This window comes from Molothrus ater, chromosome 6 (assembly GCF_012460135.2).
Source record: "Molothrus ater isolate BHLD 08-10-18 breed brown headed cowbird chromosome 6, BPBGC_Mater_1.1, whole genome shotgun sequence".
NCBI classification, from domain to species: domain Eukaryota; kingdom Metazoa; phylum Chordata; class Aves; order Passeriformes; family Icteridae; genus Molothrus; species Molothrus ater.
Window position 1 is genome coordinate 54683225 of NC_050483.2, and position 142578 is coordinate 54825802.

At 44.3% G+C, this 142578-nt stretch overlaps 1 protein-coding gene across 1 annotated transcript; it reads right to left on the reverse strand.

Annotated features, from left to right (window-relative positions):
- Positions 1–28847: 28847 nt before the first annotated feature.
- JAG2 (jagged canonical Notch ligand 2) lies at positions 28848–97438 on the reverse strand. The gene is made up of 26 exons (XM_036384504.1): positions 97094–97438; positions 96494–96817; positions 71543–71597; positions 64695–64949; positions 63670–63730; positions 52888–53018; positions 52381–52500; positions 50366–50479; positions 49402–49515; positions 48726–48839; positions 48165–48211; positions 47716–47889; positions 45179–45329; positions 44735–44899; positions 44059–44172; positions 42939–43052; positions 42461–42574; positions 41402–41518; positions 40730–40757; positions 39796–39881; positions 37511–37624; positions 37194–37309; positions 35734–35979; positions 35175–35306; positions 34002–34158; positions 28848–31138 (listed from the first exon to the last, which is right to left on the reverse strand). Exons 1-26 carry the CDS (start codon positions 97436–97438, stop codon positions 30666–30668), a joined length of 3981 nt encoding a protein of 1326 aa, XP_036240397.1. The 3' UTR covers positions 28848–30665.
- Positions 97439–142578: the final 45140 nt, after the last annotated feature.

Here is a 142578-nt window from a genome sequence, read left to right on the forward strand (position 1 = left end):
TGTTATGTTAATGGCTCAGTTTGCTGCCTTTGCACAATTGGCCCCACAGGGTCTTAAAAATAATCGAGGGTGTGAACTGTCCCATGACAGCACTTTCAGGTGTCCTGCTAAGCAGGGCAGGAGCTGCTCCATCCTCAGGTGAGTCACAGGAAAATGGTTTTAGGAAGCACAGCAGGGGGAAAGGCTGGGGTGAGAGCCACCTTCACCCAGCCAGGAGGGCAGGCAGGGCTGCAGAGGAGAGGTCAGCTGGAGCAAGGAGCAGTGCCTTGGCTACGCTGCCAAAACAGCTCCCGCCAGGTCTTGAATTACGGCCTTTGTGCAAACAGTGCTCGCCACCGCCACCAGCTCCCGTCTGATGGAGCAGATAGGGCTGAAAGGAAAACACAACAGCAGAGAAAGCAACATATGGTGATAGGGGTGGGTGTGCTGGGTGAAACCTGCTCCTGCTCCCGCTGCAGCCAGGGGAAGTTTTGCCTCTGACCACAGCGACAGCAAAAGTGGAGCTCAGGGGATTGGACTGGACTGGACTGGATTGGACTGGAGACGTGTTTTGGCATGCAGAGAGATGTGATGAAGGGACATATCCATGGCCAGGATGACCATCCAGCTGTATTCCAGGCTGTGTTGCAGTGAAGCAAGCAGGAATTTAGAAGTTTTCAGAGATAACCATTTGAGTTGTCTGCAGAAAAATCTACTTATACTGGGGAAATGAGGGAGGGAGGGAAGGAGGAAGGGAAGGAGGGAGGATGCCCTTCCTGAATTTGGAAAGCATTCCTGTTTATTTCTGCTTGCCTGTGGGGGAGAGGGAAGCTCAATGAATCATCCCAGCCACATAAAGAGCACAACTAAGATTTTACCTGAGCAAGAAGAAAGCTTTCTCATGGCTCATAAAGGCTTATTGATTTGTCCTTTTCTATTTATGTGCCTCTGCAATTCCAGGAGCACACGTGGAAAGAAAACATCCCTGAAAAAACTCACAACACTATTAGCAGAGGTCTGACCCTCAGCCCCTTGACAGAGATGTTGCCTCCAGCAATGGGTTTGGTCCATCCTCTGCTGACAAAAACAAACCAGCCCTGTCATGTGGAGTGCCTGGCGTGTGGAGCCCCTGGCCTGCAGCAGTGCCCTGTGCTCCTCACTCTCTCTCCCCTGCACACATTTGCCTTTCAGGCAAGTGCAGGACACTGCCAGGGGTCAGCTGGGGGGTAGCCAAGAGTTTGGCCTGCAGTGTCTTGAGGCTTATCAATAGGCTGTTGTTCAGCTTGGGATTCCTGAGCTCCTTAGTCACGTCTTTGCAGGTAACTATAAATCACCTTCTGCAGAACCTGGGGTTTTGCAATACTTGGCCCTCTGCAATTTTACCTCTTCTGCAAATAACAAGAGAGGCCATTTTTGGTCTGCTTCAGACAGGCCTTCCAGTTACAGGCTCTGGGCTCACAAAAAAATTAGTTGGGCTGATTCTGCTTCCTTGCTGAAGTTATTTAATTTCATTAAAAGCAGCTAGAAATACATTAAGTTTCTCTATGCTCTTGTTTTTCCATAAAAGGAATAGTTGCCAGTGGGCTGGAAAATTGGCAAAAGCAGCCATAAAAACATCACTAAACAGGCTCAGAGAAAGACTGGGATGAGATTGCATACCTGCCCAAAAGTACATGGCTGGTCCAGGCCTTTCCCCTCAGGTGGGCTCAGTGGTGGTTGCTGCTTGAAGCCCTCCTGAAGCCCCCAGTGCTGTGACACTGATCACTGGTGCAGAAGCAGGTGACTTTTGGGGTGTCCCTTTCACCCCACATCAGATCCCATCCACCTCTATGGGTGATGGAGTCCCAGAGGGCAAACCCTGCATCCACACCCTTCCTCTGTACTTCACACTGTGCAGTTTCACAGGGCAGCAGCTTGGCTGGGAGCAGGGCTGCACAGCTGAATGTGTGTCCCAGGCAGTTTCAGCAGATGGTTTAGGAGTGCTGTGGCCATGGTAGGGCTCTGCCAGGGACAGGGGCCCTTCCAACATTCCCATGTGTGCTTTGGGACCAAGGGGATGTGCTGACCATTCAAGGTGCCAGCAGCCTTGGGTGACAGCAGTGCCACCCCATATCTGTGGGGTTTGGCTCTGGGGCAACTCACCCAATAGCAAAGTATTCCCACTCCTGCAGCACTCAGCAAATTAGGACAGAAACAAGTGTATGGCAGACTTTAACATTTACTGCCTCATTTTTCACACAGGCTACACATTGGCTAAAACCATGGAAAAACCCCAGGCTACTGCAGCAAACCATCAGCATGGCTGTCATGTCTCTGTGCCTGCTCTGCCCTGCCCGTGGGAGCAGCTGCCGCATCGGCTGCTGAGGCTGCTCGGGGCTGGATTTATTTTGAAGTTTATTTTTATTACGGGGATAGTTTTGACTTCTCCACTTTTCAGGTTCACTCACCCTCTCGTCGTCGGTGTCTCTCCCCCTCTGAGCTCACTTAATAATGCATGACAAGGGCTCTCTCTGCCGCAGCAGCAATAATGCAGCGCGTCCCGCTCCGTGCGGGGTTGGGTTTCTGCCGCTCGGGAATTCGACAGATGGAAACGCTGGGATTCTTTCCATGGCCCTCCTGCCTTCCAGGCCCCCAGGATAGCAGAAGATTATCGAGGGCATATCCCAGCACAGTCACAGGCATGGGAGAGGGAGGACCTGTGGTGAGGGTGGTGGGGAGGAAGAGGGGGTATGAGTCATTATTTTAATGAAACTGGTGAAGATGAGAACCTTTCCTATGCCTGGGAAGGCAGTGCACTCATAATCATATTGCTAATTAAATCAGTTTGGCTTCCTTAAACTGATTTTCTTTCACTCTCATGACTCAACTAATTTAAAAACTCAGACACAAGGCCCTGTCACCTCCATCCCCAAAACGATGCTGGTGTTTCCTTTCCTTTGTTTTTCCTTCATCACATCAGAAGCAGTCCTCTGTTCCAAGGGAGTGTGAGGATGATGTCCAATACCTCACCCAGCAGGGATGAGGCCAATATTAGAAGATCTAGTGCTTCTGCAAAGCACTGTGCTGCCACCCTTGAGTCACTGCTGATTTTATATATTCACTTCTGGAGATGCAGGGGCTGGTCCATATGATCAGGTTCTTCCCCTGTCTATGCAGGGGATGCTGCTTCCACATCAGCCCTTTTTGTGCCAATTGCCCCACAGGTGCCAGCCTGATGCAGTAGAAGAGAAAAGGGAATGTCAGAAGCTGGTCTGGTGGTGGAGCAATGCGTACCTTATTTCCCAACCTGTAATCTGTGTAGACTGTGAGAGCTGGGGTCTTCAGGTGGACAAAGACAGGACAGAAAAAGGTGGATTAGGAAAAGCAAAAATGAACATGAGGTCACTGAAAAGAGGAGCAACTGGGAGGATGTCACAGCCAAAGCTACAAAAGATCAAAAGACAGCTCATTTGAAGAGGCTTGTCATACAAAAACAAAGCACTAATGATAATTTTCTGTGTCATATGTCTTTGTTTCTTTACACTGAGAAGTATGGGTGGGAGCAACAGCATGCACAGAGCAGGGATATTGGGATTTAAGGATAAAGTGTCAGCACATGCTCGAGTATGCACAGGTGAGTCCATCCTGAAACATGGGTTGAAACCACACTCATCCTTCAGCCCTGAGGCTGCCTCCCATCACCTCTCACATTCATTGACATTGGGGCATGGTGGTTTCTGACTTCAGCCCCAATCCTTTCTATATGTGAAGAGACCTGGGCTTCCTTGTTCCCAGAAGTCATCTTTCCTTCCAAAAAAACCAAAATCCTAGCTACCTTCCAGATTTCATCCCAGATTGAATAGCTGCTTGTTTCAGCAAGAGTTGTCTGAACAGTAGCAAAAATACTCATTTTAGAGCAGGAAACACTGCAAAAGCCAAAGCTGGCTATACTTTATTGTTATGTCAGCTGGCTGAAGCAGTCTCACCAAAATAACGTTGCTGTCAGAAATGATTGCTGGCATATAGAAACACCAGTGGGTCAGAGAGTGGAGTTTTGGGGACCATTCCACTGCTTCTGCAGCTGCTTTCAGTGGAGAAAGGGTTGAACAGGAACCCATTACTCAATGCCATGCAGTGCCAGTGCCTACCTGGGATGCCCAGTTATGGCTGAGTGCACACAAGGACAGCACGCTGCTGCCTAGGTTGGGTGCATTCCCTCAGCCTTCTGCAGCTGCAGCTCACATTTTACCACTAATTCTGCCCCACACAGCGACAAAGCTGCTGAACATGGGACTTAGACACATCCATAGTGTGAGTTCATTAATTTTTGTCTTGGCCAGAACACGCACAATGCTCTGGCAGCTGTGGGAGCTGAGCAGGCAGGAGCAGGAGCAGTGAGGCTGTGGACATGTCATAGCTCTGGTGCTCCATGGCCAGAAAAGCTGGGAGGGAAGGAGGATATGTGCTGAACTTTTGCATCCTCAGGTCCCAGTCAGTACTCAGGGTGGCAGGGAGGATGTGGTGTGGCACAGCAGAGGTGCTTCAGTGCCTCTGGCAGGAGAGGGACAGGTGGCTGCTGGCAGGGACATCACCACGGGCACAGTGACCCTCCTCTCAGCTCGGGGGACGAGAGGCAGGGTGTAACAGGGAACACCAGGCAGCCATATCATCTGACTTTATCCCTTTATGAGGCCACTTTGTGGTCTCTGTCAATCCTGGATGACAAGATATGTAGATGGAAGCCAGCATTTGCTCCGTGTCTCAGTTTGCCTGCTCCAGCCAGGCTTAAAGTGCCTTGTGAGCAGGGACGGAGACAGGTCCTGCACCAAAATATGTCACTGCTGGCTGACGCAATCCAGGCAAGAGACAAGGGGACTTAAGACAGCTCATGAAAAATATGCCATGAGACTCTCCTTTAAACCTTGCCTTCAGGCTTTTGGACTTAAAAATAACACACACACCGTTGGCCATTTATGTTTAGCTCACTGGGGGCTTTCTTTCCTGCAGGAATGCAAGGATTAGATGGTCTCCTCTGCTTGTGCAGGGACTCCAGCGGCTCCCATGAAGTGATCATGTTCTTCTCTCCTAAAGCCCTGCCTGGATTGGCAGCAGTGGTGCCACAGCAGATGCATGAATGAGATTCCAGCGCTCCCAGCCCCGGCCCGGCGGGAAGGAGGGCACTGCTTGAAATAAATAGGGCAGGAGATCTTTCTCCTTTTAATGCCTTTATTAAGAATAAGCTCAGGTGGGCAGAATTGACAGAATTGACATGCCCATGCTGCTGCTGCTTTCAGGAGTGGCACAGAGGAGGAAGAAGAGTGCAGCTGCGTCCGCTGGTCTGCAGGCAGAGCTGGGGGTTCCGTCCTCAAGAGAGGATCAGGAGATTCCCAGTGTTTCAGTTTGACATTCGAGGTCCTCTTTCCTAGGTTAGGGTGAGGGGTAAAAAGGGTCTTAGAGGATACTGGATTCTGTTCCTCACATCTAGACATCACTTTGATCCCTCAATTCCATGTTGGCTCGTTGTCTTTAGGGTTTTTTGCTAGGTTTGGTGAGGGGTTTCTTCATTTGCATGCCAGTCCCGATGGCATTTGCATGTCAACCCCAATGTCCCCTCCTCTTCACCGTCCTGGTGCCATCCTCCAGGAAGCAGCAGGGTGCCACTCAACAAAAAAGGGGAATTCCCAATCATCAACAACAGGTAGTTAACAAAAAACTATTAACAACAGGTGATTACAACAACAACCAGTTAGAACTCCACTGTGGCAGCAACTGGCCCAACCTGTGAACTCTGTAACCTTTAAAAAAGATGGGCAACTTTTCTACTCATAACACTGCTGGGCAGGACAGGCCCCGGGCCGGCCTGGAGCAGGGCCTGCCAGCCAAAGGAAGGCTCCAAGAGGAATGTGGGAGACATTCAGGTCTGTTTTGTAGGCAACAACCCCACCTGATTGCAATGCCCCCGTTTCTAAGGGTCAGAGCCAGCTGCCTGGCTGAAATCGGGACGGGTTGCCAGCAGGTTTCAGTGCACTGAAATGGGAATGATGGCGGGAAGAGGCTGCAGAGCTTTGTTAATCAGGGAAGTGTTAGATAGGCAGGTCTGATTAGCAGGATGCAGCAAAATCATCAGAGTAGAGAGGGTAACAGTGGCTGGAATATTGGCTATGGCTGGGGGTGCTGGGGGCTCATAAACCTCAGCCTGTCCTCAGAGATGAGCTCTCCTCACTACATCAAAACAGTAATGGGGTAAAACAAACAACAGGCCCGGTGCTGGCTCCACTCCAGTTTCCTTGATTAAGCACTTATTTGGTCATGTAACAATTTGGGGGTGGTGGGGAAGATAGAAATGAAAGAGGAGTTTTACTAGGAGAGGCCTAGAATGAGCACCCACACAAGCTAAGAGCGGGTTTACATCTCAGAGCACACCTGAGGTGTGGGCTCTGCATCACAGCAGAAGGCAGCTTGGTCACAGGAGACACACTTGTGTTTCCATCCCTCAGATGGAAACAGATGAGTGATGGAGCAGTGTACCAGAGCAAGCCTGGCTAGCCTGGGGATTGTCTTGCAAATATAGGGAGGCAAATCTGGTTCAGAAGGAATTTCATTGCTAGGGACACCGAGGCTGGACCAGGTGCTGGCTGCCATGCTGGGTGTGGATGTGCTTTTCCTGGGTGGTACCAGCCCTCTGTCCTCCCTCAGGAGCAGTCCAGAGGGATGTGGCAGGGCTGAGCTCTGGGCTGTGCCCTTCAGAAAATGATTCACAGAGGAGCTGGGGAAGTGGTTTAAGCCCAGATAACACAACACTTCCCCATCCCCCCCCATCATCAGGGAATCAGTGCTGCCTGTCAGGGGCTGCTGAGATTGCCATGACTTTCTCCTGCAGTTTCAGGCCTTCCTAGTGCCTCCTTCTTGTGCCAGCTCACCCATTTTTTGGTCTAGTCTAAACTCCTTCACACTAGTGCCTCTTAACACATTTCACCTCCAACAGAGGTAAGAGCTGCTGCTGTTCCTTTGGGTCACAGGCCTCCTAAGGCACTGCTTTTGGAGGCTCTGTCACAGAATCACTGCTACACATGGGGAATAGCCTCCTCCAGCTCACTGGGCTGCTTTGAGATAAGCAGCCTTCTTCCAAACTGCTCCAGCCTCCTATGATCTTTATGGAGCAATTTGTTATGTCAAGTGTAGGATGTACCATGGGCCACCAGGGCAGTGGTCCTTAAAATGTGCTTGTTGGAGAAGGAACACTTTGAGAAGGTGAACTTGAGGTGAGAGGAGCACATAGCTCAGATGTCAAATGCTGTGCTGAAGACGTGTTTGGTGATGAAATAAGGATTGGTAAACTCTGTTGTGGTGGCTGGTTTGAGAGATCAAGTATTGCCTTCAGGCTAACTGTAAAAATGTGGAGAATCTAAAGGCACATGGGGCTGACAAAAGAGAAAAGTGGTGGATGATCAGTCATACCAATCTAATAATGCTGGAAATAATTTGAAACAAATTAGAGGTGGAAAACAAAGAGTCAAATTAAAAAAAATGAAGATAGGAAAGACCAACCTGTAGGTATTGCTAATATTTCTTGTCCTGTATGAGAGAAAAATTTTCCTTGTGGATAATTGAACTCTCCAGCCAAGTAAGAATGTGTAATTGTAATTCATGTGGAGAAGAAATTGTTGGTTGTCATCATTAGTGATAATATATTAGTACTGGATGTTCTGATGAGGGCCTTCTGTGGTCAAGTAAACATGCCTACAAGGGCTTAGCAATAGTCCCTTCCTTTGAGGGAGCACTTAATTACATCTAGAGAGACCTATTGCACCTTCTAACATGATAAATTACCATTGCTAAGCTTCTGACACTAGAGTTGCTTATCTGCTGAGCAGTGGTAGAGATCAGGAAACTCAGTAGGTGGTTCCTCAGTAAAGTAGAAATCATTGCCACCATCTGAGCCTTTCCTTAATGTGTTTTACTTCACACACCTCCTCATTTCCTGGGTCTGAGCTGGCCAAATGACACACACACGATTTTCTTCTCTTCTGACCTCCCAGCCCCTTGTCAAGGTGCAATTCCCAAGAGACAAAACACCAGGAGAAGGTCTACCACAATTGCTGACCCAGCTCTCAGGATGAAAGGAGGTACCTCACCCAGCAGGTGTTCACAGGACTGAGCAACCCATGGGGGTTCATGACAAAGCCTGCGTTCAACCATTTCACCTCAGGACAGCTGCAGAGGTATTTACCAGAGAACTTTCACTGCTGCTGAGGGGAAGAGATTGTCTCTGCCTCATGAGTCCCTTGCAGAAGTCAGCTTGAGGAACAGCAGAAACCCCTGGTGGTCCCTCTTTATGCAAATTAGCTCTTAATGGGAGAAAAAAGAATTCAGGGTGTTTTTTTCTGGTCACCTTTCTGACTTGCCAAGTGTTACCCAGTGGTCCCTACTAAAACATTCCTGGGGAGCCGTTGGGGTGGCACTGTTCAGGCAGGCCAGGAAGAGCTCAGAGGAGGAAACCAGCTCTCCCATGCAAATGAACCCTCTGAGACAGCTGGAAAGCTCTTTCTTGTGGGCTCTGCTAAATACCATGGTCTAATGGGCCCCTGTGTGCTCCTTTGTCCTGGCTGCACGTGCTGGATGCACACCCTGGCATGATGTGGTGCTGTTTGTCCAGGCTGCAACTTGGGCACCCAAATTAAATCAGCACAGACTCACTGGGCCTGTGAGAACAAGAGGTTCATAAACCACCTTCAGCTGTACACCGAGTCACACGGGCATGGGTCTTGGTTGGGCTGCATTTGCACTGGTTTCATAAAGTCGTAAGATCATTAAAGTTGGGAGAAACTTTTAAGATCATCAAGTCCAACCATTAATCCAGCACTGCTAAGGCCACCACCAAAATGTCCCCAGCTGCCAAATCTACATGTGTTCTAAATTCCTTCTGGGATGGTGACGCCACCACTTCCCTGGGCAGCCTGTTCCAATGCTTAACTGCCCTTTAAATGAAGAAATTTTCCCTAATATCCAATCTAAACCTCCCCTATGGAACTTTGAGGCCGTGTTCTCTCACCCTATCACTTGTTAAATGGGAGAGGAGACTCTCCCCCCATCTACAACCTTTCAGGTAGTTGTAGGCAGCAATAATCTCCCCCTTCAGCCTTCTTTTCTTCAGGTTTAACAACCCCAGATTCCACAGCTGCTCCTCATCACACCTGTGCTCCAAGTTCCCAACTGGCTTAGCCCCAATGCTTCACTGCCATATAAACATGATAAGGATCCCATGGTGTCTGTGTGATTACTTGAATATACAACAGTGGCACAAGAAGTCTGCTCCTAAAATCAGATCTGTTTCCTTCAAGTAAGTGTACAGAAAAAGCCAGAGAGGCACAGTCCTGAGCAGGTCTGGGGCTCTCTGCTTCAGCCTGCTTCTGGGACAGCAGCTAAGCATGCTATGAACTACCAGAAACTCCTGTGATCACTTAAAAGGAGAGTGATGATTTCCCTCAATGACTCAAGGAAAATCAGGCAGGTGAAACCCTGTGAGTGAGGTCCTAATTCATCAAAGTCCTTCCCCACAGGTCAGCATATGTTCTACCCTAAAATTCCAATATCAGCCTGGTAATGATGCGTCTAATGTTGAGTAAGAACATTTTCCCAGCTCAGTGCCCATGAAAATGGACAGTCCAACTCTGAGAATTCCCCAGCCTTGCTTGTCCTGAGACAGCAGGGACTGCAGTGTCAGAGCTTGGTCCAGTTTGCCAGACAGGCTTTTTCCCCTGGCAGCCAAGCCAACAAAGCCCACAGCATGCATGCAAAGCTGCAGAGAGCTTTTCTGGACTATGTGGTCAGGCCATAGTGGTTTGGAGGTGTGCTGGACCACCCCAATGGTGCAGTCATGGCATCTCTGGAGGAGCTGGGGAGAGCTGATGGAGTGAAGAACATCTGCATTGCTGTGAGCCTCAGCTCCCCTGCAGCACCCAACTGCAAACTGCTGCTGCATAATCTTAGCTGCTTTTTGTCATACTTTCCACATTGGTTCACATCCTGTTCTCTTTTCACTGTAGCTCTCCTCTCCCTTTCTCCTCCAAGCCTGATGCCCTGCCAGGCTATTTCCCCTGGAAATCTCCCAGCCTGAGTCCCTGAGCCTGCACCCTGCCTGGGATGAGGGCACACCGTGACGTTTATTTGCCACGGGGCATCAGGGCTTGCAGCTCTGGTTTGCTCCTGCTTGCCTGCACATTCCCTGCTGGGATAACAGTATTGTCTCAAGGAGTGGCTGCTGTAGGTATGGGATCAGGAAACTTGTTTGGTCATGCTGTAATCAGAGCAGGAACTCTCTTATCTGCTCTTATCACGCAGCGCTGCCGTGCAGCTTCCCCAGCACAGCGGATCCTCGGGGACCCTGCCAGCGTGGGACCAGGGACTCCAGCATCACTACCCAGAAATGGATCAGGCTCTCCTCCCTGTGCTGACAGCCGTGTTCTGCTTCTCTGAGGATCCCATAAAAGCATGGAGAGAAGGGAGAATTGCAGGGGAAATCCTGTGCATTCACTGGAGTTCCAAATCTGAGGCCAGCTGCTCCCTTCAAGCAGCACTGCATACAAAATCTGGACCTGGTCCTGTTGTGAACCCCAGGGAAGGGGGTTTTGGCTACCCATGAGCCTGTCCAGGGAGCATCAAAACACCCTGACATGAGGCACTTTATAAAGCACCCATCAGCCAGGATCTGCCTGTGTTGCCTTATCCTACAGACAGCCTTCCTGTGCTCATGTCATCTGCTTAGCAGTGAGCTTGGAGAAAGCTGAGCCAAAGTTTTGGACTGCTTGAAGGATCCAAGATAAGATACAAATGTCACCACAGTGTTTTCTACCCCTCCAAATCCTGCCTGGTGCTGCCTGCCCAGTTTCTGATCAGGAGTGGAGGCAAGTGCCAGGTCTGCTCTGTACTCAGCCCTTGTCACAGGGGGTGGCCTGTTCCAGGCAGTGGCAACCAGGAGCAGCTAATTAACCCTGGCCATATTTGAAATAATTGCTAATTAAAACAGAGGCACACCAAGCTGGTTAATGCATACCCCACTTTGTCAGTTGTCCCCTGGTGCTCCTGGTCAGCCAGGGTTTGGTGGTGCTTCATCTGTACCTCTCCTTTTCCATCTAGAGGGGTTGTGAAGGTGGAAACTCCCACTCTGAGATATGCCCAGTGCTTCCCTGCTGTCAGCTCCATGCACTTGTGACATGATGAGGCAAGAAAATGAAACAGGAGTGGGAATTTCTGATGGCATTTGAGCAGAAGGAGAGGTTGGTCTTCAGAAACTCTGGGTTCAGGCTTGTTTCTGACTGCAGAGGGAATGCTTCCAGATTTTTCCAAGCCTCTCAGAAAAAAAGCTGTTGAGCTCAGCAAATGTATTTCAGTGTTTTGTCTCAGACCTTTCTCACCATGAAAATACTGTGATATTCAAAAACACAGGGACAAGCCAGTAGTTGCAAGATTTGTGCTGGATGGATGGAGTATGGATGAACTGACCCAGGACTGTTGCTGTCACAGCATCCATTTCATCTTCCTCCTTTGGTACTCCTGGGGCTGCTGTGGCTGACAGCATCTTTATGGACCTCCCCCAAATGCAAGAACAAACAGTTTTCCATCATCAGTGAGGACTGCTGTGATTTATTGCAGAATAATCTATTGAAAATGGGTGGAAGAACTGTCAGGATGGGGAGAGGGGGTCACAGTGTCCTGGACAGGGACTGAAAACAAATGGGGCAGGAGATTTTAGTGCAGAGCTGGGACATTGGAACAGTACAGATGCAAGGAACAAGCCTTAGGTTCTGCAAAGCAAGCTGCTGGCTTCAGGTTGATTCCAGTAAAGCAAGTAAAATATTGCAGAGGAGCAGGCAAAACTGTCATGGAAAGGAAAGCATCACTGCTTGTTTGCCCTCCTCTCAGTGTGCTGCAAGGAGCATCAACAGCTAAGCTGCATCTCATGGGCTGGTCCTGCCTCTGAGGCATTGCCAGCATCCACAGGTCCATCTTCTCTCTTATTTTACAATAAATCACAGCAGCTCTTCCCCTGGAAACTCTCTGTTTGTTCTTGGATTTAGGGGCAGAGGCACGCTGGGGGCTGGCCAGGCTGAGGTTGAATGTGTTTGCACAGTGCCTCCCCTTGTGGGATTGAATCCCAGTCAGCCCAGTGATGGATGCACTGCTGAGCCAGTGTATCTCATAACCACAATCATTAACCAAGTTGTCGGAGGGTCAGGGGTTGCAGGGCCGAACACCATCCCTGCTGCAGCTTTTATAAGATTCCTTTGAGGCATTGTGTGTGAGCACAAGCCATGTGGGCAGGGAAAGCCACTGCCAAGCCCTGCCATGGTGGCTGAGCCACAGGGGGACATGGTGAGCAAGGGACAAGCTGTTTGCACAAAGATGGGGAGAAAATTGCAGGGCTTGGGTTGCTCAGGCACTGGGTCTGCCCTGTCTTCGGGAAGGAATGCAGGGTTTCCCCACACTCACATCTTTGTTTGCCTTTCCTTTCTGCAGAAGGAGGAAGGGCACTGTGGTTGAACTGGCTTCCACTCCTCTTCTTCACTGCCCTCCCCCTCCCCCTTCTCTGGAAAAGGTCATTCATGGGCCTCTCTCCTCGCTTCATCAGGGCCTCCCTGCAATTTCTTTCTCTCACACACATGCCCAGGATCTTTTCTGGAGAATTGCCCTCCATTGACTTACATCTGATGCACAAACACGTGCAGAGCCCAGGGAGGCAGTCACTTTCCCAGGCAGATGTCTCCAAGTGTTAAAAAAATAATCAGCTGCAAGCTGGGATGCTCCCATTCATCCTGGAGGGCAAACTGCAGCAGAAAGAAAGGGATGTGCCTGTCCCCTGGCTCTTTATGGAGGGTCTGTTTCTTAAGAGGCTATTGAACCAGATTCAATGCACCACTGAGGCATCTAAGAGGGGATTTAGGGACTTAAAATTTGCCTGTGGGAGCCAATACATACTTAGTGAACAAATGGCTGGGATCCTGAAAAGGTTATCAGGCTGACAAAAGTGGGGGAAGAAGAAATCAACTCACATTGGGGCAGAAAAGAGAGACTGAGAATAGGACAATATGGCAGCAGGATGCTCAGGTGGGAAAGAAAAAACCCTGTGATGAAATGCCTGAGCAGAGACATGTGCTGCCCAGCAGCTTTGGGAAATACACTGGAAAAAGTGTAGAGGGAAAATGTGTGATATTAAGTACATCCACTTCAGTAACTAAAAATACTTTTGCTCATTCTTCAGTGTCACAAGAAGACATTTTTGTCATAGCTTATTTAGACAGCTGCCTGCAAATAATCAGGTTGAGTCCTAATCTGTCAGTAACATAAAAAAAAAAAAAAGGAAAGGAAAGGAAAAGAAAATGCCATTCCTTAAATAAACTCAAACTTTCTGTGGGAACATGTAGCTTTCAACAAAAAGTGACTTCGCAGAGAGTTGCACTGGCATTTTCTTGCCAAGGTCAAGATATTATCTTGATTATCAAGAAGAGCCTTCTTTTTTTTTTTTTTTTTTGAAACAACTTTTCATTAATTTTTAATGCAGATTCTATTACAGACAGCAGTGTACTTCAGAAAACACTAAGCCTGGAATAAGGAGCATTGATTGTACTAATGGAAAATGTTCTTCTGACAACTGAAGTCCCACTTGTACCTTTCCAAGGAGATTTCAAACTTTCTTTTTAATTATGCTTTGGTTTGGAAACAATATTTCAAACTCAGATAGGTTTGAAAACCAAGTAAATTTGTATCCCTCTACATCATCAGCAAAGGAAATTCTCGTCCTGTGTAATGTCACTCACTTCTCCCATAGACCTGTGAAATGTGTCATCACCACCTCTGCTGCCAGGCAGAGGGACAAGGAGTGGCAGAGCTGGGAGAAGCCACTTATGGGCTGGGAGGAATGGGAAAGCCTGCAAGGAGAAAACAAGCACCACCCACCCCCTTCATGGACATTCCTAAACTGAAAAGCCACAGGTATCCAAACTGAGGACACAGGGCTGCAAATATATGCATCCACTTGACTTATCATCAATATGATTGCAGGGAGAACTCCTAGGGGAACATGTGTGAGAAAAGTAGAAGGCAGCAGGGCAGCAGTGTGCAGAGACCCTGTGTGCATCCCTTGGTTCCTTCTCTCCAAACTGTGCCCCAAACAGGCTCTTTGTGGTCTGGGCTCTGGCCCAGGAGGGCTCTGCTGCAGATCTGTGGCTGTATTAACCCTGCTGTTGGTGACCTCTGAGAGGAGACAACCTGGCTGCCATCCCTGGGGAGCTGCAGGCAGAAATGGAAAAGCAGAGGGTGGCTGGAGAGTGAGCCAGTGGATATCAATTTTCATAGCACAACACAATAGGGAGAAAAGAACTCCTGAAAAGCAGAATATTCAGAGGTGCTTTTCTTCAGCTGCTCCTGGAGTGGCTCCACTCCCAGAAATGTCAGACTGGCACTCACTGCAGGCTGATCAGCATAGTCACAAATTGGAAGGAAGGAGGGAGACTGCAGAGAGGATAGCAGCTGAAAGGCCAGTGCAGGCACACAGGGGAGATCTGATTAGAGAGGATCCAAATTCCTGGGCCATGGGACACTTGCCAGACAGGTTCTCTCATTTGCCCCTCCAAAATTTGAGGGCTTTCCATGAATACAGCATCTGCACACCACAATGTTTGTGGAAAGTGCTGCCCATGCCCAGGGCTGGCCCACACCAGCAGCACAGAGCTGGGGTGCTGGGCATGCTCTGAGGTGAAAGGCAGGCTGGCCATCCCTCCCCCACAGCTTTCCCACACCCAAACCCCAGCCCAGGCCTAGGGAGCAAGCCTGGGAATGTTTCTGTGTATGGGCAGACACCAAGCAGGTGCTCTCAGAAGTTCTCATTAACTCTCCATCAATAACTCAGCTTCTGGACAGAATGGGGAAGGAGGAGAAAGGAGCTGCACTAAAAGCTGGCCTTATGCAGTAAGTTTTTAACACACACTCCTCTCCTGTGCCTTTCTGTCCTGCACAGAGAGCCCCTTAGCCCTGACTCACCAGCTGGATGGTGTCCCAGTGCCACTGCAGATGTGTGGGCTCCAAACCCTCTGCACTTGACTCCCCATTTGGGAAACCACTCTGAGGTCACTTGGGAAACTTCACACTCAGAGGTTTCAAAACTGTGTCTGACTCAGAGGTGCAGGAGCTGCTGCCACGAGCTTGTGAGATGACTCCACACAACATCTCTGACATGAGAGCTGATTAATGCCACCCAGGCCATTGCTGAAGTGCTTGCTGAATCACCTCCATCCTTTACCCAAGAGAGGTATTTTTTTATTATTTATTACTCCTAAGGAAGACAATTTTGTCCTGTTTCTAAGCCATGGGCTGCTCTGTGGCATCCAAATAGATTTGCAGAAGGCTTCTTGGTCTCCTGTCCAGATTGGAAGCAACAAATATGAAATGTTTCTTCTTCTGAAGACAAAAGGAGTCACAGCAAGGTAAGTGTGAGTATTCCTGTGCAAAGACTTTATATTTCAAAGGAGGAATGATCTGACAACCCGACCGACCCCACACAATGCCCCCTTTCAGCAACACTATTTTGTGGATTGGTGGAAGAAATGTGAAATGTTCTTCACTGGAGTCAGCCAGCTGTGGGCAGAGGATTCTTAAATTGTCACCTGAGACCCAACACTGCACAGAGGGAAACAAAACACTTCCAACCAAGCCAATAATTCCCAGGAAGGAATTTGTTTGGTGAATGTGAGCAAGGTCTCTCAGAATTCCTTGGAGTTATTGACTATGGCCTTGGGTTTTTCTTGGCAAGTTGTGGGTGGAGAGCAATTTTTACCTTTTTGTTTGTTTGTTTGTTTGTTTATTGTCGGAATTTCAGGTGCATTCTGATGAGAAATGCAGTATGTGTCTTAAGTTTGAGCTGAATAAAACTTCACAAAGGACCTGCACTGACACAGGACTTTCTGTAGCAGGAAGGACAATTCAGTAAGATCAATAATTGTGTCCAGGGAATAGAAATAGGAGATGAACTGAGCTGCTAATTGTTCTGTCCTAGTAGATACCAGTAGCTGGCCAGGGAGCAAAGGGGGCTTTTGTCCCTGTCCCTGGTGCACGCCACCAGTGCTCCTGGCTCTTCTCTACCCCAGGCAAAGCCAAAGGCACAGTGAGGTGAGTGCAGCACTTGGGTTTTGCTTGGGGTGGAGGGGAGCTGGAAGGTGTCTGTCTGCCCACTCTGCACACCAAATTGAACACAGAATGAAGGCTGCATGAGGGGTTCCTTTTGGTGAGCTAAGAAGCACATGGAAAGGAGACCTCTTTCTCCAGTGAGCAGTGCTGGCTGTCAAGTCCTACATATTGAACTTTCTCACCCCAGTCTTCTCTCAGAGGTTTAGGCCCTAAAAGCAGTGCTATAACTGTGCACAAATAGTCAGATTCTAGATGGGGAGACATTGTTCCTCCAGCATTCATGTGCTGTTGGTGTTTTTATCCTTTTCCTTTTCAATGGCATTAGAAAAGCCCTTACACTAATGCTTAGAGCCTGCTCCACCTGCAGTGTTGAGTCAATACCTGTCCTTCCAGCATGGACTCAAAACACCACAGACTGCTCCCCACAGCACTGCACTGTCTTCAAACCTGTCCTGGCTGGTCAGGGATAACGTCTGAGATGCCAACACCCATATCCAGAGCAGTGCTGGGCCCTGAGTTGTTTCTCTGCCCTCATGTTGTATTTTCATCACATTTATCAAGTCATGCCATCTCCCAACAGCACAAGGGTATTTTGTCAGGCTCCACATAGATAAAAAAAACTATCTTTTCTTTCCATCTTTTGAAACCCGTTGTTTGTTCTTTATTCATTTCCTTTTGCTGATTTAATCTGCTGCAGAAATGAGCTGTTGCATGGTGTCTCCTCTGAGCTCCTGGAGGAACCCTGCTCTTGGGCACCATCCCACAGAAACCATCAGCTCCTTGTCCAGGGTGGCCACTGACCCTGGAGATGCTTGCCCAGCACCTGCTGCCCATAGGATCTCAGCCACAGGAGGGCCTTATCCCAAAGTTTGGTGACAGGTCTGAGGAAAGGATGAACCATCCTGAGTTTTGGAAATCATTTGTGGGAGACCAGGTTTCTGAGGCTGGTTGGCAGGGATATATGCTATCCATCATGGATGTGAGAGGCAGGGGAGAATGGCAGACCTTAGAGGCCCAGAGCCTCCTTAATTTTAGCAAAGAGGATTGAGAGACAGCCTGATACATATGCTTTGAAGAGGTGAATATATTCAGCTCTTCTGGGGTCTGCAACATTACCAAGGCAGAGAAGGAGAAGGATTTTTGAACCAGAAGGAAAGCACATGAGTGAACAATGATGATGACCAGTTTGTGGGACAAAGAGAAAGAGGTGCTCCATCTCCCACTGGTTTCAGAGCAACACGAGCTTCAGTGAAACAAGCTGCTGGGTTTGAGTGACTGAGCTCAGAGATCTGTGTAAATTCAGATTTAGCAATTCCTTCTGGCCATAAACACTACGACCCTGCTGGTTCTCACAGTTTACCAGTGGGAAAGGGCCGAATTTGGTAAACTCAGACATACATGTCACGTGCTATATTTATACAAAGCAGCGCAGCTCTCTCCTTGTAGGGGAGCAGCCCTGTCCCCATGTGGCAGCAGTCACTCATCAAAGGCCAGCAGCAAGTCTGGGATGGGGGGACAATCCCTGGGAGCGTGGCTGGAAGCTGTCCACAGCTGTCTGGTTGTAGTGGTGTGCTGGCATCCCAGCCTGGCCTCTCCGCTCCCAAGGAAGCTCAGAGGCAGAGAGGGAGGGTTTTGTGCTCTCAGAAAGGCACTTGCAAGAGGTCCAGTGTTGGCAGCATCCTGGAGCACCCAGCCAGGAGCCTAAGACAGAGGGCAGTGCTGTTTCTGAAGGCAGTAGATAAACAGCATTCACATGGCTGTGACCAGATCTGATGTTGCTCTGCTTCATGTCACATTGATATAAATGCAGTTCTTAGAAAACCCAGAGAGACCTAAGCTTTACCAGCCCACTGATCCCTGGAATAACAAAAAAATCCAAATGAGGTAAAACCCTGCAAGAAATATAAACTTTGTAACTCCCTAAACCCACTTTGATTCCAGACTGTTGCTCTTGCAAGACAGAAGAGAATTTCCAGGTTTTGTCTGGAATTCAGGTTCACCTCCTCTGCAGGAATGCCGGGCACCAGCCCTCTCTCTGTTCCCTGCAGGTAACACACATGTGCAGCCAGAAATGCTGCCAACTCACCTGACTTTCAGCACTATTTTTTTGTGAGACTCTTGGTATTAACCAGGCCCTCCTCTGAAAGGATCTTGAGTGTGGAGGGTAATGCAGAGCAGTGTGAAACCCATCGGGGAGAGTAACCAGAGCAGCAGCATCGCTATGGCCATGGAGATAAGGGGCAGCTCTCACACCACAGCTGATGAGTGACATGATTTCTAGCCCTTTCAATGCCTTCAAGTGTTTTACTCCTTGACTCAAACTAGAAGTACCACAACTTAAAAACAATGTCCCCTTGGAGGGGAAAAAAAAAAAAAAGAGAAAAAGTGGCAATTTTTCCTTCTATTTTTAAGTCTCACTTCACCACAATAGCTCCAATATTTCACTCCTGACTCAAAGGCAAAGTCCGAGGGAGCAGGATATGCTGTAGGGTATCTCTCTTGCCACACTATTCGTGTTATTTTCAAGTTCCTCTCTGCAGGGTTGATCTTGGCAGCAGATCACAGCGCCGGCGCAGCACAATGTAAACTGGAGCCATTGTTACTCCATCTCCCGCTCCTCATCGCTGCAACAACATTTCCCCACACGCCTCCCTGCAAATTGCTGCATGTCCCATCCTGCTTCCCACCCCCCTCCAAAGGCCATTAGGCTGCTGCAGTTCAGCTATTCATCCAGCCCCCTCAGAGGCACTGAAATGAAGTGGTTTTTCTTTGGGGCAGGGTTTTGTGAGCTGGTCTCAGTGACAGCAGTGAGTGGCTGTGCTGCTGGGCTGCCCAATGTTTCATGTCATGTGCACCAAGCAGGCAGAAGAGGGTGGTAGGGAAGAGGGCAGCTGTCAAAATGGCCTTAAATGGCTTCATTTTCTTCCATCACCTGCTGAAGGCACAGTTGTGGGTCTGGTACAGGGCTGAGAAGGTGACCCCTCTGCACGGGATCAGGCCTGTGGTGCTGTCTGAGGAGTGTACCAGGGCTTGGATCCATACAGCCAGCTGGCTTTGGCTGATGGAGCCAGAGCTGAGGGTGAGCTGCAATATCAACAGAGAGCTCAGAGCCTCAATCTTCATCACTGGGGACTGCTAAATGGCAGCTGTTTCCGGGACTTCTCCTTACAACTTTGAGGCCCTGGTATACATAAATATGATGTAAATACATGTGTGCATCTGTGCTCACTCTGCCAACAGCACAAAGGCAGAGGGCACTGCACAGAACCAGCACGATGCTGAACCTCAGCTGACCCACCTTGCTTCATGAGGGTGCTTGGTAGCCTGGCCCCAGCAGCTGCAGCAGGAGGAGGCTCCACCAGCAAACCCAGCCCCATCCCCAGAGAGCTCCTGACAGCCACACTCTGCCCAGGCTGGTGGGGATGGCACCCGAGATGGGCTGGGAGCAGCGATAAAAGTGACATCCATGGGAGTTCACCACCAGCTTCAGTGAAACAGGATCAAGCCTTCAGTCACTTGGCAACCTGCTTTATCAACCTGAACTTGTATCTCTCTCTGCTGCTGTTTTTCCAAGGGCTATTCATGGTTCAAAGCTGTAGACAATGCCTGTTCCTTTCTTCACTCACTGCCACCTAGTTATCTCTGGCAGAGTGTGACTATGGAGAGAAGCAATTTGAGAGAGGAAATACATTGGAGATGGAAATAGCATGGAAGATACAACAAGGACTTGACTTTCTTGTTTCTATCTTATTCAAGATTATGCTTCCTGACTGAATCCCTGAAGACATTCGAGTTGTTCTAAAAATTATGAAAGGAACAAAAGAAATTTTTTCATGCACATTGCAGAGAATCCAGAATGATTCTGCTGATTTCCAAAGCGTAGAAGCTGGGGAAATTGGGAGTTGGCCCTTGGCTGAAGCATGAAATATAGGGAAGGCCCAGGGGCCTGGAAGAAACAAATGTGTGTCCCAATCAGATACATACATGGGAACATTTTTTCAGCATCCCAGTCCATAGCCCTTTGGAAAATCCATCTTGGTCTCTGCAAACATTCCATTCAATGAAAATTCAGTAGGTGGACAAAAAGTTATAGAAAGGGATAATTCTACAAATAATTCCATGACAGGACAGGGTTTTGTGGAAAGAGATGACTGATGGAACCCAAAGCCACAGGTTTCAAACCTTGGGTATGCTCCTGTTCCTTGGAAGCCTGCTGGATCAGCTCATCTGCACAGTGAGGAAGTTTGTCTTCTCATCCTGGGCTTACCCTGAGTTTCCTAACTTTCCACCAGAATTTGGCTCAGGAGCTCTCACACGTTTCATTCATCTAAAGGTGCAGTTAAACAAGTGCACACACCCAATACAATTTTTATAGCAAGGGTTTTGCAATCTGGACAAAAATTTCCTTGAAAGATTAAAGTTGTCATCCCATGGATGAATCTGATCTGATTGATTTGATATTCTGAAAAAAGGTATACATAGACATCAGTTATATGATAAGTTTGCAGTGAATTAACAAAATTAATGAAAAATGAACAAAATAAAAAAATTACAGGAAAATTTTAAAAACAATAACTTTGAGGAAAAAAAATAAAATAATATTTTTCCCTGCTTAGCTGACCTGCAGAAATTAAGGCTAAAAGGTCACATACACCCCAGTGGGATGGTGCAGTGGCTCTGATTGGAGCAGTTCCCTGAGGATGGAGGGTGCTCATGGAAGCATCCCATGGGCAGAGCTCCTGCCCTGCCCCATCTCCTGGGACACTTGCACTGGCCAGGACACTGGGGTACAAAGTGGCACCAGGACATGAGCTTATCCCCTCCATACCACTGGGGCTGTGTGTTGGAAAGCCTCCCTGAGAGTAGCTCTGAAGAGATCCAGAGCTGCCAAAATGCCCAAACTGAGACTTTCTGTCTATTTTAATCTAATCCAGCATGATTGCAAAGCTTTTTCCTGCCTGATCCCAAATGGATTTTCAGGCAGAGAAATTTATGAGAAGTAAACAGCTAGAGTTAAATAAACACTTGCAGGCCTCTGGCTATCCTGGCAGGGGACTAAAAAAAAAAAAAAAAAAACAACCAAAAAAAAAAAAACCTGACAGCAAATATTAGCAACAGTTTTTTAACAGGTGGAGGAATTATCGTATGTATCTAGGAAAGAAAACAAAACAGGCACTCCTAAATCACCAGTGCTGATTTAAACATGAGCTTTTAAATATAGTGTGTGAGCAGCAAATGAGTTCTAATTGAGGAGAGCTTGTAAACAAACAACAGCTTTCATCTGCAGCGTCACATGCAGGCCCTGTGCTGGGGCTGGACCGTGCTGCCACAGCCCAGGCCTGGCAGTGGAGAGGGGAATGAGCTCTGATCTCCTTAAGGAATGCCAAGGCATCCTGGAGCAATGAGGAACAACAAACCTGGGCTCACACTGCTCAAGGCCTGGATGGGCAAAAGGAGCAGTGCCAGCTCAGTGAACCCGGCGTGCACCAGGATCCTGGCACTGCTCCTCATCCAGCTGCTACAGGGACCCAGAACAACATCTGGGACCAGTCAGCCTGCCGTGAGGGTCACTTTTTAAAGCCACCTTTGAGACACCTCATTTTTCTTGCAATAAGGGAAAGCCCCTTTCCAGCAGCTGTGTGGGCATCTGATCTGTGCCACAGTCACTCATCATCTCCTGCTCTGCTCCAAGGTCTATCCAGCACCATGAAGAGTCTGAGGAGCAATCTGGGATCTGGACAAAGGAGGGGACGTGGCTGGGAGCAAGCCTTTGAGAGGCAGCTGGGGCTGTGGACAGAAAGGAAAGGTCTGCTGCAGCAAAGCATGCACAGTTAATGCTCAGCCTGTGATGCAAGAGTGGGGGAGATGCAGCACGTCAGGAAACATCCACATAGTGCAGATACAATCAGGCTGAAAACACACAGAGCATGCCAAGGAAGTAACCTTGAATGTCTGCTGGTATTTTTTCTCTGGAAAGCAACAACAGGATATTACAAAGGGACAGAAGCATGGACATGGTTGCCAGTTCTTACCAAGATACATAAATTACCTGCCCTGGAAATGAGCATGAAGGGGAAAAGTGTTTATGCCCAGTCCCAGACCAGGGCTCCTTAAAAGGCCACTTGTAGCAGTGTCCCACTGAGCTGTCACAGCCAGCTGGAGGTTTTGACAGCAGAGTGGTCACACTCAGCATTAGAGCTCAGCCTTTCCACTGAGTGTGCAGGGAACAGGCCTTGGAAAGTGCTCCCACTGCAAGAGGGATGTCCTGCACCAGACACACTGTGTGTGCCAGGCATCTGCTGCTGGGAAGAAGCAGTTAGCCTATATTCAGATTTTATTTCTGTAAGTTTTAATCTCTCTCTGCTCTGAAAAACGATTAATTGCGCAGACGAGCTGAACCAGAAACTGGCAAATCAAAGCCACCCTTGTTTTGAAAACACATTGCCCACAAACCCCAGATTAGCACCGTGCCCCACAGCAGGAGAAACACAAACCCCAGCAGAATATAGCACCCGCAGCACCAACCTTTAGTACCCAAATTTAGGCATGCAGAGGGAGCAGCTGAACCCCGAGCCTCGCTGGGACCCATATAGACCACCAGAGTCCATGGGAGCAGCAGGTGCTTGGGAACACTGCGAATCAAAGCACTCCTTTGGGGCACTAAATATAGAGCAAAATTCAAACAGCCAGGCTGGAAAATGTCTGCCATGTGCTCCCTGCACTGCCCTGTGCTGGGGGTCCCACACACCCAGGCTGCTCCTCAGATGCCCCTAGAAGGTGCTGGCTCTCTGCTCCCACCACCCCTGCCCACTAACAGGCTTTTATCCAGGGTGACACGGTGCGAAGAGGCTTCTCCTCCTCACTTTTTCAGAGGATATTGCTGCACTTGAGATAACCTCACTGCTTTATCTGCACTGAAAGCCATGTCAGCAGACTGTCAGAACCTCCCTGGGGACCTGCCCTGTCCTGGGGCCCTGGGGCCGTGCATGAGGGATGTCTCTGTGCCAGCATGCCAGGGAGCCTCACCAGGCTGAGGGTGGCATCCAGGCACATCCCAGTGGGCCAGGGAGCCCAGGCAGCACCCTTGCACTTCCCAGTGTGTGTCTTGAGAGAGCAGAGCTCTTCACTGTTGATTTTTTCTCTTCTTTCTTTTTTTGGCTATAATTTAATTAAAAAAAAAGGAAAGAGAAATGGAGAGGAGAGCTTGCACATCCACACTCACCTGTTAACTTGCCCAAGTGTTCAACTCCAGCAGTTTTACCTCCCATTGAGAAGCTGCTGTACTCACCACTTCTGTTTTCTTTTGGGAGGTGGGGATGAGAAAATGCAGCAGCCATTGAGCCTGCAGTGCCCTGTGGAGGGACAGCCCTGCCTGGGGAGTTTCTGCCCCACAGAAGGCAGAGCAGGTCAGGGACATCAGCTCAGCCAGAAAAAGGGCTGTTGGCACATTCCCTGCCCAGGCTGACTGTGGGTTCAGCACTGAGCAGCCCTTTCTCCCAGCCCTTTGCACCTCCTTGTAAGAAACACAGGGAGGATCTTGGAGTGGAGCCCAGTGATGCAGACAGACATCAGTGAGGGGACCACCAAAGAGGGAAGCACTCAGAGAAGCCACATGGCAAAAGGGGAAGCAGATACAAACTGTCCCATAATTTCTAACCCACGGAGAGGTCAGGCCGTGGGCCCACAGCTAAAAAAGGTACAAAAGAGGGATAATCCCCTTCTTCCCAACAGCTATCATACACTATTTTGAAATGATGCTACACCTACATGTTTATTTGAAAAGAGATACACAAAACTAATTTTCAGCTGCTTTTTGCAGCACTTGCAGGTATCAGAACCTAGAAAAGCCCTGCCAAAGGATTTCTCCTGCTCCTAAACAATGAGCTGTCTGAAGCAGTTGTCACACATGGGTAAGCTTTTCACAAGAGGCTGCCCAGTGATGAACCAGAGCTGATAGATAATGGTGGGGAGAAGCCTCCTGGGCTGCTCTCCTCACAGCTTGAGCAGCCACAGGTCTACCCAGGGCTGGGCACAGGGCAGTGGCCACCAGCCACCCACCCCTTCCTCCTTCTCCCTGCTGCCTCTCCAGCAGCAAACCACACGTGGTGGTGGTGCAGTATGAATGTGGCCCTTTCAACCTCACCTTGAAGGGTGCAGGGCTGGGGGTTCACCACTTTGGGGACAGGCAGTGCCAGCTGTGACTTGTGGCACAGCTCCTCAGCAGCAGAGCAATTGAAGAGGGATGAACCAGTGCAATGTGGTACCTATGTAACCCTCACCTCTAGATCTTAGTGATGTAGCATTCCCCAAAACACAGCCTTCTTCCACACTCACTGATGCCCACATCCTTTTCAGCTTCCTGGCTGCTGGGAAGGCTGCAGGGCTTGTTCCTGTACTGCCTGGTGTGCACAAATCCTTGCCATTGGCATATCCACCCACTCCAGCCCTGCCCCAAATAAACAGGATCACAATTCCCAGGCCCACTGTGGACCCCCACACCCCAGTGCTGCTCCTTGCAGACAGACATGGTAGAGTGAGCTTCTGGAGGGATCCCAGCACTCAGAACAGTGGGATTCAGACAGCTTTGCTCTAACAAGAACCAGGAGCATGCAGAGCCAAGGCATGAGACAAGCACCTCTTCTTCATCATCAGTCTTGAAGCCGACATGGGTCAAAAAGAAAACTGTGCACCAGACATGGTCAAGAAAGGATCTGAGCTGAGTATAAAACAGTGCTGGCCTTTGTGGGGTGCCCACACATCAGATACTGGTCATTTTGGTCAACGTGACTCCAAAGGGACAGAGAATAATTTGGAAGGGCACAGAGGTCATATAGGAAAACCAGCTGGAGACCTGGGACAGGCCTGCAAGTGGAAAGAGAACTGACTGTGAGTTTGAACTCCAAAACTTAGGGAGAAAGTGGTGTCTGCACTGTAAACCCCAAATGTTGTGGAGCTGGAGAGGGAACAACTGCTTGTTGTTTTCACATCACCTTATTGAGGAGCAGGTTCACAACAAAGAGAATGAAGTGCTTTTCCACCCAATTCATGGTGCAGTTGTGGAACTCATTGGCACACAATAAAAAAGCATAAAAAGCACGATATGATGCTACAGAGAAGAGATGCTGACTGAAAGAGCTGGATGGGTGTGAGAAGGGCTCATGCTGCAATTTGCTGCTGCCTTGCACTTTCTGTAAGCATCTTCCACGGGCCACTGCAGGACAGAGGATGCTACAGTAGATGGACCTTTGATCTGCACCAGTACAGCTGTTGGCTGAGCACCTTCCACCCACAGGTGGGGTTTCACTAATGAGCAGGTGGGGTTATGCCCAGAGCTATGCCTGCAGGCAGATGGCCAAGCCTTCAAAGGGCCTTCTGTAGGCCGCTGCCACAGCACTTTCCAAACCTGCTCCACTGCTCCCTGCCCAGCCTCCTTTCGCAGCCTATCAGCACGGCACATCTGCCACAGGGAGAAGTCCCCTCCAACCCAAGCCTCCTTCAGATGGGTGGGAGAAAAGATAGGATAGCAGCTGAGAGACTCACAGGTTAACAAGTCTCTCCCTACCAAACAGGGCTGAAGGAGTTGCATTTGGCTGGCTGGCTGGTTCTTCTTTTTGCCAGAATATGTGAAAGCCTCTACTGGGAACCCAAAGGTCAGAAAGCATCATGCCTTTCTAATCATGGACTTGTATCCTTACAGAATGTCACATTTACACCTCAAAAGTGATCCTTCTGCCTTATCCACCACTGGAAGCCAAGAAATCTTAGTTTGACTTCAGCAAAGCACATTTATTCCTTGTGTCTCAGTGGTTATAAAGAGTAATATGGATGGAGTACATTAATATGAGCAAAAACAGGACATCTCCTCAATATTGCATAACTTCTCCATGGTTTTTCCCCATCTAGAAAAAAACTGGAGCAGCTTTGTAGCCAGGGAAAAAAAATAAATAGAGCTTTTCTTCTGAGCTTCTAAAGACTAGCTCATTGGTCCCTCAAGGTAGTTGATTTATGTACTCCTTTCATAAAGACAGTGCAAAGTATCCTTTGAGAAGGATTTCTACAAAATCATTCTGGATGTCTGCAGAAAACCCCAGGTTATTAGCTTTGAAGCAGGACAGGTGGGTCTCTGTTCAGCTCATTTGTAATGTACACTGCCCTGTACATTGTCTGTTTCTTCTTGCTCTAGAAATAGTAAATACAATATAAAAAGGAGATTTGTATAAACCATCCAGATTTCCTAGATGGATGCAATCTAGCTTTTCCAAGGGAAAAGGTGACCCAATGAACCATGAAACTTAATGATTCCTATAAAAACCCCAAAACTTCCTATTTTGGAATATTACCTATGGCATTCATTCGTACACTTTTGATTGCAAACACAGTTTATAATTGAGTGGTTGAAGAAGAGACATTTTTGCACTAAGTCCCTGTCACACTGAAAAAATATCCAGAGCTTCATGTATACAGAGCAAAAGCAAAGAGTTCCACATATTCATAGAGAAAGAAGGATGAACTTGGGAAGGATTTAGTCATCTCTTAAGGGCACCTTTTGTTCCTTTGCTGTTTTATAAGCCCATTCTTTACCTCACCACCTGTAATGAAATAAGAACACAGGGATAGTCAGGGACTGCTTTGCAGCACTGAACAGAGCAAGTCAGAGTCACACATATTTTTTTCACAGTAAGAGCAATATTCTAAGCTTGATACAAGCACCAGCCTTGGTGCTGAGAATAGAGGAAGAGCAAAGACAACCTCTACTCCCCTCATGCACAAGAAACCTCCTAAAGGTCACTACTAGACTGCCCAGGACGGCTCACAAGCTACTGTGAACTGTTCTTCAGGCTCATCCTTTCTCCAGTGCATCCGAAGCACTAGGACAGCCCCCCAGCACTCAATGGCAATGAGACAGTTCAATTCACTCACACATACCATATCTCTAACATAAATTCCTCTGCAAATTTGTCACATGCTAACCCCATCCCTTTTGTTTAAGATTCCCCACATCTAGAACTGCAGCTGATGTCCTCTGCAGCTTTCAAGGCAGTGACTGAAATGCCTTTCAACCTTTAGCTTGTTCTTGGAAAGGTATGGGCAGAGTGAGTTATTTTGCTGGATACATTAACTTGCCATGCAAGCACAGTCTGATCTGAAGAATAATAATTACGTGGCCTGCTGGAGAACAAACCAGACAACAGCAAATGGCCAAAAGAAAAATTGAGCTCAGCAGGTGTTTCAGGTTAACATCAGGTCTTGGAAAGAGCATCAGGGAAGAAAAATTAACCCAGAACTACTCATGGCTTAGAAAAATCACAAGAGTCCATTTATTAGTGTGCCTCATAATGCAGTTCTTGTAACAGAGAGGATTCTGGCAGCACCATAATGCTTTGCACATGTGCATCAGCAAGAAGTTGAGATGCAAGAGCAACATCTGTAAAAATAAATCAAGATGAGACAAAACTACTGAATAAGGTGAGATGAGGCATGTGGAGACATAGAACTAATTTAAGAGCAGCACAGAAATAGGATCTGCATAAAATTGATCAAGGTTAATTTGTGGAAGTCAGAAAGTTTACTTTTTGTTTGTTTATCCTCCTAAATTTATTAATCTTGTTTCACGTATCTCAGTGTACATAAGTCACTCATCACATGAAGGAGGCATCAAATCATTCTTGGATTTGGCAGGGAAAGAGCACTACAAAATTGAACATTTGCCTGTGTTTTTTTGGTGAATCTGCAGAGGAACAACTCCTGATATGGGACAAGTCCCATTGTTCAGAACAGTGGTTGATGACCACTGATGTGCCCCTTGCTACTTCAGTACTGGGAAGAAGCAGAATTGGCACCTTTGGGAGCAGTCAGCCAGCTCATGACCAGATGACAGAACAGCAGTGACCTTATTCCAAACACATATAAACCTATTATCTCTTCTTTTGAGAAAGATAACAGAATTAGATTATAAGGACTGACTCAGCTGAGAGTTATTTCTGTCACGATGAAGACAAGCAAATACTCCAAAAAAAAAAAAAGGCAATAAAAAGTAGCTGTATGATGACTGGAGCAAAACCTCTGCTAGAATCTAGAATTCTGCGTCAGATGCTGATAGCTACTAGGAAAAATTAAACTTTTATATTCCATATTATCTTACAGGAATTCATCTTTTACTATGTAAAATATCATATACAAAGGAACTGTTAGAGAAACTGGAACAGACCTCAACTGAGATTGGAGCATGACATGTAAAAGCTCAGAATGGCTGCACAGTAGAGAAAGGTATTCTTTCAAAATCCAGCTCAGTTGGGAAATGACACCTCTTCAGGCATGCTCAGCCAGCCCTCTTCTCACCCCAGGAAGCCAAGCTCTGCTCAGAGAAGGCTTCACTGAGCAGCCAGGAGGAGAACCACTGCAGAACAGGCACGTGGAACACACAGAACATCCCGAGCTGGATGGTGCCCACAGGGATCATCCAGTCCAACTGCTGGCAGCTAAACACAGCCCCTGTGCTCTGCAGGGAGAGCTGGAGGGGTCCCTAAGGCCCAGGGGACAGCACCTCCTCTGCAGGCTGCCCATGGCTCAGGAAGTGCTGGCGCTCAGTGCTGCACGCTGGGGTTACGGGAAGTACCGGGAATTAAACCTGGACTTTCACTCCTCCTCTCTTTAGCCTGGTCACACCTGAGCTCCAAGCACTTAGAAAGCAAACAACAATGTGCAGTATCTTACACACAATGAGGGAATCATTTTATTAGATTATGGAAGACAGCAGCATTACAGTACAAAAAGTTACAAGAGTAGCAGAAAAAAAGTGTTTTTGGTTTAAATACTCAGGATTATACTGGGGAACATGAGAAGGATAGTACCCTTTTCTAAACTAACTCCTAACCAGGTTATCAAAATAAGTTTTGAATATTTAGCACAAGTAAAAAAGTTACAACAAACATCATTATAAAATGCTTTAATAAATAGTTTCTTTTCTGAAAGGTTTTTTTTTTAAGAACATGTCAAAGAAATGTACTAAAACAGATGATCCTGCAAAGCAAATCCTGCATTCCTGTATAAAATAACTGGTTTCAAAACATTCATGTTTACATTGTTCGTGGGCCAGAGTTTACACTCTCAGACATCCGTTCTTCTCAGTGGTAGGGTAACTAGGTATATGTAGTGTTATGCTTCTTCAGTAATTAAAATAAACTTATAGTCTGCCCATTTAACAGCAATAATAAAAGCCTTAAAAAAAAAAAAAAAGCATAAGCCTTCCAAAACATTTAACCATTTCTACTGAGGTACTCCCATCCTCTGAGCTTGCCAGCCTTTTTCCTTTAGAGCGAAAGATGAATAAAGCACAACAGAAACAACACTGAGGAAAATATTGTTCCCTTCATTAGGCCTGTATTTAAACGCAAAAAAAGTAATACCACATGTAATTAACATATTCACAAAAGAAAAAACAATGCCTCTCTATGTTGGTACTGTACAGTAGATGCACCCGTTAGTGTTCTTGAGATGGGCTGAACATGGGGATAAACAAACATTTCTGGATCTATTTACACGTAAGTGGTTATGCTCCTATGTAAATACAAATGACCAACAGATTCCTAACATTGATTGTATTAACATCATTTTCTAATCTGGACATAATACCAAAAAAAAGTCTTATAAACTGCCATAGAACCTCCTTTTCTGCAACATAAATTAAAAGGAATGACATGTAAAAAAAAAAAAAGACCAAAATATTTAACTTATTAAATCAAATATACAGAGTGATTCATTTAATATGTACATATTTACAAAAAAGCACTTTCACTATTAGAAAATAAACTGTGTCAGTTGGGGAACCTAGAGTTCTCACAATTTTACTATATTGATATGGCAGTCTTTGACAGTTGCTATAGAAAAAGTTTAATCTCAAGGCACTTGTCACATGCTTCAATACTGCAATTCTAAAGTAATTCAACAGAAATAAAAAGGCCACTTTTAAACCACAGTTGAAAGATCTCTATAATTTTTTTTTTGTTCCTATTACAAAGTGTGTAAGGCAAATTTGGAAAAAATCTTACAGAAGCTACTAACGTAACAAGTGCAGTGAGCTGCCATTAATAGAGATTCAAAGTCAAGAAAGCAGTTTAAAGTTCACACAATTTCCTCAACCAGGAGGTTTTAAAGCCACCATTAAATTAGAGCAAGTAATAAAAAGAAATACATTCTGTAAACAGTGTACAGTCTTTTGTAATAAACTTTACACATATTGAAAATACAACCTCTCCTCTGCCACACAGCGAGTGTATTATAAGTAAACTTTACAAAAATAGCAACTATCAAAGATTACTCATTTTTTTTCATCTGACAGTCATTGAATAATTTATACAAGGCTAAAGAAACAAAATAAATTTTATTTATTATTTTTATTTATTTTTTTTACGCAAAATAAAGAAACTATGAACATTTGACTCCAGATATCTTTAGTCCTTGATGCAAAGTGGAGATGTCAATTTTTCCCCTCCCCAGCAGGCGCAGTCTGCCTACATCCCAAATACAGGTTAGTCTCTACTGCCTTCAAAGTTTGATGCATTCACATTTTTTACAGATCTGTTGTCCATTTTGCCTATTTGGTGGGATTTCTTTACTGGACTGCTCTCTGATGTGTCAGACACCTTTGTCGGCAAAGGCTTTGCGAGTTTGTGAGAGAGGAATTTGTCCATTTCCTCATCTCTTTCCTCCTCTTCATCCTCCTCTTCCTCATACTCTACATACTCCTCCACTGCATCACAAGTTCTCTTTTGAGGAGATATGAAGTTTTTGCATTCATAACGAATGTCTTTGTTACTGTAAGATCTGTCTATAGGATTTCTTATGGGATTTAAAGGTGCCCACTGGTTATTGGCACCCTCTTCTCTGGGAGGACGGCTTCTCTCTCTCTCTTTTCTCCTCTTCCGAGTCCACCACACGCAGATGATGATACAAGTCAGCCACACAATGCTAAACACCGCACAAAGAATTGGAACCAAATAATCTGGAGGGCAAATGGAAAGAAATAAAGTCTTGTGTTAACAGAACAAAATATATAGCACTGGACAATTGCAAGAGAAGGATCCATACTTGACTACAGGTGATCCCCTCAACCATTTTTAGGAAGGAAGGAAGATGTTTTTACAGCACAATAACAACTGCCTGAATGCACCAGGTCCATTTGAAAGTGCTCTTTACTAGTTTAGTTTTACATGATTAATGATGAGGGAGGAAAGCTCCATTTGAGATCTTTTGTCCCCTCCAACAGACAAAATGGTTTTGATAAGTAGCATCTTTCTCTAGCATCTATGCAAAGTTGGCCAAGAAAACCTGAGTAATCCTGCTACGACAAGGTTTTTATTCTAAGAAAACTCTTACCCTAGCAGGAGGCAGACAATGGAGTACTGTACACCTAAGTTGCTCTAGAGTACTGGCACTTGCACCTGCATTTATCATCAGAAAGAACAGTCCTTTACCATCAGTGTCTACAGACATTTATGTATCAATGATCTCCAAAAACATCCAGGTTAGGGCTACGTAACCAAATGGGTCATGAATTCTTCAGCAAGCTCCTTTTCTACCTCAGGATGAAATATGAGAATATTTGCCCTAGGGAGAAGAGTCTTCACTGCTCAATGAGCAAACAAAAGTTGTTGAGGCAATTGCTTTTCTCCAATCTCTCAATCCAAATCTCACTATAGTGTCCCCCCACATAGACACAGATTATTTCTCTAGGAAAACATTTCTGGAAATTTTACATATATTTGGATTTCTTCTGCCCCCCTTCCTCAAGAGCTGTACAGCTAGGAGAGAATAACAGCTTTTTTCTGTTCTTGATAAGCAAAAACTCACACATGGTAAGGGGCAACAATAGATGAGGTGCCTTTTTTTATATAGAGCAAGGGGATTGTTCAACAGCTCTGCAGACAAATGCTGTCAACCCACCACTCTAATGCCTGATCCAAACATAAATTCCCTCAGCAGTTTTAAGACATCTGCTTACAGAATAACCTGGAAATGACTATACAAAAACAACCAGTGTTTCAACACCACAGTCCTTCCCTCCAATGTTCAAGTGCCTTCTGAGCACATTCTTATGCGGAATGTGACACATTCTCAAACGTTTCCTTTTGGTACAGGAAGGTGAGTACACTGCCAACATGGCTGGCCTCAAGGGATCTCAAAATTATATTTTAACAGTTATGGGAAGGGTTGCACTCACATGAATAACTGCTATTCTCTCCTGATTTTTCATAAGCAACCTAACATTAAATCATGAATGGGAGAAATACTTCAAAGAAAAAGGAGCTCTTCATGACAGCTTCTCCAAGATTAGAATACAAAGCTTGCATTCTCACTGCTATCACATCTATTATTTCATCATATGACCATGGATCCAAGTTCACTTAGTAACAGGTTCTTCATACAGAATTTTTGGCATACAGACTCCAAATTCAGACTACTTTTTCTTAAAGCTAGAGGAAATCAATGAAGCATCTAAATCATCAACTTCACCTAGACACTCAAACATCCCACGCAAATGAGATTCTCAACACATAGGGCTCTCAAGCACATTTTCTGATAGGTTTTCACCCACCTCAACCAATTAAGGGGCAGCAGTAAAACAAATACAATCCAAAACCAGGTTACAGTTTGCTTTATAACAACTCCACTTAAGAACTAAGGGCCAGTGGTCAATACTGAGCCCCCATATTAAAATGAGGAGTCTGGAAACCATTTTGCAAGAGGATCCAAATTAATTCACTATTTTAGGAGACTCTTTAAATCTTATTGAGGTGGGAGGCAAAGTAATCTGCAGCCCTTTAGCCCTAGAATTTAATAAGCAATCAGAAAAGCCAGAGGGCTGAGGCATGCCCAAATCCCAGCTCAAATCCTTATCTACTACACAACTGCTGTTTAAGGCAGGCACACTCCTTCAGGAAAGCTGAGGAAACAGAGCATTTGCCAAGACTTTAACAGATGAAAGGCATTTCCTAGAAGGAAAATGCAAGGGAAGTGGAACCAGGCAATCTCCTAATTGTTTAGACTATGGATAGAAGATCTTCCAGAAGATTATGTTGGGGAGGTCTAGGAAAACGTTGGGAGAGCCTCCTAGCATTGTAAGCTTTTCACTCTGGGGCTTGGTTGAACTTAAGCCTACCAGCGGTCTTCCACAAGCCCATCTCCTGCCTCCCCCAGGCAGGAACACAGGCATGCAAAACCTCCACTCGCTCAGTTTGGCACAGCTCTTGGAGATAAAGGTCTCCAATCACACCATATCCTCTTAAAGAGGAATGAATGCTGCATTTCAAGCCAGCTGTGCACTAGTGAGAAACACATGTTGAAAAGGAGAGCGAAGTTTTACATCATGGCCAAGTATTGGAAGAAACTAGACATCTTTAACTCTTGGTAAGGTAAATAAATAGCACATAAGCACTTCAGAAGAGATTGGTATCACACCACACCTTCTCTCTCCTGAATTTTCATTTCCTCACAGCCTCAGTACAGCAGCATCAAGGGCCGAGGCTGGTTTAAGGTTAACATAGGAGAACTGGACAGGCTTGGAACTGCACACAACAACCGCTGATCTTATGAAAGGTGTGCTTGGGCTGGAGAGCTGGGCTGGCAGTCAGAGCCAAAACCATGGCAAGAGTATCTGGGCATATCACTTAGGGATGAGGTTAAGTTTAAAGTAGCACACAAGGACAGAACCTTGATTTCAAAGCCGCTTTCTCTTCAGTGAGTAACAGCAACTAAAAACACAACCCAGTGGATCATTTTCTCCAATGTGTACAGAAAGATAAGAGAAGTCTGACAGCAGGGGAACAAAAAACACACCACAGATGAGGTATGCATTGGAACCTTACCTGATGATGAATTCCCAACAACGATGGTTTCCACTTTGACTTCAGTTACTGCCAGCATGACCGTGCTGTTCTGTCGCTTGGTGATGGCATTGACTATTGTGTTAGCAGCATTCTGAATGAGGCTGTTATCTTGTTCATCTCGGTGTGGGACAAAGGACTAAAGGGAGTGAAGGGGGAAAGCAAGAAGTTATTGCAGTCACCTAACCATGGAAATGTACTTTTTAAATCTAGCAACACTTTAATTGAGTTCACTCAGTTGAATTTGCCTGACAGTAGCTACAAACAGTTCTCTACAAGCTTACCACAGCAACAGCATTGCTGGCTCTACCCAAACTGCAGACGCAGTGTAAGACTTGGTGGGTAGCACACCTACTTGTTAATTTAACATACCTCAAAGCATAGGCAGTGACTTCCATGTTACTTAAACTGATGAGCTAAACTTAGTCATAGTTTGGAGCAGTTCAAGACATGTGGATTATCTAGATAGAAGCTTGGACTAATAACAGTCTGCTCTATTTATACCATACACTTTGGTCCCTGCATCATGGCTCAGCATGTTCTTTACAGTACTAGCAGAGACATACAGTCCAGCTTCTGCCTGGATAAACATTTACCATGAAGATTAACTCTTTCTTGAAAACTAAGCTATACACAGTAATGGAGGGATTGAGCTCTAAATGCATCTAAAATAAGTCTTTAGTTCATTAGGGCAACAGTTATTTTCATCTACTTGACTTGTACCTTGTTCCACTTCTCACTTAGTACCTCATGTTTAAAGAGCATCCCTGAAGCAGCCATGCACTAAATGCACAGCAGAAACCTCTTCACACGAACAATCCAGCCACGTGTAACCATAGCTCCTTACTGAGAAGGTCAAGAGCCCAAGATTTCTGACAGAACAAGTAGGCACCTGTTCACTAAATTTGGGCTGAACTGGTCTTTGAAGTAATTTATCATGAGCTTGTTGTAGCCATCTGTCATTAACAAAACCTGCAGTTTTAGCTCTCTGGCAGTGTAGGAAATTGTGAGATCACAAAATTGCTTTGCAGACAGGACTAGGCCACGGATTGGTCCACCTGAATTCAAGTAAAACAAGCTTGAACAACTTCTTCCCCAGCAAAAAGTAATAAGAAAACATATTTGTATACATATAGACACGCGTCTCATACTTACAATAGCAACTTCCACTGCGTTCTCTGTGGAGTAAGATGGATCACACAATATTATCAGAGTTCTGTCCCTAGAAACAGTCCTAGTAGCTGGTAAATACCGGATTTCAGAACAGATATTTTCTGTTGTAGTGCCCTGTTAGAAGCAAGGGAGATTGTGTTGTTTTAGTTGAAGAAAAAGCACATAAAAATAAGGATCTTCAGAGTTACAGTTGCTAAGAACTGATCAAGGCAGAAAAGATGGGAGCAAGAAAGGGCAGAAAAGTGAAGCACAGCATTTTGAATGAAGGGCAAAAAACTGAGCTTGCATGATTATGTTAGTACAGTCTGAACTTGAAATGTAAATAGTTCTTCAAGACTCAAGAAGACAGAATATTCAATACTAATCCAAATTTTGCCACATCCTTTAGACAAAGCTCCATTAAAAGCAACAGGAGTCTAGTAATAAAATTTCCAAGCTTATAATAGCAAGGAGTCATACTAGAAACCTTAATCTTGCATGCTGTGACATAGAATAGATCCCTACCTATATTGCCACACTTCATTAAGAATTCCATTCTCACCTGGGGGACTTTGTCTCCATTAAAAATTAAAGTAATTCTAGCACAGTCATTGTCCAAGTACCCAGAATTAGGCAGACACTTGATATTGATAGGCAGAGGTTCAGAGGCACTGCATTCTCCCCAGTCTGTGCATGGTGGCTGAAAGCATTTCATATATTTCTCCTGGCATTCTTGACCCATGGGACACTGGTTATTGGAATTATCCCAGTATTTGTGTAACAGACAAGGCTTTTTTCCACACCACACCTAGGAAATAAAAAGAATGAAGCACTGTTACAGGTAGTTGCTCTTATGCATCAAATCCAAATAAGCAATTCACACAGAAAAATATCTGTCTTTTGATACTGCTGTAGTTCCATTAGCAGATGGAGCTGCTCTTCCACAAAATTAGGACATTTAGTACAGCCACAAGAGTAAAAATCTGTGCAAAGATAATCTGAGGAACCACTGACTGGGCATATCTCTTAGAAGCTTATGGATCTGTCCCACTTAACTGAGTTATATAGAAACTTAGCATTTATTTTAATCTGGTCCTCTAGGCTTCTAAGATATAGCAAGAGCAACATTGCCATGAAGAATTTCTTCAAAATTCATAACTGAGACCCCTGCCAGAGAATGCAGAATATGTGAAGACCTGATGCACATTGGTGATAAGCACAACCACTCCAACCATGCTCCCAAAAGGTAACAGTTTGCTGGTACCCACAAATTACTGGGGTGCAGCAATTTCCAAACACAGCTCCATGCCAGGAACTGGACTTGGATGATCCTTGGGGATCCCTTCCAACTCAAGATATTCTACAATTCCACATAGCCCTTAAGATCCTACATAGTACTGCACAGCTATTAGGAACTTAGGGATTTCTTAAAGCACAATTGTCTGCAAGAAAGTGCAAGTGTTCCATTACACATGGAAGAAATCCACACGTGGATGAGTTGAATTTAAGGCACATGTTCAATCTGCATTTAGGTCTTTCTTTTGCTCAGTCACAAAACCACCAGGATCTAGTCCACTATAAATATACAAAGGTTGAAAGCTGTCAGTTCATAAAGTTACTGAAGAACAACACAAAAATACTGAACAATACAAAAAGGCAGTTAATACTCAGTGAAAAATTTCTTCCTACATGTCCTCCACCTTGGAACTCATATTTCAGTAAATTAGGAGTTCTAAAACTGTGTTTGCAAAGCTTCAGCAGTGTGATTTATTTATCCTTTATTCCAGCTCATATTTTATTTTCTACAACAAGTGGTCTAGAGAACCTGTTCTAGCAGGTTGACAGCAGGACAGTAACTTATGCATTAAAGAAAATCCATAACTACTTTTACAGGAAGCCACTTTTTTTGTTAAAAAAAAAAAGCCAAAGAAAATTTAGAGGAGACAAAGACTAACTGGTATATGAAGAACAATGAGTTTGTTTCAGCCACAGGAATTTAAGAAAATAGGCCAAAATGCCTACCTTGGTGCAGTCAATACGTCCATCCAAACAGTGGCAGCTGTTGCACTCCTGTTCCCACCGGCTGCCATGGGGAAAGGTCATTCCTTTAAGCCAGCAAGGCTTTCCAATTCCAATCACTAAAGAAAAAGAAAAACCCAAACAAAAAGCACATTCAGACACTTCACCTCTTCAAGTTATATAATAAATACTATACAAATTTAAATTAAAAATATTGGCTACTATTCCTTACATATCAGACTACTGTATATAAACTTTATACTGGCTACATTGTGCCCTGTTGTGTTTTGGGTAAAGGTTAACAGCAGATATCAGAATACCTTCTTGGCATCTAGGACCAACTCTTCCAGGGGGACAAGTGCATCGGTATCCGTTTATTTCATCTATACAGGTGGCACCATACCCACAAGGAGAAGACTGGCATTCATCAATATCTGGACAGAAAATAGGTAAAACTCAGTGACAAGGACACAGGACATTGTAATTAATAATTTACTGAGGTGTAATCTAACAGTACCTTCTTTCTGTAAAAGCAAAGGACAGTGTGGCTACAGAATTAATCTTGTAATTAAACAGTTCTGCCATTTCAGCAATACCCCATAACAGATTTCTCATAATTGCACCCTAATTGAAGTTCTGGTAATCAAAACGGCAGTCATATGCTGACTCATCTCACAGAGCAGAGGTGTTGGACAGCTGAAGGTGTTAATGCCTTGTCCACATTCAGCTACAGAACAAGTCCCACATCCTGTTCTGGCACTAATCTCAGACATTTAGGCTTCACACAAAAGCATGTGTTTGCATGAAGTTATCAGAGTGCAAGACCTGAACAATGATGTTGCTCAACAATGCTCAAAGAAGTGACTTGCTGCAATACAACTGACCGAAAAGGCAGAAGAGTAACAGTTCAGTTTGTAACACACATTTGATGAACATTAATAACCTTGAAATAGTGAGTAGATTAATTTAATACATAGATACTTAGCATAAAAGCCTCTTTAAAAAAGCCTTCAAAGGGGTTAGCCACAGAAAACCATGGGAAAAGGCAGGGAAGCATGGTCCATTCAGATGGACAGCAATGTGTCATTTGTTATCCTGGGGAAGTGACCAATACTGATTTGTGCAACAGAAACCAGCTCATCAAGCTGTGAGCCACAGGCACCAACTGCTTCATTTTCAACCAGAAATCTCTCCTTCAAAGCATCTTCTGAAAGTTTTCTTCCATTGAGTATGAATGCCCTTTCCAACCCCAGAGAAAACTGTCTAAACACCAGTTCTTGTCTGATACATAGTATCAGCTCATTTTAAAGTACAGAACTTTGAAAGTGAACATGACAAATAGCAGCAGTGAGACTGTTACACTTGTAGGCAATGCAAAGCAATCCAACAGATATAGAAGGGCTTTGGGTTCTATTTTAACTTCCTTCAAAACTGCAGTAAGATCTAAATTTCAACTCTTTCCTGTCTTCACACTATATAGGTTTAAGATTCTCCAGTCTCCATATACTGAAAAAGGTGATTTAACTCTGTTTCTGAGTCAGCCACAAAAGGCATTTTTTTCAGAGCTACTCCTTCCATCTATACTAGTCTAAACAAGTAAAAAAATGTCTGCAGCTCCATTATAAAGGCACAGTATTTGTATTTGTGACATCCTAGCCTTAAGGGGAAGAGAAGCAGGCAAGGAGAATTCAATATCCCTTTCTGGGTATCTGGATCTAGACACACAATGATTGCTATGCCTCCTTCTGTACTGAGATACCACTAAGCTGATGCTTCCACAAGTGCTGCCCTCCAACCAGAAGTGCTGGCTTGTTTGCTCTATGCCAGAATGAGGATGAAGTCTCAACTTGAAAGCACATCACCATACTGGTGGAGTGGAAGGACCAAGCCCAGAAGCCTTGAGGCTACAGAATATTCAAAGTCTGAACTTCCAAAGCAGAAAGTAAAAAAAAAAAAAGGTATATATCCATTCAAGTCAAAATGGTAAAATTCCTTCAAAAAGACAAAACCACAACAACCCCCAAAACACAACCAAACAACAACCCCCCCCATCAGCTTGTTCCACAACACTTCAAAATACTTTTAGGGTCTGTTTTTCTCATTCTTTTTGGCCTCTGCCCTTCAGAATAATTGCAGTGTAACAGGTTTGTTTTCTAGCTTTGAAAGTCCTTTATCACACTTCTGTTATTCATGTGCCAGCACTACACTCAATGTTTTTGTTTCCATTTGGAATGTCTCAGTGCATTCTGGTTTCTTACATTAAGTGGAACACATTCAGATATATGTCATCTTTACCAACAAGATATTTATCAACAGAGAACTATTTAAAATTTAAGCTTCTATGAAGCCAGCACCCCAGAAACATCAGAATTATCCAAGAAAATCCAGCAATCAAGTCTTGAAACATGATTTAAGCTAACTTATTTCAGTGCCATGCAATGAAATGAGTAACAGAACATAACCTGCTATTATTTACAAGGTATCGATACCTGGCTAACAGGTGGCTTCTGCTTCATTATTTGGAATTCAGCTGAGCTAATGTAAAAAGGGTCACCAGGTATTCTTTCCAATTTGTGCAGAGTGGTACAACCATGCAGGTACTTACTGATTCTGCAGTCAGGACCAGCAAAGCCAGGGGCGCATTCACATCGGAACCAGTTCACTCCATCAACACAGATCCCTCCATTGTAACTGTGAATGAAAAAGGGTGCTCAACAAGCCATCCACATTGCTTCATTGGTCAATTAAAGCTTTGTTAATTAAAGCTTCTGCTGCTCTTTAGGGGGACAATTTATTTCTATCAAGAGCAAAACCATAAAGCTAGATAAACAATATTGCTTAGCAAGTCAGCAGCTAAACAGCAACATCCTACAGATGCATGAGGAAGCACATCCAAGGAGGCAGAACAGCACTTTCCAGTGAATACAAAGAAAGCACTAGGTTTTCCAAATTTGGTTGTTTTTTTAATACATGAAGCACAGATGATGGCATCAGACTGGACAACTGAGAAAGATAAGGCAGATTGTTTCATCCACGTCAGTTTTTTCCCCCTTCAACCATAAATATCAGCCTCTGTATTTAAAATATTCCCACTTTATCTCCCAAAAATTCAGTTTTGTTTTTAAACATGTTTATACATAGTAATTGGTCCAACAGGACATTTTTATATTATTTAAAATCATTAACTGTAAACTAACAGGTTTTGATTTCTCATTTTTTACTCTATCTAATTACAAATGCTTCAAATGTTATTGTACATGATTCACTTCCTATTATTGTAATTTACTGGTCAGTTCCACCATGGAGACTACACTAAAATACTTTTCTTTGTTCATACGTGAATCAACTCAAGATGGTTTTGTGGTCTTTGGTGCTGTCAAGGAATATGGCACAGCAAAAAAAATGGTTATAAGATATTTTACAGAGGCTGGCTTCAATTATTTTAGAGTTAAATTGGTTCCAATCTGTAATGTAAATCCATATTACTGCGCTCATTTGTATTTTCACAATAGGTACAGGACTGGAGTTCATGTACTTACCATGGATGAGGGTTGCAGTCATTGGTGTCTAGAAAAAAGAATATTGGCTAGTGTAAATAGTGGCACAATTTATTTTCTAAAATATGAACACTATAGTTCAGAAGCCACTATATTTGATAAGAAATATACAGAAATGAATGTTTTCTTCCACACTTGAATAAAAAACTTCAATTTTCATATATATCAACAGTAGGCAGCATAAAAGCAGAACTCAAATTTAGAATTTCCCTCCCACTCCCAAAGTTACACCCTGGGGGAAAAAATAAAAATCAAGGTTGCAGGCTTTACTCCACCTAACCAATTCATTGTCTTGGTATGTCAAAGTAGTTAACAGCTACTCTCAGAGAAAATGGCTTATACACTACTGCCTGTCTTCCAGATACTCTTCATTATTAGAATTATTTTTTTTTCCTGCTCTGCATACATTTCCAAAATTGTATTTTTATAGAATGCTGAGAGTCTTATTTTGGCAGAGACTGGATGCAAAAAGCAGCACGACAAACTCTTCATTCATTACTCGAGCATCGTCTTCTTTACCTACCTCCCACTCTGAATGATTCAGATATTTTGGCACATGAACCCCATAAACTTGCTTTGTTTCAGTTAACAGCTCTCTGCCAGACACTCCCAATATCCCAGGGGGATGCAGGGGAAGAAAGAGAAAAGCCTTACTCTGTGTGCATGTGCGTCCTTCCCATCCTTCCTTGCAGATGCATGAGAAGGAATCCCCGCTGCCAACACACGTTCCACCATTCATGCAAGGGTTCAGAATACAGCTGCTGTTTTTAGCTTTGAAAACAGAAAAACTGTCTGTTAGCCCAGAAAACAAAGAGTACCTATCATCTGAGTATGTCAGTGTCACAATCCTAAACAGCATTTAAGTCAACAGTTAAAAACTTAGAAAATATCAAAAAAAGCCATCCAGAAATACTCAATCACACGACAGTGGCTCACCCACCTTCACCATGGTCCCAATTCAATTGTTTAACTGAACCATGAAATTTTAATAAAAAGGAATTACCTCCTTTCTGCCCCATTTATGTAAGCATTCTTCAAGTACTGCTAAATTATTACTTTGGCAGTGAGTTACCCAGGCTGTGAGGTGTTCTTTGCAATAAAATACAAGTATTTAAAGATCAGGTTTTGGTTAAAAAGCTGCAATTGTATCTAAAAAGTAGAAAAACTCTACTAAATTATCTTCATTTTACTTCCTGATCATAATGGAAGTTTCATTTTCAGAAAGATGCAACACAGATACTACATTCAGTCTCCAAAGGGAAAAAAACCAAAATCAAGTAGTTCCCTACAGCAGGCATTAACCCTGCAAATCCCTCAGGAAGAACCTCCTAATTTCATTTTTCCTGAGTATGCCTGCTCATACACCTCATGATGACAAACCTTGGGACTCTGCAAGCCAAGCAGGGAATAAATTCCCAGGAAAATCTTTACACAGGGCCTCTAAAGACCAAAAGAAAAGTCAAGACACAAGCCCCTGTTTTCTAAAACTGCTTAGGAGAGAAGCTATGGAAAAGACCATGTAAGAAGCCAGAGAAGAACTGTTTCCTAAAAATCAGTATCATGTCAGATAAGTGGAAGAAATTACTGAAATTTCAGTCACCACCTAACTGGAACAGCTTTGAACTGGTCAGCCAAAACAGTGTGTCTGTTTACTAAACAGTTGTTTATTTAAACATTTCTCTGCTCCATCTGTAGAAAATTTTAGAAGCTTACCAGTGTTGCAAGTACTTCCTATCCACTCTGGAGGACAGGAGCAGCGGAATGTGTCCCCATCATCATAGCACGTCCCACCATTACTGCAAGTGTTTGCATCACACTGGTATTCACCTACACACCACAACAAAGCAGTTGTAACTTCCATTGGTCTTGTTGAAGGTACTTTTAAATCACAAAATTAAAGAGACTTCATATTTAAATGCACCAGTACCAGAAACACATTGTTCTGCTGCTGTATTACAATAAACAACCCAAAGAATGGAAGCTAAGGACATCTCTCACGAAACCGTTTCACTACATGAAGGAATACATTTTTTAAATGTTCCATTTTGTGACTGGGAAACTGGAAGGGGTAAGGAAAGTGCACCTATTTTTTCCCACTGTGATTGTTTTATTTTAAATTTCAGGAACTCCAGTCCCACGAGAAGAAAATAAATCTTTGGGTACTCTAAAGATCAAAGCAAGGAACACTTACGTGAGTGACAAGTTTTGCCTTTCCAGTCATTCTTGCACTCACAATAGAAGTCATTTACCAAATCAATGCATCGGCCACCGTTGTGACATGGGTTAGGAGAACAGTCATTGAAATCTAAAAAAAAGTTACTCAAATTAGATGATCTAGCCCAGCCAAGGCCATGAGAAAACAAAACAAAAAAAATCTCTTTATAAAGAAAATACATTTTGTACTACCTAGGAAGAGGTATTATTATGAGGTTATCTTTATACAAGCAAGGAAAATACTGTGATTTAGTACAGAACAACATGAATTATAACTTTCTGACTGCCTAGAAGGACCATTCAGTATGGCTTCCCAGTAAAGCACCAAAGTAGCTTTGCTTTTACAAACAGCAAATTGTATCCTGAACTTCAGAAGGAGCTTTCTAGTAGGGACCACCATGTCCTGTAAAGGAGCACCAGCACAGGACATGCTGGGAGATCAAAGAGACAATTAAGGCTCCCTTGTTCTGTTCTGTTTTAAAACACAGATTTACAGCCATTAGAGGTGGGTTAGCTACATACATACATATGTGCACATATTACAAAATTATGGATTTTAGAGAAAGCGCCTTTCACTTAAGACAAACATTTTAATAGGGGAAACATAACTATTCCAGAACAGATTTCATCTAGACCACACAAAAGGCTCTTCTGACAGCAATAGCTGCCAAAAGCTGCTCAGAATGTATTTCACATCTTAATTGATGCATGTCCTGCAATAAGTCTCAGCAAGTCCTTGCCATCATGTTTTAGAACAGGCTTCATTCAGAGCAGAAAAATAAACAACTGCAGTTTCCTCTGAGGTGTCTTAACCATGAACTGGCCCAGTTCACTTCCTGGCCAACACTCTTGCCTATCCCCAGGACAAAAAGATTTCTCCTCCTGAAATAAATGCTGAACTATACCAAAGAATCAGATTCTGCTCCTATTAAAGGAACTGAGGCTTTTAGAGCAGCTACCTGAAGGTATTTCTGAAAATATTTCTGCAAATAAGACAATTATGAACAGAGAAACTACCCCATTATTAAGCACATACCAACCATCTCTGTTACAGCAAGGCTGCATCATTTGGCCCTGCAACACTGAGCAGTACTCACTTGTGTCACACAGCTCTCCTTCCCAGCCACTTGAGCAGAAACATCTAAATGAATCAACTTCATCAATACATGTCCCACCGTTCTTGCAAGGTTTCCCAAGACAGTCATTGATATCTGCAACAAAAAGTCAACAATTATTGCTCAAGGCTGTTTTCACCTACTCAGAGGAGTGATCTACACTTGTGCCTCTAGGAAAAGCAGCACAAAGTTATTACTGCATTTGTACATGCAAAAGAAAAGCTTAAACATCTGCTTTCAAGCCTGATAGGGTTTCTGGCTGTATTGTCTCTCATGGAGCAAGTTAAGTCCAACCAGAGCATTACACTTACCTGGCAAGAATATCCAGGGGTTTAAAAACACCCAGACCAGCAATACAAGTCCTGGTCCCCTCTTTGTGTTCTCATTTTGGAGAAATCTGAGGCTTGTAAGATTGTGCATAAAGGTAGTGGCTACAAACACATTTACACTGAAGCTGGACTAAAACCAGTGGAGGAAGTGTAAAACCACTACAGAGACTGCTACCAGAAGAAACAATTTCAAGCAGTACATCTGAAACAGCACCTTACGCAACTTTACTGAAATCTAAATGTTTTATTTTATGTTGCAGAGCTTCAGAACATTACCTTTCAAATAAATTTATAGCAAAAAGAATAATCTTTTACAAGCTCCTACTTACTTTCATGACAGTATGTTCCAGTAAAACCTCTGTCACAGGCACAAGTGAAATTCCCTCCTGGCTGACTAATGCACCGTCCATGAGGCCCACAAACATTGGATGAAATGAAACGAATTCCTTCTTGGGTAGCATTAGTGAAGACTTCTATTGTACAGCTGTCTATTACTGAAAAAGAAGTGAGGTCTTTAGGCTAATGATCTGTATCACCAACCAGATTTTAGTTTTAAAAGAAGTTTTACAAGAATTAAAACTAAATATGATTTTATGTTCGCTGTAAGTGACCATCCAGCTCTTCATAAATGAGGAGCACATCCTCTCATTGCCTCACTGTTTTATGAAGTCAAAGTGAGTACAATAAAAACATTTCTGCATTATACTATTCCCCAAAATGCCTTTTTTTTAATGTACCACCATCAAGACAGATTTATGGACAACAGCAGGTACCTTTACAAGAATTGTTCTTGCAGTGGTCCTTGAGATGAGAACAATTTTTTCCATCATAGTCATCAGGGCAGGCACAGTAATAATCTCCTCCCAGATCATAACATTTAGCCCCATTCTGGCAAGGGTTAGGTTCACAGAAATCAATATCCATCTGTAAGACAGAGACCACAGTTAGCAGCAGCTGCTTCATTTCCCAGGAGTAAGCAGCATTATCTGCTTTGCCAGAGACACAGATGAAGCTAATGTACAAGGAACCTCAAGTTTTAAGGTTTATGAATCATAAATATTGCATTCCACCCTGCAAGACAGAGAAACTTCAGCTTACTCTAGTCTATCCTAATACAAAGCATTTCTGACACTGCTAAAAAAATACTCCTTTGGAGGAGGCTGAATAAGCACATTTGCAGTAACTCAGTGAATAATTACTTAAGCCATTAGGAGACACCTTACTGCAACTTCTCTGGATCATTATAAGTCACTTGTCTGTCCTTCACACCCACGTACCAAGTGCCACAAGGCAAGCTAAACACCAGTGCACTTGCCAGCTTTCTGTCTGCAAGGGACTTAAAATGCACAGAACCTGAACAAAATCCCATCCCCTAGAGCAAATTCTCTTCCTATCTCAATTAACACATAGAATTTATTATAAAACCACACAGCTTGGAAGGGACCTCTAGAGGTCAGCTACTTCCCACCTCCTGCTCAAAGTAGGTCTAGTTAGACCTGGCTTCTCAGGACCTTATGTTAAAAAATACCATCACTACACCACTTTACACATAGTTACATGAAATGCACTTTGAAATCTGACCATCTGATCCTGAGATCAAAATTTAAACCTTGCCTTCATAGTGCTATGTTTAACATAGACATTGCTGTGGCAAAACAATTCTGCTGCTTTCTGCTTTAGACTGACACACAAGATCACTGATTTGTGATGCCCTAAATTGGTCTCAAAATCCACAAAGCAACCTCAAAAGGGATATTTTTACATCACAGTGTCTTTCCTCCAAATTATTTTTCTTGAGGATGGCTTTTCTCCCCTCCAGTCAGTTTTTCCTTCTTCACACCTCTCTTGGGAGAAAGATAATTTCATGTCTGTAAAGTTGAAAAGCTAAGTCTAGTAGAGGTTTTAATCCCTATTTTTAGCAGTTCAGTAGCTAAATAGGAGAAAAATGCCAAACTAGCCAAAGGAGAAGGAACACAAATGGTGTTAAGTATTTAATTCAGAGGAGCACATACAATTCCAGTCACAACAGAAAATTTTTAGCAAATCATTTCGTGCTCTTACACAGAACATTCAAAGCAAGCTATAAAAAAATAGCTATGGTCTGAGAAAGATTCTCAGATCTCCTCTATCAGATGTCTCCATTTGTTTCCTTCCATTAGTGTAAATTTCCCCTTCCCAATGCAAGTTCAGTAGCTGGTACTTTAGCATCTGGAATCAATGGTAGATATTTCCTGCAGCACACAAGGCAAGCAGCCAACTCCCCCCTATTATTCAAGCACATTTGTTAAAACTTTAATTACACAGTATTGTATGAATCAGCCCAGAGTAGAGCACTGAAGTTATGATCCTTATGCAGAAACAGTTCATGAGCTATTAGGTGCTGCACCAGTTTGATTAAACTGGTGCAGCACCTAATATGGTATCTGCAGTCCTTTTAAATTTTGAATAAAATGAGGGTACTGCTTCTTTAATGATGCAAATAATGTAGAATAAAATTAGTTCAGTGTTTAAGAGAGATCACTCCAATATCCTCTACAAAAATTTCTGGAGCAAATCCAACAAAATTCTAGCCTAGTGCCTCTACTTGATACTAAGCATAACATCCAGATGAATTTGACTATCAGCAAAAGCCAGAAAGTGAATACTTAATGCAAAATAATTTTACCCTGAAAAGCCTAATGTCCTCCCTAGAAAAGAGGAATATCTTCTTTACCATTAATTACTTCAGGAATTACCACTAAGACTTCAATATTTCAGATCTGAGTCCTTAAGCACTAGAACTCCATGTTCCTAAAATGATCTCAGACAAAGTTCTGAGAGCTAATACTTGTCTATCTGCCTGCCTTTAGTAATTATGTTAATCATCACCATTATATATAATACAAATAATTACATATCAATTATTCTACTCCTACCAATAGCAGTAGGATTAGTTGAAGGGTAATTCAATTATGGTGCCTCAGCATTATTAGGATGAGAACCTAAAGCACTCCAGTGAAACAAAAGGACAAAGGTCCTGAAAATTGCAAAAGAAAACATTTCAAGTTTAAAGAATACCTGCAGCCTTAAAACCCTTAGGAAGGCCAACACCTGTATACAACAACTTGCAGTTTATCAGGCTGCAAATTCAAGTGTTCCAGCTACTATGACAGCACTCCACAACAAATTTGCTTATTCAGAGTATCAGGTAACAGCTACGACAGGCAGTGACGCTCCAGCCTTGGGTTACTCCCATTTAAACCCAGAGATATATTTCTTTCAGGAATTCAGTCCATGACAAGCATTGCAGTAATGTCTGCACTGCCCTCACCTCACAGAAGACTCCTGAGAATCCCTGGGAACACAGGCAAGTGAATCCATTCACCAGGTCTTTGCAGCGGCCCCCGTTCTGGCAGGGATTGCTCTCACACTCGTTGGTTTCTATCTCACAGTTCTTTCCTGTGAAACCACGAGGGCACAAGCAGTGGTAACCGTTCACTTCATCCTTCACAGAGCAGGGAAAAGAAGCAAAAGTAGAAGGATTTGTTTATTGACAAAATTTGCACACAAAAATTCAAGTTATTTCTCTACTCTGGATTTGTGGACAGCAGTACCACCACAGAATTTTATTTTGTGAAATGGGTGCAAGAGTTTGAAAGTACAATGTTACATTTTTAACATCTGAACTCATTTAACCAAACTGTAATTGCAAACTATAAAACTCCTAGCCAGTCAGACAAAGCTTAATTTTCAACATGGAATGTAGTGAACAAGAGTTACCTTACAAGTCCCTCCATGCTGGCACTGTCCGTGACAGTCATTTATATCTATGGATAAAATATGCAAAGCATTAGAATTCATATTGAAAGACTAAGCTGTAAAGTATAGGTTTAGCATAAAAATGGAAAACAAGTAATTTTCCAAAAGGTTTTTTTCTAGATGTTTCAATGGAAAGGAAGGATTCTTGATGTCTTAAAAGATCCTTACTTTTTCAAAATAACCAATAGAAAATGACATTCTATATTTCTACTACATTGTACTAAACATGAGATATCAATATAATTTCATATCTAACATTTTAGCTTAAAAGTATTTTAAATTGAATCAGTATATATCATTAAGTCAAGAGATTTATTAAAGTGTGTCTCTAAGATCACTTTAATACCAATTACCTTTCAAAATACATTTTTGAACAGTATTTTCAATTTACATTGCTAGAAGTTAGAAAAAATCCTGACAACAGGTGTTTCTTTCTTGTTAAAGTATGTATACTATCACTTATATTTTTTTTTAAAGAACAAAGCATCCTACTGTCAGCATACATACTAAAGAAATACTAACTGATATGACAATTTACTCCTGTCCATCCTGGAATGCAGTCACAGTAATATCCACCAATGAGATTTTTGCAAGAGTAAGCATTAACACAGGGTTTCCCCTCACACTCATTAGCATCTGTGAAAGAAGAGAAAATAAAGAATAGAATAAAGAACAAACCCAGAAACAGATTACCACAGCACCAAGCAAAGTGTCCATGCAATCCCAGCATCAGAAGCTCACATTAAACATTGGTAGGGCACTAAAACCATTTACATACCACAGGATTTTAATGCACACTTGCCTATAGCAGCACATGCATGTTATCTTACTCTTCCCCTGGCCAAAACTCAAAAAGGCAATTTGTTAGTCAGGGAAAATTCCTCTCTGGCCTCCACAAGCTTAGTCACTGTTCTGCCACCATGGAAAAGGAGTTACCATCACCAGTGCTGCATTTTGCAACAGAAAAGTTATGGGGCATTCTAAAAGACCTATTACAAGTAAGCTTAAGTTGGGCCTTAAATAGTTACAGATCCACTTGAAACTTCAGGCTTTGAGATCTACTAAAGAGGAGCTAAGATACCAATAACACCACACATAATCCACATTTTCTTCAATAAAAACCATGCCAGAAACACATAGAGTTATTAACTGTTTAGGAATAATCTCCAGTGGTCTCCAAAGCTGTAGAATTACTTACCAAGCTGGCAAGTTGCTCCAATCCACTGCTGTGGACAAATACACTCGAATGCATTGACACCATCAATGCAGGTCCCTCCCTGAGCACAGGGGTTCGAGGCACACTCGTCAATATCTGCAAAGGCAAAGGGGGACTCCATCACACAGCCTAAAGCGTGGCTTAACAGGTTCTGCTTCAAAGCTAGTTTGGGATGAAGGGGGAGAATGTGCAAACAAGCCTAGGCACAGCTAACCTAATTTTTTACTTAGGATTTCTCACATTTTTGTGACAGAGAAGATCAGCAAACAAGAATCAGGTAACCTAATAACCTACCTATGATTTGCATGCTCATTGAAAGTCATGTCCCTAGATTGTGACACATATTTAGCCAGTTTTGGTTCTGTGGTTGGTAATTTTCAGGGTTTTTTGGTTTGGTTTTTGGGCTGTTTTTTTTTTTTTTTTTTGTTTTTGAGGACAGTTGTTGTTTGAAAACAGGTAAGCCACCTGTGTTCCAAATCACAAGCAACATGCAAACTGCAATACAGTCCCACAATACATTTCAACCACTTCTCTGTCCTCTGAACCAGACACTTAAGCATTTAAGTGTGCAAATCTACTTTTCTGCTATTAAAGAAAGGGAGAACCTTTAACCTTCACATTTATATTTCTCAAAATGAAACTATTCTGTATTTTGCTCCAGAGTGGCTGAGTCAGGAATTGACAAACAAGCTTTGGCAACAGGGCATTTCTTTGGATACAGTCCAGCTATGCTTCTGATAACTTTCTGATAACAGATCTCAACTGCATTAAGTCAATACTGTGGGCTGCACAGAACCCTCCTCTTTTCACTCTGCCAATGCTGACAGCTGTTAAAAGACAGGGAAAGTGAAAGACTTCCACCAAATTCCAAACCCACAGAGCATGTTATCACCAAGCATCAACCCTTCCAACCCAACAGGTCAGGCACCAGCAAACCCATACCCACCAATAGCACATGTTGGTCCACTCCACCCCGACGGGCAGTGACACTTGAAGCCTGACGAAATTTCGTGACAAATTCCACCATTAGCACAGGGATTAGATACACAAGCATGCTCAGCTGGGGAGAAAGAAGGAAAGAAATTCTTGCTAAATACTCTTCCAGTACCAATTAAGGAGAACTTGCAGTTAAAAGTTGCATTGGCTAAAAGTAACCAAGGGAAATAAAAGTGGAGAGATACCAGTACAGAAGTTTTGAGCCTTCCTCTCCCACCTGCAGAAAGTCAAGATTCCAGAGGGAAAATGAAGCAGGATTTCACTGAAGATGTATCATCCTTCCCACCTAATGCTTAGAAAGCCTAAGTACAGACAGCTCACTCTATTCAATTCCAGCTAAGTTCCCCACTGACACTCTGCTTCTAGCCATGCAGTTCCACCTCCAGAGCACTCCAGCAATTCTTTTAAATTCAGTGAGAAAAAAACTGATATACTGTATGGAGAGGTCTGAGTTGTAGCAGTTTAAGGCCTGTTTAGCTTCATCCTAGCACTGCTCCTTGCAAACAGCAGGGAACAGAGGTGCTCACAGGCAGTGATGCTCCTTGTCACTCCATGCAGGGCTGTAACAGTGGCAGAGGTTGCACAAAACCATCAGGTTGAGGAGGGACAAGCTTTTTGTTACTTCTTTTTGGTAACTTCCCCTCTCAGAAGGCAAGGAAGCCTTTTTGTACCAGTACCTACAGCAGCTCACACAGCAACCTACTGTTAAAAATCACTGAAGATGTCAACAAGTATATGGCTCCCTTTTTCACTGCCTCCTCACTGAAAAGACAAGCTACTCCCCCACAGCTTTCAGGGCAAGCTATGGCAAGATTTCCTCCATTTTAGCCTAAACTTTACATCATGTTCTACCAGCTGAAGCAAAAGTTAAGTTTTGATGGTATCTTTAATACCACATAGAGCTTTAGGAAGTTCAAAGATCTACATCCTGATTAACTCCAAAAACCTTCTGCTGATAATAGTTTAGTGAGATTAAGGCCAAGCAGTGAAGTTGAAAAAAAAGTCCTTTCCATCTAAAATTTTAACTATCAAGGAACAGCAAAATTCATAGTGAGAAGCTGTGAATATCAAATTTCAAAAAAAGGATTAAACAATGCATCATGACAAAGAAAAAGAGCATTCAATTAACCACCATACGAAGCAAAATATGAAAGAACTAGAAACTGTACACTGTCCATTTACCTCCAAAGTGAAAATAACCAAGAAAAGTCTCCAGAGACAAAAACTGTCCCTAGAACATGAACATTTTGGTCTTTGTGTAACACATACACAGATAGAAAAAAGCAACATGCTAGCTTTGTACTGTGGTTGACATAGGAAGCAGTTTTTCAAGACACAGATCTGTTAAAGGCAAAGCCATACTTCCTCACAAATGTGGTTTAAATGCTCTCCTCCATTTTGCCATCAGGCACAAGGAAGACACTTTTTGTTCAGACTGATCAAGGTGACTCTATAAGAGGGTCTGAGCACATTTCCATAATAATTAACATTTCATTATTAATCCAAATGTATCAGAAGTCCCACATTAAAAGATTAGGTTTCAGTTGATTAAAAAGCATAGTCAACACATTCAGCCAACTAAAAATGGGGCCAAAGCCCCACATCAGAGTAGAAACTGAGGTGTCCACTTCCACCTTTCTTGGTCCCCAGCTTGGAAAAGATGCATGCTTGCCAGCAAGCCAGAAGACAAGAAAAGGGGCAGCAGGGAGTAAGGCAACAGGTGAGACATATGGCTTTCCCTATTTCATGAGACTACAGCCCAACTGCATATTTGGATTAAGGGAGAGAAGTTAAAGGGAAGAAATAGTCTCAGCCTTATCTAAAGGGAAACTGGTGTAGCATTTCTGTTGTCTTTGGTGGTATTTTGAACAGCCAGGCTCAGACCCCAGAAAGGAGAGGTGGAGCACATGCCCAGTGCAATGCAGCAGTGCTGAGGCAGTGTCCCAGGGGAGGCGTCCCACGTACCGATCTCGCAGTTCTTGCCCGAGTAGCCGTCGGGGCAGGCGCAGCGATACTCGTCCGGCTCCGTGTTCATGCAGGTGCCGCCGTTCAGGCACGGGTGGTGATTCCCACAGTAATTCAGATCTGCACAGAGAAAAGACCCAGTCAGCAGGGAACACGGATGACACCATTTCAGTCCCTACTCAGTCACACAGATGCCTTTCTGGCTCGAACATCCTTCAACCCACATCATCCCCATATTCCAGTGGCTAGCCTGTGATCTGGTAACTATCCACAGAACAGGGAAGAATGAACAAGAGACAACTGCAGGAGTTAGAAGAGTCAGGACAATTCCAAGCCTTTTGTCTTGAACTTCCTATACTTCTGATGCCTAGGCACCATCTGCCACACGAGAATTAAGGCACAGAAACACTCGGGTAGTTGCACACTAGCAGAAAAGAAAAGGGGTTAATGAGTTACCAGTTAATCATGCAACTTAACTTATTTTTCCTGTACATTAATGTTAAGTACCTTTGTTACAGAGCAGGCCACCCCAGTTGGTTTCACAATTACACTGCCATGGTTCATTACAGCTCCCATGAGCACAGCCTGGGTAGCGGACACACTCATCACAGAACTGTCCTTGCCAACCATAATGACACCTAAGATGTAAGTTCACATGTTAAAAGTTAGCAACATGATGCTTCATCATCAGCATTACATGTATTTACAACACTACACTTACCATTCCCAAGAACAAGGCCAACTGTTCAATGTGCAACAGATAACAAAACTTTATCCTGTTTAGAAGGGACACAACTAGTCCTGTTGAACATCCTTTATGGGAACTCATCCTGCTCAAATGTGTTACACACAATGGCAACAAACACCACCAAGCAGTACACGTTATGAGAACTGGACATGAATTAGTTGGTCTTTCACAAGAAGTCCCATCTTCACATAATCATCTCACACGAGGACAAAACTTGTGATTGATACAAAAAGCCGAAATTGATTTTCATGAGACTGCTGGCTTACTGCATCGAGCACCACTCTGTTTTTCTGTGAAAAGAGATTTCAAGATAATAGCCAATTTGCTCTAGAGTGCTACAGCCTTAAAAGGCCAGGGCAGCCAGAAAGGCAGCAGTCTTGACAATTTTCTCAATGCCTCGTTTCTCAAGAGAACCTTTTTTCACAGATTTATTCCATTATATCCTCAATGTTCTCTACTGGCACTATGGAGAAAGTATTCTTTGGAGAAAGGAGGAGTGAGAATAGAAACAAAGGCCATTAATAATTCATTTGGTTTAGACTTGAAATTTCCCCACAAGATTTCTTCTGAGACCAGTATCTTTATGTTAATCTGTATCAGAACTCCACTAAAAGAAGCAACTGTTTATGATACAGGGAAGTATTAAAATCTGAACTAATAAAGGGGGGGGGTGATTTTTTAAAACATATTTATATTTCACACATATTTTAAGTACCAAGAAATAATAAGCTTGCTCTTTTGGGCCAACAAAAGAAATGTTGTGTCTGTTAAGAGTGTATTTCTTATACAGAATTCAAAAAAACATACTAGCAACAAAGAGATCACACTGAATGAGAGTTGGGCACATGCACAACAGTCCAGCCCTATTGCCTAGAGGAAAAAAAAAGCATTAGAAATTAAACTACATTTTTTAGATTTGACTCTACCATTCTATTGTCCACATGATTTGAATAGTATAAAAGAGCAGAAAATAAATTAAGTCTTGGGGGGGGGGGGGGGGGGGGGGGCAGTGAGAGAAGAAAAGGAAGAGAAGTATAAATGAGGAGTCTTGGTTCCTTGTGAATCAATCCCCTTCCACTGTTTCAGTAATCTGGATCAATCCCCAGAGGAACAGATCAAGCTGTGATGGCAGCACAGTATTTAAATCCCTTACTGTTTACATTGGAAGTAAGGAATCTAGACGCGGAATCTCTGCAAGACCATTCTTTTCATACAAGTTCTAGAGCTACTTTGAGCTCTTGTCCCAGTACCTGCTCCTGCCCTGAAAAGCTCCAAGATCTCCAAGAAGAGCCTCAGCTGAGAACCCAGCCCTCCTCTGAGCAGGGCTGGCAGAAGCCTGGAGAACACTCATGTTTTAGAAGCCTCTTTCTTTGGCTGCAGCAGCAGCAAGAGGAAACAAATACTGCTCTTGCTAAATTTGATCTCTTCCTTCCTCCTCAAGGACAGAAAAATCTTTTCAGAGGATGGTAATAATAAAAAAAGCATTGCAACTTACTTTACTGGCCCCAACCCAAATCTTCATCCATGCCAAACCTGGCACTACTGCCAGTGATTCACCATGACTATCCCAGCCAGAGCCAACTCCCCACCCACATACAACAAGCATTTTCAAGAGCTGAAAGTCTACATCACAAAGCAAATAATCACAGTAACTCAATTTATTCTCCATAGCCCATGGATAACAAGTTTCTTTGTTTGACACTGCAGCGGTGCTTAAGAGGGCAAAGAAAAATATAGCCACCTTCTAGAACTTGAAGGCATCTTAAGCACCTACTTGAGTTTGTAGGTATGCTTGGTGACATCAAAATTAGTTCAGCAGAAAAAAAATTGCTGTTTTTTCATGATATTCAACACAGTCAAAGTTTACTGTTAAAGTTACCACCATGCCTGAGGGAAATAATTTCTAGAGGCTAAAAGCAGTCCAAAAGAACACAATGTTTACAAGTCAAAAGGTTACTATGTGGTAAGCTGATCAGCCTTCAGTTTACAAGGAAGAGTAAATTAGGATTTCCTCTTGAACAGGAAGTCTGGTCGCATCCTACATTAACAGGTGCTAGAGCAGCATTAATTCCACTTCCTTCTGAAAAGATAATGCTGATATGGATCTCAGCCCACCCCAAGAGCAAGATGGGATCAATAAAGGTAAACTAACTCAGAAATGGGTATGTTCTCTGTCATTTATGGGTATGGATGTGTCATTTCTGATAAAAATATCAAGAAAAAAAAACAAAGATGAAAATTATTAATGATTTACTATGAGAAGCCCAAATGGTACAAACACAAATTCAACATCATTTAGGAAAAAAACCCCAAAAAATTCAAACCAGAATTCCTTTTCAAGTACCAATCACTTGTGCAAAAACCAAAAGGAAACAGTCAGTGCAGCTAATAGTGGGCTAAAGTTACTTCTTCCCTGTCCTCCCATCCCAGTCAAGAATCAACTAAATAGCAATTCTAAATTTTTCACATCTGACAAATAAGAAAGCCAAATATAGAGAATCTATAAGGATTCTCATTGTTCAACAGACAAAGAAAATTCTTATTGGAATCAAGATTCTACTTCCTTTGTCCTTCCCCTATGCTGACTTCATCAGCTCAAAGCTGTCTTCAAATCCAGCACACGCAAAACAAAAATCAGACCTGGCTTAATCTTAGCCCTTGCTGGGTTATTAGGAGTACAAAGAAGCTACCATAAATAGATTGTTACAGTTTAGTAACTTCCTGATGGAAGGCTGAAGCACAGGCATCTGCTCCCAGACTAAAGCATCCCCTTGGGTCACAACTAAAACAGAGTGTAATTGGGAGAGAAGAACAATTGTTGGTTATCTTGAAACCAACAACTTGGAGAAGAGATTTGGTAATTCTACAGGCACACTTCACAGCTTCCATTTTCCCTAGATGAGAGTCTGGGGGCAACAGGAAAATGAGAATTCAAACAAAAGGCTGGAGGTGGGGGTGGCAGGAGTTAACATTAGCAAAAATTCTAGACAACTCTTCAATCGTCAGATTAGAAAAACTGCAACTGTGCAGAAAAAAATACTACTGTCATTGTCAAGCAGAAAAAGCCACAATAATTCAGCTCAGTGGGGCTTCAAACACCTAAATCTCAGGATAAAGGACTTTCTACAGTAAATTTCAGTGCATTTAAAGAGGTAAATTTAACATCAGGGAATCCTACAAAAGCACTCATCACTACACACAGTTCAAAGTCAGAACTTTGAACACACAGAGTTCACAGGCACATGTGTACTCAGAGAGAGGGGAAAGTGGGTAAAAAAGCCTGAAACAGAACATTTGGGGTTTTTATTTTTCCTGGGTCATTCAAAAACAAAACTTATCAAGTCAAATAGAGGATTTTTCTACAGAAATATACTTTCCTTATGTTCTTCTGAAAGAGATATAATTAAGGAAAAAGCTGACAGTAGCCTTCGCTTTCCTCTGAGGAAGTTGGTTATAATTATTTAGTAAGAGCTAGGTTGAAACTGAACATTTCCAAACCAGATGGAAGTAACCAGATGGGTCTAACTAGACCTCCTTGGGCAAAGAGGGGACTACATGACCCTGGAAATGTTGCCCAAACTCCATAAATTTATGTCAAATCCTACAGTGGCAATTATAGAAGTGATGTGGAAAGGTGAAGAGAGGTACTCAGATCCTGAAGGTCTGTGAACCATGGCTCCTCAGCACCTTGAATGATTAACTTCTCCTTATCCAAAAGGAGGATGCCTCTGCCACCACAGCAGAAAGTCAGGATGCCCTCAGTGGTCAGCTTAAACTCAGCTCTTCTGTATTATCTTCATACATGCTTTATTCTCCTGGTTCACCCAGTTCTGGTTATTTGAGAGTCCTGATCCTTCTGTGCAGGAAGATCAACTGAGAAACTTCATATTGCACACCTCATCCAATGATTAATCTATGCTGGTTAACCTTAAAAAAAAGCTCTGTAATTCATGAGAATGAGAGGATACCTAAATTAATACTGTTCTACACCTACTTACAGAGCTTTGTCAGCACTTCATGCATAAATACACCTGAACCACCAAACTGAAGTCTATTCCTGAAGTCAATGCAAGAATATGGGGCCTAAAAATAAATTTTAAAAAATCTTAGGGAGGATGTGGTTCAAGCCTTTAAATATCACAGGTTACACCTCACTGATATATTGCTCATCACACACAAAGAGAGAAGACAACATCATTGTGAGGTATTCTTACACCTTTTGATAAGCAGACTTTTTGGAAGGAGCCTCTCTCAATCATGTTTCAAGTGAAAGCTGGGGCCAAAACACTCAATACAGGAAAACAAAGCAAAAACAGTGACATTAAGAGCAGAAGCAAAATGCATCACTCAGGGGTGGGGGGAAAATAGCCCTCTTAAATAGAAAACCACTAAATTTTCTAGTGACGTGAACAGGATGGTGTTGCATAGGCCAGAACAATAGCTTTATATTAATTATTTACTTAAAATAACCATAAGAAAGTCTGTTTAAACTTTTAGGAGATTACTTGTTGCACAGCAGGCAGCAATATTGCCCAGCTGTTAGATCCTACAATTCTGAGCATCTGGATTCAATGTTAATAAGCAGTACAGTACTCATTCACTAAAACTTGTCACAGAAACACTTTGCCCACTTTCCTACCTTCAAAATAGGCAAGATAATTTTGTGAATAGCAAAGGAAAACATACTCATTAATGAGCTCAAATAATTTAATTACCTGAAAGCTTGTTATCTTTTCCTCTCACCCCCAGCCTTCTTATCACACCAAAAGATATAAACCTTTCCCTACAAACATTTTTCTCTTTTAATAAAGGAAGTTATTGAAAGCTAACAGTCTCACTCCAGTACTTTGTAGAGTTTTGAGAACAAGTTAAAAGAGGGGATGGTTCAAAAGTTTTTAGCCAAAACATTGCTCAGTTAACTTACATAAGTGGCTCTAAGGGTGTGCCTGTATTTGCATTAGTTCACACCAGGAACATGCTTTTTACGTGAACTGCCTGATCATTCCTGTTGCTGGTGTGTTAGTTCACATCACAGAGCTGTTTTGGAACAAAGGAATTGGATTCCTCTTAGGTTAAACTAAGGTAACATCAGACAATGTATGCCAGGAGCACACCCAATGTGTTCCAGCTGCAAACAGGCATTCAGGCCACAAGAACAGACTAGAGAGTCTAAAATTTAAAGTCCTGAAGTGTTTGGAGTGTGATATTGAGTTCTGTGCACTGCTTTGATCTACTGTTCTAGTTCAGCTGCACTCCCCACACTGCTGTAGACACAAGTTCAAGCACCACATGTTTTTACTTCCTGCACACCCACTCACAGCTCCTGGATGCAGATCCACCTTTAGGATATGTTCTGTACCCTCCAACCCACTCATGCAGAGCAAGCCTCAGTTCCTTGACCAATAAAGAAGCAAAACATGAGATTCTTTGTCTAACTTAAGGTGTCTACTTGTGAAAGGCTTGCCAACATTCCCTAAGGGCTCACCACTAGGACATAAAAAAAAAAAAAAATAAAAGCAACACTGGTTGTAACAGCAGGCAGGAGAACTCAACATGAGGAAAGACACAGCAATGGTAAGACTTTTACAAGATCTTGGAGACCTGAAGCTGTGATAGGGTATCTTACACTAAAGAGAAGACAGGAGATGTTCCAGTCATGGTACCAAGTGCATTCCTGCAGAGCCAAACAGCAGCCTCACACTTTTTAGGGAACATGGGCAGCCCAGCATTGCTGGAATTGAGCTGGTCAGATGCCAAAGCAGCTAAGCACACTCTCCAAACAAATTTTTTTTCTAGTTTACTGCTCAGAGAAGCTTATGAGATTTCTAATAATTCCATTCTGGAACACCTGTGAGAGATCCCCACCTCTTACTTTCTCCCAGTTTTTAGAAGCTGGAATTTTATTCCCTTCTTTCTTTCAATTCTATAGGACCTTTTGCTAGTCCTCTACAGTCTTTCAATAACAACCTGTTTTGAAAAGCCTCACCAGATCACTTTATACCCATGAATGAATTTACAAGAATCCAGCTGTTGGATTTTTTTTAAATAAAAAGTTTAGACAGAGTTCCCCAGCATTGATGTTAAACATGTTATCCACCCAAACATCACAAACCACAAGTGAGACATCAGTGATATTGGATAGCCTCTGAGAAGTCTAAGATTTAACAAAGACTCACTAGAACACTTTTTACACCACCAATACTCCAGGTAGTTGTAGCTCATTTTGCAGCTCCAGCTTTTCTGCATCTCTAAAGAAAGTACTGGATAACAGCTGAGCAGGGTCTGGCTTACAAAGTGACAGATGAAGGGAGCAAAATCACTTGGGAGATTTTGTGCCTTGCAGGCACTGCAGGACTGCTGAATGGGAACACAAGGACTACAAAAGGCATGGCACTGGACAGAAAGCTTGAGAAAACTTCTTCCATGGGGCAAAAATAAGGTACATGTTTAAACAAAACCAAACAAACAAAATCACCAAAACCGTAAAACTAAAACTGTCACATATAGTACTAGAAAAGTCAGTTCAAACCACACAAATCTTAATTTATTTTAGAAGTTTCTTTAAAAATAGTACACTTGCTTTGTCCACCTTGCACAGAATTCACATTAGAGTACTATTAATGATCCCATTTCTAATTTATTTCAGTTAGTCTGCACACTCTAAACAAATTTTTGTATCAGTTGTGGAAAGTAAGACCGGCATTTCCCAGGACAAAACCTAGCTCTTACCATGGCTGCAGACACAGCTGAGCAGTGTTAGGGATTCAATTCCTCTTGTTTTGTTTTCAGATGAGAAACCAACATTCAACGCAATGAGAAAAGTAGAAAGACTTCTGAAAATACCACATCCTGGCAGGGCAATGACAATGTAAGCCAGATATGAGGCCTATCTGGACCTCAACCAAAGCCATACCACTCTGGATAACAAGGAAGTGAAAGATTGAGCTGTTAAGCCTAGTGACAGCTTATGAGTGGTACCAAACATACCCAGCTCAGCAGTTTTAATCAAGGAAAGAGACTGTCACTGGTGGTTTCTTTACATTCAACTCTGCTAATTTCATGAGGTCATTGAACCCAAGCCAGATATGAGCCATTAGATCAAACTTCATTCTCCTCCAGACAGCTTAATGGGATTTAACAAAGTACTTTAAATGATGCAAAAACATACAAAGAGTACCAGCATCAAGGCTCTGCAATGTTGTGTCTTTGATAATCCCTCCTACTTCTTTGGCCTGGTGAAGTCAATTAAAAAAAAAAAAAAGACAATTTAACCTGCCACTACAGACCAAAGTTTATTGTCTTTCTTTATGCACTGTGGGTAAAGACTGGCTTCTTTTCTCTTTAGGATGGTGGCATTCTTCCATCCTTGCAAGATTCAGCTAAGTTGCCTTTGATTTCCTCAAGGATGTATTTTTTCATCTTTATTCAGGAAACTCTTATTTTTGCTGAATTGCCTCTACAATGACAAAAACACAACACCTAGACCCAGCCACACCACAAAATGATTTCCTACATCAGGTCATTTTGAGATTTCTGGTAATCCTTAGTTATTTTCCATTTAATGTAAACTCAGAAGAAATGGAAAAACATCTCAACACTGTAACTTTCTCAAAGCATATGGGTGCATGACTTTGACCAACAGATGATGCACACCCAGAACAAGTGACAGCCTCTATTAACAGTCTCAGGTCATTCAGCTACTTCTGATTGTAGTGTAACTTTTAATCCAAGAATTACTCTAAATTACACTGGAACATAAAAGATGGAGGACAGATCTTGAGACCTTGGTTGAAGCCTTGGAACCTCTAAGTTACCTCCACATTTATGCAAGTTGAAGATGGAAGCCATTTTCCAGCTTTTCTATTTACTAACAGCACTGCAAGTTTTGGCAATTAAGTAGCTTTTGGCACCAGCTGGTTCCCAACTACCTCACACCCATATTTTTTCTCACATTTTCATTTTCTTTCTGAATTAAAAAAGGACATTGTTTTCACCTGTTAAATTACAGTGGCAGCTGTCCAGAAACCAGGATGAAGGAATCTAGATTAAAATTCAATAGCACCAAACATAGCCGTTTCTTTTAAATAACAGCTTCCTTTGTACTGCTGAAGATAAAGGTCATGTTTGTAAGCTTTGTTTATTTTTAGGCCAGCATCATTTTTCTACAGAAAGTATTATCCATTTTGGTTACAAGCAACACTTCCAATATAGTCTAATAACTATGACAAAGTACTACTTAAAAACACAATTTAAAGCTTGTGTGTGAACACACTCCAGCTACCAAATCACCATTAAAGATACAGCTAAGAACTCACTGCAATATTATAAAGAGTGGCCACACAGAGAAAAGCCACTGTTGTCCTTCAGTTTGCTGATCACAGCTCTGACTTGAGCAGACAGGCATCAAGAAACAAGGTAAACTGCACACAATAATCCACTATTCCTTCCCTCAGTACTTTCTTTCAGGTGAGAGAATCACCCATCACAATAGTGAGATACCTGGACAGAGTTCTTCAGTAGATTCAGGGTTATTTTTGTGGGCTCAGTTTAGCTGGGTGGGTTGCAAGGGAACACCTGGATTTACAGCCCCAAATGCTTCTTCCCATCAGCTCCAGGCTGCAAGAAAAGGCTTTGCCATGTGAGATCACCTATTGACAGCCCCCTTGAAAAGGTAACAGCACCCAGCCTCTCAGCTTGAAAGGTTTTATATTCCCTTCTTGAAACTTCCCTCCTCCTCTCCAGCTTCTGCCTTCTCACATACAGCTGGTATCACAGAGAAAAGGAAGTTAAAAAGGAAACTACACCAACCCCCATTCAAAAAAAAAACCTCAACCAAAGGTACTGCTTTGTATTTGTTGAAATCTGTTTCTTTTACATATTTAGTCAAAGACTTCTTGCATTCAAAAAGCAAATATTCACAGGCTCCTAGGATGCTACTTTGACACCTACAGGACACCAGAGACCCTTACATGAATCAAAATTCATTAAAATAGGCTCTCAAGGGGAACAAATGCATTCCTGGAAGTCTCAAGGGAAGGAGTGTTTCTTCTTCAGGCAGAAACGATACTGGCCCAGCTCTCAACAACAACTCTACTTGTAACAAAAAATACCCAACAGCAGTAGGAGCCCCCAATACTTGAAATCACAAGGAAGATACTTAGTGATATGGAAAAATGACAAATAACTTTATATATAAATATTCTTACACAAAAGGGAAGCCATCATTTAAACATTTTCCTTGAAAAAAAATTAAAGGAATTTTTATAGCTTGAGAAGTGAAACCACACACAAACTGAAGTGTTGCACTTGAAATTTACAGTTCTCAGTCAGACCAGAGTGCTACAACACAACAAACCTTCTAAGAAGTCAGCAGCATCTGATGGAAGTTTCAGGGCAGTAAGAAACCAATCTGTGCTGCAAGGATTTAAGGTTTGCTTTGTTATCTGCCATCCCCCCAGTATTAAAAGCATGAGGCTCTGCAGCAGGATGGGACATGTCACCTACCACAGTTCATGAACTGGCATCTCAAGCCCAGCTCAACCCTAAGCCCAGCTAAGCTGGACTATCTGCATCCCATTTCTGCCACTTCTGTGGAGGCTACAGTAGACAGAAAGATGAAGCCAAATTGCCCTAAACTGTCACAACTTGTCACAAAGTGGTATTTGTCAGCTCTCAGGGGTTCTGGCAGCCACAGATCAGTTTCACATCATTCCAATCAAGCAGATTCAACACAACTCAATAAGGAACCACCATGTGAATCCACCCTTACAATGGTGCATACCACTCTGACCACAAATAAATTCAACAACTTACACAGGATCCCAAACTTGCAAGTGGACCTGTCCCATTTCTTCAGCAGAGTAAAAATAACACCCACTTCCCCTTGACCTACTACATTGAATGCCTGAACCTCTACAGGAAAACAATCAACTGCCCTTGCTATCACAGTCTACTTCAGCTGCATCACAAAGTTAAGGGAACATTCCACTCTGTTCTCTCACATTTAGGGACCAAAAAAATTTACCTGGGGTAGAAAGTTTAGGCTGGGGTTGCTACTATATCTCTATTATTACTAAAACCCTTTTGTTCTCGGAAAAGCAACATTTATTTTTTGGTGATCAAAATATATATTGAGTGCTCGAGGACTGTGAGCATTTGCTCATCTAACAGTCCAAAGAGCAAGCTTTCCCCTTCCATTTGAGAGCAATAAATATACAGAGATTAAAACTCCTAAAAATTTTGAAAATAATAATAAAATATTGATTTTCTCATTCAATAAAGGCACAATTTTGAACTACATGAAGCAAATCTGTTTAGTCCTATATAGGCAAAAAATAGCATAGCATCACAAAACAGTTCAGAGTATATGCAGTTCTTAGACACATGACATCTACTTCAAATCCATTTCCATCCATGTTCTTGTACAGAATTTTTCCATTTTAAAGTAGACTTATTGAAAAGTAGCAATATACAATGAGGATACTTGAGAGATCAGTGCTTCCCCCCCCAAAAAAAAAATATACTCAAGCATGCAGACTTACTTGCACTCCCCAGGTACACTGCAGCCCCCATGGAGCAAATTACATCCTTGTTTACACACAGCTGTAGACACAAAAAGATTTGGGCATCAGTCTGGGCAGCCAGGTACCCATTACTGCAGCAGCAATCTGGAGCTCCTCAGGCAGGGCTCCTGTCATTTAGCCTGTCTGTTATGTGTGCAAAGCAGATTGCCTTCTGCCATGTTCCAATAGTTGCTCCTTCCAGAGAATTATTTCACAGAACACAGCACCATTACAGCCAAAAAGCTTTGCAGCAGGAGTGTCAGCACTCAAGCTTTTATGAAATGCAGTTGTTTTTAAAACCTGGTATAAGACCAGTATTATGCTGGAAATCCCAAACTTTAAGTGATACATGACCTTGAGTAAGCTGTAAAAACAGTCCTTCCCATCATTAACAAGCTTTTTACTGAAAAGGAACAGAACACAAAATCAAAATGCCCTCAGCAGAAAGAAGAGTATGTTAAATAATTTTAGCACTAATTACTGAAGGGAAAATGCTGAGATATTTGATTGAGTGGTACATTAAAAGACACAACTACACTTGAATTTCTGTTCCCATTAAGAACTATCAAAAAGCTTTCAGCTTTGCACACTTTACACTTAAAACTGTTTCATTTGCAGAAACAGTGTTATGGGCGCATTTTTACAGGATTGAAGTCTACTCTGTAAGTAATGATATCACTTCAATAAAACTTACATTAACAGATGTAATGCCTCATTTTGCTTTGAAAGAATACCACCATTGAATAAAATCAATTAGTAAAAGGATGTTTTCCTGAATACTAGATCTGTTTAGGTATGTTCACAGCACACACCAGAAGCAACACTGTATCCTGTGCTCCACTTTTACACTGAGGATGTTTTATTTAAAGATTTGTATTGAAAGGACAAAGCATGTAAGTCCTAAAATTAATATGCTACAGCACTGACACAACAGAAATACCTACTGCAGTTTACATCTATTCTACATACACCAGGGCTAATCCATGACAAAGGAAACATACTACCTTGTTTGCATTCTTCTCCCATCCAACCTTCCATGCAGGCTTTGTTTCCATTTTGATCACAAGTGTAGTGACCAACAAAGTCATCTCGAGGGCCACAGAACTTGTTGCACAGAGCACTGTAGTAATTTTCATCACATTTCACCCTTATTTGCACTTCAAAGTGGGCAACAGGACCATTGATCTGCAGGGTCTTCCATCGATCTTCTGGGTTGATCATGCCAGCATGTGCCACTCGCTCTATTAACAAGTTTTCACCTTTTTGGAAAGAAAGGTAAATTCAACAGGGGGTTAAGTTTGATAGCACACAATGACATATGGAATCCAATCAGAAGTACTCAACTGGTTAAGGGAAAACCAAGCAAAGAAAACGTTAAGATGATAAAGATCTACTGTATAACTGAATTTTCCTTTGCCTTGCAAAGTTCATTACAGGAAGGCCAATTTAAAAAAGTGTCCCAAAGGAAATATTAAAAAACCCTGGAACATAATCCATAGGAAATAGCTTATTTTTCAAGGCAGCCAAACATACCACACCCACATGCTGACAACTAGCAGCTTTATCTTGATCTGAGGCTCTTCTTGCCTCCTTTTTGTTCTTATAAAATTGCAAGATCTGCATAATTTCATAGCTGAGATAAAGTTCTCTGCTGCGAGTTTCACTTAAAAAATAAAGCAAAACATAATATATTCAATTTGCTGCAAAATCACTGGGCAATAGTGAATGCTCCTGTAGGCTTGCATTATATACATAAACTAGCTTGTTTCCATTTCATTATTCACTCTACAATAAAGGCAAAACACCTTTAACAACCATCCCATAGAACACTAGACAGCTAGTGTTTGACATTTTGAGAAGAAATAAACAAGTGAACCCAGGATTGTCAAGGGCCATTCCCAGCTCTGTATCCTCCTTATCATCAGCCCCAGGGAAACTCCTGATAACTATGATCCCTGTTGCAGCACACTCTGTGAGCATCCTGCCTAGTCCCCCATGGAAAGCAGAAGCTCTGCTACTGCCAGGCTCCACTCACTGAGGCCAATCTTGCACGAAGAATTACACATCCCAGGGGGAAAGAGGATTCCAGGCTGTAACACTACAGAAACTGCCAACACAAAGCATTTTCATTTACGTAAATATTCATTTTGTATCTTTATCCATGTAATTCTTTGTATAGAAGCTTCAATACCAGGAGGTGAGACAATTATAGCCAGTACAATTAAATTACAAAATTGCTTCAGCAAATACTGAGAATAAGCAAAGCTCAGTAGGGGGAGGGTAAGGGCAGACAGTGAGCAACCCCAGTGGCAGGAGTTTTCTAATGGGTTCACCATTCAAATCTGTTACCACCCTGCTGTACAGCTTTTCTGGGTGACTGCAAGTTGACTACAAACACTATTCAAGGATGAGAAAAAGGTACAGAAGCTTCACTTGAACATATTAATTTCATACACATTTATGAAATAGCTATAATATTACCAGCTCAGAGCTTCAGCCCCCATTTTCTTTAAATAAAGATTCTGTAAAGTACATGTTAAAAGAAATGAATAACCAAAAACTTGCACACAGCAAGAGGCTGAGATTATAGTGAGATAAAGCCTGAAGCTCAAATTATTAATAATACAGAACAAGCCAAGCTGGTAGCAAGCAATACTAAGCTACCACCTTTAGCAAATCCATTTTACCACCCAGTTGCTTTCTAGAGCTCATTAACCTCATATGTTTAGAAAACAAAACCCAAGGAGTGACTGTTTCTCAACCAGAACATTATTGACAGTTTAGAGGAATCCCGTGCATTTCTTAGCAAAGTGTTTTCAGCTGCTCCAATATTAAAAGAATAAGAATAATTACAGAAGTATCAAGCTCTCCAAAGTATCTTGCTCTCTTGGCATCTTTTTCCAAGCTGGCTTCTATAAAAATGTTTCCTCTTGAAATGAAAACAATACTGAACTTAAAAAGAATCCCTTTTAACTAAGCATTGAAAAGTACTCCAGTTTTTAAGATCTCACAGTATCTCTCTGCTTTATTATTAAAAGTGGTATTGCCATGCATAACCTTTAAGTCATGCTTGCTTGGACTAGAGTGCACAAAACATCTTATGGCTGGCCAAGATAAAGAAGAGGGATAGGCTTCAGTGTAACTCTCATTCCTGTGCATAAGCTGCTCTGTCATCCAGCAGCATGTGCAAGATAGAAAAGGCTGCCTGCATTTTATTTTTGACCAACAGGATATTTATCACACAAGCCACCAATGAAAGTTTAATGATTAGTTAGAATCACAGAATTTTTTAGGTTGGAAAAGACCTTTAAGGTCATCAAAGCCCAACCATTAACCCAGCACTGCTAAGACCATCACTAAACCATGTCCCCAAGTGCCACATCTACACATCTTTCAAATACCCTCAGGGATGGTGACACCACCACTTCCACGAGCAGATCTCAGCATCCTTTAATAATCTTGTTTTCCTCCATTGACTATGGAGAAACTATAAAGGAAAACATGCTGAATCACTGGATGGTCAAGGAAAATTAAACAAATAGCAAATATATATTACAGAGCTGCTTTCCTGCTATAAAAGCAACATAGGCTCCTTATAAACAGCTGCTGCAGCCACTGCTGTGAAAGTGTTTCCTGTAAGTGCATCAGATGGACTGAAGAACAGGTCCTGAGATTAAAGGAGTGGCTCATATAATAAAATTCTTATCAGGCATCTTCAGGCTAATGGAGATTCATCAGACCCAGTTAACTGGAACAAGCATTACAGCTACTGCAAATATACCTATGCAGAACAGACCTCTTGATACCAGGGGTCAAGAACAGGGGAAATAACCCAAGAGTGCTCTTTTTATCTTTTTGAACACTCCAACTTTATCTTCACAAGCTCCTCTGAAAAGGAATGTATACAGAGTCTTAAGGGTTTTTCCTCAAGCTTGTATCAGTGTAAGTAGGGTTTAACAGCCTAAATAAGCAAGCCAAATCATTTACCCTGAGCCACAAAAGGCATGAGGGAAGCAGCTCCAAGCCATTTCATTTCTAATACTAAATTCTTAAATACCAGACTAAGTATGAGAGTTCTGTTTAACTCCAAATTTAACACTGATCCTAGATAGGAAGGTGCATCTTCCAGAGAGATCTGTAAACACAGGGAGGAACGTGTTTGTCAAGGTTTCTCCTTCCTCCCCCACAATACCAAAGTGTGTCTGAAGATATTCAGCCTCTCTCACCTAACTGTTTTGATGAGAAAAGTTTGCTGCCTGCATCTGACTTTGCCATAGAAGTTCACCTTAGGGTTCACACTTACTACTTTTAGCCTTCAAGTAAAGGCACAACTGAATTTCTCTGGTTACTGGTCAAAAAAACATCATTCGTTACTCAAACTTACATACACAAAAACAGCCCCCAAGCAATTTCCTTGATTAACAAGTTTTGTACAAGCCTCTCTAGAATAGCAGATAGTGAGACAGATGTTTGCATAAAAGGAGATGATGCCTAAAATGTAGTTCTTTAATTAATGTTCCCAGACCATCTGATTTTTGGAAGAGAAAGCCTTGTCTGAAGAGTATTTAACAAATTTGAACACTGCTCATCAGCACCCCAGCCTTTGCAGAGGTCAGACATTCCCCACAGGGCTGTACAAAAGGGGATGCTGGTAGCTGTTTGTAAGGGAACAAGACAGTGACATCACATGAACTTCACACCCAAAGGAGCAGGAGGTGCCCATCTCAGGAAGCACATTCTCTTCAGCAATATCTTTGGAGCACTATGGACAGATGAGTCTCCTACAGATTAATGGGAAGGACCAAAGCAACCACTGCATGCCTGCAGCAGACACAGAATCAAATGGAAAAAGTTACTTCCCACATGAAGATGCCAGCTTGTTCGTCAAGGCAGGGCTGGGTTGGGCATTGCCAAGAGCTCTGCTGAAGTCTGCCAGGTCAAGCGACTTACCTGGAAAGTGGAACTGCTGACAGATGACAGTGAGCAGGCCCTCTGCAGTGACTTTGTATCTAAGCCAGTTTCCTCTCCCCCTCTTCCACCCTCCCAAAGCAAACAAGTGGTAACACTACATTGCCACAAGCTTACCCCCAAGCCAACCCTGCTGCACACAGGAGGAGAAAAACACACCAGCAGTTCAGGAATTGGGGGTGAAAGACCCTCTAGGAATTTGTACAGGGGAAACATTTGCTGTGGCAGACTTGCTCTTGAGATGGAACTTCACAGGTCAGCTCTGAGTCCCCTCTGCCTTCACTGAGTGCAAGAAGAATGAAGGATGCTTGGACACAGGGAGGGAACAATGACAAATGCTCTAGAACCTTCAAATTGTTCACTGGAAGCCTCTCTTTCTAGGTTTTAGAGGAGGCTTTTTGTTTGCTTGTAGTCTTGATTGGGTTTTGTTGTTTGTTTTTGTTGTTGCTGTTGTTTTGGTTTTTAATACCCACTTTAGAGTCCAAGCTGGAACACAGACCCTACTTTTAACTCTCAGCCTTACTCATCCCCATTAAAGGAAAGCAAAACCTGACTCTAGAACTAATTAATCAGTTTATAAACAGACTCTGGCAATTACTTTGATTAATCTATCTTACAGTAGCAACAGAAGATACATGTAACCTGATCCCCAGATCAGCACAGCACTCAGGATTGACAGGGAGTTAAGCTTTCCACAGACATTCACTTCACCCCTCCAGGACCAGATATGGTCTTTTCTCTGGAGGAGCTGCTGTATTCCCTTTCCTCTTCTCTAACATGTGAATTTTTACTGATCTGTGTCTGCTTGGCAGTTGAGTGGTGCTTGAAAAAATACATCTTTGAATTGAAGCATCTTTAGAGTCTTGACAGATTCACAAGGCAAAACCTACTGCCAAGATCCCTCAAAAAAAAAAAAAAAACAGAAAACCTTCAGCATTAAGGAATTCTTCCCAGGAATCTTATATGCAAATCTAAATTGAAGCACAGCAAAGCAACACATCTCTATAACAGAACCAGAAAACTGACTAGAGAAACATTAAACCAAGACAAGCACTTCGCTAGTCTTCTGCCAAATTACAGGCCAAGAAAGCCTTCCTAAATTCACCTGACAAGCCTTCAGCTGCAATACAACTTTGCAGTACCTCTCTCTGGCAGCCTAAATTAAAGGGAAGTTCACTTTCCATCAGCAGTTTCTCATAGAGCTAAACTGTAATCTGACACTTATATACTCTCCCACAGTTCATAGAAACTGTTAATTTAAGGAGATGGCACACTGGGCCTCCAGAAAACACTCTATATCCTGTTGGCCTCAAGTTCAGGGGAAAAAAAAAAGAATGCAAGTAAAGAGATTTGTTAGAGCTTGCTAAACTAAAAAGCATAACAAAGACCTAACACAAGCCTGAGACAACTGTCTTCTTATCAAGTGTATTCAAAAGAAATCTGGGGTTTAAAGCTACAGATCTGCAAGAGCATTCAGCAAATTCTAAGAAATTAACAGAATAGTTACAATACTATTACTTATTACAAAGCTCATTAAAAATGAAATCCAGCACTTGAATGCATACAGATGATTTACAGGATAGGCTTTCTCTTCATGTTCAGTCCTTTCTACAACATCTCATGAGTTGATTTGCCCTCTGTAACTAGGGCATGAATATTCTAATATTTGCTGTACCTAGATAAACTATTCCAAAGCTGAAAACCACTTAAATTAATTAACATCACATAGTATATTTTAAGCAAAGCATTCAAGAGGATTCCTCCAATCTGTTACTGTGTAGGATATAAGATTTGGGCTTACTCTGCTCAGCACACGAGATCTCATTTTGAATACCACGCCCCACTTTAGGAAGTGCCATTCAAGAAGGCTGTGGACAAACTCAGCTGAAGGGCTGCAGCAACATTAACAGAGATGTAAAGAAAACACAGCCAATAGAAAAAGGCTAAAGAAGCTGTTAAACAAGACAAGCTTAACTCTAACAGCAGAAGGGTTCAGGAACTAGTTAAACTAAAACTCATCATTACTGATACAGAATTTGATGATGATTTGGGACATATGTAACCTTTTCACTATCTTAATGATCAAACACTTACCTTCCCCTACATTGATCCCAACTGAAATGAAAGAGTTCATCAATAACCAAAATGCAAGCCTGAGGTACATTTTTCTCTTGTAGCCAGAAACATTGATTATTTTAGGACATATTTGTAAACCATTTACAAAGAGTAGGTTCAAGGTGGAGTCCTGCTTTAGCAGCATTATGGCAATCAGCACCTTGATATGATTTTGAAATATTTACAAAATAATCTTGCTCTCACTTCAGATCCATAACCCTGCCTTGACACTGAGTATTAGCATTTACGGACTGAAAATGCAAGGTAAGCTCCAGTACTTGAGGAGAAACAGAGAATGGGTCCTCCATTATTTAGAACAATTTCAACAAAAACATGAAGTACGCTTTCCTTATGGGGAGCAAGAGTGCTTAATTGCTCAAATGATCATGGAAATTATTGCATAGCGTGATCAAAAGCAGACTGAGGAGAGTTTGAAGTGCAACTCTACAAATTATCTTCCTTTTTCTAAAAAAATAAAGCCGAGCATGATTTATAAGCATTTTTTTAGAGCTAATTATCAAAAGTCATTGTAATTACACCCTTTTGTTACAACTGTCCATTCTTTTTCCTATACAGCAATAACTTTTCACAGTTCCTAACCCAATACTCACTCTTTGGATTTGTACATGCCCTTTTCTCAGACAACAGCTTTGTGTAGAGCTGATCTGGAGGGATGGCTGATTGCAGCAGGATACAATTTCCTCCCTCCCCAGTCTGCACAAATACAGCACAGAATAAGTACAAATTCAAGCTTTACATAAATACTCACCAGCTTTTGTATCATTATCCCAATCCCATGCTTCTAATATTAATGTGAACGACCTCTGAAAAAAAACAAGACACCAATTAGACAGTAATAAAAAACTTATAACCAAACTGATTTGAAATAAGCAGATATTACTGCTACAAGAAAGCCAGTTGAAACCAGTAGCAAATTTCACTTCTCTGTTGTCCTGTGAAAGCCCTTGAAAGCATCTTCTCAAAAGCATGAAATATAGCTGCATTGGAAATTGTGGGACAATCCATGCTACCAGCAAAACAAAAACACCCCTGCACACACACACATATTGAGGACTGAATTATTATTACTCTCCTCCCACTGCATCTAATTCTCAGCTTCGCTTAGCCACAGAAACCCTTTTCAGCAGCAGCCCTAAAAGGTTTAAGTGAAATGAGGTTCTGAACCTTGGGAAACAGCTGGGATATTTAAGACTTAAACAACTGAACCACCTCCCCTAAAACAGAATGAGAGCCATCCTTTAGAAAGCACATGAAAGATAAGTCTGTACCGGATCTGTTTTACAGAAAAACATATCTAAAGAAAAAATACACAATTCACCCTGCATCCATCAGAAATTTAGACTTCTTTCTCATGAAAGGGTAGCATAAAAACAGAACTACAAAAGACACAGCAAAAACAATTATTACAGTAAGCACACCTGGCACTGTACTTTTCCCTGAGGAAAGAAAAAACCCATGATTTCAGACAGTTCCTAAATGATGCAGAAAAAACAAGAAGCCTTTACTTCACTAAACTAAGGCTTCAGGCATTTTTCTTGGTTTATGATCAAAAATGTAGGGCAGACGTTAATATTCAAATACTAAACTTACTTAGAAAAAAGTTATGCATACAGGTAATTTTTAAGTGCTTTGAGTTGAACAAGAATAGCTGCCAAACCATTCAGCTTTGATAGCTTCCAAGTGCTACAAGTAAGATTGAGAGCCTTACATATATTCAAAATCATGGAAAAACCATCAAGAACAGAAAAGAGTTATTGCACCACTATCCTAAAATCCTCCTATACACATCTTCATACAGAGCCAAGCCCTGATGTGTGCACAGTTCACAGCCTAACGATCTATAAACCCACATGGGTATGGGGACATTCAGCCAAGAAACTGCAAGGACCCTCTTTGGAAGACGATTATGTAAGAATTCAGCCATCTTGCACAGGGTCATTAGGATTATTTTACTTTTACATCAAGACAAGTGTGTTTTTATTTTGAGATAGCTCCCTATGTACTTTACACAACCCTCAACTCTACACCAAGGAGAGTTATCATAACACTGAAACCTCCCCATTTTAGAGCAGCAGCAACAATAGGATCAGTGCAGCACCCCAAGCAGAAGGGCTCTCTGTTTGAGGTCTTCCATGACTACAGCAAAGATCATTCTACTCAGAACTAAAGCACTTGAGTGCTTATTTTCCACTGCTCAGTTACATTAACATATAAACCACAACTCAGCCTTTGAAAAGAAGTTTTTCTACTGTGTTTTCAGCTTCAGACATATACTAGGGAAGATGATTTTACATCACTGAAACAGAAACAGGTTTAGTGGTGACTATTTAGATTAGACTAAAGAAAGGAAGGGGAAAGGGAACTCAGCAGTGACCATACTGGACAGAGACATACTTGAGCTTGTACTGCCCTTGGAAATGAACAACTGAGAGATCAGTTGAGAAAGCAAAGGGCTCTACTACTGAGGTATGATAGCACAGCTCAACCCCACCCAATTTTAAAGACAAACAGTAGCAGAACATTTTAGCAGCTTCACCCTCCAAATCCCTGCACTTCCCAGTCTCAACACTTAGAGAAGCAGATAGGAAGAGGGGTTGCAGGTAGTGTTTTCAGAGTACAGTAGAATCCTATCTGCTACCTGAAAAAAACACCCATAGGTTGAATCGTTGAAAAAATAATTTCTATATAATACTGCCCAAACATCATCTTCTGGCAACAGCATGTCTCCTTATTTTGTATCAAAATTATAAACTAATCCAAAATTCTGCAAATCAATGCAAAGTCCAAAGTTATCCACATCTTTCACTTTTAATTACTTACCTTCTAACATATGCCTTAGTTTTCCTGTGTTCCATTGATTTGTATTAGAAGTATAGACCAGTGCTCGAGTGCTTTCAGATGCCCATTTACTTATATAAGGGCTGGTCTTTCCTACTGCAAATTGGCTGTTACATCTGACTGCCCACAAAGGCAGCAAAAAATGCAAGATGGACTTGCTGCCTTAGGAAACAGACCAGTCATCTATGCTTTCCCATCATACCATTTGAAAGCAGATTTGTATCTGTGCTTAGGATGCTAAAGAATTTTGATGGGTAAAGAGTTCCATGCAAAGCACTGTTCCAGCATGATCACGCTGGATAGTGTGAATCAGGATAAATAAGCATTTTAAGATGCTTAAGACAAGAAATCCCACAGCTCTGGTGGCAAACCTCACGTCTAAGTTGGCATAGTCTCTGGAGCAGAAAATACTGCTTTACGATCTTATAAAAACTTAATAGCACATTATGAGCAGCTATGGCTCTGGTGCAAAGCTGCTCCTCCAAAATGTGGAGGAGCCCACACAGCTCATGCTGCCTCCTCGTGGTTTTGCAAGCCCCAGGTCCCACAGGCCTGGTCCCCAGCATTTGCTTTGACCATCCTCCCTCAGGTCAAGAACCACAGCCCACCTGTAATGAGTTTAAAGAACCTACACAGCAAAGACAAGACAAAGCCTTTTAAATCCTTTCACTTCCCTGTGTCTACTTTTATGGGTGACCAGGCTGGCACTTGGCTGTTCACACATGAGCAAGCATTTGGAGTGTAACCTTTCAGGAAGGCTTGCAGTCACACTTGCAGGAGATTAGGGATGTTAATCAAATGACATTACACAGTACTGATAGACAAATGTGTATTTACTGGACTGTCAGTTTCAGCTGGGACAGTTCTCAGTTGTGCAGCTTCTGCTCTTCTGAGTTACACAGTCACCCATTAAAAGCCCCAAACAGACACAGCAAGAATGCAACTGTAAAACTTATTTTTATGGCTATTTTACCTCTAGAGAAGATAGTCAAGGTTACCAACCCAACCTGTCACCCTTCCTCATCTCCAGCTGGCCAATAACTTGACAGAGGAATTCCTCCCTGTGGTAGTGCAATGGATCATCACATAACTACTACACCTCAAAAGAGAAAAATGGTCCTTAACACACTTGTTCAAAAAACCCAGTCTTCCCACTACCACATGTACCAAGTCTTGCACTAGATCTGCTTACATGTCTTTGAATTTTGCACTTCACTGTAAAATGACAGCTGAAAACTTGCAAAAAAGCATCTGTGTTACTAAATATGTTCATAATATGTGGCACTGAGAGCTTCCCAGTTATGGCTCAATTTTACTACCAAAATTATTTATTAGTGGAAATTTTAACATCCATATACTCACCCTGAGTGTAACCTTACCTAATAACCAGAGTAAGAACTGAAGTTTAATAACACTAATTGATATAAATTTTAAAGCATATTTTCAGCTTCACACTGGCCATACTCATTTTATGAAAACTCTACCATCAGCTGACATTAGTCACATCTGCACTCTTCTAAAGAAAGTCTTAACACAAACTAACCACCACATCCACTGACACCAGCTGCAAGTAACTCCTCTATAGCAGAGACATTGACACCTGACATCTTTCTTAAATTGTGCTTACAGAAATCAGCAACTGAACTTGCATTAATTTAGTTCTTGTCCAGAACCCAAGGAGTACCTATACAGCAAATATTTAACCCCTCACATCATCCAGCAGTGTCTTGGCTTTTTGATGTATCTTTAATGTGAACAGACTCGCTTGAAAGTTATTTAAGAACATGTTCTCCACAGAGACTGTTGATGTAAGTATGCTCAAGTCCATGCATAAATCTAACAAAAAAAACCCACTCCACAAGTATCCTAAAAATGTCCCAAAATCATAAGCCTGACACATAATACACACACACACCACCACACCTTCTGCTTTAACTTGCACACAACTCTTGCTTTAGGCTAATAGAACAGCAGGACATGTATATTCCAGTCTGCTCTGATCTCTACAAAAAGCTTTGTGAAGTATTATCTGTTGTTCATTTCAACCAGTACTAGCAAAATATTCAGAAAATATTGTTAAAGTGACCATGGCACAGATTTGAGGGGGAGGGGATGGGGTATGGAACATACAGCACTGGAAACAGACTTGATTCTACTGACTCTGGTGATTTTTTGAAAGAATTAAACACACAACATCATCATTTGTGCTCATCACATCAAAACTCAGAAGATGTTAAAGGCTACAAGGCAGAAAAACATCAGTGCACTTCTGCAGAAGAGCACAGCTTATGCAAGAGGCACTTCGTAGGAGTTAACTAAACAGATATGCCAAGTAGCTTGGAAAGATACAAATTAAGTCTGTTGATCCTGGTGATGCTGCCTCAGTTGTGTTTTTTTTTTCCTCAGGATTGGTGTTGACACAAGCAACTTCAAAGCATTATTCCTCTGTTTACACTAAACAAAACACTCCCCCATACTATCCCAGAGACCTCCTTTCTGGGGAGGGGGGAAACAAGACCTGTAATATTGGTTTGGCACTGTCTTTTCATGAACTGTTACTATCGCCTTGGTATCTGCAAATCAACATTCAAAAGGTAGGGGTTTTTTTCTGGCAAACCAGTCATGTCAGAATTTTCATCCCAAGAGAGATGATCAATCTGATGACAGCATTTTCAGTCAGGTATAGAACTTAAGAGTCTCCAACCCACAGTCTGAAAAATGCCAAAGGTGAAGCGTGAGCTGAAATCAATACTTGAAGTTTTCTGCATCAATAACATTCTATTGTGACTTTTATGCTAACAGGCAAAAAGTTATTAACTTCACATGAATCAAAGGACTGATTGGATTGTCTACACAGAAAAATGTTTTAAGAATCAGTTATGAAGCAGAAAAAAGTGTTGCTCCTAAGCAAATCCCAAGCCCACCTTATCTTCCTGTTCTACAGTCACACAGCAAATGCAGGGTGTCATCTCCAGTAAATACTGTTTCTTTTCAAACCTCAATCAAGCACAGGAAGCATGTGTACTCAAACCTTTCAAATGTCCAAACACTGTATAGCATATCACTAGTTTTACTGCAGGTTAATTTTTGTAACTTCTGGAACAAGCCACCACCAATATTTCTCACAGCCAAGTCCACCAAGTCTTGATCAGCACAGTCAATTCTCACACTTGCTTTCATAAGAAACTTTGAGCCAAGTGAGACAAGCACAGGTCTGGGGGCTTTCCCCCCTCTTTTTTTGTTTCAGCACCTCTCCCCCTCCCCCAGGCAGTCTGCTTGCCATGGAAAAAGCTGACTTCAAGGCAAGCATATTCCATTTCCTTCCCCAGGAACTCTGCAGCAAGTTCGTACAACTTCCTCATGAATAACCCAGAGGTGGAAAGTGAATAAGGAAAAAAAATGAAGAAAGATTCTGAGAAGATCTAGGACTCACAGTGAATACAAGTTTAAGGGCTGCAGGTTTATCTTTTAGAAACAGACATTATAAAGCCATAATAGGGACCTTTACTGAAGGAGTAAACCATCTCCATTTGGGGGGGGAGCATGGGGATTGGGGGCAGGGACAGGGAGGAGAGCTTTTTCTGAATCTTGAAGGATATTTCAGCCACTTGCATGCAAGAAGCTTCTCTGCTGAATTCAGAGACCAGTCACCATCCAAAATCAGAAAGCTGGCCATCCTTTACATCTTCATTTTTCATTTAAGGAGTAAGCATAGTGAGTCCTAAATCTTCCCGTTGGAAACCAGGGCCAAACAACCCCATCTTATTAGGAATGGAAAGCTGGGTTAGAGTCCTGCAAACATCAGCAGCAGATAGCAGAAAGCAGTTGAGCAAGTTCAAGTTTTCTGTTTGAGAGCAATTACTTCAGTTATACTCCTCTTGGCCCAGTCACAAAAGATGATGTTTACAAACTCCAGAGCCCTACTGTTGTGTGAGGGGAGCTCTTTGTGAATTAGCCCCACCTGACAATCTTTAGGAAGTCTGCAAAACCAGGGAGGGGTGAGAGGGGCTATTTTTTGCCATGGTTAACAGACAACAGGCTGATATCTCCTCCTACATGAGTCTGAACACTCATTCCACTCCTCCACCAAACTAAGCAAAACCTAAGCTGGAGGAGTGTGTATGTGTGTGTGCATGTGGGGGTGGCAGAGGGAAATCTAGACTATTAAGATAATTTCATTGCAAAAAAAGCACAAATAAAAACAACAGGTGAATAAGAGTCAGTCCTGGAGTTAATAGATCAAATTTAACACCCAGGTAGAGACTCACTTCAGGTAAAGAAAATTACCCAGCAACTAGGTGGAGGTAATCCTATCAACAACCAGCTGCATGCATCTGAAAGATAAAACAACTTGAAGGAGGGACTCAAAGGGGTATTACAACACCTATTTGGCAGTCCCTAGTGTTTTACAAAACAGGAGCAGTGTGCTTCTCTCCAGGGTGATCAAACCACCAGGATCCTGACATATCTTACCAGAGAACACATTTGTAGTAAGATCTTCAGAAGATACTCTGATCCTTCTGCAGTGGCAGAACACAGCAGGAGTTTCACAGTGTGAAGGGGTCTTTATATATCAAGGAACAGCAAACATTTTGGCTGTGGAGCTCTTAAAATCATCACAAGTTAAATACTAGCTTTGACTATTGCCTGTAGGAAACAGAACCATATTCACAAAAGCCCAAAATGCCATGACAGACTGGAGCTCCTCAAGGCAGGTCATTAATACAGTCACCTCAGACCACATAAAAGCAAAGTGAGAGCCCTCAGGAGATCCATCTGCATATGGGAAGCTAAACCATGGGAATAAAGACTCCACAACTTTCTTGTAATTTAGCACCCTAGACAGAAACTCAAAGCACATCTCAACCAAGTCAACCTTGTGACAAATGGCAAATCAGAGATGGCACATTTGGTTCAGCACTGGCCCTGACCTCTGACAGCACCTGTCAGACAGCTGCTGCAGCCAGGGCAGCAGCATCCCTGAGGAAAAAGGAAACAGGCACCCCAAGAACAGTTTTCACAGCACCAGAAACAAGTAATCAGCTTCTCATTGAAAAAACCCGCAGGAGATGTGACCAGGCAGCAGTCACGGGAGGATTTCATCTGAAGAAGAGCTCATCTGCTGACTTCTCTCAGCTCCTGGAAGAGCCCCTCCCTGTTTTAAAGCAGTGCCTTTCACCATTACACACATAGCAGTAATGCTAGTCCAAGGGAACAGCAGCAATGCTTGCCTCTGCTTTTTATAGCTGTCTGCTGTTCATCCCCACCCTATCCATCCCCCTTCCCCTGATTCCAGCATGTACACATCTCTGCTGTGTTCAGGGAGATTAAGTTCCAACTATGAAGTCCGAGCTGCCAACTGCGGCCACTTAAATTTCAGCAAACACCATAGGATTGACTTAGAAATCATCTGTTTTCCATATACTTTCAGAACAACAAAAAAAAAATCAGTTAAAATTCAGCTACTCAGAACTCTCATTATAACTTGCCTTTCTTGATATTTTCCAGCAAGAAACAAGAATATCAATGTTTAATAGCAATTGATGCTATAAGTTGTCAGTTTTCTTGAAACACTTCTGTTTTACTGCAAATGCCTTCTGCCCATGCCATTTCTAGGCACCTCCTCTGTGACACAAGTCTCAACAAAAGTATTGGCTCATAAAACTAATCAATCCATCAAGGACGAAAGATTATTTTTTTCCCAACTGAATAAGCAAGTTTAATGCTTATGAAAAAATAATCAATTTCATCTTAGATGAATGACCAGTAACTTTATTCTAGTTACTAGAACAATGACATTCTAGGTGGTCTTTAAACAACTTCTTATTCTTATCGCTTTCCCTGGTAGCATTCAGAATTCTTTGTTGAATTCTGCTGTAGTAGGAGTACAGCATTGCAAATCTCATTTAACTTCCAACCTTGTTGAATGTAAACTAATTTTCATAAAGCCCATCACAACCCTGGGTTAATGACACCTGTGACCTTGTTCTTCTGTGCAAATGTGCACTGATAAGCAAGGTTTCACTAAACAGATCTTTTGATAACCATAACCAGCTACTCCTTCAATCCACCAAAGCCATGCAGCTTCTCCCAGCTAAGCGAGTTCCCTTCACAAACTCAACACAAGTTCTTTGATCACAGAAAGAGATCTGCCTCCCACTCTTTTCCATGTCTTGACTACTTAATATTTAGAAGTCTGTTGAAAAGAGCACCCTGGATAGGAAAAGAAGTTAGAGAAAAACAAAAATCTTCCAGGAGGAGGACTGTAGAAATCAAAGGTCCAGAGAAATGGAAGAAGGATCAAAGAATCAAGTTATTTCTATGAGAAAAATGAAAGAATTGGCCAAAACTCCTCAGCCTGGAAAAGACACAACAGGAGTATGTGACAGAAGGCTAAATGCTTCAGCAGGCCCTGGGGATGGGTCAGGAGTAGATAATCTATGTCCATGGTCTTGGCAAGAACTAAAAGGTAAGAAGGGAAGCTAACAGGAGTCATGGCCAGAAGAGATGAAGTCAGAGAAGATGGCATTTTAGGCAGAACTTGGCAAAAACGCTACAAAGGTGGCCCAAGGGAAAAGTGGTTTTAAGAGTTTTGTGGGCAAGAACTGGCACAAATACTTTGGAGAGACCAACCACAACTGTTTCTAGAGGCTCTCAGGTTGAAGACAAAGCTAGGGACAATGACAAGCAGTTTTCTACATTCTTGCTCTTAGCCTCCTATGAACATTTTAAAATTTCCTGAACTCCAGTTCCAGTACAGGTGTGGTTTTGAGCAAGCATTTCACTTTTTCTGAGGGCTGACATTAAAACAAGACAGTGTTAAAATTAATAAAACAATGACACTGTGGAATCTTGCACACCTGCCTGAGCCATTACCATCCATCCCAGGATAAACAAAATTTTGACCAAGCAGTGTTTGAGGAAGAAAAGGAAGTCAGGAGAAACAAAGCACAATTCTAATTCAAATTTATAATTTTATCTTGGATTGAAAACCATGACAGAAGAAGACATAATTGAAAAATCTAATCAAGATTCTCCTTTCTGCAACACTGAAATGTCACATGAAATAGAACAAATGCAGAAATCACCAACCCATGCATGCTATTCAGTCAGGTACCTGTTGCAGTGAATGCAACAAATTCTGTTCAGATAAAAAAGACAAGCTGAGCTAAATCTACTAACTGGGAGATCTTATTATTTAGAATAAAGGTTTAGAAGACTGTAGGCTTCTGAAACTTCCCCTGAGGAAAAGGTAATCCAGACAGCCTTTTAATAGTGATTAAGTCAGGTGACACAAAGCAGAACATACTGTCATTCAAGGCAAGACAACAGAAATGCTCAAATACAGCAAGCACTTACTGCACTAGAAGAAGATTGACAAGTGTCAAGTGAAATACAAAGCTTAATGATTTCATAGCAATTTTTCACACAAAAATTCATCAGTGCATTTGTGACAAAAATCCTGGTTTAACTATAAGAAAAAAGGACACCACTTGTTTTGGAGAAGACTGGTAAACCAAGGTTTACACAGAAAAATAACTGAAATAATTTCACAATTCCTCTCCAAACTTTAGCTATTCTATTTACACTAGCCAAAACCAACCACCTACTGGCTTCCATGTGGCACAGATGAAGGCTAGTGCTATTCCTAATTAACCATCCTCCACTGAGAAAGTGATTCTGCACTGTCTACGTGTGTCACTGAGCCAAGTGTCACACCAGCCACACATGTTATTCCATACCAGCTGAAGAGTAAGCAAGAAATACTTCCCCCATTAAAAGCTGGGCCTCTCAGCCACTCAGGAACCAGCCTAAGGAACAAAACAGCATCTTTATTCTCCAGGGAGAATTAAGGGAAGAATAGAATAGAATAGGAAAGGCAAAGATTAGTTTAGCATGACTGGCACAGAAGCTGTGAAGGCAAGAGCATCTGTGACAGTCTGGAAATAACAGTTAAAATTGTTAGGACTTGAAAGGGAATAAAAAGTAAAAAACACTCACAGACTTGCTACAGGACTTCCCTTACTTGATTGAACCACCCCAAATGCAACACTACTCTCCATAAAACACAACTTAAAATCACCCATGGAATCCTTGTCATTACACAAGATCCCAGACAAACTACTGGAAGAACCAGTCTCTTCAGAGCAAACCAGATTAATTAGCTAGATTTCCAAAAGATGTTTCTAGATACTCTGCTTGGACCCCTGAAGTACTCCTGATAAATGGAAACAGTAGATACATCATTTAGCCATTTGGGTGGGCCTCAATATCTTTGTGCCTGGGAGATGCTAACAAGCTCAGCCCAGGCCTCAGACAACACAAATTTGGAATTTGAGCAGAGATCAGAATCTTTAGTGGCCTAAGGAAACACATTTTAGACCAAAGTAAACAGGAGTAGAGAAGCAGGAATCAAGACATCACAGGTCTTCAGGAGCCAAACCTATATACAGGTAACCAACTGCTGGTAATGTTTTTCATTTGAACTTTTTCACACTCCCCAGTAAGGAAAAAAAATGCCTTTTAAGTTTTTGTCAGTAAGCACATAAGACCTTCTCCTGCAGGTCTCCAACAAGTCCTGAAAAAACTTACAGAAACTCAATAGCCTTTGAAAGCTCTGTGAAACTGCTTTTCTCCCAGGTAAAGAAAGGAAGCCCAACTCACCAATTCTATTCCAACCTCCAACAAAAAACATGGCAAAAGCATCTTGGAGCTGATCCTCAGATCTGCTGGGCAGAAGTCTAGCATCCCATAAAAGCTTTAGGCATGTGGAAAACAGCCTCAAAAAAGGAGAGCTTGTCCCAGCCCCGGCAGCAATGCTCTGTTTATACATTGCTACTGGGAAAGAAAAATCAACACCATAGAGAAGAATAACACATACACAAGGTAAAATCCACCTGAAAACAGTCAAACCACCCTGCTCATCACTTTGCTTTGTTTCAAGTAGTTGATAAGAGCTAATGATGAGTACAGAATACAAAACAGTTATAGAAGAATCATTAGTAATTCTTCCTAAAGGCACAGCACTCCTCTGCTAATTTACCCAAGATATCTATGTTCACTAAACCTTTGTGTAGTGTGATTAAAAGTTCACAAATATTTGGGTATCCTTTGATATGGGTGTTACTGTGTCTGTCCCAGTGAGGTTTCTTAAAAGTATATTGGAATATAAAATAGCATTAGCAAGATATTCTTCTACACCTTAGAAGAAATTAGAGAGAAGCCAGCCAATTACCAACACTATTTTAAGAGCAATAGGATGGGGCTGTGGAACACTACAACCATATAAAAGGAAGAGACAACATCCTAGTAGCCTACTTGATAACTGTCAAACAAATACCACAGTTTGTATTCTGCCCCTCTCTCAAACAAGAGAGCCTAGTTAACATCCCCCAGTTGCATTTCTCTTTTTGAGAGTTGTAAAGCAAAAGCAGCAGAAAGGAAAATGAAATTAACTCCACGTGCATCAATCCTGAAAACATACTTGAACCTTAAATAACAGCCTTCATCCTATTCAGGGAGAACACAAGGTGTTGATTTTTGAGATTAGAAATGAAATTAAATCAGAAATTACATGCAGCATCAGAGTGGCAATTCCAGTAGATGTTTGCTAGTATCGAGTTTTAGTGGACAAAAAAAAAAAATCAGAATCCACTGGTTTAGATAGAGGATCACAGGATTAAGTATCAACACACATTTTGCCCAATCATTATGTTACAGAAAATAATCAGCTACATCTTAAGATACTTTCATGACTTCACAGCTAGTATGCTTCAGTCCTTTCCACCACAGCTGGAGCTGGCACTGGGAGTTTCCAGAAACCCACCCAGTTAATCCAATAGCAAAGAACAGAAGAAAGTATTGATGAAATTAGGGAACAAAGAAAAAAGACTTTTAGATAAAGAGACATGTACAAGAACAGTACCAGGCAGACACTTGGGGACCCTCTGAACATCACTCTATTAGATTTAAGAGGAAGCTTTCAGCCTTGCTACCACCTTTGAACTGTTTCAGACAAACTTGATATTAACCAAGTATCCACGTCCTACTCTTTTCCTAAAGTTTTGGAAGAGGTCCAAGATAAATTAAGCCCATTATACACACACTTTCTTGTTGCATTAATGAAAGCATAGCTAGATTGTCTCTTTTGAAGTGTATGTAACAACCATGAAGACCCACTAATGGTTAGTGCAGGACTTGTTTTATGCTAATATTTAGAATTCAAAGATGAACTAGTAATTAATACTGCTCTTCCCCTCCCCTCTGCACTCCATGTGGCATGGATATTAGTGTCCTCTGGGCACTTGAAGCCATGCATCATTATAATTTCAACTTGAAGTCAAGAGGGAATTAAACTAACTATGTAATAACATACTTTAATTATTGTTCTAAACACAGAACACCTGCATGCACTCTCTTTTGTATTGGAAATATGCATACTAAGAAGGTAAGCAAATATATAAAAAAAAACAGATATGCCCCCAAGTTCTATGTATGCAAAGACCCCAGGAAGACAGAGTAATGTTTTAATCTTAACCCTTTTAAATAATGTCAGCTGCTAATAGCACTGCAATCTTTCCCTTCGTTTTTGAAAAAGCAAATGCCCACAAAACCAATTCCAGCTAATGAGCTCTAGATGCCTTGCCTTTGGAAGAGGAGAGGCCCACACTCAACCGCTGTTCCCAAGGGAGCAGAGATTGTGGCACTGTTTTTCTAAGTCCTCCTCAATTCCCTCGTCAGTCCTACCCAACTGAGTCACCTCCAGAGCTCCTTGGGCAGCAGCAGCCACAGCTGAAAGGGGACATGAAACAAAGACTCCACCAGCCACAGTGATGGCTGTGAGCTGGTGGCTCAAACCCTCATGCAACTCTAAACAAAATCCATTCTCTTCCTCCCATGGCTTTGGTTCTGAGCACAGGTATCACCACAAACCTTCTCAACAATAAGAAACACAAATATTGTGGTTCTGTTTGTCTCTGTTTTATTGCTACACTGAGTCACACAACAGCTTCAGTCAATTTGAACTTCACATTTCCACAAGAGGCTTACCAAACAGTGTAGAACTGCTCATGGCTAGGAACAGAAGTGTCATTAATGCAAAAGAAAGGGACAACACACCCAAGCTGTCCTTCATTTCAGCCCCCAGCAAAACACCAGCTCAGAAGTTTTCAACTTCTGCACATGCTAAAGAGGCTGCCAGGGAAGCAATCAGAAATAAAACACCTTATTTTAGTTCTCTGTAAATTTACAGGAATAAGTTGAGCAGAAAAATAAGAGTCACCATTCCAAGAGTGGGTGCAAGTTCTTTCATGTAGATCAACACACACAAGGAACTTGAATAAAGGATTAAGCAGGGATTATGCACACAGTTAAATATACAAGGTAGAACCAGAGTTTAGCTGTGAAAAAACTAAGTTCATAAACACATCCCTGAAACAAATGCTTCAATCATATCCCAGCAGCAGGACTGAATCTTCTGAACAGTCCTTTGTGGCTACAGTAAATCTTTATCACATTTGCAGCACCAACCACTATACTGGATTTAATTACTATTAAAAATTAATTGCTTACAGCAGCAAAGAAACACAGCATAAAATAGCATATGTAGCCCATCATTCCAAGCTATTTGAATATACAACAACCAAGACATGATCAATCCCAACAAAGCAGCATCAGAACTTCAATAGCCAATCATGTCTTCCAGATTCATGTAAACTGGAGGGGATCTGATATAGCTTTATGCTATTATAAATCAGACAAAAACCACAAATGGGAACACCTTTGGAAGGAAAACTTTGTAACAATGATAGAAAAGTACATGAAGCAGCCTTTGAAAATAAGCACAGGCCCTACAAATTTACTCTAAGCATGTAAATTCAGAACACTTGTCTATTTTTTCCCCTTCTCCCACTAACATGGATCTAGAAGCTATGAAAGGGAGATTATGTCAGCAAGTCTTCAAATTTATTTCATTGCTGACCCCCAGTTGCTCCTCTGGTGGGTAACAATGTTATAGCTTTCCTCATAAGCATGGGTATCAATAGAGAACACAACAAAGCCATGGAAAGTAGGCCAACATTAAAAAAAGTCACAGTAATTTTTTAAGTCCAAAGCTGGAGCCATAAATCAAAAATATGTCCCAGTGACTACTTTACAGTTTCAGCACTTCATTTGCCACTGACTCCCTGCTGTTCCAACTTTCTCCACATTCCTTGGCAAGCTGAAGATTCACTGAGTACCAAATCTTTAAAATCCATCCTAATGGCTTAGGGACAAACAAATTATCACTGGTAGCAAGCTGCCACAAGCCAAGACTATCTTTCCAGCCAAAGCTTATTTTGTTTACCTTACATTTGCAGTGATCTGTGAGTAGATACGAGCAGCTTGAGAAGCTCTGGTGATACACAACAGTTTGTACTTCTGCCTGAGCCTGTGACAATTAACATTCTGACAGCCCTCAGTCCAAGTCCAGGACACACAGTCTTAGATAAAGGGAATCTGAATTCTGGAAATTAACCTCTGAAGAATTGCCACCAGCTGGGTTTGGGCAACCACTTTACCTTCACCTCTTCCAGAACAAGAGATTTGTGGTTTATAGCTTGGTCGATTCCCCACAACCCTGAAGTTATCACAGCTGAACAGCAAACATCAGAAGGCACTGCAGGAGCACTAAATATCTGACAGCCAACACCTTACATGTCTGTGCAAGTCCAAACACTTCATTTTCCCCACTTCCTTCCCTTCCTCACTTTCTGACAGGAGAAAGCACCAATACGTGTGGATGAATCATGGAAAAATACTGTTCTACAAAGGTACCCAACAGCCAAACACAACACTAAAATATTCTGGGCCTATATATAAACACATGATTTCAACAACAGTTTATAACCAACACAGGGGTGCTATCAGGTCATTGTGATGCACAAAAACCAATCACACTGAGGGGCAGCAAATGGATATACCTGCCCTTAACAGTCTAAGTAAGCATGGTCTGACTTTTAGACTTTGCTGATTACATGTGCCCAGTTACAGTAAAAATTCCATGCTGTGATACAAGGAAAATCATGACATTGTACCATAAGAGAGTCAGAACTGTCAAAATCACCACTATTAAAAAAAAAAAAAGAAGAAAGGAATAGCAGCTAAAACTATTAAGCAGTAGCATAGGTTACCAGACAAGTGCTGTTAAAATTGTCCTCAGTCGTAGGAAGAACACTAAATAGTATCAAAAATTGCACACTCTAAAAAGCTTCTACTTCAGTAAATTAACTGAAGATCAATAATTAAGCTATTTAAATATTTCTCAACTTACTGCTTAAAGCATATGTCAATCAAGTCTTCCAAGTATGAACAAGTTCCCTAATTAGATCTTAAGTTCTCCAGCTGGAATCCAGGACCTATTACACTAAAAGTGTAGATTCTGTCTCTGCAAAGTAGACTGTTGAACTTTGCAATGCTATAAACAGCATCATACATATTCAGGAAAAAGAAAAAAAAGCAAGAAAAAAAAGGAAAGAACCCTATTTGATGCTTTAGTTAACTGTTAGCTCATACAATAATTCTCTCCAAGTTGCATGAAGGGGTAAGAATATTTTTCTACCTACCATAGGATACTGCATCAGTATTAAGATTCACTAAGAGTCTGAAAATGTAAAATTTATCCAGTTTGAACATTATATGCTTAAAGTTATTTAAGATAGTATGTTCACAGTACTAGAAAGTACCGGAGAGACTAGAGACACAGTGGACTATGTGGAACTACAAGAAGCACTGTAACAATAATAATCAAATTGTAACATACTAAACAAAGCCCACCAGAGCACATCCTGCTGGGAGCAAGATATATATAATCAGGACTTTCAAGTCCAAAGCAGGATGTAAACAGATTGCAGTTTGTGTACTAATACTCCAGCCTTATCTCAGATTTAAAAATTTAAACCCAACCAAAAAAAAAAAAAACCCAAATTCAGGGAATGAGCACCTGTGCATCTGTCCTAGGGGCATATAATTGGTTACTCAAGGACTATTAGGCTGTTTCTTAGCAACCTCTGCAAGCTCTAATCAAGTAAGACTAAGATTGTCATTTAGCCTTGAAATGCCTTGTCCCTTCCATCTAATGTAGCTTTATACTGAGAAGCAAACAGTCATTGCAACCACAGATAAAATCCAGGCTTACTACATGATTCAGAGTTGTTGTTATCAGAAGATCCTCATGTTAAATATGATTTTTACACTTTATTTAGCATCTGAAACAGTCATAATAAAATAAATATTTCATTTTTCTCCTTTATATACAAATTAAATGCTAGCTACAACTATGAAGAAAACCCTTAGGAATGGTTTAACAAATGAGCATAAGGTATAGTTCAACTCTTAAACTACATTTTATTATTGTAAATCATTCCCCAAATATAATAGCAGGAAAACTGGTTAATATTAAAAACAGTGGTAGTGACATTTCAGGTAAATAGCAAGCATTTCTCTCAGAGCTAAATAGAATTTAAGTCTTTGGTGATACTGAAATGTGTCTACTATGTTGCATACACTGGACTTCTAAAATTAACTACCTTCAAGCAGAGTCTGGCCATCAGACCAGGAAAAAAATTTAAAAAAAGCAAAAGCAATGGAGTAATCAAAAAATAAACTCATCTGTTCAGTCCCAGTCTAGCATTGCTGCTTGTCTGCAGTATCAATGGGCACATGAGAGACTGCTGAAAACAGCACTCAATCATTTATACAGACTATTTTTTCCTGTACAGTAAGCAAAGGCACCAAAGACTGGTTACATCAGGGATGGCCACCCCTCCCTGACTCGAGGTGTTCTACACCACAGCCATCACAGCACTCTCCCCAGTTGTGTCCCTCCCAACAGGTCTGCTCAGGTGCACAGAGGGGAAGGAGCAGCTCCCAGGGGGCCCCACCAGGGGCAGGAGGTCAGTGGTGTCTAACACGAACAGGCAGAGATGCTCTCACCAACCCACACTGGTTCATCCCCCAGCCCTGGGAGCAGGGCCAGAGTGGGGAGGTCAGGCTACACCTCCTGCTCCTGTGAACAGCGCCAAAGCACTGAATGGACACAGCACATGCCTCCAGCAGTCACCTCTGACCGGAGATTGACCCGTTTTAGACACCCACTGACCAAAGCCAGAGCAGATTTCTAGCAAAAAGCCCATCAGAGGTTTAGCACAGTGCAGGAGAGGGAGGGAATGGTGGAATTACTGCCAAGGAACAGCAGCAACTCTCCTTCAGGTAAGCAAATGAATAAGCATCAAGGAGTGAGAAGCACTGCCAGTATATCCTTATTCCTCACTCCTTGAAGCAGCCTCTCTCCTTCCCAGCTGATGCTCTCAAGCTCCTTCCAGATGAGAGAATTACTGAGCTAGAACTGCAGAGGAACAAGGGAGAGCAAATGGGTGTGCTGGCAGAAAAGGCAGGGTCACTTTCTGATGATGTCTCCTCTTCAGGTTGAGCAGCTCTGAAAGAGAGCAGGCAACAAGCAGGGCCCACAGAGAGTTGACAAAACACTGGGCCTGTTTTCAGAAGAGCAGGGAGGGAAGCTTTCTGGCACACAGTAACCTAAAGCTTCTGCAGATGACTAAGTATCCAATGTGATCATAGCTGCTTTATGAACTTAGGGTAGTTTTTAAAGTGCACCCATAGCATGTATTTCAGAGCCAACACAAAGCAACACCTAGAGGAAAAACAAGCAAAGGAGTCAGACTATACAAAAAAAGATGAATTCCACTCATCTCACCTACATGAAATGACTCAAAGGCATTACTCAACAGAGCTGGCCACAGGGGACAAAAGTAATTTTCAAAGTTAAAAAACAAAATTATTTACCTTACACATCTGTCTCAAATCCCCCTTCATACAAGAAAAGCTTTGTGACAGAAATACATATTAACAAATATACTAAAAATTCACAAGACCATTTCTGGCATTTTCTAAATTCAGAAAACATAGTTGTTCCACATTATTAATTGTTTGATAAAAGCTTAATAATTTTTGCAGCTTTTGTACTGAAAAACAGCAAACCTGCAATAGTTCCCAAAGCAAGCTGCATTTGCAAAAGAAATACAAGCAGTGGCCTCAAACACAGAGGGCAGCTTCTGCCACACAGAGCCTCTCAACATCTACACTCACACTTGAGCCTCACAGGATCACTCAAAACACCTAAAATACAGGGGGAACACAGTCTAATTAGGCCAAATATCACAGGTCTGATGTAACATAAACTAATTATAATTTCACCCCAACTACGTTCAAGATAAACCCGACTGTTTAAAGGTTAAAGCTACAACTGGTCATGTCTCTAGCAAACCTTTCCTATGCAGATTTTTTTAAATTGAGAAAACAGCATTTGGAACGTCTTTAAACAGCCCAGACACAAAGCCTGTACTGCACTGCAGTGAATCAAACATGCTCTGCTTCTACCTCACATCCTCTCGTGTAAGAGTAATCCTGACTACTTTAATACCTATTCCATTTTCAGTCAAAGATTTAATGCCCACACCAGCTGTGTGGCTAGGAGTGTAGCATTTCACAGATAGGCTGCCTGGAGCACCTTCTGGAATAAAGATTAGAAAGCTGACAAGAGGTGTACAAGCACACTGTCAGTGGCTGGGAGGTGAGGGACTCCGTCTGCAAGTTTTGACTTCAGCCTCAGTGTTTCCAATAAATAAGCACATGTTTATTTAAGGAAACTTTCAAGGAGTATAAATAGAAGTGTTCTTTACTATCTGACCATCTCTGTGACATTCAAAAAACCCCCAGAATTTCAAGGTTTAAAGTTTAAATAGTTAGCAGAATACTGTCCTTTGAGGCATATTTATTTCAAAGACATAAGAAATTCTAGATTTAGTGACATGAATGCATGAAAGATTAAGAGTGCAAAGAGCACTTCTGCTTAAAATTAGAAGACAGATTTCCTATAGTTACATGAAACTTAAGTCTTTAGACTTTCTATTCTGGGCAAGCTGCAAATAGTTGCTGGCACACACAGCATGCCAATAATAAATCCCTTTTTCAAAGAGTGGTTCTGAAGTGGTCACCATTAAGGCCTTGGTTCTTTTTTAGAGGTGACACCTGCAGCTGCTATTGAAATCAACCAGAGTTGTCACTTCCCAGCATTGCTGAAGTCACTCTCTAAAACATCATCCCATTATCTTCTTTTAAGAAAGAGCAAAACAAAACCTGAAAACTACCTTTTGCATTTGTGTCACTTGAGACCAAAGGGATATCATTTTTATAATAAACCATTTCCTCAACCTTTTGTTTCTGATCAAAAAGGCTTCAAGGCAAATGCAGTACTGAGCAGGTGAAAGCATATAAATTCCATGATCTACCTCCCCAAAGGAAACATGGATCCATGTTTTCTGATTCACAGTGTATTTGCTCATGATTTGCAACAAGCAGGGGAAGGCTTTATGAGCACAAGGACTGCAGGTGTTTTGGCAAAATATGAAATATTTTGGTGTGGCAGTTCCACAGGAGGCCCAGAGTCTGCTGACAAGCCCACCAGGCAGAGGTAGGAAGCATGCACCAAGTTTGGGGAGGGAAAGTCAAAGCAAAGCCTTCCACCTGGGGAAAAAAGGCTACTGGTAAAAAAGACATTAAACATTTACATAGATCATGAATATACAGCTACCAACTAGATTATTTTTTCCATCCTGATTTCCTGAGCTAACCAGGTGTGATGCATGTACATCACAGCCCATCACAACCAGGTGAATTTCACATTTGCTTGCTTTGCTTTCACATTTCACACTTGCTCTCACTTCTTACTCCCTGCCCTCAGGTCTTGCTTGGAACTGTGCTTTTGCAAGCAGTTTCCTAAAGAAGGAGTTTTAATGGAGCAAAGAACAACTAATTACAGGTAAAGTTTGCAGTGTGTCTCTCCTGATTGTAATCTTTTTCACAAGAAAAAACATACCTACTGTTCCTCTGGTACAGCCATGCACAAGTTTTTCCAGTGCTAAATGGCCTAACTTTAACCTGCCTAATTTAAGCATATCTGTCCCGATGGGTTGTCATCCAAGATGACAGGATGCATGTTTACTCTATCAGGAGCAGAGAGTAATCTAATCCAGGATATTTTCATTACAAAGCCTCAAGATCCTGATCAGAGAGCACTGATGGCTGTGTTGAGACAGGAGGTAGACCAACTGTGGGTCTACCAGCCAAACAAAAATAGACAATAGCATTTCCTACAGCCAGGCTATCTGGTTCCCTAGAGGCACCAAGGATCCCAGATAATGAGCTTGAAGGCTAGATGTCTTAACCACCTTCATCTCTCAAATTAAAAGCACTGGGAGAGCTTGATGCAGAGTGCTACAGTTAACCAGACAACATGAGAAAGTGCCAGGCAGAATGCTGTACCCATTAAGCAATAAAAGCTGCAAGGTCAAGTATTCCTGCTCAGGTTTTGGCAGGGGAAGGGGCAGGTTGCTTTCTAAGAAATTTAACATTTACTGCTGCAGCCAAGCTATCCTCTCAACAGCTTTACATATTTGATGGTTCACACTCCTGTGTATGTTTTAGATCAAGACTGAATCCCTCCAGGTATTTGGATAAGATCTACACATGGACTGCACACAGATGAAACTCACAGCCTGGACTTTAAAATTGACATTTTTTTATCTACCTGAGAGTTAACATTAGTTCAGAAGGTTACAGAGTGGTGCTACTGTCACACTCTAAATAGGAAGAAACACTAAGTGCCTAAAAAATTAAAAAAATCAATTAGTTGCCTAATCCTAGCAGGGAAGGCACCCTTTATCCAAGCAATTTGCTGCCTGAACCTCTACCATTTCTCCTTCAGATTGGTTACAGAGTCCTAGCTAAGCACCAAGGAAAAGGAGAGGTGAAAATGCTTGTTTCTGCTTATCTCCAAGACCCTGAACACTGAAGTGGACCTGGGGAGTTCAGAGTATACAGTGCCCATGGGTGTGCTGTCAGTCACAGCAGGATCTCAAAAACAGAGGGGCTGAGAGGAGCCAATGATGCATACTGCAACACATGATTTCAGCATCCTCAACTAGTCAGAACAATTCCTCTATATGACTAATTAACTGAAGTCATGGATGCCATACCAACATTTACGGTACAGGAAAAACTCTGAATTCCCTGAGGGAAAGAAAAGGGTGGAGGGAGAAACCACACACAACTCCATTTCATGGCATCTTGCAAAGGAGTACAAGAAATGGTTCCACGTAACCCATCCCACAGAACAACCAACTTTAAAACATCATTTTCAGAAGCAACCTTCAATTAACCTCAAATCTAAAATTCTGCCAATGGCTACTGATAAATATTAATGTGCCAGGTATTTGTGAAGCTTCAGTGTCTGAACAAACAGCTTTGTGCTAGGGGAAAAAAAAATACTCAAGACTAACACGCCTAAACTGTAACTGATCAGAATCAACTTCAAAGCTACTTGAATTCTTCTGTCTTCTTTGTTTTAAAGTTGCACATAAATTTTAATTGCATCATTTGTTTGTTAACAATCGCAAACAAGCATTAAGCTTCAAGTTTTACAGCAGGAGGCAAAGAAAAAAATGTGAGGTAGGTGGGTGAAGAAGACAGCTGTATTGTTCTAGCTGTTCCTCATCCTCTCCCACTGCCAGATATCTGTGGATGATGTATCCCAAGGTAGCAATTTTAAGAACTTTCTGGCAGTATCCCAAGCTCCCTCTTGCAAATCAGAGATCAGACTAATGATATTAAAAAAAAAAGGGACAGGAAATAGGAATAAGCTGGATAACTGACACTGTTTCAAACACTGGAAGTCGCTGAACTCTGGTACTGCAACTTTATAGAAGAGACAGTTGTCCAAACTGAAAGATTTTACCTCATGAAATTAAAAAGGAAAATCAGTAAAACAAAACAAATCACTCTTCAAGAAATTACTTGCTTTACAGCTACTGCTAGCTTGGGACACTGTAGTATCTCACAGACTTTAAGAAACTCCCTCCCACCCTGAGCAATTTATACAATACTGCATTACAGTATTGTAACTCTAAGTGAGGGAGTTACCATTCAGGTGAGGTTCACCAAAAACTCTGCAAATACTCATGTTGGTTTTCCTTACCATGGAGTTTAAAAATTCAAGCTAGAGCTCCTGAAATAAATCCTCTTCTCACTGCCAACACCAAAGCAAATTTGTTTCATAAGTGAAGGACACAATTTCCAATGCTCTTTACTCTTGCTCCTTCCCATCATATTAAAGAAACAGTAACTTAATTACTGTTGTACAGCAAAAATAAAATTCATAGGAAAAGACTATGCCCATATTGTTGTTCCTCAGTTGCAAACTTGAATAGAGAAAGAATATTATTTGAGAGTAATTTAGAAATTACCCCAGAGAGTTGAAACCTAACCCAGGAACTCAATCTACTTCAAAACCCCCTCGTGATAAACCAGCACTACAATTAAGCCTCTCCTTGCAAAGCCTACACAGCTTATGACAAAGATGCTGTGTTCCCCATCAAGAGACTGAACACAGAGCTCAAGATCTAACTACAACATACATCAGGGACTTCTTTCCATAGGTGTATCCACAGACTGTTGTAAGTAAAACTACTCCACAGCTTATTTTTAGAACCCAGGGTGGGCTGGGAGAGTATTCAGTAAACCGTCCAAAAATCAGCTAACCACCCACTAGACTGCAGTGGCACTGTTTAAGTAAATTACAGCCCACTCTGCAACAGCTGCAGGGAAAAAAATGGTGGAAAAAAGAAATACCTTGAGTATTTCAATTCCCTCTAAATGCTGGAGCCAACAGTACAAGAAACAGCAGCAGACAGAGCAGTGTGGGCTGGGGACACTGAGTTAATTCACCTGCAAGAGGCAGGTCAAACAGGCCTTACTTGGGACTAGGTGAGCACAGGACAATATCCGGCAGCTGCAAGGTAAGAATGTGCTTATTCCAACAGAGAAAAATTCAAAGAAGGCTGGGCTTAGGGACCTGCAGTGCAAGGATTATCAAACTCTCCTTGTGTTTCAAGTAGCAATACTAGAAACTGGCAAAATAAAAGCCTGAGTTAAATTACCTTTACTTCCTCATGCAGATAACATACAAAGTTTGAGGTGCTAACGTTACTGAAATCTCCTGCTGAAGAGTTTACAATTTCATCAAGTCTGTATTAAACGGCCAATAAAGAGGAAAAAGAATCCTAATTTTCTCTTTGATCTTATAACTTAAGAAAACAGTTCTAAATGCCCTGGGTTTACAGCATCGACTATACCCATTAACAGGAACATTTCCAAGTTCAAGAGGGCACAGGACCAACAAAGGCCATCAAAACACCCCAACCTGGCAACCAGAACTTAAGTACCTCTGCATGGAAAAATTTATCAGTTCTACCTCCTTTATTTTTAAACATTTAACTGCAGCAAACTCAGTCAGTCCTAAAATTGCGGGGCATGAGCATCGGAGGTTGGAGGGTCCCTGGTAGCACAGAAAGTGAAATGATTTATGTAGACTGGCTTCCTTTAGCTTAAAATGCAAATGAAGCGTTTTTGTCCCTAACCATTCCCAGCAGGCATTCTTTAAGTAAGTGAGATCCCGCCAGCTACAGTCTGAGAGGTCAGCAAGGGCCATTTCATCTGTTAGTCACCGGGTGCCAAACGCAACCCGCAGGTACCGAGGCTGCCGATACGCATCTCCCCACCGAGCCGGGGCACTGCACCATCCCCATTCCTCAGCGCCTCGCAACTTGCCAGCTTCCACCCCGTGGCCCACTTGGACGGGCTGAGGGCAACAGCTGTGAAACTCCCTGCAGGATCCTACCTGCCTGCAGCCGGGCAGGGAGCCCAGCCTTCCCTGCCTCCCTCCCTGCGGCCGCTCCCAGCGCCGGGCGCTGTCCGCACCCAGCTCCCCCAAAAGCAGGAGGATGCACGCAGGCTCCAAGGACAACACCAGCACTGCCTGCAGCAGCCCCCCTGATGCCCCATCCCCTAAAGGCGTTCAAAGCCAGGCTGGACGGGGCTTTGAGCACCCCGGGCTAGCGGAAGCTGTCCCTGCGCACGGCAGCGGGGCTGGAACGAGACGGTCCCGGAGGTCCCTTCCGACCCGCACCGGCCGGCCCCCTAAGGTCCCTTCCAGCCCACACTGTTCGGTGCCTCAGGTCCCCTGCAGCCCACATCGTTCTGCGTGCGGCACACGAGGCGGCGCGGCCTGAGGCGACAGCGCGCTGCTGCGGGGGCGACACGCTGAAAGCCCCGAGCCGCGGAGCGGAAGGCAGGGCGGAGCGGGGGCGGCCGCGGGGTCCCGCACAGGCGGGCACACCGAGCCCCTCAGGCACACCGGCGGTGTCGGGGTTCGAGGCGGGCTCGGCCCGGGCGGTGCCGGGGCCGCGGGCCCGGCCCAGGTGCGGGGGCCCCGCCCCGCGCAGGTGCTGGGACCCCCCGGCGCGCGCCCCGCCCCGCCCCCGCCCCGCGCGCTGCGCCCGCCGCCAGCGCCCCCTGCCGGCGCAGCCCCGCACCGAGCCCGGCGCGCCGCGGCCGCGCCGTCGGGCTCCGATGCGGGCGGGGACGCGGGGGCTCTCCCCGTTATTGTGATTTTCCTGCCTCCAGCCTCTCCAGGCCCGGCCACCACCGGACACGGCTCTTCCCGCAGCCAGCCCGGAGCTCCCGCAGCGCCCACCGCCCGCGGTGGCTCCCGCCGCGCAGCCGCCCCCGCTCCCCGCGCCGCCGGCCGTGCCCCGCAGCCCCGGGAAGCGGCGGCCGCGCCCAAGGCAGCGCCCCGGCAGCTGGCCCCGCTCAATAACGGGGGAGCGGGAGCGGCACCGACGGGAGCGGACGCGGGGGAACGCCACACAAAAAAGGGCTGATAACGAGAGCGCGATTAAAAACCTACCGGCCACGCGAACTGGAAAGGAATAACAATCCTGCCCGTCTCGGGAGTTCTGCCTTGGTGGGAGTATTTGTTGCTGTTCAAATAGAAAATATTTCCACCGAGAACGGGGGTAGATCCGAATCCGTAGTTGCAGGGTCCGACCGGGGTGATCTTGGCCTGATATTCCTTGAGGCAGACTTTCACGTAAGTGTCGCACTCGTCCCGAGAGCAGTCCAGGTTCTCGGGGCTTTTCATGCCATCGCAGCATTCCCCATTGAACAACTCGCCGTTTACATTCCGCACCGAGTTAAGCTGCAGCTCGAAATAGCCCGTGGACCGGGACACCTAAAAATAAAAACCGAAGAGGAGACAGCCTCGTTACTACCGCGGCCGGGGGCAGCACCAGCAGCGCGGTGCTGCGGGTCCCCGGCTCCCCACGACAACTTTCGCCGGCTGCGGGTTTAACCCCGCCGCGGCAATATACATACGCGTACATATATATACATACACGCATACAGCACTATAGGCATAAACACAAATAAGCGAGGTGCAAAGGGAGCAGGGAGAAGGCAGCCGCGGCGCCCCGCGGCCGGAGCGCAGCCCCCCGCGCCCCGTCCCTACCTGCACGCAGGAGGCGAGGAGCAGCGCCAGGCCGAGCGCGGCGGCGCGGGGGACCCGGCTCGGCCAGCCGGCGCCCCGCATGCCTCCTGCTCCCGCTGCTGCTCCGCGCCGCCGCCTCAGAGGAGCCCGCCGAGCCCACCGGCCACGGACCGGCGGCCGCTCGCGGCATGGGCGGTGGGGGAGCCGCCCGCAGCGCGCCGGGGGGCGCAGGGCATGGGCTGCCGGCGGGGCCGCCCGGAGCGCTCCGCCGCCGCTCCCCTCCCGCGGGCTCCGCTCGCCCTCTGTGCGCCTCGGCTCCGCGGACACCCAACAAGTAGGTGCCGGAGTGACAGCTTCATTACCCATTCGCCGCCGCGGCCGCCGCCTTCATATTAATGAGGGGGACGGCCCGGCCCCGCGGCCGGCGGGTGGGGCCAGCACCGCTCCCGCCGCGGCTCTTAAAGGGCGGCGGGCGGCTCTCGCTCCGCCCTGCACTGACCGCAGCGGGGTCCGCCAGGTGCTGGAGGGGGATGAGAGATGCGGGACAGCCGCGGGTGGGGGGTGGACACCCAGCCCACGGTGTTGGAGGAATAGCCACGGGATGCGTAGAGGAGGAGTAGGGTGGGTGCGCCTCTGCTTGTGAGAGAGCAGGCGATGTGTGCGCCCACGCTCGTGTAGAACTGCCCAGGGAGTGTGTAGAAAGCCATGGAAGGGCACATGCAGTCAGGGAATGCTTGGGGAGGGAGTACCCCAATAATGCAGGAATTGGTACTTCTGTGCAGGAGTGCTTGGGGGGGAATTGCCTACAGCTGTGCGGGAGTTGCTCAGGGTGGGATCACAGATAGCTCTAAAGCACTGCTCAAGCAGAGATCACCTACAGCTGTGCAGGGGTGCCCAGGGGAGATCACCTACAGCTGTGCAGGGGTGCCCAGGGGAGATCACCTACAGCTGTGCAGGAGTGCTCTGGGGGGATCACCTACAGCTGTGTAGGAGCAGTGTGCACTCAGTCATGGACGATGGCAATGGTTGGTTGTGCCTTCAGGGATGTAGGGGCATGGTATGTGCAGATGTAGCCATGGAGGAGAACAGAGCATGGGATCATCCATGCCAGTGAAAGAACACGCACGGTGTGTGCAGCCGCAGCTGTGGAGGAGTGTGTGCGGTGGACACACCCACCCGTGGATCCAGAGGAACACTGGGGCTGGCGACACCCACCGCCCCAGAGGAGTGTGTGGGGTGCACGCACCCACAGCTGTGTAGAACCACATATGGCTGTGGCACAGCGCACGGGGTGTGCGCACCCACCCTCGTGGGGAGGCACAAAGGGTGTGTGAACCCACAGCCCCGCAGGAGCTCACACGGGAGGGCTTGCAGAGTGACATGTGCGGCGCACAGAACAGATGGCCAAGTGCTGGATCATGTCCTCCTCCAGTGGTGGCTCAAGCAATATGAGGGTAACTGCGAGGAGATTTCTCCTTTAGTTTAAGCACCCTGTGATTTTGATCCCCGCTGACAACTATGAAAGCTATACGTACAAACAACTGCATGCTATGGATACAGTATCAAAGCCCTGCAGATCTGCATTTAGGACCTAAGTTTTCCTACTGTTTCTCTCCCTCTCCCCGTTTAACTCTTTCGTACTGATCATCCACTGGAGTGGACAATTGGAGAACAAACAGCTCAGAAATCAAAGGGCTGTCAAGTTGCCCGTGCAGAAAAGCTTTCAGAGAGCCTCCCCCTGCCTTTTCAGCGCCCCACTGCCCCCATCCCTCCAGCAGCCAGCCGGCACGCTGCTCCTCTGCTATTCATGGCCAGCGTGCAGCTGCAGCTACTCTCCTAGGCTGACACAGCAGCAGCTGCTATGTGTGTGCCAGCTGGCTAGCCGCTCTCCAAAATCCTCTTGTCCGCCCCGCTCCCCTTGCTTTCCTGCTTCCCCACCTACAGACCTGCTTCTCCTTCCCCACCACGTCTCCCACTTGGCGACAATCTGCTCCAGTTTCCTATCTTCCCCACTGTCCTGAGCCTACCCCTCTGCTGTCCTGGTTCACCTTACTTGCTCTCTAGGAAGCATCCCTTACTTTCCCTCTCATCCCTCTGCAGCTCAAACAGGAGCTCTCTGAAGTGGAGAGGTGAATATTGCTTTTAATTATTTTATGTGTCCTCTCTTTGAAACTGTGCCTCCCAAGATAACTACATTCAAGCATTTTTTTGGTTTAAGATAACCTCTGGGATAACCACCTTTAGAAGGCGGCAGGGGGAAAGTGGGGAGAGCTGAGGGAGGGTTGTTATGCTGGGTTGAAGTCTCCTATTAAAGTTGCTGCATTTTGTTAATCAGAAACTCCATCAAGCCATGTTCTTTGCCCAGCTGAGCTGCTCGCTGGCTTCCAAATGGACGGGCAAATGCTTTTTAGTTTTTTAATTACTCTTTCTGGTGGCTGAAAAGAAGGAGTTTCTTAGATGAGCTTTCTGCCTAAAGATTATTTTGTGGTGGATGGCAGCCAAAATATTTTGCAAGACAGGTATTTTGTTTGCATGTATCATGATAAACAAACAGAAAACCTCACAATCTACCTTCAGCACTATGTGGTCAATATGCCTGTGGAGGAAGACATATATTTTTATCACCAAGCTAAGCAAATGTAATACAGAAGAAAGATGATCCAGTAGTTACAGCATATGCTCAGTCTCTACAGAGCCAAGCTCGGTTACCTGCTGTATCATAGAATTTCTTTGTTACCTTGAGCACACTGTGTGCTCTTTTTTTTTGCTTTGGTTTTGCCTTTGTAAATATTCCACAGTACTCAGAAACTCTGGTGCCATTTTAAAATTCCTTTTCTCACTGTAACCTGACTTCACAGGAGCAGAGAGGGAAGGTGCAGCTATTTCCGGCCATTCTCTCTGCTTGGGGAAATTTTCATTTTATTCTTCTTGGTGCTGCAGCCCCGTTTTCAGCCTGAACTCCTTAGTTCTCTTGCTGTGGTTATTATTTTTTGAGTGCTGTGGAATTTCACTCTATTCTCCTTCAGGTATGGAAAGCGGTTTCATTGCAGTTATGTAAAGATAGTGATTTATTTTCAGGTAATGCAGCAAGAATATTTATTAGCGATTGAACTTTGAGCTTTTAAAAAAGCCTAGTGGCCAGATCTGGTGGTGAATGCTGAGAACGGTTAGGAGGAGACATCCCTTGCAGCTTGGAGAATGTGCATCAAATGAGCAGTGTGTGACCAGCCCTGGAGGAGGGCACTCCAGCCTCTGGAACTGTCCCTCCCTTCCCACCGGGCTGCCTCCTTCTAGCTTTTGGAGAGAGATGAAGTTCGGTGCCTTGGTCACTTCCAGCAGGCCACCAAACTCCAGGAGTGCATCCAGGAGTGCAGGCAGGATTTGCCCCTTTTCCTCCAGCATTTCCCGGGCTCTGGGCTGCTCTGCTCCTCCTGCTGCAGGACAGCTCCCAGGACCGGCTTTCCCCACTGTGAGCGAGCCTGCAGGAGGCGGCTGGCTCCATAACTCATTCCCAATCAGCTGCATGCTCCCGGGGCTGCCAAGTGTAAGCAAGTGTCTCCTCTTACACACACACCTGCAGCCCAGGCTGCTGTCACCCAACCCGCCGCCTCCCTCGGCCATCCTGCATCTCGCTGTGCCCCGCGCCAGCAGCCATCCTTTTGCCAGTGGGGGAGGCCAAGGCCTTTCCTTCCCCTCTGCGGGGTCATTGTCCCCTCACCTTCCCCAGAGAAGGGTCCCTGTGCCTTTGTGCTGGGTCACGGGGCTGTCCATGCAGTCCCATGCGTGCAGGCACCTGCCTAGTGCTCAGGGGGAGTTGATATAAATTTCCCTGTGTTGAGCACGAGCTTTGAGGTGCTGTTCTTTTGCTTCCCTCCTCATCAAAACAAGGGCTGCCAAGATCCAGATTAAAAAAACATAAATATCCTCCCATTGCTGTTCCTTTGCTCCTTTTCTCTGGCAACTCCTGATGATAGTAGCAAGTGGGAACCAGGGGCTGTGCATGACAGAGGGGTGAAAATAAGGCTGAGAAAACTCAAGTTTGACTTTAACAGCCAGCAGTTACTCATCCTACACAGGGGACAGGACTGGAGAACATCAGTCCCTCTGGCAGGGGAGGGATGCACTCACTGCCAGCCCCAAGCAGGGTGGAGTCCCAGCATCCCACACCTCCTCCTTCCCAGCCCTCTGGGCCAGGATTTTAGCTTTTGTGCTCTAGACCTGCACTTGTGCTAAGGTTATGCCTGCATGCAAATCCTTTGGAAGTATGTTCATTAAATAATTTGCATACAATATCCCTGGAGGATCTCAGCAGCTAGGAAGTGGTAGGGTTTATCCATGTGCCTTAGAGGTACAGGAATGCCATTTATCTGTATGCATATGGACATGGACACACATCTCACTTACCCAGGCCAGAATGTCTCCACTTGGGAAAGTTAAGGGCAAGAAGATCACTTTGGATGCTATCCATTTGAAAATTGGCAGGGTAGGAGTTAACCCTCCCTTTGTGGCCAGAAAGGCTACAGCTGCCTGTCCTTGAGAGCAAGGCATTGCAGGACAGAACCAGCTGTGAAGAATTAATTTCTCTCCTTCCTTTTCCATGTGAAGCCTTGTGTGTCAGGGTTAAGGATATGGATGGAGAATACTGCTGAGGAACAGAGATAGATGGTAACTAGCAGAGAAGAATTTTCTTTTTCTCTTCTTTGTGTAACTTGACTGGAGTAAGGTATTTTGAGTTTTGCTCTGGGCTTGGCAGACAAGGACATGTCTTGTCCCTTGACTTTGACAGAAGACTCCTGTTGGGTTTGTATGTCTTGTGTAATGTCATTAATAAGGGTGTACATGCATGTGCTTGCTCTTCATGGAAGCAAACCAGATCTAAACTGCAAAGATGTTGATTTAAAATATTATCCAGTATAAGCCCTGGGAGTGGCTTCTCTTAGTTAGGATTGAGCTGCCTGTACAGCCCAAGACAAGACCAGGTGGAGAAGGCAGAAGGGTAGTGCTTTTATTTGTCTTCCTTCCTGACTACGACTAGGAAAGTAAAGTTATTCCTGATGGAAGTTGTGCCAGGAAAGGAGCTGAGATCTTGGCAGCACCCTTTGCTATTTCAGTGGTTGCCCAGCTCTGATCTGGCACTGGTCTCTGTGGGCTGTAGAGCAGAAAAGAGGTGGTTTCCTATCGTTTTAACTTTGCAGCCTGGTGAGGTTTCTGCTTTTGGGGCCTGGTTTTCTGCCAGAGAAGCATATGCTGGGTCTGGCCCAAGAAGACAGTTGGACACAGTTTGTGCAACTCTGGGTACTAAAGGCCACTAACATTGATAAAGTAGAGGAGAACCACTGAACACAGCCTTTGAGAGTCACTTCCAACTTACCACCACCTGTGTGTGAGCCCTGCTTAAAGTGGGAACACCTGGGGTGAGGGTGGAGGTGTGAACTGGTCACTTGGGGAAAAAAAAAAATTAGAAAACCAGCTCAGCTGACTTCTATGAAACAATCCACTCTCTTAAAAGTGAAGTTCTTGCTCTCCTCGTGGTTTTATCTTCATTGTGGGTTTTCAGAAAACAGACCCTCAGAGAAACCTTTTCAAAACTGGCTGAACCATGCTGTGTGCTGTGTCTGCTGCCCACACCCAGCCTCTGCTCCTCAGGGTCACTGCAGTCACCCTCAAAGAAACACCTGCCCATGGCTTTCCTGGTGCATGACTGACAGAGAACAAGGTCAGAAGGGATATCCAGAGACTGTCTAGTTTATCCCATTTCCAAGGAAGGAAAACCCAGTGCCTGCTTCTTGCATAATAAGTGATTAAAAGACATCCTCAGATAGAAATTTCTTAGCTGTAATAGCCTGCTCTAATGGTTAACCATCAGAAAATGCATGCTGCTTCATTGCTACCTTTTGATCCCACTTCTTGATCTTTTTGCAATGGATATGGAGCTCAGCAAATTCCCTTCCTCTCTGCTGCTACCCTTTATGTATTTGAAGAGTAATGTTGTGCCTCTCTCTGATGTCTCTTTTCTACAATTGAAATATTTTTTTTGGGGTCTTACATGATTGTTGACTGTATTTTCTAGACCTTTCATCATTTGGTCCCATTGTAGTCTCTCTGTCCTGGTTCCTCAATTAACTTAAAATCCAGTGCCCCAGATGGGACACAGAGTTCCAGTGAGACCTTTGCAGCACTGGATGAGATGAGAGGAACACATCACACACCAGGCAGAAATCACTCCTGGTTGTAAATGCCACATGATGCTTGCTTAAATAATTTTTTCCTTCTTTTTTTTTTTTTCTCTTGCAACAGCACAGTGTTGTTGACTTCAGTTTGGTTTTGCCATCTATTGAGCATCTTTTAGTCTTGGAACTTTAGGAAAAATATCTAGGTGATCTAATGAATTTGTGTTAGCCATTACTCAATTCCTTGTTATTTTCCAGACGTTTCAACAACATTTCTTTAATCCAATTTTCTCTGAAAATTCCCATGGTGTTAGCTTGGGCCATATTCTTAAGCTCCTCCCTTTTCCAAAAGGAGTTATGTCTCACTTCTGCAGTATTCTGACACCTTGTTGGTGCTCTGTGGGATCCCAGAGAGCTGTTAACAGCCGTGAGATTGCTTTAACAAGCAGTCTAAGCACATTAGATGTAATCAAGGCAAGTATTCTTTGCTTATTCTTTCTTTCTTCTAGACTGAGATGTTCTCCTGTCATCCATGGCACCATCTGTGCAAACCATTTGGGTACAAGTGGTCTTTTTACTGAAAGCTGTGGTGAAGAAGGCAGGTGCTTTTCTTTCCTGTTGGATATTTCTTCTGATAGAAGGCCTTTTTCTCCCTGATAATGTATTTTATGTTTTCTTGATGTGCTCTTGAACCTGTTGGTTGTATTTCTTTTTAGATCTTGATTTTTCTTGTTTGGTCCCTACATTTTCAGATTATACATTTACATTCCCATGACAGTGAATCTCTCTTCCATTTTCTGAATAAACCATTTCTTTCTTTACAGGTCAATGAAGTGGTCATGTTTTAAGAAAATAGTTTGTTTCTTACAAAAGCTGTTTTCCCTGCTCTGCTGGGATTGTTTGAATTGATGCCCTTACCATTGTTCCTTTAAGGTTCTGCAAACTTTCCTGAATTCTCTTTTCTCTGAGACTTATTATCAGTACTGTGAGGTTTTTGAAATATGGTTTCTGGAAGTCCATTGTATTTATTTTGCTGTTTTCCTTTTTTCCTTTCCTATGGCTTGTGAACTATGTTGTTTCATGGTCATTTTCACCCAAGCTGCATTCCTCTTGCATGATATAAGTGGTTCCTCTCTTCGGTCAAACTTAGTTCTCATTTTGATTATCTATCAAGATTTTAATCTCTTTTTATTTATTCCTTATGCTGTTTGTATGATTCCATCAGATGATCCCTTATCCTCTTCAGCAGCCCTCCAATGATATTCTAATGAGTAATGGTATTTCCCCCATTTATAATGGCTCTGCCCAAGAACTTGATGCTTGTATTTACCTGCTCCCTTCTGCAATCAGTCTTTGTGGATCCTGGTTTCATTAATCCAGCAGGTCAGAGCACAGAGATGCTCTTTCTGTCTTGCATTCCATGCTAGCTCTGATCACCAGCTCTTTTTCTTGGAACATCCATCCAGGTTCAAGCAAGCCAAAACCACCTGCACAGCCGTGCATTCATTTCCAGGAATAGAGTTATAAGTAGCTGATGCCACTCGTGACCAAAATAGCGAGTGCTTTATTCATGGAAGGAATTTTCCCTTCCTCCTTTAATCCATGAATTAGCCTGACTAGTGTTAAGAAAACCACTCTGGATATGCTGAGTCTAGACAACTGCCAACACATCAGATCTCTGATTGCCGTGGAAAAATCATAGGAAATTACCCAAGATGCAGCTAACAGTTTATCTAATTGAAACCTAATCTAGATTTAGACTAAGCCACTGGCATCTTTGACCTGTTGTGGGGCCAGGGAGGTCTGACATCCCTCTCCTGTGTCTGGACCACTGGTCAGAGCAGAAACTCTCACTGACCAGAAGATGCTGTTTTTCTGCTAAGAGGTGGCAGAATTCAGGAAAAGGCAATAAAATGTTTGTGTCTGTGGAAACAACATGTTCAGTGAGTAGGGAGGAAATCAGACATCTGTCTATGCAATAAATTGCTATGGTGCAATGTATTGTGGTGTATTTACCTAGATATAATGGTAATTTTCTCTTCTTACAGAGGTAGTCCTTTCTCCACATTAGTCATGTGGCTGGGTTTGACCAGCTCACACCTTGTCAAACCAAAATGTGGGTAAGATGGAGAGTATGGTAGATGAGGGAATTAAAAGTATGAGTTATTTAAAATTATGATTCCATCTTCTTTGAGAGTATCCTACTCCCTGTCAGCAGAGCAAGGTTCATGCACTCCTCACTGATATTAGGCTCTTTCCCAGCAGCTGATAATGTTCATTATTTCTGATGACCTGGAAAACCTACCCAGCATCGGAGGAGGAGGAATTACTTTTTGTTTGCATCCTCTGTCATGTAGAGACAGCTGTGAGACAATTTGTGCTAGAGCAGTCAGATCTAAGGAAATGCAGATCTGTACCTGGCACTGCTGAACATGACCTGGGGATGTCCCAGTGTGAGCATCCTGCCAGTCCAGCCTCAGCAGCAGAGAGGCACAAGAAAAGCTCATCTAGTGCAAAGATTTGTTAGTGCACTTACCCAGTGACGCTGATTTAAAGAAGGAGAAAAAAAAGGACAATACAACATTCTTATCATTTTTTCCAGTTATTAATGAATTTATGTGAATTGCTCTTCAATGTGCAATTTGATCTGATTACATGTTTGTGCAATCCTCTGTTTCTCTCACTGACACCTCCAGCCATTTTTGTTTTGCGAAATAAACTTTATAAAAGTTTTCTTTTTAGGGCTTCTCTTATGACTGAGATTGTCAGAGAAGTGATTGTCCTTATCACAGCTCTTTCACTAAAATACTTTGTGCCACTGTCTGCATTAACACTGGGATCTCAGTCAGTCTCTGTTCCCTTCAGCCAGTGCCTTCCAGCACTTTCCATAAGAAGGTGATGTGCAGGAGCAGACCTCAAGCTTGCAGAAGACAGCTCAATTCATCCACTGGGATGGCTCAGATTGCCATTCACAATTCATCTATTTATGCCCCAATTAACCATTCAAATAAAATTTTTTATCACTCCTAGTTAAAAGCACACATAAATGGAGCTTCCTCTTCTGAACAGGAAACTTTGCTCCAAAACAGAATTCCTTCCAAAACAGAATTCCTTCTTCCTGAAGCCAGGCAAAATAACGAAGAGGGGTGAGAGATGTTCATCTACTAGCACTCACCATCAAAAACTGTAGATAAAACAAGATTACTAAGAAGAAGAGTGCTATTAAAGGAGGAAACTGCTGCTGTAATTTTGTTAAGGAACATGAGATTATTTAAAAGCCTTTTAAAAGGTGTGTTTGTTCCGGGAGAGGAGGGAGGATTTTAGAGGAAGGGAGAAAGATGATTTGTCTTTCTTGCTTATAAAATTCATGTGGCTTCCCTTGCCCTAGCCAGGGATTTCAGGAGCCATTTTAAGTCATTACTCTAGCCCTAATGAAGGGGACAACCTGCACCTTAGCTTTGCAGAGGCTGAAAGCATAGGAAAGAAAGCTTGTGAGCTGTAGAGGATTTGGTGCACTGCACTGCAGGTTAAGATTTTGTTTCCAGCAGTATTGGCTCCTGGTGGTGATGATCCCTGGAATACTCACACAGCAGCAGTCTCATATTGTTCAGAGCTGCTTTATAAAACTCTCAGAGCCATGAACAGGTGAGCCTCACAGCCTGTGCCTCACTTCCCTCACCCACAACCAAGTTTGCACCTGCCCAGCACACAAACAGTGATGAAGCAGGGAGTCAAACAGGCTGCCAGCACTTCCAGCAGCCTCCGCTGTGTTGTTCCCAGCAAACTGTGCAGCACACACATGGCAGTGCAGTGACCCCATACCAGGGGCTGCAGGGGCAGAGATTGGGGTGATTCTGTGGGGATGATGTGATGCTGGCTGCACACCTTAGCCAGGCACTGCTGCTGCTGGGTTTGGTCTGTCTGTGGTGCACAGGCTCTGCTAGCAAGCAAAGCAGCACAACTGTCCCTGGGATTGAGGACCAAACCTTAGCCTGGGAAGCTGGAGATCCTATTCTGCTTCTGAAAGTGGCTTCTTTGCATACCAAATGGGCAAACTGTAAGTATTGCTGAGAGAGCTAGGAAGAGGATTTGTGCAGATGCAGATCACTGGCCAGGAGTTACATGTAGTCTCTCTAAAATGGGATTCTGCATAGAGAAAGCTGAGGGACTGAAGGGATGCATTAAACCAGGCATGGCAGCCATACAAAAAGCATTTTGTGTACAGTGTCAACTTGCAGCCAGAGCTGTGCATTTCTATCAGGTTTTCAAGGTCAGACAGGAACTTGGTGGTCAGGATCTGGTCTGACCTCAACTGGTTTTCAGGCTTTCATTCTGCTTGCTTTTATTAAAAGAGAGGCTCTGCAGCAGGGCTCCCCAGGATTGGATCAGCACAGGCTGCTCACGGGGCAGAACGTAGCCCAGGGGATGCCAAAAATATTGAGAAAACACTGCTGAGCAGCAGAAAGCTCCAGGAGCCAGCATGGATTGTGTCTATGCATTTCTCCCTGGCAAGGGAAGAGTGCTGTGGAACAGAGCTGATACCTGTTTTTTCATTGTAAATTAATGGCATGTTTGAAATGCAGAGCTCCACTGAGTGGAATGGCATAAAACTTTGGCATTGTGATGTGTCAGGATGGGGGGCTTGAGGAAACTGTGGCAATTCTGGACTTCAAAAAGAGAAATGTTACACAAATGAACTTGGAATTTGAGAGAGGTTCCAGTAATGAACAATTTTGAATAAAAAGATTGAATTTATGCTGGAAAAAAGAAGTTCAGGATGTGGCTTGTTTTCTGTGGTTAATCCCTTCTAAATATTTAAGGAAGAAAAAAAGAGGGAATGGAAATAGTGCTTTGTTTAAAAATAGGATCAGAGGTTCTCCTAAACACATGAAGGAATGCTTCAACATATTGTACCCTGGGATCCCTTCCCTCAAACAGGCTCACCCTACTCAATGCATCCTGGAAGAGTCAAAAATGAGCTTGCATTTTTTAAATCTACATCTAGGATTTGTTAGCCTTCAAATTTGGGTTCAGCCCTCAAAGCATGTGTCTAAAGCATATGTCACCCACAAGCCATGTTGGCCTTATGCAAAGAAACGAGGAATCAGACCTGCTGTCACTGAAATGTGCAAAATGACCTGGGGCTGGAGAGAGACTCTCCAGCTGTGGCATCAGACCCTCTGTACACCTGGCACAGCCTCCCCTCACTGCCCTGCTCTGTGAAACCTCTCTCTGCAGGCCAGCAATGTGCCCAAGGCCTCTGAAACCCTGGATCCATCCAGCATGGACCAAAACACAGAGCTGGCTGCACGCCCGAATGCAGGGGGTTGTGGGTGTATTGTGTCTTTGCATACATTTCCAGGGAAAACATATTACACCTAGCTTTGGATGCCAAACTTCTCCAATTATGAGAGAGCAGTAATTCACCAAGGAGTCAGTATTCCTTCAATTTCCTTTCCTTGGAAATGTTACTGAGAATCTGTTCTGAATGGAGGCAGATGAAAAATGCTACATGTTAATGCATATTCTGGGTTAGCTGTCTTTGTTAAATTAGAATGAATGCTGCTCATTTCCCATCTGGTCCTCTTTGACATTACTTCCAGAATATATTCACAGCTCTTATTTGTACAGTACAAATGGCTGGCTGTAGTACCAACTTTACCTTTTATAGGCTGCTAAAATGTTGGTGCCAGATCGCAAAATAACGTTCTACTTCTAGGAAGCATCTGTGGGCATTGCTTGCTCCAACAGCTTTCTTTTTTTCTTCCTTTTATTTTCTTTAAGTGTAACCATGTATGTGAAGTGAGTTTGTTGTCAAACCAAGTGAAAGTTGACGGCTTGACAGCCCCAGAGCCTGCAATCTTCCTGGAGCAGCGAGGATGCAGCAGGCAGATCAAGCAAAGTGCTATCAGCCTTCTCATCTCTTCTGCACAGCCTTCCCCGAGGGCTGAAAGCACAGATATTTCTCCATCTGCAGCTGCTGGTTGGTGCCTTTGCTGACTGCTGTGGCCAGGGATTTTGTGCTCTGGATCCCTGCATGCTCCGGATTGCCCTGAAAAATACCAATGACACGACAACTGAGCAGCTCTGAGCCAGTGCTGAATCCGGTGCTGCTGACCTGAGCTGGTTTTCTGATTATTCCTAAATCTTCCCATCCATGAGTGTTTGTTTCTGGCAGTTTCCTTAGCAGGCTCCCAGTCCCAGCAGCCTCCGCCCCTGCCCTTCTGTGCATTTCAGACCTACCTTGGTAAACAGAGTGTTGTGATCCGAAACGCCCACGTTTTTCTGCCTGGAGTGACCAAGGGCTGCAGCGTCGCGCTGGGAATTCTCACCATAGCAACTACCAGCATTGACAGAATTTGGTACTCATTAAATAGGCTGTTTGTTTACCTCTTGGGCAGCAAGAGTCGACTACAACCAGAGCTGAAACACTGCCAGCTGAGCAATGCTGGGCTGCCATCGTAACTTCATGTGTGGCACACATAATTACTGTGTTCTGTAAGTGAAACAGATATGGGAAGCCTGTGTGGGATGGGAGTGTTGAAGATGCAGGGTGACACGGTATTATTATCAGAAGATCAGCAAGCATGCTTGTCAGACACTGCTACGTGCTCTCCATGGATCCAGCAAAAAGAGAGTCCTGAGTCACATGCCCTTGACAGATGAGCTAAATGATCATTCACAGGGGTCAGCTCATGGACTTACCAAGCAGCAAATGCACAGGGGAATAAATTATTGGTACCCCAGCAGAAAATCCTGAAGCTTGCAGATAGAGGCTCAGTGCTTAGTCTCTCAGGGATCAAATGTGTGGGAGTGGTTTTTAAGATGGTTGTCAATACCCAAAATGTTAGAACCACCTAAGAGTGCAAAAGTGACTTTTAGAAAACATATCCCATTGTCTGTGCAGCTGTTTCAGTTGGCATCTGCCAGCCTCTGGGCAACCCTGTGCTTCCAGTGGGGCATCACCTGCTGCAGAGCTGCTGTCAGCTCTTCAGCAAGGGGTACAAATAAAAGGAAGCACCACAGCTGAACCTCTTCTCCCACCACAGAGCTGTCCAGCCTCCATAGCAGTGTCTCTGTTGGGGTGATGGCTTTCAGCACCTTCACAGGGGTGCTGCTGGGCACCCACCACTGCTCAGGGAGGAGCAGGCTGATGCTCAGCCTCAGCACAAGATCTCCAAGCTGTGGTGTCCCCCTGTCACAAAACCTTCAGGCAGCCCTGTAAAATCAACTAATGAATTCTCAGCACAGCCAAATCCATGGAGAAGGAGCACATGCAGGCATGGCCAGAGCATTGACTGGGAGCATTGCACACTGAGCACCCAGCATCCCATGGCACACAACTGGAGCTTCTATCCAGCACATGAATGCATTGACCACTCTTCCACACCCCCTGCATGCCTCCAATCTGGATAGAATTGCTGCTTGCCCCTGCCTGCTGCCAGAGCACCCCTGAGGTCTGGGATGTGGCTGGCAGTGAGGACCCCAGTTCAGGCAGCAGCTGCAGTGCATGGCTGTAAGATGATGGAAGAGGAAAGAGAAGTCCTAGTGTGCCCTCCTCATTTGGCATTCCCTCCAAAAGGGGCCAGGACTGCTGCTTGGGTCCCTGCCCCAGGCAGGGATGGAGCAGGAGGTGGACTGAAGTCACTTTCTGCAGTCACCTAATTAGAGCACTTCAGAAGAGGGACAGGTCCAAACACCATCCCCTCTGCCCCTTAGGGAGCACAAGAGGTGTCCGGTCACAGCTGGCACGCTCAGGACTTTGTGCAGGCAGGGGCTTGTAGGAAGGGAGGGCAGAGGGGAGAAATACCTCTGAGACAAAGGTGAGCCTGGGAGCCAGCCCCCACAGCTCTGCTGACTGCAAAAGGCTGAGGATTCTGCATGCTGTTATTAACACTTTTCCTCAGGTCATACCTTGAACTAACCTTTCTCCCTTCCTTAGGCAGTAATTTTTGCCTTTTTTTCCCCCCTAACCTTATCACCTTGTAAACAGTCCTCACTACTGTGCAGGTGCTAACCACCCTTTTTTTCACTTACCTTGGGTAATTAACAAAATTAAACTCCATAAGCTGTGCTCAGATATACCTAGACTGGAACTGCTCCTTCTTTTCCAAACACAAAGAAGAGATGTTAGAGCTCTAAACTTGCCTGTTTTCCCTAACCATGTGAATTTGTCTAATGAGGGTCACTATACTTCCATACAACCCTGGTCTTGCTTAATGGCAGGCAGAAGAAAGCCCTGTGCTCTTGTCTCTGTTTCCCCAAATCTTGCCACATCTGTTCAATACTAAATGCAGAGGGCTTTCTTAAAGGTGCCTTGAGCATGGGGCTGGGGAGTTGTTTCCTCTCCCCACCTCCTGGCACAGTTATTTTTGTTTTGGCATCAGTGGGAGAAGGGATGGGGAACACCATCCCAGCCTGGTGTGGATGGCCTCCTGGGGACCCTCAGTGAGTTTGGCTCCTCATCTGAGTGTGCCACAGCGGCAGCCAGGGAGTCTGGTCCCCACAGCTGCCTCCTCCCTGTCCAAAGCAGCGAGGAGAGAGCCCAGAAGGCAGTGGGGAATAAATTAGACTGCAGCAATGGGTTCAGCTACCAGGCCATTGGGAAGGTTCGTGCAGGCTGAGCCATCACAGCTTTGCTGCCACCACCCAGGGCACAGCTCTGAGCCCTGCTGATCTCACCCACACCCAGACTTTGATGTAGAGGGTACCATTGTGATTCACTTGGGCATCACAGCCCCTCATAGCTTCAGTATTCCCTGGATGCTCGACTTTAGCTGGCACAGACCTCATTTTCCAAGGTGCCAGACTCTCCTCACTCCCTCTGCAATGAGACCACAGCAGAAGCATCAAACTAAAGCCTCCAGTTTGGACAGAGAATGGGAGAGCAGCAGCAGCATGCCCGGAGGGGAGAGGTTATGGCTCTGCTTTGAAGGGACAAGGATGGAGTGCAGGGAAGGCATGAGGATTAAGCAAATGCTAATGGGGAGCAGGTGAATGGGTGATCAGATCAGAGGGAGAGCTGCAGGCCCTTGCATGTGGGGACAGGCAGAATTGTGGGGCAGCTGCTGGCCATGGGGCTCTTCCTGGGGCTGCTGCTGCTGCCTCTCACAGAGGTGCTGCTGTTTCCAGGCTACTCATGGCAGGCTGCTCTGTGCTGCTCTTGTTCCAGCCCTACCACTTATTATGAACAGGCACGTTGCACGTTTCAAAGTATTTTTCTACTGACTGTAGAAAAGCAAGAGTATGACTGATATAAGCAAGAGTATGACAAAATGTGGTCATGAATATTTCAGGGTGATCATGGGAAGACCTTCAACAGCTAAAATTTCTTCAGTGTCAGACATTTGGTGGGGCTTGAAGATGCAGAGGTGTTGAAAGATGGTTCCCTGCCATTCAGATCTGCAAGGAGAGGGGTGATGGCATGTGTCAGGCTCTGATGGAATGGTAATTTCCCAGTTTCCCAGGAGACCTTTCAGTCATCCTTGTGTGGAGCTTCCTCAATACAGGGGAATATTGCAGTCCCTTAGAAATTCATCCCATGGGCAAAGGAGACTTGAAAGTTATATCTTTACTCAACACATAAGCAATATGCAAAATTATTAAATTAAACTGAAAAAAAAAAAGTGTGTCATGGTTTAACCCAGAACAATTAGATTTTGTAATTGTTACTTAGCTAAGAGGGAAGATATTTTTCCACTGGAGTATTTCTTTCTGCTTTCCAATATCTATGATTTCTAATGAGCAGCAAGTCTTCAACTGCACTTCCAGACATTGAGGGGAGCAATTGAGGACATTGTGGAATTGAAGGCTGGAAGGAAACCAGAAGACTGTTTTTCTCAATCCATAGGGGTCTCTCAACCTGAGTCTTTGCTGAGTTCAAACCATCCCCTAACACCAGCAGTTGTTTCTGTTTATTGTCTTAGAATAACACCGGTGGCTTTCTGGGGCCCTGTTCACAGCAGAGACTGCTTTGGATTTCTCCAGGGGGAGGGAATGGCCAAACCTGGTGCACATTAACCCTGCTAGACCCTTCCTCCCTGCCCCTGTGCTGGGCTGCCAGACATCAGGAGCTGAGCCTCTCCCCTGCTTGTGTCCTGAGCTGTGGGACTGCGGGCACATCCACCTGCCCACTTGGGATATGCTCCTTCCCACTGTGAAGATGCATGTCCCTGTTTTGGAGCTAAATTGAAGCTGGGCTTCACAGGCAGCTAAGCACAAACCAGACCCAAACCCCCAAATTTATCTGGGTTCAAATACCTGGGAGTGGACTGCTGTGAATGAGACAATAAGTTGCTTTGTTTCCCATTCCTGACTCATCCTCTTTTACTGCCTCACGTTTTCAGCAATGAATGAGTCCAACTGCCAGTTTGGAGAATTATTTTTGTGGCAGAGCATGCCTGATGGAAGAGACAACCATTGCTATCCATTTCCATTAGCAGCCTGTCAATAGAAATTAAATTACATGAATAAGGCACTATCAGTGCCAACATCACTGCAGGAAAACATTAATTAATCCTCATTTACATTAGTCAGTGCTACCATCAAATAGACTCTTCTGTTGCTACCAAAGACATTTCCACAAATGATTGTTGCTGTCTGATAAACAGATTCACAGAACCTCACTGACTCACTTGTTGGGCACTCGCCATCACATTCGGGGTCTGAAGGAAGCAAATGTTTTGTGGGATCCTATTCAAAGCCCAGGTTTGACATGAGGCCTTCCAGTCCTGTTCAAACCAACACAGACACCAGAGAGGTGGGGCTTTGGGCTGTAAAGAAAATAAATCCCCAACTAACTTATAATACTCACAGCAAATTTATTTTTGTGAGGAGTTCAAGATGTGCCCGTAACCAGTGTAAATAAACATCCCTGAGGGTCTGATGATCTTTCAGAGGGGGCTGCACAATAGAGGGAAGATGGAGGGGACTGGTCCTTGCCTTCTGGCTCATGGAGGAAGGATGAAAAGCTAAACTCCTTTCTGAGAGAACATTTAAGTCAGACATGCCCTATTTAAACCACAGGATGTCTTTACTTGTGACTTTTTGGGCCCTGCTGAAATCCAGATTTGCAAACAGGCTCTGCCTTCACTGCAGGCTGAAGGAACAGACATCTGAACTCCAGTGCCCTGTGAGGGGCTGCCAGCCTGGCTCTGCAGCCAAGCCCACCTGCCAGCCTTCTGTCCCAGCAAAAGAGAGCAAGGAGCAGTGCTGCTGCACCAGGACAGCTGTCTTTTGCACACACCTTGTGGGAGATAAAGAAAACCTGGTACATGGTGAGCTGGGGCTCACCCAGTGCTGGAGAAGTGACAAGAGTGTGACCATAAAGGAGTCACCATTACCCCAAAGGCTTCTTCCTAAAGCTCTCACCATTCCATACATCCTCTGAGCTGGCACACGTGACTTCACCACCAAACAACACTGACATGGGTCTGCAGCATAAGCAATGCAAGCCCTTGGCTTCCCTCTGGGGAACTCCTGGGAAGGCAGGGTCTGCAAGCTGGGATGGTTCAGAAAGCACTTTGGAGAGGTACTGTGCCTGATTTGGGACTGTCAGCCCTGTTCCCAGATTTGAACACTGGACACAGCAATATTTCACTATTTCCAAGTCCTCCCATGACTGTGGAGGAAGCACTGTGACCTGATGGAGCAGATTCCTGCTCCAAAAGCTGTGCAGGTGTCAGCTCAGGCTGAGCCACACACAAGATAGAGCTGGTCACTACAGGTGCCTCTGCCTGTGGTGGAAATTAGAAATTATGACAGCAGTCCTGGTGGCAAAAAACAGAGGGCTGAAGAAGGATGAGTGAGGAAGAAGCAAAGAAAATACCAGAACATCTCAAAATAATGGCAATAACTTTCTAAATAAGTTGCACTGCAGGGCTTGCTTGCTGGCTACTGAGGTGACTGTGTTTCAGCATCACAAATATGTTATTCTGCTTTGCTGAAGGAGACAAAATGGCCTAATAGGAGGTTGGAATGGGTGGAAATGGAAATTAGAATCAGCAGCAGCTTTTGCCAAGAGATAAGAAATGCCATTAGCAGCTCTTCTCTGTGGCAGACTGCTGGGTCATGGGTGCTGCTCCTCCTCCCTGAGCATTCATGACAGCATTTCCCCCAGCCTCCAGCACTGCCAGGGACCTGCTTGGAAGCACAGACCTGCAAATTCACATCTCCACGGGAGAACTGTGCACTTGTACTTGGGGTCTTTCTTTAAACCCATATGCAAAAGTAGCACTAGTACAGGCCTCTATGCTGAAAAGCATATTTTGAGCTATTAATGATAAATAGAGGAATAAGAGAAAAATCAGCCTGAAATCTCTGGGTTATGGTAGGGTTTGAAATCCTTTTCAGTGCATTGGCTATATAGTATCTGGCATGAATTGCTGGTTACTGTAATAAGTCTTTAAATCTACTTTAAGTGCCCTTCTACTTCTTTTCTTCCTTGTGTTCATCATCCAAATGGCTATATGGGGATGTATTAAGCAATAAACAGTAGAGTCCAGATAAAAAAGCTTAGCTGGGATAAAGCTAAGGCAGTATCCACACAGGCAGTGCATGCATAGGCAAAAGCAAGAGCAGGAAATGTAGGATGCACCTCAGGAACACAGCACATGAAAGCAAAATATACCCCATAACCCTCCTGAGATTTGGAGTGAGGAAGTGGAGATGTAAACAGCATCTACTTCTTGGTGCTGTTCCAGCAAGAGCAGTCCTGGGAGGACAGGGATGGGCAGCAGTTCCCACCCTGGGTAGGAGATGCTGAAATGGGGCTTTGAAGCCCTGCTGGTCCATGGAGGGGCCGCCTCCTGCAGAGCCCAGCCTGTTCCTGCTGGATATGGGCATGCAGGCATCAACCTCCTGCTCCATCTCCCCATCCCTCTATCCATGGAGAGGGAGTGTTTTGGTGCATGTTCCCCTGACCCTGATGCCTGAAAAGGTCTCTGTGGGAGATGATGGTGAGCAGCCCTTGAAGAAAGCTGAGTTAAATCTGACTCACAGTGATTGCTTGAAACGTGCTCCCCAGTCACCTGCTGCCTTGTACCAAGTGCCAGATTAATATAATGAACCCCTGATCCTTCACTTAATAGCTACACTGTGGCTCAAAAGCTGGGGACTCCTACACCATGTAAATTTGCCTGGATTTGATACGCCTACTGGTGACCTCCAGCCCTTTTAAAATGGTTTTGTTCCTTGGAATAGAATGGATTTATTCTTTTTTTTTATTTCAGTGAGATAAATGGAACAGGAGTCAGGTCCCTAATGTTATGTTAAACTGCATTGAATTAGCTGAGGCAGAAAAATCTCAACTCAGGTAAAATGTCAGGTATTTAAGATTTTTAAATGCTTATCTCCAGCTTTCCTTGCATGAGCTGCTTTGTTTCTTTGTTTTTACACAGTAAATAAGTTTTTCTTACTTTTCCAGATAATTAACCTTTCTGCTTCAAAGCCAAGGGCGAGGATGTGAAGGCTGATACTCCAGGGGGACAGGTAAAATTAGAATCATAGAATAAGGGAACACTTTGGGTTGGAAGGGACCTTAAAGTTCATCCCATTCCACCCCTCCTGCCATGGGTAGGGACATCTGATTAGGAGTAATCAGATAAAAATAATGTGGCACCAGGAAAGACTGATAGTGCCAAAATCAGGGAAAAAATTACAGATAGTCTTACCTTGATGTGCTTAAAGAGCAGGGAGTTAAAGAAGTCAACTGCAGTATGTGCTGAGACATCAGAGCCAAAAATCACCTTCAAATTACTCATCACTTTAGAAAACACACTTTTAATTGAAATCAGTCTCCTTAACTAAACTCAAAGACTTGTTTTCATCAAGCCCTGTTCCATCTGGCCAAGGCTGTATTCAGCAGCTGGGATGTCTCCCACATGGCCATTGCTCCTATGGCATGGTGATCACCTTGGTGTCCATGTACCAAGCACTCCCTGGTTTCTCCCACAGCCAAATGGGAGATGGCAGCCAAACAGGGGGCTTTGGCAAGGGGCAAACCCTGCTCTGGCATTGACAGAGGTGATTTCCTTCTGGTTTTCTCCTGGACACAAGGTGGATTCAGCTGTAAGAGGAGGTGGAACACTCTTCATGTTCTGTGTGCCATTTCCCTCCAGCTCTCAGTCTTTGCAGTCCAGGAGGGGCTGGGGGCTCACTGAGAGCACACAGGGCTCTGGGGGGCTCTTTCAGTGACTGCTGAAGAAAGCAGGTGGTGGGTTAGATGAGGGAGAACAGATGGTCTGAGGAGGGTGTTCCTACACCAGGCTGGAGAAATCATCTCTTCCCTGCACCTCCCTCATGCAAGCTGCACAAGCTGTGGCAAACTATTCACATACATTTTTTTTTGTGTATTCCTCTATTTTTTCTGTGCTCAGTGTGAGACACTCATTTCTTTTACTGTGATGCATTGCCACCACACTTTATACCACCTGAGTGCCTTCCACATGAGGAGCCAAGGTGAAGTCCCTGGATGGGAATGATAATTTTCTTTTTGCCCTCTTGTCTCTCCTGTCCCTTTGTGGGTCTGCTGAACAGGCATGCACAGGTGCACCTCAGGTGGAAAGGGAGGGGAGAGGTGGGAGATATCCACTGATATGGCTGTGCTTCAGCAGGGATGTAAGGGCACAAGCTCTGCATTAATACTTCAGATATTCTGATGTCTGAATGCTCAGAGGTAGTGCAAAGTCTTTATGTTCAACCACAAAGTCTGCTTGATGCTATGAAACATGGAACATTCAGAAAAATCTCAGGCTGAGCACTCTTAGCAACTGGAAAGTAGCAATTTTGACCTTAATGTCCCAGTTTTTTATTTCTTCAGCTTTCCAAAAGAGGTAATATCACCAAGTCTCTCAGGGAGGTGCAGGTGGGCTCCTCAATGCTGGCAACCTGCTCAGCTACTGCAAAGTCTGAATGACTCATGAAAATTGAGGTGTTGATGTAGTTAAAGACATCCTTAAAGCTTCTGATTTACCTGCGCAGTACTTGGTTTTCCAGTCCTATTTATAGTTTCAAAGATATGAACTGTTCCTTAACAGTCCATGAGAAGTAAGAGGGAAAGAAAAAGATTATTCTCAGATTGCAGTTCATTGGTTTGATCCTGGGATGGCTGTTCATTGACTCAGTTAAAATAACTTGAAAGATTTTCTATGTCTAATGTCAGGTACATCTCAAATGAGATGGCAGAATGGTGGGCTGAAAGCTTCTGTAGAAAGAAGATGGAGAATGGCCAGGATGGTGAGATATCCAGTCCATTTGGCTACACAGACTTCTTATTTGTGTTGCTGTAACACTTGGAGGCCCAGCTGTGGTCTAGCACCTCAGTTTGGAGAGTTCTTGTTGGTTCTCCTCCTCTGTTGCACATTTGCTTTGAGATAACAGATAATTGCATGGGAAATAGAAGTTGGGCAAGAGACCAGGACATGCTCTGGTTCTCAAAGGCTACTCAGAAAAAGTGAGCCATTTCTAAGGATAAGTACATGCCAGACATCCCATCAGGAACATGTTTAATAAGTCAACAGTGATGACCCCCCTAAAAATTGCCATTTGCCTTAGATAAGACATATCTCTGTGATAACCTCAGTATTTGCCTTATTCAAGATAATTCCCGTAACAAGTAAAATTAACTTGGTGCTATTTGTTTAAGCAAAATTATTTATGAAGGGAATGGCTGGGGCTGTAACGTGAAGGTGTTCTCAGGTAGGTGATGGTCACAGCCATGGCCAGCCTGGGGCAGTGAGCACAGCACCTCAGGGCTCTTCCCATCCACTGTCCCTGGAAACCTCACCCAGATGTCTGCCAGAGCCCAGCTGGCCATGATGAGACTGAGCAAAGCTGGTGATTCAATTTTAATCAGTGTTTTCAGTGTCCTTTTTCACTTTTCAGCCAAGGTCCTTCCTGGTTTCCAGGTGCTTTGGTGGCTGTGGCCAGGAGAAGGTGGCAGGCTGGGAAGGGCAGTGGGTGAGGATGTGGCTGGGTCATGGGACATGGAGGTGGACTAGATCTCACATGGATGGGAAGGAGAGCATTGTGTAACCAGCCAGGGATGATCTGTTCTTCTTACCTGGTAAAGCAAAATGCTGAATGTAAGAGATAATTTTATGTAAACCAAAAAATTGAGAAAATGCTACAGAAGAGAAATGGAAGAAAAATTTGCCCTGAAAGCAAGACAAGCTTTCACCATCAAGAAATTTTTTTGTAAAAGAAACAGCAGAGATTTTAACTTTTGCATTGTAATATATATATATATATATATATGTGTGTGTTTGTGTGTGTGTGTGTTTGTGTGTGTGTGTGTGTGTGTACATGGATGTGTGTATGTGTGTGTCAATGTCAAATCCCCCAGTCCAAGCCTGGTATGCTGACCACTCAATTGAACCTGTGAGGAACATTATACAGACCTACAGACCCAGGAATGACAAGGATTTTACAATGGGCATATACACACACAGGACCCTGAAGCCTAATAAGGAAACTCTTTACCATTTGTTTAAAGACTACATAATTTATGTTTTTCATCATCTCACAGGGGAGAGAAGGTTGTTTACTTTGATTTGTTGATGCAGCAATTTTAAACATATGGTATGGTATGTGGAGTCTATCTGGAACAAAACACACCTTATTGATCATGGTGTAACCAACCCAAAAGCCATGGCAGGTAAAGAAGGAAATTGTGTAAAGCATAGAGAGTGCACCATTCTCACTCATTTATACACCAGAACTCTTTATGTGATGTTTGTGATCAAAAGCACCTTGCATGACAGAAAAATTAAAAAGTAAGGTTTAAAATGCCAGATCTGAGTTGTGCCTTGAGGGCAGAAGGAGGGAGAGGTACCCACAGAGTCACCCCATGCTGCACAGCTCCCAGAAGGGTTGAGGTATGAGCTCTTGGGGGCAGGTAGCTGTGTAACCAGAGGAATAGTGAGGCAACTCCATGGAAAATCTGCAGTGATAAATTGTTTGCTCTTAATATAAGCAGGTTCATAAACCAATCTGATCCCTGAAGCTTGATAGAGACCAGATACCAGAAGGCACATTTTCAGCTGCAGAGCTGGCAGAAGCCATACCTGGGATCCTGAGCCAGGTGTAGCATTACACGGTGTTTCAGACAGGGTGGATTACTCGCCATGTCCTCACTAGGCTACCCAGTGCTGTGCTGTTCAGTGAGGCTCTCAGAGCTAAAACAAGCTTTGATTTGGTCATCACAGCAGAGTGCTCTGTCTTGGGTCTGTCTGATGATGCTTCCAAGCAAAGCATCATCAGGCATGGGGCTGAGCATGGCCCATCACTGACACCAGCAGCACAGAGCTGGGCAAGCTGCACAAGCCGCTTGGGGGACGGGGCTCTCCCTGCAGCTGCCCTGGCCACAAGGTCCCCCTTGGTGGCAGAGCGAGTGCAGCAGTGATGCTGACCCCAGTTTGGCCATGGGGATCATTCTGGAGCCCAGGTGGCCTCATGATTTCCTTCTGTGCAGGTCTCATCAGCCCATCCTCCTCTCAGTGCCCACAGCTGGGAGCTGACAGCCCCTGCTTTCGCTGCTGTATCCTCACATCTCCTCTTGTTTTCATTCCCAGTACACAAGCGCACACTGACGGTCCTAAGTGGGGAGAGCAGACCTTCAATTCTTCAAACTTTTTACAAGAAAAGAGTGCACTTTGCCTAATATGGGCTGCTCCCTGGGCTCTTTGCTTACATCTATAATTTTAAACAGAAGGAGTGGGTTTTGCTGGTGGCTTTTATCCCCTCCTTGTTCCCGTTTGTTTTACTGTAAGGAAAATGTAGCCACATAGTCTTACTTCTTTGTGCAAAGGGTTTGCATTCAGGCAAGACATGAGAAGTAACAATTTAAGTTTGATAGCACATTTTCATAGACCTGATAATCAAATGTTAGGTGTACACTGAAAAAGCCAGATTCTGCTTTCAGTGCCTGAGCCAGATCAAAGTAGCTGGACTAACCAAACTAGGGACCTAATTCAAACCTCTAGCTTTGTTTACACCAACTTCTTTTTTTTTTTATTCCGAATGCTCTTAACATAAATTGTTACTCTTATTTTATTTTATTTTTTGGTAATACTTGTCTTTTATGTTTACATCCTAATGCAGCTGGGAATTTATTGACAGTATCTCTTATCAGAACTTCTTGCATCGTGCCAGACATCTTCTGAAGCCTTTTGTAGACTCAGAAAAAAATAATTTCATCATGCAGGGACTCGTCCTGTAGCTTAACTTTTTATTAGAGGTCATAAAATCAAGATATCAAGCCTCAAAGTGGTTAATGGCTAGAGCAGACTAAGAAAATCCTCTCCTTATCTCTTCCTGCCCTTTTCCCACTGAGATATTTTTTGACAAAATGAAGTTTTAGCTGCAGTGAAGCATTTTGGCTTTCCTCAGGAAAACCTAGTTTCTCTTATAGAATATAGAAGCACTTTTTATAGTAAAATTTCCAGCTTCTTATAGCAAAAATGTCTCGGCAGAAATGTTTTGACTAAATTAACTAATAGCAGTGTGCCTCTGTTCCTATCTATTACCAGAATATATTCCAGACAGAACTTGAAATGAAGTAGACAGCTATTAATACAACTCCTTTCAGCTTCTGAATCCTTATGTTCACATGATTCCCTCTGAATTTTCTTTGTTCATGCAATAATCCTTCCTTCCCTGTTCAGTACATGCACTTGGTTTACCTTTAATGTTCATTTTGCACTGAAGTTGCCAAATATGAATAGTATGAACATCAAGTACTTTTCAGCATTTCATCCTTCTGCTCCCTGGGTTTGCCAAGGTACCCAGGTTGTCATTATAAATACAAGTATAATCTGCTGTTATGACAAACAGCAACAGCTAAAGGAGCATCAGGCAGCGCAAGGGAGGGGAGGCCACCCCTGTGTTGTCCCTTTTGGAGCCTTTGGTGGCCTCAAGGTGATGCCCACATGGATGAGCATGGTGATCCAGGTATCAGCTTGGTACAGGGTTGTGTGACAACCTGCCTCTCTGAGCTCATTATCTCTGGCCATGCTGAGTTTCAGCCAAAAAATCCCTTCTCACTCCTCCCTCCCTCCCTCCCTCTTGCTCCATCCTCTTGGCCATGCTTCTGGAAGGATACTGGGGTCTGGTGAGGACAATGTCAGAGATCAGAGTTGGTTGTGGGGAAAATGTGGGGTTTTTTTCTCCTTCCCTGTGTTATTTTCCAGCTGGATCAGTTTCCTAGGCTGGCTCACAGACACACTATACGGGCAGGTATGTGTCAGGAGGGATTTTCCCCAGTGCTGGCACAGGATGAGGTGTGGAGAGATGCAGGAATGTCAAGAACCAGCCAGGCTGTTAAACAAGACCCCTCATCCCCACATCTTGGCCCAGGTGGCTGGAGCAGCCTCTGGTGAAATGGAACCCAAACGCCTCCAACAAGCTCTTGATTGAGCCATTATGTTTGTGACTAATTTCTTAAATATCTGCTTTCCTTCTTATGTTCTCTCAAGAGCCTCCCACCGTGCAGTTGACTCACACGTGAGCAGGTGCTGCTGGCAGAGGCAGCAGGTGCTGGTCCCTCCACCCCTGCCCCCATACCCAGCCCCAGCACTGCTCCTCTGGTATCCCCCATCCCCAGCACTGGGGAGGGATTCTGCCCAGGCCTGTCTGCTGCTGGTGGGGTCAGGGAAATTACACCGTGCTGTAGCTCACAACATCCAAAGACCCATCTAGGTGGGGGAAAAAAAGCAATTTTCCTGTTTGCTTTCCCTCTCAATGAAGAAGAAAAGGGTTTGCAGTGCACAAGGTGGGTTCTGGTATAAGAAAACAAAGAAACTGTCTCATCATTTTTTTCCATCCAGAAACTGTCTCATAATTTCTGCGATGCATCCACATTTCAGAAATCACCGTTTTCACTGCACAGATCAGGCAATGGCATCGTGGCTGGGTGGTCAGGTCAGGCCTGTGAACAAGCTGGTCAGCTGCACAGTGGGAATGAGAACTGTGTTTAACTGCAGCTGTTACACCACTGACAAATGAACCTGCTCTCCTCCTGAGTCAGTCTTCTTAAGGGAATGACAGGAGGGGCCAACTCACACAATGCTGTAATGAAAAAATCGCTGCAGCACTTGTTCAAAAATTGCAGCTCAAGCATTGCCTGAGAGTAAAGTAATCCAGCAGCCTCAGCCCTGTGGGTAGAGCTCACCATGCCTCTAGTCAAGGCACAGACACAGAGATGGACCTCACTTTGCATTTAGGGGAAGGTCAAGCAGGAAGGAAGCCAAGGTAAAGAGTTGCATTTCCTTGAGTCAGGCATGGGTGAGAGGATTTTCACTGCTTGGTTGCTACTGAAGGTCTCCCTCTGTCTTCTGGCAAAACCCTACCATGATTCAAGGCATGATTTGGGGAGCTGTGGGCTTCTGGAGGAGGGAAGGCACCTGTGTGTCGAACATCCTTTTTCCATTGAGGTTCCTTTGGTGGTCCATAGGTCACATCCAGGTGCAGCAACTCCATCCATCCAGAGGAGGCAAAGAAGGATTGTGCAAGTAGGTAATGCTGTTGAAACAGCTTCAGAATCACTCTGTATGGATCTGGGTTTGGTCCATGGGGACCAAAATGGCATAATCCACTTATTTGGGGAGCTGTAGATCCCCTTTTACTCCTGCAAGCCATTTGCCAGCCACTGCTCTGCACTCTGCACTGCCAAAGGCCCTGCAGGGTGTCAGGGAGGGCTAAGACAACCAGCCAGCCAGGCAGCAGCAAGAAATGTCACCATAGAGCTCTGCAGTGAGGAGAGAAAGGGCAGCAGACACCTGTCTCCAAAAACCTCAAAACATTATTAAGCTCTGGTGGCAAGAAAAATATCACTGGGAAAGATGTTCCTGTGCAGAGCTGGGGCAGGGCTGATGTCTGTGCTGAGACTGTGCTGAGCCAGCTGGTGGATCTATACAATTGCCAGACCCCTTCCCTCCTTGTCCTTAGCTTGGGAGAGCAGATGCAGCACCACTGAGCTCATTCCTGCTTTTTCTTCCATATTAGGTAGACCCCTAAGTGTCGTGCCCTTCGCAGAGCTCACATCATCTCCAGACAGCAGCAGATGGCACTCGACGGCTTGTGTGGTGTCCGCGGCTCCTTACGCCTGCCTCACCCTTCTGCAGCTCCAATTCCCTCCTGCAGCATTGTGCCCCATCACATCATCTCTTGGTGGTGCCACCCTTTCCCTGTTCAAAGATATCCAGGTGCCACCAGTGTCTGTGAGCTCCCTGTCAGTGGGTTCCTCTTGCATCACAGCACTTCTGGTGCTGCAGTGTCCCAGAGAGGTGGCAAAGATGTCTCTGCCTCTGCCAGTGGCTTCCTGAGGCTTGTACAAAACCTGGGGCCTTGTATCAAACTTGGGGCCCTTGTATCAAACTTGGGGCCTTCTATCAAACTTGGGGCCCTTGTATCAAACTTTGGGCCTTCTATCAAACTTGGGGCCTTCTATCAAACTTAGGGCCCCTGTAGCAAACTTGGGGCCTTCTATCAAACTTGGGGCCCTTCTATCAAACTTTGGGGCCTTCTATCAAACTTGGGGCCCTTGTATCAAACTTGGGGCCTTTTATCAAACTTGAGGCCCTTGTATCAATCTTGAGGCCTTGCATCAAACTTAGGGCCCTTGTATCAAAGGTCCAAGAGCACCCTCACAAGCACAGACATCAGCACCAAGGGAAACAATCCTGTCTCATGGCAGGAGATGTCAAGGAGCAAAGCATCCCTGGGTCACATTGTACAGTTTTATATTTGACAAGGTTTCATGGGGGCTTCATCCTGCTTTGAAAGGAAAGCCCTGGGTGCCCAGTCTGGAGTGGTAGGCCTGCATTTGTGGCTGTCAGGGCTGTGGTGCTCCAGGCCATTGTGAGGGGCTGAGCTGGGGTGGCAGTAAGGGTAGGGCTGGCCTGTCTGTGATGTCCCTTGTACCAGGCTGGAGGCTGTGCTGGATGAGAGCCAGAGCACAAACTCAGGCATCGAGAGAGTGCTTCCCCTCTTGCACCCAGAGCCCAGTCCCTGGCAGGAGCTTCTTGGCCACAGCTCAGGATGGCTGCTGCTGTGGCAGTGGCAGTGGCCAGGCTTTGGTGCCTGCCAGCTGCCTGGCTCTCTCTCCTTCCTGCCCCCACTTCCCTGAGGCTCCTATTGCCACTTCCCCTCCGCCTATATCCCTCAGAGCCTCATCCTCATCCCTCACCCCTTGTGTCCCTTGCCCTGTAGGCCATGGCGGTCATCATCATCCTGGTCTGGCTTGTGCACAGCCCTATCCAGTACGCACAGGTGGTGGGGAAAGGGCTGGAGAGGGAGACATGTCTGCATGGAAGTGTGTGCAAGTGCCAGGAGTGGCAGAGGATTCGGCTGCTGTGGGACCTGGAGCAGAGTGGCAGCTCCTGGGGGGTCATGCTCTGGACTGCCATGGCCACTCTGGGCCACTGCTGCAGCCCTGGCCCTGCTCTTGGTTCTGTGCTTTCTCCAAAAAAGGAGCCATGAGCCAGAGAGCAGTGGCCAGATCCATCCAGCAACAATGTGGATGAGACTGCAAAAGATGAAGGAAACAATGCTGTGACAAAGAAAGTCCTGGAGATGAGTCCCAACACACAGAGCTGAGCTTGTGGGGGCTCACACTTGATGAGGGTAGTATATATTAGGAGTAGTTTGTGTTTAAGTGGTTAATATGTAGATAGTGCACTTATCCCCCAACAACTGATAAGTAGCTACTATGCAGTTAGTGGAGACATGCTTAGTAGGGAGAGTTAGTGTTTTTATCCCTGCTTTCCTGTTTTCTCAATAAAACATAGTGTTCCAGAATCTGGATTGTGCAAGTTCTTATTGTAGTCCCCCAGCCCTATTGTGCCAAATTGGTTCTAATCAGAAATTCAGCCTATTTGCACTCTGCCCATCTTATCTCACATGATGAGCTGCACTCATTAGGGTTTAATTTCTGCTGAATTTCTCTACCTTTAGTGCATCAGTCACCCTATGGTCTGGTGCCAAAGTGGGCATGCTGGATACAGATATTGGGCTGCTGTATCAGCAGTGAGATTTGCTGCTGCTCCTTTCCTCCAGATGCAGAAGCAGACTATTGATTCAGAGTTGATTTAGCTGAGAAGCCTGTGGAAGGTAACTTCAGTGCGGACACTGTACAAGGAGAAATAACTTGAAATTTTTTCAGGTATTTTATGCTTTCGCTTCCCATCACAGAGCAGTCTTTGCAGCCAAGGGGAGAAGGTGTGCACTTAGCTGATAAAAATAAACAGCATTCTCAGCTGCATTCCTGGATTTAATGTTTGCAGATCTGATATTCACTTGTGTTGCTCTGGCAAGTGTGAGTACACTCAAATACTAAATATTTACATAGTGTGTGTCACGTGTAGATGGGGAGGAGGGAAGGTATCATCCCTCCCTCTTACAGGGGAGTTAAGTGACTCTTCCATGCTTGATCTGGACCCTAACAGGACCTGAAATCCATCAGAGCTCTTGGGGCACAGGGTTGCTCTCTTTCCCTGGGACTTTGGGAGCCATGATTTTGGGAAATGGTGTCCCCTGCCAAGGGTAAAGGAGCAATAGGGAATTTGGCATAGACAACTGGATAAAGCTTTGGGTGCCCCATTATAAAATCAGGCCCTTGTGTGCACTGTGATAGCATCAGTGAGACCAGGAGGCTGTACCTCATGCACGGCTTAATTTCACCCAGGAAACCATGCCAAGGACTTTAAAGAAGCAGCTGCCCCCTAATTCCAAAAATCACCCAGACTTCTGAGAAAACTCATCTCTTCCAGCCTGCACAGCAAACAAATTGTTGCTCTTTCTGTTGACAACAAGCCATAAATTATCCCATTATAAAAGGGAGCAGCAGCCAGAGGAGCTGTGCTCAAACCAGCTAGCAGGCATTTTATTTTAGCAGGGAAGGGCAAAACCCTTGTGCTTAAAGGAGATGCCTCCCAGTTTACCCAAGGTGCCCAGCAGCCTGCTGGCTTCTATAGGTTCCTACTGTAAAGGTCACATAGATGGCTTGGGAATAATGCATTCCCCTTGCTCATGTCAGGCGGATGGAGCTGAAAGTCTCTCAGGACTGGTTGTCTCCTGCATGTTTATTTTATTCAGTGGTATCATGTCAGTGTGTCTGCCTAAATATAGCTTCTGTGAAGAGCATTTCTAAGTTTCCTGTTACAGTTTCACTCGCAGTTACCTTACAGTAAATGGAGGAAAATCAATGTAATCTCAATTACACACCGCCTCTAAATGTGCCTTGCTGGAAATTCTGCCCGGATTGATTCTCCTCTCATGGCAACTGCCCATCCTCTCTTCCTTTCTCCCTCTCTATCTCTCCTTTTTGTTGTAGTAAACCACAATTTTATAATTTAAAACCCCATCACTCTCCTTTCTCTGATGTGCCCTGCAGATAAGGCTTTCACAGGAACCGACAGTGCAGAAACCATGGAGTCCCTGGCCAGAGTTGCAACTGTGCAGTTGGGATTAATTGACTCTGTGGCATTAGGACATGACAATTTTAGCAGCGTCAACAAAGTAAACTGAGCAGAAGGGTCAAATTCAAGGTAATCTCTGAACAGCAAACATAAGTGTAAAAATCCCTTCTTTTGTCTTTTGCAGGCAAGACAATCCTACAAGTAGCAAGAAAATGATTGACTTAAAAATTTATTCCCTTTGCTGTGGTGTTTAAACACAGCTCATTCACCAGTCCCTGCTGCCTTCTAGTAACATATCCACAGATCCACAGAAAAACTACTATTATCAAATCCCTGCAGTGTCAGTGGCAGCCGGTCACCAGTAAACAATCACAGCTATAAAATGATCCAACAGATGTTATGCTAGAGATGAGTAGTCCAAAATAGAAAGTCTAAAAATACATCTCCAGGGCCAAATCACACCCTCTTTTTATGCTGCGCTCTGCCATTTTTGGCCCACAATTGGCAATTTGATTCCAAATGGAGGTAGTCCCACAGCCACAAGCACACTCTGGGATGGGACAGGATGGGGGGGATGTTGTCACGAGGGGCCCTGACTACAGTGACCACCCACAGACTAGTCATGATCCTAAACAAGTTTATTTGAGATTATTATTATTATTATTATTATTATTATTATTATTATTATTATTATTATTATTGTTGTTGTTGTTGTTGTTGTTTTTGTTGTTGTTATTGTTATTATTGCTGTTATTATTATTATTATTATCCCCTCAAACATCCCCATAATCCAACACAAACAGGCTCTCAGGAATTATGCACACTGATACGTATTTTTAAAAACTCAGACCTGAGGAAGGATCTAATACCCAGCATGGTTGTATTGTATGTGCAAAAATCAAAGCACCAAAGCTTCAGCTGCTGCAGGAAAGGTGGAGTGGAGGTATGGCAGAGAGAGATCAAGTCACAACAGGGGATGACACCACTGTGCTGCCCAAGCCAAGATGGGGCTGGGGCTGGGTGTCCTGCACTCCCACCATTGGTCCCCAGTTCCTCAGTCCAGCAGGGAGGTTTCATCAGGAGATTTTGGTTTTATCTTGCTTTCACATCCTGAGACTGAGCCAAAAGGAGAGCACAGATACCTCAGGGGCTGAGCAGCTGCTTTGCATTACAATGTCTATTAAAGCCTGGAGATAAATGCAGGGTTATTCTCTGCTCTTTTGAAAGGAGAGACCCAGAAGATGTGTTGGCAACATCCTCTCTGCAGAGAAGGGTGTTTCAACCAGAGGGACACCAAAGAGCGACCTCACAGACCTGTCACCATTAAGTCTTAGAGAGTTTGTTCCTACAAGCAAGGAGCAGGTGATACCAGTCATTTTGGCCTATCTGGGTACTATCTCAGGCTCTGATCCTATCAGACCTTGTGAGCCAAACAAGACAAGGCCACAGCAGCAGCTGGCTGGGAAATTTCCAGGAAAAAGAAGCAAGCAAGCAGCCTTTTCAAATCTGATCCTCTTCTCAGTTCAGGGCCCCTGCAAGGAGACTGGGCCATGAAGCAGGATGGGGCATTAAACTCTCAAATGCGAGGTCAGTTCAAAGACCTCACTCCCAGCCCAGCTCGGTGACATGGCCTAGACAGGAGGCTGTATTTCCCAGAGTTTCTTTGGCTCTTTAAACGTTGTATGTTTAGCTTGGGTCACCATCGAATAGAGGTGGATGGCCACAAGAAAAGCCCTGAGCAGAAATGGAACTTGCCCAGCCAGAAAGGGGGTATGGGATTAGAGGAAGGCTGAAAAGTAGAAAAGCTCCTGGAAGAGTGTAATATGTTCACTCTCACCCCTGAAGGCAAGTCACTGGCTGCTTATATAAGAAACAGACAAGGCTGGAGGAGCCCTGGCAGCTTCCATCAGTGCCAGGATGGGGCAGGAGGGATGATCCAGAGGACATAGACAGCTAGCACAGGGGGTATCCCAGTGCCCAGGGATGGCTCTGGCTGCCCTCCACTCTGCTTGGCAGTACTGGTGTTCAGTGAGCCTGACCCACCAGGCCCATTTCTCATCCCAGTGTGGCACAGTCCTCAGCCATGCATCCATGGGCAGCTGCCCTGTGCTAGCTTTCACTGAGAATGCCAATGGAATGGGCTGCAAGGAGCTCTTCATGCTCATCCTTCCAGACCAGGAGACTGTTTGCTGCCTCTCTTGGCTGCTCTGGGACAGTCAGAGAGCAGCCCTTCTTGAACTGCCAGGTGAACTGTCCTGCAAAGTGCCCTACAAATTGTCCTGCAAACTGTCCTACAAACTGCTGGACCAAGGGCAGGGTGAGCTGTGCGCCACACACACCACGCCCGTTTGCCCATTAGTCCATTTATTGCCCATTTGCCCATCAGCCATTTGCCCATTTTTTGTCCATTTTTGCCCATTTTTTGATGGGCCATTTGCCCATTTGCCCATTTCTTGCCCATTTGCCCATGAGTTCATTTCTTGCCCGTTTGCCCATTTGCCCATTTCTTGCCCATTTGTCCATTAGTTCACTTCTTGCCTATTTGCCCATCAGCCATTTGCCCATTTTTTGTCCATTTTTGCCCATTTTCCCATTTGCCCATTTCTTGCCCATTTGCCCATCAGCCATTTGCCCATTTTTTGTCCATTTTTGCCCGTCCACTGCTCCCCGGGGCCGTTTGACCCTCCCTCAGCTGCTCCCAGCACTGCCCCTCCTCGCCTGGTTTGCTGCTGGACCCGGTGGCCCTGGGGCTGTCCCCAGGCTGGGGAACTCCTGGTACAGCTGGGTCTAAGCCTCACCCCCACACTTACTTACCTCACACATTGAGTGAGATTGTCACTGGTGTTCCTCCCTCTCTGCAGTGCTGCAAAGACAACTCCCACATCCCCAGCGAGATGGGGATGAGTCGGGAGGAGATGAAGGCCAGAAAGTGCTGATTTCTCATTTCACAGCTTGAGTAGAAAATTTCATGTGATCTCAGCATCACCCCTTCCCCACTGCCCTTCCCTGGTGATGAACATGCTTGTGCCAGCTCAGATTCAGTGCCTGAACCATGGAACACCATCTCCCTGTGGCACTTACAGAAACTTCCAAAGACATGGAGGTGGCTTTGTAATGGAAACCAAATGAGATATCTCCTAAAACATGTTTTCTGGAAGGCTCCTGGCTCAGTTCCAGGCCCTTTGGTTCTGCCTGGCACAAGCTTTTCAGAGGCTCTCCCTGCCCAAAGGACAGTGCATAGTAGGCTTTGGCTGCCTGCATCCCTCATCCAGCTGGAGCACATAGCCTTAGCTAGGATGTTCATATTTCTTGGTGAAAGAAAATAATAAAACCAGAGCAAGTGTTAAGGGATGACCAGCCTGTGTTTATTTTCTCTTGACGTGCTCACACATCTCCAGTTTTTCACAGATTAATTCTTACTCCCTGTGTTGTGGCTTTTTTCAATTTTACAGAGACTTGAAGCTGAACTCATTTACACTAGAAAGAATGTTTCTTGCTTCAGCTTCCCAACATGGGTTAAAATCAATAACATTAAAGTTTATTTTAAACACTTTAGTTTAGCAAAGCAATTTTCTCAGCATTCCAGCCTGCTGTCAGTTTTTTCACTGCTATTTGCAATGCATTAGGTGTAGTAAAGGAGTGTTTCACAATCCCATCTGCTTTCAAAGACCTTTCTAACAAACCCTGCAAAGAGGATATAATTCATGTGATGACCTTGGTAAAAAAAAAAAAAAAAAAACAGGCCCCAAGGTGCAGCATGTGCAAGGGGGTTGATACACACACAGGTTTCATTTTAAAAGAGGTTTTATGTGGCACTGTCTTGTCACATAGCAGGGAGCTATTCCTTTGGCTCATTTGGAATATACATTTTATGGTTTTAAATAGACCCCATAGCCTGGGAAATGCCCATGAGCTGATGTTTACAAATACACCATGCCATTACCTTGTCAGCAGAATAAACCTATGTGCCATATTGTTCAACAGCAGAACTTAAAAGGGATGATCAGACATTTTTGTGAGTGAGAAGGGGTTGGAGGAGGCAAGGTGGGTGAATAAATTTGCCACAGATGACACAGCTCTGCAGGCAGGGCCCCTAAGGAGAGGGCAGTTGGGTTTTCTGTGCTGCAGACCTGACTGCCACAGACCAGGCTTTAAGCAGCTGATCTGGAGCAGCTGCAGACTCAGCTGCTGTCATGGAGCATTGAGCCATACATGGACCAGGCTTTGACATTTCTCCCCACTTCTGAAAACCAGGTCACCTCTCAGGTGCTGGCAGTGGCATTAAAAGTCTAATTTTAGGCTCCTGGCTGCAGCAAGCATCCCTGTAAATGCTCAGTTTCTCTGCCAAGCTTCTGTAGGCTGGAGTGGAAATTTGCATCAAGAAGGCTTCACTGTCTGCACTCTGAATGGAAATTAAAAAAATGCTCAGGAAGATCATCTGGACAGAGTTATCTCTGAGAAGGCAGCACAAGCAATAGAGAAAGAATGAGTTATTTTGTTTTTCAGCACAGTTTTAGGGCCCAGCCTGTGACTTTTCCCATCTTCCTACCCTCCCTTTTTGAGCTGCTGGCAGTTGCAGGCTGCCACCCCCCCGACTGTCCCTTGGAGCCCCTGGAATGGTCCACGCTCAGCACCAGTTACATGCAGAAACAAAACTGGACCAGAAGGTAGCTGTGAGCAGCTCGAGATGCTGTTGGCTCTGTTGTCCCATCTCACATCTGCTGCACACGGGAAGGGAGATGGGGACTGCAGGAATCCTGGCATTTTGTGGCAAGGAGGTGGGAGCAGGAAGGGATGGTGAAGGCTTTGAGGAAGGAGGGGATTGGATTCTTGCCACCCTGTCCTCGTGGTCCCACACACATAACTGATACTCTGGGATGACTCCTGGGTTATCTGAGGCTGCAGATTGGCCAAGGACTTGTTTGAAAGGACAGTTATTTTACAGTGGTGTGAGTTATCTGAGATGCAGGCTATATGCATGAAAACACAATACTTGGAGCTCCTCAATTCAAAGCATTGTGATGTGATAGTGAGATACATATTATAGGGCCTTAAATCATGTCTACAGCCCTGATTACAAATTCACACAGTCCTGTCTCAGCATGCACCAGGAGCAGAGTCAGACCTGGAAAAGATTCTTTGGGGATGGACTATTCAAGTGCTCCAAATTCCTGCTCAGTCTCTGGGAGAGGATACTGATTCAGTGCTACCTTTGTTTCCCCAGGCTTTCATCTTGGAGAAAGCCTGTGCCACTTGCAGAGAAGGTCCTGCAGATATTTGGGGCACAGCAGTTACATCCAGCCACTGCCACTCTCCTAACACAGGAGTACAGACACAGGCCAGCTGGCAGAGTGTCAAATCCTGGCCCTGCAAAAACTTGTGGATTTTCTGGCATAGGCCAGGGTTTCACCAGGCACATTCCTGCTCAACTTCATACCTTTTATCCTTGTTCATTAGAACTTAAAATCCAACTGAACAGACCACCCAGGCACTGGTCAGAGAAATGCATTTTCCAGTGTCTGGAGGAACAAGGAGGTTTGCCATGTCCCTTTGTCCTGGGTCTCTTGTGCCCATTTACCAGGCAGGGTCTGCTGTATTGTTAACTACAGCACAAACTGCCCTCCAGCTGCCTATTCTGCATTTTACAGGATCTGGACCACTCCTGCATTTGCTCTCAGGGTCTTGTGCCTTTCCAAGGATTCTGGAGGAGGAACCTGCAATTGGGCTACCTGGTATAAATGGGTGGGCTAGTTTGTTCTGTTTTGTTTTGTGGTTTTTTTTGTTTTGTTTTGGTTTTTTTGTTTGTTTTTAATTTTGTTGTTGTTGTTGGGTTTTTTTTTTTTTGTTTGTTTGTTTGTTTTTTTTTTAATATTGTCTTCATATTTAAATGGCAGTATCAAACTTTTGCCATAAGTTCTGGTCCAGTGTATCATATCCAGGGAGGAGACCTCTGAGGCAACTGCTCTGACAGAGGACCCAGAGACAGCAGTAAGGAAGGTGCTGCAGGCACATGGAGAGGAGTCAAACATCCATCCTGACTCCTCCTCTGTGGAAGCCGTACAGACCCTACACAGGGATTGCTTTTGGCAACTGTGTTTTCCAGGCCATATTTCTAAAGTAGAGAAAAGCACTCAAATCTGTGACTTAAGGGCAAAAACTCTTCACCTCCTCTGAAAAGCCTCTCTGAAAAAACTCCAGACTGTGTGAGGCCCAGTGCTGGTAATGATGCTCTTTTTAAATGAGTCTTACTTAAAGAAGCCCCAGTTGTGCTGAAGATGACTTCAGATAGGGGAGCTAATTACTTTGCAATCTCCAGCTGAGAATATGAAACTCTGGAAAAAGCTTCTTGTTTCACCCAACTCTGCAATTCTACAGAGGAAATAATGGCCATGCACTGCTGGGGTAGCCTCAAGCCAGGGCTGCTGATAAGCAGCAGCAGCAGTAGGCAGGCAGACAACATCTTGAGCATCTTGAGCAGCCTCAGGGCAGGAGTGCACTGGGAGCAGCCACTGACAAATGCTGGAGACCTTTTCCTGACCAGAAGAAGTCCTGTAGGGAGCTCAGGGACAGGTACAGCTCTGGAGGGAGGGAAGAGTGGTTTCTCTTCACATTTCTATCCCTATGTCCTTTTTCTGGTCTGTGGTCAGAAGGCCTGGAAATACAGCAAGTGCTCATTTTACTCAATAGCAGGTCTGGATTTTGGTGTTGACAGTTCTTAGTAAGCTGTTGAAGCCAGAGCTGTGCCAAAACAATCAAGGCAAAGAAAAGTCATTCTATCTTTCTGTGTAGGGTAAGTCAACAGAGATCCTTCTCTGGAAACAACAGAGCTGTATTTATTTGCATCCAACCTGGGTTGGCCCTTATTTGGCAAATAAAACCATGTAATTTCCATCAGCGAGCAGCTGAAAATTCCCCTCTGCTTTCAGAGACCTTTTGAAGTGGGGATGCCTCATATTACTTAGAAAATTGATGAAACCTGAAAGATTAAACCACACTTCTCTATCGTTACAGCATGGGACACTGGACTTCCTTAGGAGGTGGCACAGAAAGGTTCTGTATAGTCTGAGGTGATCAGAAATGCCACCGTGGTTGGTTAAGGTCACACACTTGCTGCAGCAGAGGTGTGGGGACAAGTCTGCACCTGACTGAGGCTCCTCAGGTTGATGCCACTGAACCTGTGGCCCTGCCTGTGCTGGGCTGGGGGGATTCACCAGCCCCATGGCTGCCCCATCTTGCAGGAGCCACCCTGGCTTATTCTTCACTGTGAGAGTGGTGAGGCATTGGCACAGGCTGCCAAGAAATCCGTGGACGCCACATTCCTGTAAGTGCTGAAGGCCAGGTTGGACAGGGCTGGGAGCAACCTGATCTAGTGGAAGGTGTCCCTGTCCATGGCAGGGGGGTTGGAACTGGATGATCATGAAGGTCCCTTCCAACACAAACCATTCTAGGATTCTCTGATGATATGAGGGTGGAGGAAAGGTTTTTGTGCTGGATACTTCTGGAGTTATGATCCTTTCTGGGGCCTTTGGGGGTGGTCTGTTTGTTCTGTGGCACAAGTTCATCTCCTGCATTGCAGAGTGATGATGACACAGCTGTGTGCCTCTGAGAACTTTCCTCCCATCCCTGCTTGAGCAGACCTGACCCTTTGGGATCTTCCTCTGTAATGGTTTTCATCAGTGCTGAAAAGAAGCTTTTCAATGAATTAAGTGCAAAAACATCCCCTTAGACGGGTACCAACACACAACTCACTGGGGAAAACACCTTCCTGAGAAAGAGCCTTCATTTAGCTGTGAGGCAGAAAAGCTCCCACTGATGGCTGTGAGCAAAATTAAGAGCTTTTGGCTCGTGCATCTATAATTAGACTGAGCAGAAGGCAAAATATTCCATTATGACAACTTCAGAGTTGAAAGAAATAGGTCTGAGCAGATGTTGATTTGCAGGATAAACAAGTTAATTCAATTCAATTTAGCCCCCTCTACAGTTACAGTCCTTTGTTCCTTGATTTAAAGTGTCAAATACAGGGCTCATGCTGTACACATGACAAAAAGCACATGCCAGGACAGGCACATAAATCTGAAAATAGAAAATATATCCAGTATCCTTGAGGTCTGCTGTATTTCCATATCATCCCTTAACCTTCAGGACCTTGGCTGTTACCCAGGGCTGGTGTTCCACAATCACACACTTGATTTACAAAGCCTTCACAGCTTGCCAGTGGAAGGATTGCCTTTGATGCAGGGACCTCTAAGATTACAGGGCTGCTAGGATGGTCATTAGGTTGGAGATTGAGCCTCCCAGTCTCAAAATTTTCTGGTGGAACCAATGTCCTTTGAAAAAGGCTGTTTGGAGGCTTGATGATGGGAGGGAGTCAAATGGACACAAGCATGGGGTTGGTGCTGAGTTCCTCCCTGCACATCCATCTGTTCTCACCTGGGAGGGCACAATCCTTTGGAATGGGACCTTCCTGGAGGCTCTGGAAAAGCCCAAGCTCATAAAAGGTGTGAGTGCAAATTGCTTGAGAATAAGCTTGGTTGGAGACAAACAAGCAAACAAACAAACAAACAAACAAGGAGTTTGACTCCTGGAGTCAAATGCTCTTTCTGAAAAGCTGAGCTGGGGTTTAAAGGGCTTTACTTCCTTCAGAGGTCTTGGAGAGGTCTGGGGCTTCTCTGACTTCCAAGTTTAGACTGAGACATAATTCAGCCCTTTTAATAACTGAAAGGCATTGAGTCTTCTTAGTCCAAAGGAGCAGATAAGCAGCTTTCTGAGTACTCAAACTCAGGTTGCTTTTACAGCATTAGTGCAATACTCTGTCTATGCTTAATAACGTGGTTTGTATCAGTGGAATGTCAGTGTACACACAGGCTTAGAACAATTGTCTAATATTTTTATTGTCTGCAATTCATTTTTCTGAATTTTAGAAGAATTTATTTGATCTAAAGCACCCATGATCTGCATAAAAATGGCTGGTGGGAGGGCTGAGCACTGCATAATGACTTGGAATACTGCTGAGCTGCTCTGTATTGGATGCTGCTGCATGGGATCTGACATCTCCAGGTGGCACAAAGAGGCAGGCACTGCTCCTTGTACCTCAGAATGACCCAGCTGGCCCAAAACTGGTTAAAGGGAAGGAAACACTTCCTAACCTGCACAGATGGCTCCTGTTAACTCCCCTGTGTCACTCCTATGGCTCAGTCTGGAGTTTCATGGCAGTGTGTGCTGTTTGCTGGCAAAACAAGGGTGGCTCTGAAATGTTCCAAGCTGCCTTTGATTGCTGTCCTGCAGCCAAGATCTTTGGTTTTGTTTTGAACTACAATAGGATGGATATTTGCAGCTGGAGCATGGCTGTAGCAGTAGGATATGTCAAAATTCATCAGACTACTGCCCCAATAGCTTTGTGGGCTTTTCCCAAGCACTGAAGGCTTCCCATGCCATGGAAGTCTTGGCTGGAGATGGGTCCTGAGCCCCTTGAAACATTTAGAGTGGTCCTGCCTAGCTCCAGACTCCCCTGCTCCCAGCGGCTCAGCAGTTTCTGCTTTTCTTGAAGAAACAACCAAACTCTTATTACACATAAAATATCTAAATATAGTACCTGAGGGAAAAAATTTCCTCTTTTTTGTATCAAGTGTAAATGCTCTGTGTAAATTCTGCAGTACTCTATGCACATCCTCGATGTGCTTTATCAAGTCAGTGAGGCAAAACCAGCCCTGGGAGCACCAGCCCTGCAATCCCAAACCACCACTCTCAGCTCCAAGCCTCTCCCATCTTGTTCAGAAACAGGACCTTGCAGAAAAACGTGTTTTGTAAGCAAACAACTTCACAAAAATGAGTAATTTTGTTAAATGTTAGCCTAGTTGCATTTCATGTTTCCATCTCCCCTCTCTGCTTGCCAGGCAGCCCAGGGTGGGTGCTCAGGTACAGCTGACAGCAGAAACACTGGGAGAAATTCATCACCCTGTGAGTGGCACCCTCATGGTCCAGCTCTGTGGGATGCTTGTGCTGCAACTCCGTGGGCTTGCCCTTTCCAGTGGCATTGTTAAACTCAGCCTGGAGCAACCATCCCATCCAAGAGGTGGAGGTGCCGTGGTCAGCAGCAGCCAGAGCCCCTGCACTGGCAGGCAGGTTGCATAAGCCTTGTTTCTCTGGAAAAGCAGCTAAAAATAGCCAGGGGGGATGTGCCAGGGGCTGCAGGCTCCTGCTGCCAGGTTTGTTTTATATTGCAGCAGCTCTGGGACTCAGTCCCAGGCCATGCACCGTGCCTGGAGCCCGGGTTTGGGAAGGGAGGGCTGGGGCTGGGCTGCCATGAGCCAGCACCCACAGCTGGGCTGGGGCCACAGGAGGTGCCCTGTGCTCTGCCCTCAGAGCCACAGTCCTCACTGGGAGCCTGCCCAGCTCCTGGGGACCACCAGTCCCTGACCCACACCCAGAGCTGCTCGGGAGGATCCTTAACGAGGAGGGTGGAGGTGGTCTCAGTTTCTTTATCCCTCGTAAGAGGGTTTGCACTATAAGGTGATACCTTCCTCCAGAGCAGCCTGGTCAAGTGGAAATCAACACTAGCTAAGTAAATGCTGATCATCCTGCTTACAGACTTGAATTAAAAAGCTTTGCCAATCAGCCTTGATTGATAGAAAAAGGACAGGGCATTAGGATCAGTCATGAGGCTTCAGAAGGCAAGACATTCAACTTCAATCTTTTTGTTTCCCCATTTATTAACCAGGAACAGACCTGGCTCATTAACAGCAGAATATTTACACATTGCTTTTGCCAGTGAGAAAAAAACAAATGACATATTAGAGTCCACCTAGGAGCTAAATCCTGTGCTAGAGAGAGCTGATGCTCTGCTGTGATCAATCAGCCTGTTAGCCTTCGCTCAGAGCCTTGGCTCCCAGGAAGCCCCTGCAATCAGATCTGATTATGGTGATGTATTGGTGTGATTTTGACTGTGCTCCTCTGAGAGGCTGGGATCAGGTTGTCTGGAAGAGCAATAAAACAACAAAAAAATAGCAGTAAAAAAATTACCCTGAACAAAGACATTAGAGGTAAAATAAAGCCATTTGGAAAAATGTAAATTTGGAAGATGTAGCAGGTGAGAGCATTGGGTGCAAAACTGGGAACTGGCTTGACCATGTCCTGCTTCAGCTCTGGGCTGCCCAAAATGATGCTGCTGCAGATGGGACAGTCTCCACTCTTACAAATTCAGCTGGTCGGGGATGTAAAGGGTTGTGGCTGCCTTGGAGGTCAGCCTGAGGCTGTGCAATTTTCATACACACCCTGCACCAGCCTAACCCTGTTCCCGTTTTTTCCTGGCAGCCTGTTGCAAACCCCTCTCCCTGCTCTTTACAGATACTGCATAAATATCAGACAAAAGGTTGCTCACTCCAGCAAATGGGGTTTTCTGAAGCACTTCCATGACTAAGCATAAACCTTGAATGTGATCTTGGCTGCTTTGCCCTGATGCTACCCCAGCCATGATAGGAAGAGACAGGACAGATCCTGATGCCAGTTCCAAAGACCAAGGAGGTTTGCTGTGGGTGTGGAAGGTCCCAGCTCTGTGGCTGCATTCAGGCCCTGCAGGCTCAGGGCTCCCAGTGCTGCTGACACCCTGCTAAGCTGCCACAGTAGGAACGAGCAGGCTGCAAACTCACCCTGGGGCTCCCACATGATTGATGGCAGGAGAGCAGTGGGGCTGGCAAGTGGATGAGCAGCTGATGGATTGCTGTAACTCAAGCCTCTGCATCCCTGCTGCATCTCCGGGCTCAGCAGCACTCAGGCTGTGGCACAAACCCAGCCAGGCCAGCGAGCTGCCACTGAGAGCCTGCTCAGACTGGGAATCTGTGGAGCAGCAAACCCAGGTTCTGCCTCTGGGGAGACCCATGGGGGTGCTGAAGTCCTCCCAAAGTCCCTTGCTTTAACAGTGACTAGAGAAGGGGTGCCGGAGAAAGTGTGGCTCGGACTTGTGACAACTCTGGTTTTGTTTTCCTGATTTTATTACAAAAGGAGAACCTCCAAAGGCCAGGCTGGGAGCGGGGGGAGCGTGAAGGACCAAAGGAGAGAGGTTACAGAAGGAGCGTGTGGGTTATCGCTGCTGCGAGCGCATTCCTGCGGGGCCGGGCGGGCCCCTCGCACAAACCCCGCCGCGCTGTTTGCACAGCGCCCGCCGCTCACCCCAAGAACATTTCTTAAATTGTTTCTAGCACTCTCAAGAGCGTGATTGTGCCTTGAACAGTTATTTTAGCCATGGCTGCACGAGCAAGTGCTTCCCCAACACCCCCTCCCCATGAAATGGGGCAGGACTCCGGAGGGACCCACACGCTGGGCAGGAGATGGAGGCACCTTCTACTCACCAACACATTGGAAACCCCATTGGTGACCCTGTCCCCATCCCCAGGAGAGCTGGAGGGGACCAGCAGGCTGGAGCACAGCCATTCTCATGGCCCAGGCCCTACCCACAGCCCCTGGGGTGGTTCTGGAGGTGGTGGCTGGGCTGTGCCACAGACAGGGCACAGGGCACAGGGCACAGGGCACAGCACCATCCGTGCCCACCATCACCTGCTGAGAACTTTGGAAAGGGCTGGGTGGGGCCAGTGCTGTGCCAGACACCCCAAAGCACTGGGCCAAGGCTCATCAGATGTTCCCATGGCACCTAGAGCCAGGTGAGATGCCCCTCTGGGCTTACTGTCAGGGAATTAACAAACTGACCTGGTTTCTTTTTTTCCTTTCCCAAGCCCCTCTCCACAAGTCCCAGGAAACAGGGTTAAACCAGGCTGTGTTCACAGCATGATGGACATGCACGGGATGGCATCATTTGGAGGGGTCAGTCTCTCACACAGCTTCAACCCCAGGGGCTTCCCACACACAGCAACATTTTGCTGTCATAAAAGGATCAAATCATGCTTTTCTCACTGTTGAATGCTCTACCCATCAACACATACCCTGAGAACTGACACACAGGTGGGCACTGGAGGAGCCCAGGGATTTTTCTGTTAATGAGGCTGGGGAATGAGGGCCACTGTTAATGATGATGGTTGACAGACATTCCCACCTTGCCCATTCCCAGCCCATTTTCCTCATAACCAAGGGTCCAAAAGGGGTTTCTCTGAGCGTCACTGCTTTGAATGTTTTATTAGAGGCTGAAGCCAGTACAGGATATTGAGCACTTCAGCAGCAGAGCAATACAGGCCGTGGTTGGCAGGGTTTAATATGGATCTGATTGTATTTCCAATTACGAGAAATGCACCGAAGCCAGTCCTGAGGCAGGCCAGAGAGCTCCAAGCACCACAAATCTGGGCCATTTAGCTGCTATGAATTCTTCCTCTCTTCCCTCATGATTCATCTCAGGAGCATTCGATTCCTTGTAAAAATGCATTGCCAATTAAAATGTGAGAGTGGCTCTGAAGGATTAGACAAATTGAGAAGTACCTTTTGCAGCAGAGTAGGATTTGAGCATCCCTTTTTTTGTTTGTATCAAGCAAAATCCTGCATGACCCAATGGGAATTAAAACTCCTGCTCGAAATCTATTCCAGAGTCCATGGCATCCTTCCTTTCATGAAAGTCAAGTCTGGACTGGGGCTGAGGTCTCAGAGCTCCACCTTAATGCTGTGCTGTGTGAGCTGTAGCATCTCAAAGCAAAGCAAGCAAACCCCTTTTTGGAGAGGCTGAGCCCAAAGAGGGGCTCGACTGCAAATCATTGGTACCTGATGCCAGAGTCACTGGGCAGCATCCCTGGGGCTGCAGAAACAGGAACCTGCTGTATTGTAGGATCGCTGTCTTGGGAGAGACCTTAAAGATCATCTGATTCCAACCCCCTGCCATGGGGTTGGAGACAGGGACCCCTCCCATGTGAGGTGTTGCTTTCATCCCCTGTCCCTGTTCAGGCAGCAGCACTGCCCTGACTGTTACCTCCACCCCGGCACAGCCACCAAGACAGGAGCTGCAAATCCATCCTGTGTGCACAGGCTTCGCTCTGATCCCCCTGAAGCCTCTACAAGCTTCAGGCGGTGGCTCCCAGCGGCTTCAAACAACCGCATTAATCTGTGACAGCCTCCCCTGGCAGAGCGCGGGGAGGGAGCGCAGCAGGGGCGGCCCAGACAGACTTTTATGGCCACAAAGGCCACGTCGCACCTGCTGACGGTTGTGAATAGACTTGCAGACAGCACCAGGTGTGCCATTGCAACAGATTGCACAACTGGGTGTGCCTTTCATCTATGTATAGAGCCCCGGCCAGGGGATGGAGCGTGCTCGGCAATTGTCCTAATTTAGCAAAAATCCTATTTGTCCAGCGGGTCGGCACGTGTATTTCAGGAGCAATTATCTCGCTTGTCCTTGGCCTGGCCCCGGGCCGGGCCCTGCGGGGAGCCGGGAGCGCCGCTGCTCCGGCCGGGGGAAGGGATGGAGATCAGGGAGGGCAAAGGCGAGCGGGCGGCGGGAGCATCCCCGCATTCCCCGGGGAATCCCGCTCCCCACGGGGCGATTCCGCTCGCTTGGTTACACTGACAGACTTTTAGAGAAGGCGTTTCAATCACATCTCTGCTCGTGAGAGCTGGGAGCAGTTTGCAGCCACTTCACAAATAGGGTCACAAGGAGCACTACCAGACGAGATCCGTGTACTTGCAAGGTGCTGGTGCCTTCTCCTCTGCCACCCAATAGTGAGCCCGACAGCGACACTGCATTGAAGATTTTATCATTCCATGCTTCATTAGAAGTCTGAGTCATAACTTCGGGTTCATTAGATTATTTCTACATCTCAAAGTCACATCGTAAAGACAGCAGAGATTCTAAGACTTGTGTTATAAATGTGGACCACTCAATTGTACTCAATAAAAGACGCTGATCTCATGGGGATGGTGGGATGAGATCAGCTCAGAGTTCTGCAGGCTGGAGCCAGTATTCATTAGCAGCAAATGGGGACCCTGCTTTATGCTA

Excerpts from the sequence above, each read along its gene's own strand:
- JAG2 (XM_036384504.1), bottom strand. The coding sequence starts at position 97,438 with ATGGGTAATGAAGCTGTCACTCCGGCACCTACTTGTTGGGTGTCCGCG. Across the intron at positions 44,173-44,734 it reads TGGAACATACTGTCATGAAA|ATATCAATGACTGTCTTGGG; the intron begins GTAAGTAGGAGC and ends TTTTTGTTGCAG. Across the intron at positions 35,307-35,733 it reads ATGGAGACAAAGTCCCCCAG|GGCACTACAACAGAAAATAT; the intron begins GTGAGAATGGAA and ends TGCTTCTAACAG.